Source organism: Callorhinus ursinus, unplaced genomic scaffold, assembly GCF_003265705.2.
Source record: "Callorhinus ursinus isolate GAN/ISIS: 27379988/994484 unplaced genomic scaffold, GSC_fseal_2.0 scaffold38, whole genome shotgun sequence".
NCBI lineage: Eukaryota > Metazoa > Chordata > Mammalia > Carnivora > Otariidae > Callorhinus > Callorhinus ursinus.
In genome coordinates this window covers 936,542-1,077,889 of record NW_027397100.1, presented here as the reverse complement: position 1 = coordinate 1,077,889, position 141,348 = coordinate 936,542, and the positions used below count along the sequence as shown (strand labels likewise).

The 141,348-nt window shown below is 49.6% G+C and overlaps 5 protein-coding genes across 8 annotated transcripts in view; 1 reads left to right on the top strand and 4 right to left on the bottom strand.

Annotated features, from left to right (window-relative positions):
• LOC112827153 (thyrotropin-releasing hormone receptor-like) overlaps window positions 1-1,201 on the bottom strand; it is a 10,090-nt gene extending 8,889 nt beyond the window's left edge. Inside the window, 1 exon segment of the mRNA XM_025875528.1 lies at window positions 1,198-1,201. Within this exon segment, the coding sequence (XP_025731313.1) occupies window positions 1,198-1,201 (4 nt within the window).
• Window positions 1,202-7,121: 5,920 nt separating this feature from the next.
• On the bottom strand, window positions 7,122-17,684 carry OCSTAMP (osteoclast stimulatory transmembrane protein). The gene is given in 7 exon segments (XM_025875322.2): window positions 7,122-7,538; window positions 7,540-7,670; window positions 7,673-8,027; window positions 9,319-10,321; window positions 16,395-16,404; window positions 17,443-17,507; window positions 17,626-17,684. Coding segments are annotated over 7 exon segments (1,773 nt in total). The 3' UTR covers window positions 7,122-7,388.
• Window positions 17,685-19,774: 2,090 nt separating this feature from the next.
• Window positions 19,775-88,565, bottom strand: SLC13A3 (solute carrier family 13 member 3). 3 transcript variants are annotated; one of them, XM_025875489.2, is made up of 13 exons: window positions 88,428-88,565; window positions 63,530-63,795; window positions 61,021-61,184; window positions 54,816-54,882; window positions 51,833-52,015; window positions 49,510-49,635; window positions 45,186-45,281; window positions 44,113-44,217; window positions 39,740-39,837; window positions 34,758-34,870; window positions 27,109-27,270; window positions 24,562-24,699; window positions 19,775-21,539 (listed from the first exon to the last, which is right to left on the bottom strand). In XM_025875489.2, exons 1-13 carry the CDS (start codon window positions 88,536-88,538, stop codon window positions 21,363-21,365), a joined length of 1,806 nt encoding a protein of 601 aa, XP_025731274.1. In that variant the 5' UTR covers window positions 88,539-88,565; the 3' UTR covers window positions 19,775-21,362. The 3 variants fall into 3 exon arrangements, with proteins under 3 accessions (XP_025731274.1, XP_073736423.1, XP_025731276.1); XM_073880322.1 differs by having other exon boundaries at window positions 63,530-63,622; window positions 88,428-88,560; XM_025875491.2 differs by lacking the exons at window positions 19,775-21,539; window positions 24,562-24,699 and adding an exon at window positions 24,795-26,498.
• Window positions 88,566-99,671: 11,106 nt separating this feature from the next.
• Window positions 99,672-102,364, bottom strand: TP53RK (TP53 regulating kinase). Its single transcript, XM_025875670.2, has 2 exons — window positions 101,993-102,364; window positions 99,672-100,261 (listed from the first exon to the last, which is right to left on the bottom strand). The coding sequence occupies exons 1-2, from the start codon at window positions 102,276-102,278 to the stop codon at window positions 99,783-99,785; spliced, it is 765 nt and encodes a 254-aa protein (XP_025731455.1). The 5' UTR covers window positions 102,279-102,364; the 3' UTR covers window positions 99,672-99,782.
• Window positions 102,365-108,559: 6,195 nt separating this feature from the next.
• Window positions 108,560-123,590, top strand: SLC2A10 (solute carrier family 2 member 10). Of its 2 annotated transcripts, none has more exons than XM_025875447.2 (5): window positions 108,560-108,678; window positions 116,216-117,493; window positions 118,124-118,246; window positions 119,844-119,979; window positions 122,043-123,590. In XM_025875447.2, the coding sequence occupies exons 1-5, from the start codon at window positions 108,675-108,677 to the stop codon at window positions 122,119-122,121; spliced, it is 1,620 nt and encodes a 539-aa protein (XP_025731232.2). In that variant the 5' UTR covers window positions 108,560-108,674; the 3' UTR covers window positions 122,122-123,590. The 2 variants fall into 2 exon arrangements, with proteins under 2 accessions (XP_025731232.2, XP_073736421.1); XM_073880320.1 differs by having other exon boundaries at window positions 120,150-123,590.
• The last annotated feature ends 17,758 nt before the right edge of the window (window positions 123,591-141,348 follow it).

The window sequence follows — 141,348 nt, the reverse complement described above, 5'->3', positions numbered from 1 at the left end:
CACACACACACACACACACACACACACACACACACACACACACACACCTGAAACAAGGTCTACAAACTCGTGTTTATGCTTACCATGAGCAATGTATGCTGTTCTTTCTCTATTCTATGACATTTTTTTGTTGTTTAGAAATACTGGTTAGACTCTGCTAATTTGGTTCCTGATCCACAGTGGTGATCTACGGTTTGGAAAACATCTCACCCAGCCTTCATAATCCCAACCGCTTTACCCGTGATTGGGCTGGAATAGCAAGTGACTAATTCCAGTTAATGAGGTCATGAATGGCTGTTGCTGGGGGGCTTCTGGGAAGGTTATATGCTTATATAACCAGTCCTAGAGGGAGAGAGGGAAAGAGACAGAGAGATCCTACACAAACACACACAGCCCCGAGGTAGTGCCTCCTGAAATTTTGGGCTCTAGCTGCTTTCTCCCCTGATCTGCCTCCTGACCTTGGGTGGAGGAGATAGGGAGCACCATCCACACCACTCTCAGGGAAGGGCTCCCAGGTGGAGTCTGCTCCCAACACCTCAGGGGCAGCTCCAGAGGAAGCAGGTTGGGTGACTTTGGCCGCAAGTGCCTGGGCCCTGGCACTGACCTCCCAGGAATCATCACAGATGTACACAAAACCCTCTGCAGCCAGATGGTGGCCGTGCTGTCACCAGGAGGAAACGCTTTCCCTGTCCTATGATGACCAGGAGAGGGAAAGGGTGAGGACCGGGCATGGGTCTGTGGGCGGGCAGCTCCACAGAGCACTTCCAGCCCCCGGTTTCCTTCAGATGGAGAGTGAAGAGGTGATGGGGTGCCGCCAAGTCACCCTGTCCTCAGTGAGAGAGCTGAGAGCTGCATGTAGCTCTGGCTGATTCAAAATAACATTGCCATGCTGTAGAGATTATTGCCATTTCTCCTTCCCCTTCTTCTTGGAGTAGCATCCAGAGAATGCAGCCTCCTCCTCCAGGTCCTTCCCAGATGAAATCAGAATCGCTCCTGCTCTTTGAAAGCCGAAGGCTTCACCTGGCTCCTTGTGTTCCACGGCAGCAGATTGTGTTTTCCGAGGGTGCTCCAGGGAGGTGGCCCACGTGCTCTTTTGCCATGTGACCTGGCCACTTCTGGTCAAGAGATGGGGTCCATTTCTCCACTCCCTGGAGTCTGGGTGGGCTCTGTGACTCTTTTGGCAGAAGTGACACTCACCCATTGCACGGGTAACCCCTAACTGGCCTAGCAGCTTCTGCTTCCCGCCTCTCTGAGTCCCAAGTTGCTGGTAAGATGTTCAGGCTGCTCTGTCCAGGCCACGTAAGGAGCACTGTGGCCCCAGACACTGAGTGGAGAGGCCACTGTGGATGGCCAGTCCAGTGGAGCCTTCAAAGGACCCCAGCCCCTGTCCCCCTCCACCTGTACTGATACAAGAGATTGCATGCAGGAACCACCCAGCTGAGCCCAGTCAACCCACGGAACGGTGTGAGATAGTAATAAATCTTTGTTTTAGGTCCCTACTTTGGGGGTGGTTTGCTCCACAGCAATAGATAACCAAGAGCACCCACCCTATAACAAGGTGAGTGTAATAGAAGAGATTAGAACTCAGGGACTCTCTTTCCCAATTTAGAGATATTTTGATTTTGTTTTCCTTCCCCTTCATAATGGAGCCAGCAAGCACTAGAGTGGGGATTGGAACTCAGCACTTGAACTCCTTTCCAGGGTCACGTTGGCATTTCCAGGTGGGCAGTGAGAGGGAGCAGCAGGGGACAGGGCCTCCTCCATGCCTGGAAACTTACTCTCTTGGCGCTCATCCCCAGGATGGGCCAGTGACAGCCAGCAGAGGGCGTCTGATACTGCCAAGTTTCTTAAGGTCTTTGACAACATGACCCCAGGGCCTGGGTCAAGGGAAATTAGCACTCCCCCTTCCCCATCTCTCTTCTTTTTTTTTTTTTTTTAAGATTTTTATTTATTTATTTGAGAGAGCGAGAATGAGAGAGAGAGAGAGAGAGAGAGCATACGAGAGAGGGGAGGGTCAGAGGGAGAAGCAGACTCCCTGCTGAGCAGGGAGCCCGATGCGGGACTCGATCCCGGGACTCCAGGATCATGACCTGAGCCGAAGGCAGTCGCTTAACCAACTGAGCCACCCAGGCGCCCTCCATCTCTCTTCTTTGAAGTCATAGAATCTTTCTTGGGTAGGAGAAAAGTCAACGTTAATATTTATGACTCTGGGAAAATCCCATAGTCCTCTCTGACCCTCAGGTTTCTCATCTGTAAAATGGGCATAATAATGATCCCTTTGCCTGCCTCACAGGGCTCTTGAGATAGAAGCGGGGAGCAGGTACCATCACGCAGAGGTTCCAGCTGCATGTTTTTCAGTCTCAAGACCAAAGAGTAAACGGATCCTGAGGCTAAGTGTGGGATTGTCAGCAGGGCTGGAATTAGCCTTTTTTCTGTCCTTTTAGACCTGGCACCCAACAGGTAATCTGGTGATGGGTTCCAGAAGAGTCTGGGCCTCAGAGAAACTAACAACCTCTCCATCCTCTTTTCTGTCCTTCGGAAATATCAGATTTGTCCCTACCTCAGTGCCTTTGTACTTACAATTTCTCTGGCCTGGAATGTTCCTTCCCTTTCTCTTTGCTCACCTGGCTCCTGCTCATCCTGTCATCTCCATTCAAATGACATCTCCTTAGAGAGGTCTCCCCTGGCCACCCCATCTCTACGTGAAATTATCTTGTTTATTTATTAACTTGTTTCTAGAATGTAAGCTCCATGAGGAGCTTGTGTGCCCCTTTCACCACTCTACCACCAGAGCCCAGCACAGGGCTTGTCATGTAGGACGTGCTCGGTAAATATTTGTTGAGTACATGAATGAAATGTCGGTGAGAACTAAGGACGTGTAAAAATGGAGCTGGACGCTTCTTCCATGCGTCTCTCACATGGAGTGAGGAAAGTTCTGTTACTCCCCTTGAAAGGAAAAGAAAAATGAAGTGCAGGGGGACTTAGCGATTTGTTTGATGTCACACGGCTACTAACTGGTGGAATCAGAACGGAAACATAGATCTGTCTGACGTCCAGGTGTCTGTTCTTTCCCGTATGTCCCACTTGCATCCCCTGGGCACTAGGGGTACCCATAAAGGTTGCTGGTGTCCCACCGTGAGCACCCGTACCTGAAGGCATGCCCCCCTCAGCCCAAGTAGGAGGCAGGCTGGAGGCTCCAAGGGAAGGAGCAGCCCTCAGCCAGTGACAGCTGACAGCAGAGGAGACATACCCAGACTTCCTCGGGGTGGGGGTAGGGGAGACCCTGAGGCGTGTTCTTCACCATCTTCCAGAAGTTCTGCAGCAGCCATATCTGCCTAGTGATGCACCTGAATCGGCTTCTTTCCCTTTCTTCTCTAGCTTCCCCACGCCCCTACTGGTGCTTCTTGGGATCACCTCCCAAATACATCACTACACTTAAATCCCTATCTCAGCCTTGGCTTCGTCCCAGCAGTATTGCTGCATAACAAATTACCACACATGAAGTGGATTAAAACAACACACATTTCTGATCTCATGGTTTTTGTGGGTCAGGAGGCTGTATATGGATCCTCTGACTTCTCTGCTTCAGAGTCTCTGACAGGTTACAATCGAGGTATGGGCGGTGGCTGGAGCCTCACCTGAAGACCCAAGGATCTTCTCACTGCTGTCAGAGTTGGGGCCTGTTGGACTGAAGGCCTCAGTTTCCAGCTGGCTATCGCCAGTGGTCACCCTCAGATCCTTCTATGTGGGCCTCTCCAACATGGCAGCTTGCTTCATCGAAACAGGCAAGCCGAGAAGGCAAGAGAGAGAGCCCGCTAGCAAGATGGGAAGTGCAGTCTCAGGGAACCTGATCACAGAAATGAGACCCCACCACTTTTACCATATTCTGTTAGCTGGAAGCAAGTTCCAGGGGAGAATCACACAAGGGTATGAATGCCATGATTCACTGGGAGTCATTGGGGGCCATCTTGGATGTCTGTCTGTCATACCAGCTAGCATGCACCTAAAAGCTACAACCTCATTAATAAGTTATTAAGTAAGTTCCCATGTAATTCGGCAAGTTCTACATCTAGTCAAGGAAACTTTCTGACCTTGAGGTCAGAAAGGAGGCACAGCCAAGGATGTCCATGGCAGCGTTGTTTACAGTAACAAAAATTGGAAACCACCTGATCATCTACCAGAGGGGGAAATGCTAAACAATTCATTGGCATATCAATGCCATCCAACGATGAGAAAGAATGAGGTAGGGCCGAGACATATTGCTGAATGAAAACACAGGCTGCAGAACTATACATACCACAATGTGCCACCCAGAACAACACACAACCTTATATATTTCCATGTTCTATTTACATATATTTACATGTGTAGACAAATATCCGAATGGTACCCTCCCAACTGATAATAGTGGTTGTGTCTATGGGGTAGGGAGGCAGATATACGTGTGGTGGTCGAAGGGGACATTACTCTTATTTGTTAAGATCATAGGCTCTGGAAGCCAGACCACCTGGATTTAAGTTCCGGCTCTGCAGCTTATTAACTGTGTGACTTTGGGCAAAACCCTTAACCTCTCTGAATCTCTATTTCGTCACCTCTAAAAGGAGAAGAATAATACCATCTATCTCGTCTACTTTTGTGAGGTTTATTTTTCTTTAAAGACTTGTTTAGGGGTGCCTGGGTGGCTCAGTCGTTAAGCGTCTGCCTTCGGCTCAGGTCATGATCCCAGAGTCCTGGGATCGAGCCCTGCATCGGGCTCCCTGCTCCGCAGGCAAGCCTGCTTCTCCCTCTCCCACTCCCTCTGCTTGTGTTCCCTCTCTCGCTGTGTCTTTCTCTGTCAAATAAATAAATAAAATCTTTAAAAAAAAAAAAAGACTTGTTTATTTACTTATTTAGAGAGAGAGAGAAAGTGTAAGCAGGGGGAGGGGCAGAGGGAGAGAGAGAAGCTCAAGCAGACATGGAGCATGGAGCACAGAGCCCAATGCAGGGCTCGATCCTAGAACCCTGAGATCACTACCTGAGCTGAAACCAAGAGTCAGGCGCTTAACTGACTGCCACACCCAGGTGCCCCCTTTTGTGAGGTTTAAATAAGATGATGTGCATAAAGCTTTCAGAGAGTTTGGGGCACATCTAACGGTGTTCTAGAGCCAGCCCACACCAGCTCCGGAGAGCAAATTGTGGGCCTCTCTGCCCCACTCCCAGGACACTCCCAGCACATCACAGGCACCCAACAAACACTAGCTGTTATTATCTTCTCTGCTCTAATTTTCGTAAGGACAAGGATTCACGTGTTACTTGTGCAATTTAAGAAAATGCGTGGGCGAGTCACTGCCTAAACAAGCCACAAGGCAGCTCTGTGGGAAAGGGAGCTGGGGGTGGGACTGGGTGTTGGGTGAGGCCGGTGATGGCCCTCGGGGACGAGCGCAAACACCTTTGGGGAGCGGGTGGAGAGGCAGCGGGAGTGTGGGTCCACTCCACGCAGCTGGTGACTCACACGCAGTGGCTGCTTAAGTTGAAACACTTGGCCTGGGAATATACCTCTTCCTGCTTTGTGGCTTTCCCTTTGGCTACCAGTCTGGCCCAAAGCAGGCAGCTCCCAGTACCTACCCATTCCCTTCTGCCAGCCCCAAATCTTCAGGAAGGAGCCGAGAACAGAGAGTGCACAGTCCTACCCTCCAGAGACCCGGTCATTGAACGGATTTTTACTGAGTGCTTACTCTGTACCTGGCACTGCTTCAGGTACTGGAGATACCTGTAGAGGACCAGACACTTAGTATGGAGTTTACATTCTTGCGGGGACCATATGAAACACACAGCAAGTAACAAAGAGACAGCTAAATCTATAAATGCATACGTAAGCTGATAAAGGATATTGATAAGTGTATTTACAGAGGCTAGGTAACAACTTGATATGATAGATCAGGGGTCAGCAAACATTTTAGTTAAAGAGCCAGATAGTAAATATTTCAGATTTTTGTGGGCCACGCAGTCCCTTGTCTCAACTACTCAAATCTGCCATCAGAGACAATACTTTAATGGGCGTGACAATGTTCCAGTAAAATTCTGCTCATAAAACCAGGCAGCAGGCCAGACTTGGCTCACAGATTGAAGCTTGTCCACTCCTGAGATGGAGTGAAACTGGCTGGGATGGGACAATATGAGGTAGGGTGGTCAGAGAAGGCTTCTCTGAGGAGGTGACATTTGAGCTAATCCCTAAGGGATGCAAAGAAGCTCTCCATGCCAAGACTTGAAGGAAGTGTGTTCCAGGATGTGGGAACAGCAAGAGCATTGCCCCAAGGGGCAAACCAGCCTGGTGCTTCTGAGCACGTTAAGCCCATGCAGCCTGGGCATAGTGAGTGAGGGAGAGGTTGGCTTGAGCAGGGCTTTGCGACCCAGGGCACATCATCAGTCAGGGTCCTGGCAGGAAAGAGATGGTAGTCTTAAAGGGGAAACGAGAGTTTAATGAAGGTACAGAGATGGGGACTTGGTAAAGGGAAGGATGGTGAGGCTCTCAGAAACTAGCACCCTTGGAAGCTGTACCGTTCTAGAACCCAGGGACATCTACAGCCACCATCAGGGGACCACCCCGCCAGACAGGTGCTGTGGCTGCTGGTAATGGAATGTGGCCTCTGCCAAGTAGCCCAGAGGGCTGCAGGAACAAATATCCTGACATCTCTCTCCTCTCCCACTTTGGCTCGCCTGCCAGTGCCTCCCACTGGCTGAGCCCGACTAGAAGTCAGAGGCCAGGGGAGCCAGGGTGATACAATTCACGGAGGTACGAATTCCTGGGAAAGAGAAGGGCAGAGAATGATCTGGAGGGGACAACAGGGAATACCAAGCCCACAGGGGAGAGAGCTGGGGTTTTACTAGAACTTCGATGGGGATGCAGTCGCCAGATAAGATATGGATTACTCAGTTCCATTTGACTTTCAGATAAGCAACAAATATAGGTTTAGGGTAAGTATGTTTAGTATAAGAATGTCCCAAGGACGTACTTAGACTAAACCCGTGCTTGTTATCTATCTGAAATTCAAATGGAACCGGGTGTCGTGTATTTTTATTTGCTAAACCCTGGTGACCCTGGATGGGAGATCCCCAGAGGACTTGGAAACAAAAGAGTAACATAATCTAATTTAGGATTTAATACATACTTCGCTTATAAAATCAAGAAAATTTTAGATGGCTAAATGTAAGAGGATTCAGGGGACATATTTTATAAGTTCCGGGAGCATTTAGACACATTCACCACGTGGAGTTTCCATCCACCAGGCAAAGCAGTGGATGCAGATGAGAGCCCGGGCTGACCCCCAGCTGGCCAGGAGGAACCTCCAGTTGTCTCTGCACTTGCTTGCCTTCACTGTGCCGAGGCCTTTCCTGCTTCTGGAAGCCTCTTATGCCCAATATCGGCATGCCTTCCTTTCCACACCCCCACGTGGAAAGGAGGTCACATGGGTTGTTATGACGCAGTCATTATGCAGGTGTAGAAACTGAGGCTCAGAGAGGTGAAGCAATCTACCCAAGGTCACACAGCAAGGCAGCAGGAGGACCACGGTGTGTGCGGCTCCCAAGCTCTTCCCCCTCCGCCCTACTGCTCTCTGTTCTTCCCAGTGACCAGCATGCCGGAGGCCTGTCTATCCGCGCTGGGTGGGTGCTGACAGACCCGGGTCTCGGGAGCAGGACGGGGCCTCCAGGGGCAGCCGCCGGCCTCCGTGCCTGCTGTATCTGCGCTGGAGCCGGGCGTGCAGGTGGCGGACCCTCCTAGCCTCCTGGGCGGAGAAGAAGGAGGCGGCGATGGTGTGCCGCAGGCGCCGGGCGTAGGTTTCCAGCAGGATGGTGGCGCCAGCCGCCAGCTGCAGGGCCCCAGCGGCCAGGGGCGCGGCCGTGTGGGGGCGCCGAGCGGGCAGCAGTGGGCAGCCCGGGGAGGTGAAGCGGAGCTCCCACTGGAAGGACTTGTGAGCAGAGAGGAAAGGGCTCTCCGGAGGCGGCTGGTTGAAGAGGAAGGGGATGAAGCCCAGGACCGTGTATGTGGCCTTCAAAGAGGGGAAAAAGGCCAAGTGAACAGATAGACGCTGCCTCCATTCCCCGCCCCCCAGCACTCGCGGCCGCTTGCCCCCTCTCTGTAAGATGGGCACAGAAGTAACCCAGCCTCCTGCCTCCTGGGCACCGAGGAGTAGCAAATGACATCAGGAGTCTGAAGCAGGCTTTGTGACAAACAAAAAGCACCGTACTATTACGTTCGGAACAGAACGCTTTAGAGAAAACAAACGGGTGCTACGGGCATTTACTCTTTGCTAAGCCCTTAGTGAATACTTTAGATGTCTTTTTCATCAAATGCACACGATCCTCTGAGGTTGAGCCCAGAATGAGCCTCACTGAAAAGATGGGAAGCCTAAGGTCACACAATGATGTGGCCAGCCCCGGGGGTCAGTCCCAGCCAAGGCGGGTCCCAACATCCTGCTCCTAAGAATTAGGCTCTACAATTCCCTTGGGGTATATAGGAGCAGGTGTAGGGAGGCAGGGAGGTCAGAGGTTAACAATGCAAACTTTGGAGCCAGACTTCTTGGGTTGGATCCTTGGTTCTGCCCAGGGCGCACTTCTCCGCCAGGCTCAGGGCAGGGGGCTCACAGAAGTATTTTATTCTCTTTTAAAATCAGAATAAAAACGAACTTTTAAGTTCACTTCATAGATCACACTGTCCCTCATGCAACTATCAAGAGCAGCCAGGGGCCAATACCTAAACAAATGACACGGCTATGTTCTAATAAAACTTAATTTACAAAACCAGGAAGCCCAAAGGGTTTGGCCCCGGGGAACATAGTTGGTAGACTCCTGATCTAGATCATTCGTAAGCCCTCCTCCAGTCTGATACATACAGCTGTGAGCTGTTCCTGATAGCCACCACTGATTGGACCTCGCCTGTGTGGCATGGAGATCCCTGCATACTTTTACAGAGGACCACATGTTAAGACTCACAATAACCCGGCAGGGTGAGGAGGATGGATCCAGTTTGTACAAGTGAAGAAAATGAAGCTAGGACACCTTGCCACTTAGGAAAAGAGTGACCTGGGGGGGGGGGTGTCAAATTATTTTCAAGTTGTTGGGTATCTGGATCCTCATCTGCCACAGGGGTGAGAATAGAACCCACTACATTGGGCTGTGCTGGGAATCAATCGAGCGAGTCTGTCTGCAAATGCCCCAGGGTCTCCTAGCTTCTCCAAGGGCAGGGTCTTGAAGCGAATAAAATTCAATTGCAAATCAAGTGGTTAACACACCCCACCCCTTCCTACAAGGAAATGACTCTAGTCCCGTCACCGCACTTACATCATACTTGACCGTGAGCGTGATAGGCACCGCCGGCAGCTTCTGAGCCCAGTCCACAGCCGCCTGAGCCAGCAGAAAGGCCACGTGGTCTGTGGCCACCATCACAGCTGTGGTCATCAGGAACAGGGTGAGCAGCCCCAGCCTCAGGAGGCAACTCAGCAGCTCCCCCTGGGACAGCCTCGGCCGGGCGGCCCAGAGCAGCCAGGCCGGTGGGAAGGCCACCAGATGTGTGGCCTGGGTCTCCGCCAGCTGCCAAGCCAGCTGCCGGGTCACGTAGATATTGTCAAACCGCAGGTCAGTCAGGTAGCGATGGAGGTACCAGCCCGAGTCCACCAGGAGGCCCAGCATAAAGAGCCCTGCGACCACCTGCTGGGTCCCCAGCACGGCCGCCCGGGCCAGGGACTCCAGGCCAGAGAAGTCCTCCAGCACCTGCTGGGTGACCCTGAGCATGTGAAGCTGGAACACAGAGCCATTGCCCTGGGCCTGCAGTGTCAAGCCCTGGCTGCCCGCTGGGCCAGCAGCGCCCAGAGCCTGGGACGCCGCGTGCAGCCAGTGAGTGGTGTTTAGCAGACTCTCCAGGGAGCCCTCTGTGACACATCTCAGCACTTGCCCCGCTGCGCCCATGTTGGCCAAGACGTTGGGCAGCACGGTGACGCCCAGGGTGGCAGTGCTCCAGGAGAGGAGCAGGCAGCGGCCCTGCTCCGTGCCCAGGGTAGGGACGCTGAGTGCAAACAGGCAGCGGGCAGGGGGCACCAAGCCCAGCACCAGGAAGACCAGGAGGCCCCAGACAGTGGCCACTGTGGCCGAGGGTCCCAGAGGATAAAGCAGCGAGGACACGAGCCAGTGGTGTGTCAGACCTGCAGCAGCGACAGCCAAGCAACCGCACAGGAAGAGCTGGGTCAGCAGCTGGCCACAGCTGGTTGGGACCGGCTGAGAGAAAGCGGCCCAGGCGGCCTGCAGGGGGCCGAGGGCCTTGCAGAGCCCCAAGTGCCAGAACCTCCACCTGCACACAAGGAAATGGGGGGGGGGCTCTTTCAGGAGGATGAAGTGTTGGATGTCGGCCCAATGCCCCTGATCCACAAACCCTTCAATCGCCAACAGGCTCCACCCCCTGAGCCACAGGAGTTGGCACTCTTCCCCTGCAGGCCCATCCCACTAACTCACCCCAAAGCCACAGGACCCAAGCAGAACTAGTCAGAGGCTGCCCTAGGATTATCCTCCCTGGACTTGTCAGGGAAGAGCCCAGTTCCTGGGGATGTGAGGATGGATGTCTGGGCTGCCTGCGTCCGTAATTCCAGGTTTGGGAGGGTGCCTTGCCCCAGGGAATGAAAGAGTCATGGAGAGAGAAGCACAGATGAGAGAGAGTAAGAAAGAGACAAACTCTGGAAGAGAGAGAGAGAGAGAGAGAGACACTGTTTCCCCTGAATTCAGTCTTGGTTGGCTTCCTGTGTCATTCTGGACATTCCTTCTCTGTGGACCTCAGGGTCTCCTCTATGATTTGGAGGCATGGGGAGTGGATAGGTTGACCACTCGGGAGCTTGTCTACTCTGTTGTCCTTATATTTATTAAGCAACTACTATATGCTCACTATTAGAGAAACAGGAATGAATGAAACGGACAAGAATCCCTGCCCTCCTAGAGCCTGCGTTAAAAAGTGATGGCAGAGGAATTCGTGAGAAGAGGCTGGGTTCTGGATACATTCTGTTGGAGGAGCCAACACAACAGGCAGTCTAAGAGGAAGAGGGAGGTCAAGGATGACCTTGAGGTTTGGTGCCTGAGCAACTGAAAGCACCCAGGTGTCGTCCGAGATGGGAAATAAATGACACGTAAAATCATTGATTTATAGATGACATTTAGAGCCATGGGGCAGGACAGAAGGAGACTCCCCGGGAGGGTGTGCTGGTGGGGAGGAGGCCACTCGAGGACAGAGCCCTCGCCCCAGGCTGGGAGGTGAGAGGAGGCTGGGGAAGCCGGCCAGTACAATCTTCCAAGAGGGGGGTCGCCACGTATGTCAAGTGCCGCTGATGGGTCAACGAGGCTGAGGACCAAGCAATGACCGTTGGCCTGGTAACTGCCTAAGGGGAGCCTCGTGGCATCTTGGGCCAAAACCTAACTAGAGGGGGCCTGGGAGAGACTGGAAGGAGTAGAACGTGAGACAGGAGCGTGCTGAATCATGTTTGCAGTAAAAGTGCACAGACAGGGTGCCGCGGCCGCTGGGCGGGGGGTGGGGGTGGGTGGGGACCAAGATGGGAGAGACTCTAACAGGTTTGCAGATGGGAGAACCAGTCAAGAGGGGGGCTTGGATGAAGGGGAGGCCCCCTGGGGCGATCTTTTCGGTGGTGGTGGCAGCGGGTAAGATGGACAGTACAAAAGGAGGGGCGGGTGATGGGCAAAGCGTGGGCGCCAAATCTCAGTTCCTCTGATGCACAACAGAGAGGTGGTTAAGGGCATGGCCTCCAGACTGCCTGGATTCAAATCCCCGCTTCACCACTCACCATCTGTGTGACCTTGGTCAAGTTTCTTAATCTCTCTGTGCCTCAGTTTTCTTATTTCTGTAAGACATGTAATTCATGTCTGTGACGTGGGGGAATAGAAGTAGCATCTCGTAGGGTCACTCTGTGTCTGGGACAGAGTAAGGAGCAGGTGACCTGTTATCTGTCACGAGAGCATCAATACCACCAGGGGAGGGGCTTGGTCTCTTGTGCTCACTGATGTAGCCCAAGTGCCTGGAATAGCGTCTGGCATGTAGCTCCCTAAATATTTGTAGGCTGTCCTAGGATTGCTTCTGTTTGCTCAGGGTGGCAGGAAAGTGAGGTCAGCATTGATGGAGAACATGCTGGAGGAGGCAGTGGGAGCTTGAAGGGGAAAGAGAGGGTAGAAAATAGTTGGGCAGGAGGTTGGGAGAGTTAATGAACCAGGGCAATGCTATCCAAGCTGGGCAGCACCAAAGACCCACTTGCGTCAGAGATGATGAATTAGGGCCTTTCTGGCCCCTGAGGGCATTTTCATTTAGGACTAAACCTCCTGCTATTGTAATAATGAGTATTCGGGACATGGTAGCCGTTAAAAGAATAGCGAATAATACAAATGATAGGGGAAGGGAAAACAGCTCTAAGTCATGCTGGAGGCCAAGGCGTGGGGGAGTGTCGGGAATGGCGTGGAAAGCGGCTGCCATCTGCTGAGGGCTCACTCCAAGCCGAGCACGATGGCAAGCCCTGCGTGTGCATTTTCTCATTCAATTCTTTTTTTATTTTTTATTTTTTTAAGATTTTATTTATTTGTTAGAGAGAGATAGAGAGCACAAGCAGGGGGAGTGGGAGACGGGGGAGCCCGATGCGGGGCTCGATCCCAGGACCCCGGGATCATGACCTGAGCCGAAGGCAGATGCCTAACGACTGAGCCACCCAGGCGCCCCTCAATTCTTACAGCTATCTTGTAGACATTATTACTACTCTCCTTCACAGATGGGGAAACTGAGGCTCAAAGAGGTGGAGTTTACCCAAGGTCACGCAGCTAGGGAATGGCAGAGCCTGAGGCTAAGCTCATACTCATCATGCCCGACCACCGAGCGTTTTCTTGCCTGTGGTCCCAGTGTCCAGGGTCTCCAGACCTACCGGGTCCTGGCGCGGTGCTCGGCGGTCCCGCATGGAGCCCTCATGCTTCCCGAATAGCCGTGGGTCTGGATCAGGGCAGGCAGGCTGAGGCAGTGCTGGCAGGTGGGCAGGAAATGGGGAGAACTGTATTCTCTAGAACTTGGGAAAAACCCTCTTGCTTCTGCTTTCTGGCTCTTAACTAAGCCCTCCTGCTGGCTTTGTCCCGCCCCCGCCTGGGCCCACCTCCCAGGGGGTTGGGCAAGCTGCCTCATCCTCCTCCCGCAAGCAGGGGTGGGTGCAAGTGGGTGCAAGGTGTCGGAGGAAAGAGCGTTTTCCAAGCAGTTATCGGTGATCCTGAGAGCAGGAAGGTAGAACTGCTCCCATTTCACAGAGGAAGAAACTGAGGTTCAGAAAAGCCATACCGCTCATTAGTGGGAGTGCCAGGACTAGAACTCTGCTTGGCTTCCCCTTGCCCTCCCCCTCCACAGTTGTGGGCCCCTAGAGGAGCCTGATCCCCAGCTCTGAGCGGTGGGAACCCACAGGAAACAGCTGGACCTCCGCTGAGACTCTCTTTCAAGTGTAGTGGCCCCAGTCCCCTCTCTAGCTGGCTTTCTGTCTTTAGCTCTGTTCCGCCCTACCTGTGTGACCTTGAGCAGGTGACCCCATCAGTTTCCTCCTTTTAAAAGAGAGAAATGATAGGAACAGTTAACATTTAACTGAGCACTTGCTAAGTATCAGACACACTTCTTGTTCTTTTTTTTAAGATTTTATTTACTTATTTATTTATTTATTTATTTGAGAGCGAGACAGCAGGAGTGGGGAGGAGTGGGAGAAGTAGGAGCCCGATGCAGGGCTCGATCCCAGGACCCTGGGATCATGACCTGGGCCAAAGGCAGTGGCTTAACGGACTGAGCCACCCAGGTGCCCCACGCTTCTCAATTCCCTGGATGCTTATTTCCAACAACCCCTTGTGGTAGGTACTATTATTTCCATTCTTCAGTTCAGAAAACTGAGACCCAGAGAATTAAGCCCCTTGACCAAGCCACTCAGCTAGTAAGAGGTAGAGCCATGACTTATAGCCAACGGTCCTGCTCCAGAGTCGACTGGTCAGCCACTGGGCTCTCCTGGTGTGGAGGGAAGGGTTCACAAGCCTTGTGTTACCTTCAGATGCATCTGGCACTGCAAACAGTAGGCACTTAATAAGTGTGAGGTCCCTGTGTGCACACCCTGCTGCAGTATTGCAGTATGTGCCTGGCAGGTACACTTCCAGGCTGACTGGAAAGCCATTCCCTATCTGGAAGCAGACACTCCCCCCGCCCCACCTCTCTGTGCTCTATCTCTGCCAGTAGGCTGCCTCCTCCAGGAGCCCTCTGCTGTGCCCGCAGGCCTCCACCCTGCGGGATGGAGGGGCCAGTGAGGAAGGGCACATCTAGGTGGTATTCCAGACTCTCCAACCTTTTCCATTATAAGGACATGTTGCCTGGGTCACTTGCTCAGGCCTGAAGGAGGGTGTTCTGTGGCTCAGATAGGGGAAGTGGCATTCTCATGGTCACACAATCCAATGAGACACTTGTGGCCCTCAGAGGACCTGACACCCTTCCCAGATCTCAGGCCCCTCCAGGAAGCCAGGCCAGGCACAGAGAGTCTGCGCAGAACTGAGCCCAGAGTAGATGCGGAGCAGGAAAGCCGGGCGCCTGCAGAGGCGGGCCAGCTAAGGCAAGGAGCAGAGCGGACCTGGATGGAAACAGCATGAGCTGCGGCATGTAGACCTTCTCGGAAAGGACAGCTTCGGCCCTGCTCCAGTTGAGGGTTGAAGTCCCTTGAAAAGAGGTCCAACGTTACCAGATTTTCCAATCTTTCCAAAGATGCCAGTCATTCCCTTTTTTATGTAAAAGTCTCCAAGTTTTTTAAAGCCAGCATTAAAAAAAAAAGACCTCTGGGCCGGCCAGTCTTACCAAGTCTGTGGGCCAAAGCCAGCATGAGGGCCGCCGACTTCCAGCCTTTGCAGGAAGCCTCAGTAGGGCTGGTGCGGGAGCTGCCTAGCTGTCCCTCTGCACCGCGGGGGCTCTGGGCCAGGGGTCGAAGATCCACACGTGAAAGCCAGCTTTGCCACTTACGGACAAGACACTGTCCTTCTCTGAACTTGTGTGGGCTTTGCTATCATGAGACTACTAGTATCTCCTTCTTAGGATTGCTTGAGCATTCAGTGGAATAATGTATGTAGAGCATCCAGTAAATAGATACATGCTCCTGCCCTCTCCCACCTGGACTGACAACTCTGCCTAAGTGAGCCCCAGGCTGTTTAGACCTGATTATACAGGCTTCTGTGACGCCCACTGGGCCAGATCCCTGGCGGGGCCCCCCATCACATAGGGAACTTTAGAGCATTGTGCCGGTCAGAGGGGAGCAGGGCCTGGCAGGCACCAACCAGGCTTTGCCTAATTTCTGCACTGGCCCCAAGACTGGTTAAAGGACCATGTTGGTCATTTCCTCAAGACCTCTGGTGAATGTGTAGGATTTGGGAGTTTGGTGGTATAGGGAAGGAAAGGGCAGAAGATATTTTTGGCTTTTCTCAGCACATGTAGGCAGTCACTTCTGCCTACATAAAGCTGGCCTGGCTCCAAATCCCACAGCATCCGGAAGGGTCTTCTGAATCATCCAAAATAGAATTAGCTTTTTGAGGGGAATTTCTGGGTGGAGGATTCAGAACCATAAGACAGTACAGGAAGAGGAAGTGGTAAGCCTTCAGATCTAGGATCAGCAACAGAGGTCCAAAGAATTTTGGAGTCATTGAATTTTATAGCCCGTGGGCATAGAATATTGCCACCATCCACTCAGCCTGAGAATATGGAGAGGTGGCTAAAATCTTACCAAATAGACGATGCTACCCAATAGAAACAGAATGCAAGCCATGTATATAATTAAAAATTTTCTAGTAGCCACATAAAAAAGTGAAATTTATTTTAATAAAATTTTTATTCAACTTTTAATAAAAGTTTTATTCAACCTAATATATCCCAAACCTTATCTTCTCAAAATGTAATCAATATAAAATTTACTAGGGGGATATTTTATCTTTATTTTTTGTACTCAGTTTTAAAAATCTGGTGTTTTTAAAATGAAGAGAGTCAGTTTAAGGCATTAAGGAAGGGTGGGGACTGTGGCAAACAAGAGAGTTCACCTATCAGTTTGAGTTTTCCTTTCACCACTACTCAACTCCAAACAATTGTTGCCAGGTAACGATAGGGCCCCATGTTGCCAGAACTTCTGGTCTTTTCTTTTCCAAGAGAAGCACAAATCAGGGTTTTAATGTGAAATTTTCTGAATTTAAGAATATTAGCAATCAATTAATAGTTTAAAACATGAAAGGTGTCCCAAAACACCTGATTGTGAGATGGATGCCGACCTGGGGACCACTAGATTACAAGCTCTGATTTGGTCTAAACCTTCCCTGCTATGTTTTCTCAGTTTGCTCCTCCAGACCCTGTCTCCACTCTTCTCCTCCCTGCCCTGAGCCCTGGGGTTAGACCTGGATGGGCAGCCTCAAAGAACTCTCCTACATTCTGGCTTCTGTGGGTGCGATGGTTAGCTTTCTGTGTCAACATGGCTGGGCCGCAGCCTCCAGCTATTTGGTCAAACATTATTCTGGAAGTTTCTGTGAGGGTGTTTTTGGATGAGATTTACATTTAGATTAATGGAGTTTAAATGAATCAGATTGCTGCCTCAGAATGTGGTGGGCCTCATCCAATCAGTTGAAGGTCCGAATAGAGCAAAAGACTGACTTTCCCTGAGCAAGAGGGATGCCGGCAGATTGCCTTTGGACTCTTGCCTGAATATATTCCATCCTGTTGGTTCTGTTTCTCTGGAGAACACTGGCCGATAAGGTTGGGTTTGGTCATGGAGAGTGCCGGCAGGAGAGCTGAGGGAGGATGTAGAGAAAGATCCAGGGCAGCTTTCCCCTTTCAGAGTCATCAGGGGCTGTCTTGTAAGGAATAAAAGTGCCAGCCCCCCTTGGGCCTCTGTCCCTCAGAGCCTCGGCTGGGAGGTGCTCCTCCCTCCCTCCACCGAGGACTCGCATTTTCCCTCGTGGTTTCCCTTACCATCTGCCCACACCTTGGAACTAGACCCACTACTAAGCTGTCCTCAAATAACTAGTCTGTGTGCTTACTATTGCCTTCTGAGACCGGGACCCTGACTCTATGCACCCTTATCTCTCCAAAGTCTAAGACATAAAGGACCTGCCTAAGGTGACACAGCATGTTACGGGCAGAGCCAGGGGTCCAGAGAGGCTCACTGAACCCCTCGTTCAGTGGCATTTATTCATCTTGTTTTCATCTGCCATCACTGCCTCCATCCCTCTGCCCCCTTGACTCTGTAAGTTCTTGATCTATGTGCCAGAATATGTATGTGTGTATCCAAATCTTCCGTGTACTTATTGTTCATCACTTCTGTGTGTTGCTGTGTTTTCCATAGTGAGCTTCCCCATGTTTCACTTAAATGCCATCACTCCCCCCACCCCCATGAAGGTCACCTAGCTGGTCTCCAGCTCCTGGGTACCTCCAACAGCAGTGGCCCGAATATCCTCCTACATCGTCTCTGGAGGGACCATGGGACAATTTTGCTGGGATATGAACCCAGAAGTAGGAAAAGTGGGCCACAGGGAAAGCAGGTAATGAATTCCCCTAATTACTGCCACATTGCTTGCCAGGCTGACCGTTGGAAGTAACAGTCACCCCAGCAGCACAAGAGGGTGTCTGTCTTCTCCTGCTCCATCATCACTTCTTGTCCGCTTGTCTAGTTTCCGTCGGTCGGGTTGGTGTGTTGTTGCATCTTGGTTGAACTTGCATTTATCTGATTACGAGTGGATTGGAGCATGTCTTTATGGAGCTCTGGCCATTTTGACAGCCTGCTTCAAAATGGCACAGCCGTATCTCGCCCTCATCCTGCTGGCAGGTGTTACGGTAGGAGCCTTCCAAAGAGAGTGACCAAGGCTCCTCCCGTCTCTGCATGAGGATGTCACTTTTCCCACGAAGGAGTGGAACCTAGTTCCCTCCCTTTGAACCAGGCCAACTTTTGACTTGCTTTAATCAATAGAATGTGGCAGAGTTGAATTCTCAAACTCTCAAGCCCAGACCTTAAGCTTCTGCTTTTGCCTTCTGCGAAGCCCACTGTTGGGTTCAGACGTTTGGGTTAGACTCCCTGGAGGCTCCACAGTCATCGTGGATGTTCAAGCTCCAGCTAAACTCCCCGCTGAGTGACCCCGGCCACACCATGTAGAGCAGAGACAAAACCATCCCTGCAGAGCTCTATCTAAATGCAGAAACATGGCGTGCCTGGGTGGCTCAGTGGGTAAAGCGTCTGACTCTCGATTTCAGCTCAGGTCATGATCTCAGGGTCGTGAGATTGAGCCTCGAGTCAGGCTCTGCGCTGGGCGTGGAGCCTGCTAAAGATTCTCTCTCCCCATCCTCCCTCTCCCTCTGCACCCCCTCCCCTGCTCAAAGTCTCTCTCTGTCTCTCTCTCTCCACAAAAAATTTAAAATGCAGAGACATAAGCCAGTAAGTTGCTGTGTTCTAGGGCCTGAGTTTTGGGTGGTTTGTTATATAACCACAGTAACTAAAACAGGTGTTTTGTTTTGTGTTTGTTCTTTCTGACTTCTGGATGTTCCTCTTGTATTCCAGACATGAGTCTCATATATATTTCCAATGATCCTGTACCACCCATACCACCCACCTTCCTCCCATGCCACCATGAGCACGTGACTGACTCCTTCTGGTCTCAGTCTAATGCCACCTCCTCAGAGAAGTCCTCCCTGACCATCCTGTTTGAAGTAGCTTCTGAGTCAGTTTGTCACATTGTCCAGTTTCATCTTCTTCTTAGCTCATACCATGACCCAGAGTCATCTCATTTACTTGTTTACCTGCCCACTGTGTATCTCCTCAGCTAGCATGTAAGTTCCATGTGGATGGGGACAGTGAATGAGCACATAGTCAGGTTTTAAATAAATATCGTTGAATGAATAAATGGAAGAAGGAGTGAGCAAAGAAATGAATAGGACAGACCATGGACCAGAGGGCGAGATTGCCTTCTCATAAATTCTGGTATAGATTCATTAATCAAATATTTACTGAGCACTTGTTATGTGTCAGAAACCATTCTAGGTACCAGAGTTATGGCACTCAACAAAATAAAGTTTATATTCTGATAAGTTGGTATTCCAGAGGGAGAGAAAGTTAATAAACAAGAAAATACATAATCCAGTGGCCTGGCTAAACACTAAGAAGGAAAATATAGCAGAGTAAGGAGACGGACAGTAATGAGAGCAAGATTTTACACCAGATGGTCAGGGAAGAGTCTCTGGGGAGGTGACGTTTGAGCAGAGAACTGAATAAAGTGAGGAAATAAGCTCATAATTGGAAGCTAAGTGTTCTTGGCAAAGGGAACAGCATGTGCAAAGGCCCTGAGGCAGGGCAGTATAAGCACGTGGTTGGAGTGGAGAGGGGAGAGCAGTAGGGAAGTGAAGTCAGGGAGGTCAATTCCGTGGAACCCCCAGCTCAGGAATTCGGCACCTTAAAGCTCTCTTATGCCAGGGCACCTGGGGCGCCTGCGTGGCTCAGTCGTTAAGCATCTAGCCGAAGCATCTGCCTTCGGCTCAGGTCATGATCCCCAGGTCCTGGGACTGAGCCCTGCATCGGGATCCCTGCTCCACGGGAAGCCTGCTTCTCCCTCTCCTACTTCCCGGGCTTGTGTTCCCTCTCTCGCTGTGTCTCTCTCTTGGCAAATAAATAAAATCTTAATATAAAAAAAAAAAAAAAAAAAAGGAAAGCTCTCTTATGCCCAGAAAGCAAATAATCTGTAGGCCCAGTATTGATGAACACTTTTTATTTTATAGCATTTTCAATCAGAACTATTTGAAATCACGAATCATCTGGTTACAAGTACCATGGGTTTCTCTGCGGATGGACTTCTCCCATCCCTGTTCTCCAGGAGTGCTGCTCCCAACCGCCATGGGCTGCAACTCTGATTGAATTCTAAAGTCTTCACGTGGGAAGAGGTGAAGCCCATTCTCCAACTTGGGGGTCCCTCCTCTCTCCTCCCCGCTGCCCCCAGGGAAACATCCATGACTCACTCGTGCCGTACTGAGGACGAGTCCAGTCTCTGGGTGCCGCCATCCCAGCCCATACTGCTCAGGGAACTTCATCCCTCAGACGTGTAAGAAGGGCAGACATGAGGCTTCCAGATCCCCCACGGGCACCTTGACTAATGCTGGATCACTCATTCCACATCCTGAGCTCCTGCTGGGCCTGATACTGTGCTATTTACTGGGGATGCCCAGATGCTTCTGCTGGAAACAAGGAGGGATCAGATCTTCTAGGACAGCCCCCACCAGCCACTGGCTCAGGGGAAGTCTCCGTTGGCCCCCTCTGCAGAAGAAGGTTACGATATTTTGTCTGCCTGAGAAATTTTACCCTGGCCTTTTATGAGGCCCCAATGTATCTTCTGACTTTTTTTTTCCCCCTCATTCCTGAAAAATGTGGCTTTGCTAATTAAACATGCTTACCCCTCGGGGTACAGGTAGGGAGGTAAAGACCAGCTGCTGGAATAAGGAGTAGCGGGTAACCACAAAGGCCCCTGCGGGCCACATGTAGGAGAGTCCTCGCTGAAAGGACGGTAGGGCCGGGGCTTGGCCTGACCCCAGAATTATGGTCAAACTGAATCAGATTAAACAGGAAAATCCTAAAAAGCTTAGGTAGAGATGTCAGCTGGGGGTTTCTAGAACTCCCCTGGTGTACTCAGGCCCCCAGAGGCGCAGCAAGGAGGATTTGCACAGCCTCCCTGTCCTCAGGAGGTTATCTGTCCCTCCCCTGTCTCCAGCGATTGAAAGTAACCCCGGCTGCGGTGTACCAGCAGGGGTCATATTCAAACAACGGGCACAGAATGGGCACCAACCGAGCAGGACACACCGTGGTTGCAAATAGCTGGTACACTGCAGCCCCAAAAGCCTCTCCGAGGAAGGTGACATCTAAAGGCAAGATGATCTCTCCAGAGTGTAACCTAAAGTAGGTCATGCGGGATGTTAGCGGTGCCCATAGGAATTGATGCCCCCACCCCCATTCCAACGGTTTAAGTCAAATGCCATATTCCAGTTTGCTTCCTGTTGCTGAAATAGGGCTCTCTTGCATCCTAGCCATAGAACAGCTCAGAGATAAAGGAGCTTGTTTCTCTGGCAGCAGATCTGGGAGATATCTGGGCCCTGACCTCCATGAAAGAGAAGGAGAAGGTGTCCTAGATAATGAGCCTGTGGGCCCAAGTGGACCACTGGAGGTCACTCTTGCTTGCTGCATACTGGATCACAGAAAAGAACTGCTCGATTGTCGTATAGAGTCCTAGCAGCAGGTGATGGCAGAAGCCTTCTGGGAGGGCCCAGCCCAGAGAGAGTCCCGGAGGGGGACTCAAAGGGTCCGAAATGTGTCATTGGCCAAGGTGGATGGCAGTGCTGTGATGTTGGCTGAGTGGATGTCGGCCCAGTCCGGGAAGGTGCCCAGCTGGAAGATGGTCTGTGCCCAAGTATTCATGGCCAAGCTGAGCAGCAGGACACCCATCAGGTTCATCAGGAGGCCTGTCCGCACCTGAAATGGAGCCCAGGTGAAGGGAGGAATCAGCTCAGGGCCCATCGTACAGATGGGAAAACCCACGCCCAGAGTCAGGAACTCACTCACTCAAGATCTCCCAGCTGGGAAGTGATGGTTCCAGGACACAAATCCAGGCTGGTGGATGCCCAAGACCCTTCCAACTTTATGCTACCCTAGGCTGCCCCTCGGAGAGCTGCAAATGTCCCCATCCGCCGAGTGGTTTCTAGGGGCCAGGCACTGTGCGGTGTGGGTGTCATAGAGACGTGCCATCCCTATGACACCCTCAAAGGGTGATTATTATTACTTCCCCTTTACGGAAGAGGAAAACGAGGCTCAGAGAAGTGCGCTTACCCAGGTCGCACAGCTTGAAAATAATCTGGTTTGATCGATAACACATGTACACACTCACACACACACACTCATACACACTCACACCTATCCACACTCACTACATGTCTACTTAAGGCCATACTTTTTTGTTGTGAGGAATTTGTCTTATGGGAATTTTGACCTTTTTAAGTAGCTAGAACAAGTCTGCCTGTTTGGTTTTTTCCCAGGCTGACCTCTTGCGCCATTAAGTCCAAACTTGGGCTGAACATCTCTGTTTCTCATCCGGGTTTTCTGGTTGTTTGACCTTAGCATTGCTCAGCTGCGAACTGCATGGTGAGAGTCACTCTCTTTTCAATGCCCTTAACACTTCTCTCTTCCTTGCCAATTGTCCTCCTGAGCAAGCAGGGCTTCAGAACCTTCTCCAGGTCATCGGTTTCAGGGCAAATGTAATTATTTTGCTTTTTTGGTCTGTGCCTTTTTTTTTAGACTTACCTTCGATGGCGTACAATACCAGTTTTCCATGCCCAGATGCGTCAGAAACTCTTCTCTTTAAATACTCTTATTTAAAGTGTTTTAAAAAATGTAAGTTCAGGGGCGCCTGGGTGGCTCAGTCGGTTAAGCATCTGCCTTCGGCTCAGGTCATGGTCCCAGGGTCCTGGGATCGAGCCCCGCATCCGGCTCCCTGCTCAGCAAGGAGCCTGCTTCTCCCTCCACCCCTCCCCCTGCTTGTGTTCTCTCTCTGTCATATAAATAAATAAAAATCTTTTTTAAAAAAATATCAGTTGATTTAGGAGAATTGTTACGTCAATATTACCACGGATGGCTCGTGGAAAGGGCGTCAGTCGTGAAGGGAGTACGCCCAGTGACAAGGTCCAACTGCCTTATGCTGACCTGCCTCTGCAGAAGAGCCCTGGCAACTTCGGAGGATCGGAAGGGGACTGGCCAAAGCTTTGGGGTGGCTGGGAGGAGGGCTGGGCTCCTGGGAGCCTGGCTCCAAATGCCTGCTTTGTCCCACATTCGTCATGTCAACGACCTCCACCATCACTCTCCGGAGCAGAGCCTGCAGGTGGGCACGCGGATCCAGACTGGCTCCGACACGTCTGCCCCTCTGTTGCCCCCTTGTTCCCCTCGGCCTCTTCCATCCCTCACAATGTCTCTCCATTTCTCTCGCTGTCCCCTTGTTCTCAGGACAGGCCTTAGGTCGCATCTCTGCCCTCCTGCTGCCCTCCCTCAGTGGCCTCCCCGTTCCACACTCAGCCCCAGCCCCCAAAGATCCACTCCACCCTGCAGCCAGAGTGATCTCGGAAAGGCAGGAGTCAAACCACGTCACTGCGAATTAGGGAAGCTGAAGGGACTCCATTTTAGAAAGGCTCCGCCTCGCCTGTTTTCCTGCCAGGCCCCGTTTACTCCTGCTCCATACTTTGCCTCTGAATAAGCCAAAGAAGCTGTGTTCCCATTTCGAGGGGGAAGCAAGAAAGTGAATTATTCTCTGAGTTCTGTCCTAGCCCCTAAACACCTGATAACATCTAAGAAGAGCCAGATCCCAAACACATTCCAGGACATCAGCTTCCAACCAACCCCGGCTGACGGTGGCATCCGTACCCCGACCTCCAGTGATTTCTGGAATAGCCTATGGTTCACCTGACTCTCCCTTTGATGGGACCCTACCGTGGATTCCTGAAGGCACACGGATGTTCCCTAGACCCCTTCCCAGTGTGAACCCCTAACCCCAAGCAAGGATGAGACTCATTCTCTCCTCTCCGAGTCTCCCAGACACTCCCTCTACTACTCTGTCTGTCACTCACGATATTCAATAAACTCTGTTTTCACTTTCTCTGGCTCACGTTTGATTTCTGTCCTGGGCGAAGCCAAGGACCCTCTTGGCGGGTCCTGTGGGACCTTCCCCTGGGTTCTTGGACCCAGCCTACCTGCATGGATGGCCCTGCTCAAATACCTTTTAAGCCCTCCCACTGCGAGCTGCCTAAGATCCCAAATCTGTGCCCTGCGTGCTCTGTACCCTTGCCCTCCCCCAGGCCTCTGGCCTCACCCTCCCAACTCTGCTCCAGGCACACCAGCCTCCTGCTTCTCTCTCTGTTTGCTCTGTGACCTCTTTCTGTCTCTCACTCTTGCCCACCGCCTCCCTCCCTTCCCCTCCCGGTTTATCCTGCCTGAGTCTCTGCGCCTGGAGAGACTGGACCGGGAAATGGTTTACACCAGCTTAGGATTTGCATTCCCTGAGTGCCCCCAGGCAGCCAGTGGAGGGGAAGTGGCAGGGAAGGCAGGAGGAGGGAGAGAGGAGCGGGTTCAGCAGGGGAGTGAGGGGAGAGGGAGCTCTCCAGGCCCCCCAGGGTGCGACCTGCTGCTCGTCTCTCCTACAGATTCCAGGCACGAAGCCGTTGGCTGAACGAGAAAAGAGAACAGTGCCCAGAGAGAGAAGGAAGTTCCTTGTCCCTGAAGCAGACTCTGGAAAATCATCGCTAAGGCAGTGTTTCCCGAAATTGTCTAAGCATAAGAATCATCCCAGAGTGTTTGCTAAAACAAACCTAGATATTCCTGGTCCCACTCCAAATGACTTATTCAGAGACTGCAGGGGTGGGGGGTGGAGGAGTGGGGGCCCCGCCCAGGTGTCTTGCCCAGCACCTGCTGGCCGCCCCCTCTCAGGCCTCTGCTGGGTCGAGCCCCGACTCACCATGTCTTTGACCAGCAAGTGTCCGGAGGCGAAGGCAATGGAGTTGGGTGGTGTTGAGACCGGGAGCATGAAGGCATAGGAGCAGCCGACTGTGCCGGGGATCATCAGGTACAGGGGGTGCACTCTCAGGCGGATGGCCTGGTCCGGGTGCGGGAGAGACCACGACAGGGAAACAGAGAGAAGCCACCGCAACAGATGGAGATGGTTGAAAGCCACAACCACAAGACAGAGACAGAAAGAGACACAATGATAGAGACGTACAGACAGAGATGGGCAGAGCGGCCGAGAAGAATCGCAGCGGCCGAGGAGACAGGTTTAGAGACACAGAGACATGCAGCCAGAAACGCAGATCCACAGGCAAAAGCAGAGACAGACGAGAAAAGAACCCAAACCAAGGGACACACGGAGAAGACATCCCCAAGGTTAGTGACATTCCGGGGCCGCAAGCTTGGGCTGGGGAGATTTTTCTAGAACACACCTTCTCCAGCCTGAGAGTGTATCCTCAGACCTGGACGACTCACTGAAACACAGCTTGCTGGCCCCACTTCCCCCAGAGTTTCTGACTCCGCAGGTCTGGGGTCACCCCAGGAGCCTGCATTCCTCACAAGTTCCCAGCTGAGGCTCTAACATACCGAGTCCCCTGCCTGGTCCTTCCCTCAGCCAAACAGTCCCCATAGCCAGTCCCCGGGCACCGTTAGTTGGGGTGTCACCAGATTTCGGAGACACAGAGAGTTTGAGATTGCATCTGCTGAGAAGCTTTTCCCAATTTCTAAGACTGTGTGAATCAAACGCATCTGTGTGTTGGCCTCATTCGGTGGGCTGGTTTGTCACCTCTCCCAAATGACGTATTCGTCTACAATTCATTTTGGTCTCCTCTCTACTACTGTATTTAAGATGGGACATTTTTTTGGCCCCTCGAGGGAATTTTGATAACCCAAAGCATACACATTTTCTCAAAAAGTGCTAAATTCACTCCCTGACATGTAAAGCATCTTGGTTTTGATAATAAGCACCATTTAGAACACTGTGTCATTCACTAGTGTCTTCTCCAGCAAAAGTTGCTCCAACAGACCTGGCTGGGTCCACGCTTCTCCTCCCCGACACCCCACAGCGCCCCCATCTCTCTCAATCATCTGCTCCCTCAGATCCCGGGGAAGGGTGTGATTCAATCAAATCACACTTGGCAAGGTTTGGAGACCCCCACCCCACACTACTGGTGGGGGTGTAAAATGGCGTGCCCACTTTACGACAATTTGCCCACATCTAGCAAAATTATAAATGCACATGCTCTTCAATCCAGGGATCTCATCCAGGCATGTAAGCAAAGGTGCACAGACAAGGAAGGGTCCAGGAGGCTTTGCTGGATCACAGCAAAGGTTGGAAGCGACCTACGTGTCCCTCAGTAGAGATCTTAAAAAGACCCACCGCTATCCACTCGTAACAGAATATCCCCTAGCCACTGAAAAAGGATAAAGTACATCTCTGTATGCTAACACAGTGTGATCTCCATTACAAATTCATGCAAAAATAAGCCAACAAAAACCAAAAAAAGTGGCTTGGGTAAGTGTGCCTGGTATATCACCTTTGACATACAAAGCGTGTAGTTGCCACACTGATTTAATGTGATGAGTTCTGGATTCTATTAAGATAATCATATGGCTTGGTCTTCTTTAATCTATTTAAATATAGAACTCTGCTGATTGCTTCTAGTGTTAATCGGTTTTGAAATTCTGAACACAAACTCATTTGATCACGATATATTGTTCTTTTTGCATGATTCTAGATTTATTTTGCATTTTATTTATTTGCATCTTTGTTCATGTGTGAGATGGAGTTGTGACTATTTTTTTCCCCTTTGCTGTCCTTCTTTGGTTTTGGTGTCTGGCTTTTGTTCACCTTATTCCTGGATTGGATGGCTTTCTCCATTATTCTGTGCTCTGAAACAGTGTAAGTAAGGTGGGAGCTGGCTGTTTTTGCGGGTTTGCTAGGTCTCACCTAGCCGACCCTCCGAGGACTGGCTAGTGATTTTTAGGGTGGTGGCTCTCAACGGGGGATGGTTTTGTCTCCCCAACCGGGGGACATTTGCCAATGTCTGGAGACATTTTTGATTGTCACGATTTAGGGCAGTGCTACTGGTACCTAGTGGATGGAGGTCAGGGATGCTGAGGAACATCCTACAACGTACAGGACCGCCCTCCAGATAATTCTTTGGCCCCAAATGCCAATAGTGCTGAGAAACCCTTCTTTAGAGGGAGCTTAGAACTTCGTCTACCATTAGAATTTCTCCTGTGGTTATTTGTCTACTTAGATTTCCTACTTTGTCTTAGTCCACATTTGAAAATTTATATTTTCCTAGAAAAGTCTCCAAAGGAAGAAAATTTGGTACACTTTGAAAGTATTCACCCTGCGTATTTCTTAAAGAAAGACAATCAGGGTCTGACACTTGCATGCATTTTGGAAGAGAGCAAAGGCACCTGTAGCCGGGATGGAGCTCCTCGTGGCAGGGGAGAGATTTCTGAAGCCTCCCACCGCCCCCCCGACTCTCACCAGCTCTGCCAGGACGGGCAGGAAGATGATGATGGTGGCCGTGTTGCTGGCAAACTCGGTGAAGAAGGCCACGACAACAGTGATGAGCAGCACAGCCAGAGCAGGGGGCACGTTCTCCAGCGGGTGCAGCTGCCCACCGATCCACACCGACAGCCCCGACTCCTGCGGGGGGTGGGGGGCATCTGTTCACACCCCCGCCCGGCCCCAGCCACCATCCCCAAGGGCTGGGTCTAGGAGGGAGGCTAGGATGGACCACCATGATGACAACAGTGACAATCATACTCCTTCACAGGTGGGGAGACTAAGGCTCAGAGAGGGTCAATGACAGGTCCAAGGCCACACCTTCAGCCAACGGGCATCAGCTTCTCTGCTTCTTGAACTGCTCTCTGCTCCAACTCTGTAGGCCCAGGACCCAAACCCCTTTGCTCCCCAAATAATCCAATTGGCTCTAGCACCCCTAAGCTCCAACTTGAGTGAGAGAGGAAAACTGGACCCTCCGTGGGTGGTGATGAATGACAAAAATATTGACACAATTATGTATACAAAATATTCATTAGTAATCTGATCATTATTATATGATATATACAAGATATACTATATATCATCTATAAAACCTGTATCAGATATAAGTTAAATACAGCACTATCAAAATGATTAACAATAAAGATATTTGTGAGTAATGATAAGGATGATTATTACAATGATAACACAACATTGTATTATTACTTATTTTATCATAAGAATCATCAACCCTGAGGCTTTACAGGTTGCTTGGCACTGCACGCATTACCTCCTAAACCCTTCCCAGCCTTTCTGGAAGGCAGACATTTGTCTCTGTGTTACAGAGAAGGAAACTGAGGCTGGCAAAGTTTTTGTGACTTGCCTATGGTCCCCAAAAGTAATAACCTGAGATATATTTCACACTCAGGGCCATGTACTTCTTTTTTTTAGATTGTATTTATTTATTTGAGAGAGAAAAAGCATGGGCGGGGAGAGGCAGAGGGAGAAGCAGATGCCCTGCTGAGTCCAACACGGGGCTCAATCCCAGGACCCCAGGATCATGACCTGAGCCGAAGGCAGACGCTTAACCAACTGAGCCACCCAGGGCGCCCCAGTGCCATGAACTTCTGTAAGCAAACATGGGCCTACAAAGCTCCCTATCACTTGGGCACCATCCTCTGGATGCACCAGTATGTCACTGGGCGATGCCCAGAGCCGACGACAGCCCTCCAGGACAGAGAAAGACAGGTTAGATTGTCCCCTCCCTGGCTCTGGACTCCACCCCACCATCAGTGTTGCAGAATTACCTCCATGCTCTCTCTGCTGACTTCTCCAGGAGTTACTCTATGTAGGAGTATTTAAATACTTAATCAAGTGTGTGCTTACCATGGCCCTTTTAGCAACCCAGTATCCTTTGATCCTGATACACTTGGGTTTTTCAAAGAAACTTTATACATTTCTTTTATGTTTGATAGAAAAGTTACTGCTTATCTAGAATTTAAAATTTCATAATGGATTCTAGAACACAGCATACTGTTTTTACATAAATAAAATACTATGCCTGTCCCCAGAATTTGACTTAAAAGTTACCTTCAAGGAATGAATAATAAATGCTTAAAGATATTTTTCCCTAGAAGAGTCTTTGTAAAATTTAGATGCTTCTTTGTTTGTCTGATAGCCTAGAAATGATGGCGCATGGCAGAGTCAAGGCCTCAGCCCTTCCCCGGCCAGGGAACCTTTCAAGGGGAAAATGGGGCCACTGTTTTTTCCCAGAGGCCACAGCTCTGGCTAAGAGACTGACGGCAGTTGTGTGCTGTTTAAGGGAGAGGGGCTGGAGAGAGGGAATATTAATGACTTGGATGAATGAGAAGCCAAGAGCTCTCCTGTGGCCAGGCCTCTGGGTGGCGGGCTTCCAACCAACGTCCCAGCACGCTCGGGTCCTTGGCTCAGCTTCCGCAACCGCAACCAGAGGGAAGTCTGGCAGCGTCAGGGGAGAGAACCCCCTGCTGCCTGGGGTTCTCTTGGGGACTCCCAAGGCCTTCACCTGCCCTTTCCCATTCCCTTAGGTATTGGAAGCTCCGTTTCCTTGGAAACACACCGCCCCACAGTGTTCAGGGACTCTAGAACCAGCGCCAGGCAAGGTTGGACGCTGTGTGGCCAGAGGATGAGGAGAAAGGGCCCCAGAGTCAGCATAAGCTTGTTTCCCACCTTAACCCTTCCTAGCTGTGTCATCCTGGGCAAGTAACTCAACCTCTCTGTGCCTCAGTCGTGCCATTTGTAAACCCGGATATAACAGTGCCCATCCCCGAAGGTTATCACTGGGAGCAAAGGAGCAAATCTACAAAGCAGGCGGAAAATGCCCCGGTACCTGGTGAGCACCCCAACATGCCAGCTGTCATTATTAGCTTCAAGTCACAAGAAGCCAGAGGTGGCAAAACACTCAGAAATTGCCCAGTGCAGTGGTTGTCAAACTGTGTTCCTTACAGCCCCCAAAGACGTCAAGAGGTGCCTGAGGCCACATTGCAGGATGGCAGGGGAGAGGCTTGACAATCTTTAAGAGCCTCATAAAACACAGTAGGCTCAGGTGCATGTATACAACTCTGTATAATAATTCCTAGGGAGAGAGAGCCAGTGAATTTGGTTCAAGGAAAGCAAAAAGAGAGGACTTCATGCACATGTGTGAGCATTCAGACCACCACACTGCTTATAAGCTGTGTGACTTCAGGCAAATTGATGAACATCTCCGTTCCTTGATTTCTTCAAGGAGTTGTGGTAAGGATTAAACAAACGCATGCAAAACACAGTCCCTCTACATAGCACAGAATAGGATTCATTACTATTTATCTGGCAAGCACTTCATGTAGAGTTTACTCTGTGCTGGGCACTCTTCTAAAGACTTGGCTAATATTAACATATTTAATCCCTGTAACAACTCCATGAGGTAAGTTGTATAATTACCTCCATTTTATGGCTGAAGACACTGAGGCACAAAGAGGTGGTGATTTGCCTGAATAAGTGAAATGACTTGCCCTAGGGTTGGAATTTTGAGCTTAGAATCTAGCTCTTCATTAGGCTATCTCTCCAATAAAATAATGCCAATCATCATCATCATCATCGCCATCATCATCATCACCATCATCACCACCACCACCATCACCATCATTACCATCATCACTACCACCACCATCATCATCATCACCATCGTCACCATCACCACCATCATCATCACCACCATCACCATCATCACCATCACCACCACCACCATCATCACCACCACCACCATCACCATCATCACCGTCATCACCATCATCACCATCGTCACCATCATCACCATCACCATCATCACCACCAGCACCATCACCATCATCACCATCACCACCATCACTACCACCACCACCATCGCCATCATCACTACCACCATCATCATCATCACCACCACCATCATCATCACCATCATCACCACTGCCATCATCGCCATCATCACTACCACCATCACCATCATCACCATCATCACCATCACTACCACCACCATCATCGCCATCATCACCACCACCATCACCACCATCACCATCATCACTACCACCACCATCATCATCACCATCATCACTACCACCAACGTCATCGAGGTGACTCTCCAGCAGGAAATGAGGAATGGGGAAAATACACAGGTTTCTACTTGCCTACAGGGTTTGCTCCCTTCTGACTTACTCTCAAGCTCCTATAACCCCGATATATTTGTAGATAAGTTTACTTTGGTGGAGATTAAATAAAATATACATGAAGGTGCCAGAAGAAGACCAATTTTTCAATCCATGAGATAGTAAAACTATAGTAACAAAAACAGTAGTGAGGTTGAAGGTGGCTCTGGTTTTAGCGCCTGGTATGATCAGCCCCATGCTGAGCACTTTCCATGCCTCACGACATCAACCCTCAAAACAGCCCGTCTCATGGGTCATGTCCAACAAATGTTTATTGAACATGTTATGTACCAGGACTCTTCTCGATGCCGGAACAGTAGTGAATAAGACAGATACTACCCCTGCCCTCATGGAGCTTACACTCCAGTAAGAGAGACACCAACAAGCAAACAAATGAGCAGGAAATTTGGGGGAAGGAAACAGGAAGGAAATAGTGGGGTGTTATAGGGAGAGTGGCTGGAGGGGAGGCTACTTTAGATATGGTACTAGGGAGGGCCCCTGAGTTGGTGACCTTGGAGCTGACCTGAAGGGCCAGGACTCAAGATCTCAGGGAAGAGCCTTAGGCAGAAAGAAAGCAGATAAAAGGTCCAGGGGTGCAAATGAGTCTAGTGTGGCTGACATTAAGGGGCCAGTGGGATTGGAGGGCAACCAATGAGGGGAGAGAGGTAGGAGCTGACACCAGGGAGGTAGGCAGGGGCCAGGTCACGCCGGGCCCTGTGTGTAGGCCAAGGAAGCCTTCAGACTAGAGTCTAAATATATGGGGAGTCATGGATAGTTTTACAGCAGGAGAAAAATGCACTGAGGACACTAAGCAGTAAAGTTTAAGTGAGTTGCCAAGCTCACAGCAAGGCCTGGGATCTGCTTCCAGCTCTCCCAAACCAGCACTAGGGAGTCCACACATCCAGGCTCACCCTGGACCCCATCCGAGGACCTGTAAGCCCCAGGAGGCCTGGTGGTGGCCTGATGAGGGCACTGGGCGGGGGCCATGAAGCAGGATGTGCCATGAGTGTTCTGGTCCCTCCTGGGGGCAGGCTGTGCTGGTCTGGGGAAGAGCAGGGGTGGGGGGAGGGGGGCAGCTGCCAGACAAAGCCCTTGTTAAACAGAAACTCCAGCGGCAGCCCAGGGCTGGGCCAGGAGCCAGACCAGCCTCCCAGTGTGCCCAGTGGTCCTGCAGCCCAGCCCCCACTGAGAGCTGAGACTTTTCCCAACACATCCTGAACTCCGAGAAGCCTCTGGGGTATGGGGCCATCTCCTCTACCCCCTGCCTCAGGGTCAGGCAAGGTTCGTACCATCTGGATAAGTGGCACCCTTTCCACTGAGTTGCTCAGGCAAGAACCTCCATGTCATCCCTGATTCTGATTTCCCTCTTTCCCCTGCATTCAATTATAATAACCAACCATGTCGGCTGTGTTCCAAGTTCCCCACATGCATCGGCTTCTTTCATAACTGTAATAAGTCTATGACCTGGCACCATTATTATTCCCATTTTACAGATGAGGAAACCGAACCACACAGTGAAGAGGTACAAGACCCACAACTCCAACCCAGACAGTCTGGGTTCGACAGCCCATGCTTTTTACCATTGCGTGGCATGGCCTTTTCAGGACCTGGATAACATGTCACTTCCTTTGGGAAGCCTTCCCAGATACATCCCCAATAGGACGCAGTAGTGAGAAAAGTCAGACAGAAGTTCAATTCCCAGCTCTGCTACCTATGAGCTCTGTTACCTAGGATCAGTCAATTAAGCTCTCTGGTCCTCGAGATTCCTAAAATGGAGACAAAAATAGTACTGTTGCTCATGAGCACTCTGGTCCCTCCTGGGGCAGGCTGCCTTTTGCTCATTTTGAAGTCTATACTATTGCATTTGTATGTGTTATTTGTTGGGGGAAAATGAGCAAAATAAAAATGTATGTCAGAAAAAGGAGTCGTTGGGTCGAGACCCTGAATGTGCCACCCAGATCACCTTCAGTGAAGGCCTTGTGAGTAACCTGGTGTAATGGCTTAGCACTCCGGACTCTGAAGGCCTGCATGTCCCAGTGCAGGGAACCAAGGCCTTCACTGTCAGCCCCTGAGGGGCTGTCTCAGACCTGAGAGTCTTCATGCCTGATGTCACACTCACTCTTGGGGTGGCTCACACGTGCAGACTGGTGTAGGGATGCCGAGGTATGGCCTGGCCGTCTCAGACCAGTCGGGACATTTCTGAAGGGCCAGCTCAGCCCCATGCTCCCTGTGGGGTTGGTGGAGGCGTCGTGGGGTCTGCTCACGATTGTGCTTCTCCCCCTGCCCTCTCCTGCTTCCTACCCGCCCCGTCCACAGGGAGGAACCTCAGGGGCACAACCTAACACACCTGCCCACTCGCCTGCATCTCAGAGTCTGCTCCCTGGAAGCAGAACCCACAAGACCACAGAATGAGGATTTAGAGAGTAAACAGGGAGTTCCTCATGCTCCCCATTTGCTATGTATTGCACCGGCTATTACGTTCTCTGATTACTTCCAACAACCCTGAAGAGTAGGAACTTTGATCCAATTCATAGATGAGAAAACTGGCACCCAGGGAGGTTTAGAGACTTGCCCAAAGTGCCCCAGCGAGGAGTGGTAGAGCTGGGATTTGAATCCAGATACTCTGATTCTCAAGCCTGGGCTTCTTACTCATATACACTTTAGGGATGTCTTATATCGTCTCATTGTTGGAACCTGAAAATTAGAACTGAATTAAAGAAAGAAAGCAATCTGAGAAGCAATTTCAGGTTTCCTTCACCTTAATTTCAGATTAACGCTTAACTGGTTGTGGTTTTAAATGCCTTGGCTTACACGGAGAGATTTAGAGGTGAGGTGGAGCCCAGCATCATGAACTGGGGGTTCAGATCCTGGCTCCAACAAGCTCCTGGATGCACAAACACAGGCAAGCTATTTAGCCTCGAGTTACCTCCGTTCCCTCATCTTTGAAGTGTGGACAGCAATCGCATCTACTTCAGTGGTGTTGATGAAGACGAACCGAGCCCCTGTTTGCAAAGTGCTCCACATGATGCCAGCACTTGGGAAGTTCTTGCAAGTGAGCCGTTAGGAGGCTGGACTCTGAAAACAGTCTGACCGGAGTTGGAACCCCAGCTCCTGAGCAGAGTGCAATTGTACAACCTTCAGAGAGTTGCTTAACTAACTTCTCTGCGCCTCAGTTTTCCTATCTATAAAATGGGGATGCAAATATTACCCAGCCCCTAGGGTCAGCATGAGTGTTTGAAGGGTAACACTGAGGCTGCACCTGTTCTGAGCAGGGCCTGCTGACACTGCACCTGCGGAGTGCTGAGAGCCAGAGCCCCCCGAAATTCTGTGCCCCACTCCCCTCCCTCTAGTCCCAGTCTTGCCTCTGAGCTCAAACAGCCCTCTAAAACAATATTCATAATAATACTAACTGATTAATATTAATTCTCTCTAATATTTATATCATGATGGCTGAGAGTATAGGCCGCGGCGTCAAACTACCTGGATTCTAATCCTGAGTACATAGCTGTGTGACCTTGGGCAAATCACTTTACTTCTCTGTGCCTCAGTTTCTTAATCCGGAGAATGGGGATAATAATGGCATCTACCTCATGGGCTTGTTGGGAAGTTTAAATGAGTTAATGTGTGTAAAGCACTCAGAACAGAGCCCGACCTGGGGGTGGGGGCGAGCGTAGGGTTATTCCTCTGTGCCCACGGGACCCCTCGAGCCATGATAGTAGTATTTAGTGGTAGTGTGCTCATCGTGAGCTCCTTGAGAGTCTGGATCAGACCTTACTCCTTTCCTTCACAGCACCGGGTGCTGAGGATGGAGCCCTGATGATCCCAATCTGGCAACTGGGGAATCTGGTGGTGGCTGGGGTGCCCATGCTGCCCGTGTGCTCTGACCCTGAGCAGCCAGGACTGGAACCTGCGCCCCCCTCCCCAGTCCTGCCGCCCGCTTGCGGCTCTTACCTCACAGCCTTTGGCCATGGCGAAGCCCCCGCCCAGGAGAAGGATGATGTTCCAAGGCACCGTGTCCTGGACCTTCTTCCACGTCAGCAAGGGCTCTGTCTCTGCATTGGAAGCTGGGTGGAGAGAAGACACTTAGCCTGACGAGGGGATACGGGTCCCCCGGGGCAGAGGGGGACCTGACACACACCCAGGACACTCAGCCTGAGGAAGGGTCATCAGCCCCTGCAGCTCCATCTTTGTGGGGACACTTGAGGGAGGGGGGGGTCTCCTGGAAGCCACAATCTGGCTCCAGCATCTGATTTTGGAGCTTCAGAGAAAAACCCTGCAAGCATCATGAGGGGCATCCGCTCTACTCAGAACGAAAATAATTGTCATGGCTCCCAGAGCGTGAGAACCTCCTGGAACTGGGCACCCCACCTCCATGCAGGACATCCTTTCAATTTCCCAAAACCCCTTCTGGGCAGTGCTGCTTTCACCCTCATTTACAAGAGAAAAGGCTCTCTTTGTAATTGAATGTGTACAGAGAGGGAAAAAGTGGAAGGAAATTCAGGAAAAGAGAAGCGAAGAGTATCTTTGGTTCACGGAATTATGGGAGGATTTTTATGTCCTAAAAGGCAGCAGTGTCTGCGCGCAGTGGTTAGAACGGGAACAAGCAAACTTCTGGAAAGGGTTAGGGAGTGGATACTCCAGGCTCTGCAAGCCTCTGGGGAACCAGGCCGCCACTGTAGCGTGTGAGCAGCCAGAGAAAGGACATACGTGAGTGGGCGTGGCTCCCAGGGAACCCTACTGACCAAGGAGGGGTGCATTTGGACCACGGGCTGAAGTTTGCCACCCCCGTGTTGGGAGCATAGGCCTGGAGACAGACCCTCCTGGGTGTTGGCTCACCGCACACCCTTGAACGTGACCTGGCCTGCCTGAGCCCCCATTTCCTCGGCTGGCCTGTGGCACAGAAACAGTCCCTGGAGGGTCCTCGTGAACACTGACGAGGCAATGAGGGAGCTGCTGGTGGAGAGAGACACGGTCCTGTTCAGCTCACAGCCGCATCCCTGCGTCACTGCCTAGCACCTGGTGTGTACTCCAAAACACTTGTCGGCTGGTGGGATGCGAGATGCATCGCCCGAGGCCTGGTGCAGAGCGAACGCTCTTGAAGTGGAACTGTCCCTGCAGGCGGCCACCAGGGAGGTGGGGAGGACAGGTCTGGCTCATGCATGGCGGTGCCCTACTTCCCAGGACAATTCCTGGTCACACAACCACTGACATTTTGTTTCTCCCTCTCAGCTTTTTCCATATTTCGTTATCTGAAATGAAAGCTGGAGACGTTGGGTGGCTCGGCCCTCTGCCTTTAGGCAACGAAGTATTATTTCACTAAAGAGGCAGGCAAGGTCTGAAAAAGGAAAGGGACTTGCCCCACATAGGAGAAGGCCCTGACCATGGGTTTAACATCCCGCAGATTAAATGAGTGACACGGTAAGTGCTAATGAGGCCCATCTGCGCCACGATAGGCACACAGCCTGCGCTCAGATTGTCTTCATTATGGTCCCATCCGACCATGCCCTTGCTGCTGTTTCTTCAAAGCACAGCCTCGGGGCCCCTGGGGGGCTCAGTCTTTGAGCGTCTGCCTTCGGCTCAGGTCATGATCCCAGGGTCTTGGGATCGAGCCCCGCATCGGGCTCCCTGCTTGGCGGGAAGCCTGCTTCTCCCTCTCCCACTCCCCCTGCTTGTGTTCCCTCTCTCGCTGTGTCTCTCTCTGTCAAATAAATAAAATCTTTAAAAAAAAAAAAAAAAGCTCAGCCTCTAACCATGGGCCTCTCACAGTCCAGCCCCACGTTATGCCAGCGAGCTGTCTGCAGCAGAGGCTAAGAGTACAGGCTCTGAAGTTGAACTAGATTTGAATCCTAGCTCTGCCCTTCGGCTGTGTGATTTGAGCTAGTGACTCTACTTCTCTGAGCCTCAGCGTGCTCATCTACAAAAGGGAGCAATTGTAGCTCCTCAAAGACCCACTGGGGAGATGACATGGGCCCATGGGGGCAAAGGGTTCAGCTCTGGGTGTGGCCCAGAGCAAGGCCTTGGTTATTCAATTTCACAAATATATACTGAGGACCTACCACTCCTCTCGGCACTGGGGATTCAGAAGAGGCCAAAACCAGAGAAAATCCCTCCCCTCGGAGAACTTACCTTTCCAGCAAGGGAGGCAGGTGAGAACCAATAAATATATAATGTCAGGAAATTTAATGTGTTAGGAAGGAAAGAAAATACGGTAGAGGGGTGGAGAGTGACAAGGGAGGGATGCTTTTCTGGATAGTGTGGTCAGGGAAGGCTTCTCTGGGGAGGTAACGTTTGGACAGAGTCTGAGTATAGTGATGGGAGTGAGCCACACGATATCTGGAGCGAGAGCTTGGTGGACAGAGAGGAAATGGAAGTCATCATTATCATCCCCATCATCATCCAGGGGCACAGTGCCCAACATATAGTGGGCACCGTGTCGATACTTGCTGAGTGACATAAAGGGACAGAAATGCAAGTGTGACTCCCACCCAAGGAAGAATGGAAGGCAGCAGGTACAATAAGAAAATCAAGGTTGGCTTGGACGCCTGGGTTCTACCCCCTGTCTCTGTTTAGCTAGCTGTGTGACCCTGATCAGGTCACTTTCTCTCCGTGGAAACTGGCCACTCTCTCAGGCTCCATGTAAGTCCTGGGTGCTGAGTGCGAGAACACATCCTTTCAGCCCAGTCTGCGCAGGCCCGCTGGTGGCCAAAGGACAGGTGGTGCTCACGGAGGCCCCTGTCTCCCCATCCACCAGGCAACCCCCGGAACCCCAGCCCAAAAAGCCCTCCGCGGAAGTAGCATGCTGTACCCCGTGGGCAGGCCAGACCCAGCCGCCGGACGTGTTCTCACGCGGCTGTTGCTGTGGCCCACACAGTGTTTCTCAATTCAGATTAGTGGCCAACATTTAAAATCTGGGAGATTGCATACAATTTTTTTGCTTCTCTTGAAAAACCAGCAAATCTGGCAAGACGAGTCCCGCTTTCCTGCACGGTGACACTTGGTGGAAACTGAGTCACGGCTGCCCTTTTATGTAAAGGCTATTGGCTTGCCAGTTTTCCACAGACCCCACGACGCGAGGGGGGGTGCCCTGACGCAAGGGGTCTTGCCACTCACGAGCATCCTCGCCAGCTGTTTTCCTCATACAGACATTGTTCTGTTTCAACAATGTAGAAGGAAAGCCGGGCGAGGAGGGCCGTGTGTCACGAAAGACATTTTCCTGCACCCAGTCTGCTGCACCCAACACTGTTCCCTCCCTGTGGGCATTTGAGTTTGCAACCTCTGTTCTATAAAACTACTAAGGCCAGGGGTGAAGAGTATCTAAGGGACATGTTCATTCTCGTTCAGTGGGAAAGCAAGGCCCAGACAACCTAGGAACTTACTCAGGGTCACCCAGCAAATCGGTAACACGGCTGTGATACCGGACTTGGACATCAGAGGCCCTCCCCACAGCCCGGGCTGAGAGGAAGCTCTGGGCTTTTGGAGCCCGCCCACAGGTAACGGAACCACAGATGGGATCCGATCAAGGGCAGCCGATCCCCAGGCTGGCTGGGAATCTACGAGGCTACAAGGTGGCCTGGTGGGAGAGCTGCCCAAATATCAAGCCAGACCAAGCAGATTCTTACTCTCGGCAGTACCCATGGGAGGTAGAGGGACAGCAGGTGCACAGATGTGTAGCTGAAGAGGAAAGGACAGAGAGCAAGGGAGGCCGTGTGCTACGGGGAGGGGGGGGGGGTTAACCCGCCAGCCTGGGAGAATGTGGGCGTTACAACGGAGAAGATACGCTTAGGGAACCTAAGTTCTAAAAAAAAAAGCAGGAACTATACAGCAGCAGAAGTGATAAAGAGGCCAGAGCTTAGAAGCAGTAGAAACTACAGAGAGGCCAGGACATGGTCCCCAGAGTGCGTGATGAAGAAAGCCAGCTGGAAGCCAGCCCGAGGAGCAGAGACAAATCCTGCCCAGATTGCAGAGTCTTTGCCCACAGCTCCTGGGACCCAGTCTTCGCTCAGCAGCAATAACTGTTTCTGGGGCCCTGTGATATCGTCTCCCTGCTGATCCCTCCGTTATGCCCCACGCTCAGACCCCCTCCTCCACAATGGCGCTAACCTGCCTGTGACTCTAGGTGACAACCCCACTTCTGACTCCCAGTGCAGAGCTCATCCCACTGCCCCAGCTTGATTAAGCTTGTCACTGGTGCTAGGCGGCGGCGCCTTGTTCTGACAGACACCAGCTGGGAACCCATCTAAAGGCCACCCTGCAGAGGTTTTGGTTTGGGTGGCTCAGTGATCCTTTAAGATGGACCTGGGATGCTGCTAGGCTGTTGTGCCTCGGTCCCCACCACTTCCTATCCGGTTCAACCTAGCTTGAGATTTGCACGTCTGGCCCCTTAGGCACCGGAGTGAGGGTCCCAACTCCAGCCTTAGACCCAGAGGCGGCAGAGTTTTTCTGTAAAAGGGTCAGCAAGTAAATATTTGGGTTTTGTGAGCCAGGAGGGAAAATTGAGGCTACTGTGCAGGTATTTGTGTAACTAACTAAATAAACGTCCGCAATTTCTTACTGAAGAAATAAACTTGATTTATGGACACTGAAATCTGAATTTCGTGTGATGTTCCTGTGTCATGAGATATTTTTCTTCTGATTCTTTTCAACAATTACAAAAGCGTAAAAGCTATTCTTCGCTCCTGGGCTGTACAAAGCAGACCGCCGGCTGGATCTGGCCAACTCTAGTTGCTGACTCCTGCCCTGGGCCGTCACCTCTGGCAGCCCCAAGTGCCCGGACCAGCTAAGACCTCAGATGGAGAAAAGGGAAGAAGCGGGACCACACGGTTGGTACAGTGGGGTTCAGGTCCCAGGCGTGGGCCCTGCCTCGAGGCCATGATTACCACGCTCCGAGTCACAGCCTCACTGAGCCCACTGAGACCCCAGCCCTGACACCTTACCTTTAAAGTCAAACCACCACTTGAAAGAGGGCCTTTGGGATGGGAAGAAGAACAAGATGGTGACAATGGCCACTCCGGTGACAGCATCAGAAAGAAACCTACAATGACAAGGCCCCAAAGCATGTGACCCTGGGCATCGCAGCAGGCCCGCCAGTTTGGCGGATTTGCAAATGAGGATTTGTGGGAGGGAATTAGGCGCTTGCTGTGAAGGGGGTTATTGTTGGAGGCCACTGGATACCGTCCTGCCTGCACTCAGCGTGGATGCAACTGCCCGGGATGCTGAAGCCCTCTCTCTGCTCATGGCTCCCTGGGGCCTTTGAGGCCACAGGAGACAAACGCTTATCCTCCTAGGAAGACAGACTTGACCAAAGAGGAGGGAAGAATCTGAGCACCATCAAATATGGGATCTGTGGAACTCCCGCGAATCACCAGAACCAGGGCTTCTCTAAGGGCTTGTATGCATTTGTTCAGCTTCTGCTTGCTTTCCTCCTGGGGCGGGCAGCTTACTACTCAGAGATGCAGCCCATTCGCACCAGCAGAAAGCAGATGGAAGCAGCCTCACAGCCCCTCACAATCTAATTACTGCCTTTCAAGGATCCACTGTGTGTCTTGTGGAGGCGTTAAGCTCACAGAAATCTGAGAAACAGCCCTCTGGGGCAGGCAGCTTCCATCTCAGATGAGGAATCTGAGGCTCAGCGAGCAGAAGCAACTTGCTCAAGGCCAGGCTATGGTCCATGCAGGAGATGGGCACTGAACCCAGATTTGCCTGGCTCCCAGCTCAATGAAGCATAGAGCCAAATGTCCACAAAAGCCCTTTGATCCCACTCATTTGGGAAGAAGAGTATTCAAATGGCCAAGAACCTGGAAAAGATGGTTAATATCACTGTATTAGAGAAATAGAAACCCCACGCTAATGGAGTGTCATTCATCAGCTAACAGGCAAAACTTGAAAGGGTGATGATAGTACCTAATGGGGACGTTGGAAAACACACAGGCAGTGTGAAAAGAAACTGGTTTAACCTTCTGGAGGGCAGCTGACAACATGTTTTAATCCTTCACATGTGCATGCCCCTTGATCCAGTTATCGTACTTCTAGGAAGTTATCAGGAAAACTGGGCTCTTGTACACAGATTATGTATAGGGATGTTCAATATGGATAAGAGGGAAAAAAAATGGAAGATTTTTAGTACAGACATGTGTAAATAACTTGTGTATATGATATATATGTATATATAAATATATGTATATTACATGTACATGTAATATGTATATTATATGTAATAAATATGTATATTATAAATGTATATATAATAGTATATCTATAATGAAATACCCTGCATCTGTTTTTTAAAGATAAAAGATAACATCAATGTTTATGCATTGACATAGAAGTGCGACCAAGATATTTTGTAAATCAAAAGAGAAGTTTTTATTCGCAGTATGAGACACAATCCAAAAGGAATTGATTAAATAGATTAAGGTGCTATCATTCTGTAGAATACTATGGAGGGTGTAAAAAGAATGAAGTAGGTCAGAAATAGTAAGTTGCCCGTGATTATATTATTGTACTTTCTAATTTTTTGTAACATGTATACACATATATATGTCCGTGTGTATGTATTATTAGGCATGCCTGTGTATATCAGATCTGTTAGACACCAGACTTTTAATTGGACAATCTCTTCATTTACCAAAGGTAAATTCAGCATTATTTGAAGTTTTTTATAATGAGTATATATAACTTTTATAATTAAACAAAAAAGGAAAAAGCAGATCACAAATAATATGTCCACTGTGATCACATTTCTGTTAAAAAATCTTCTGTTTAGATAGGTTTCTTTTTAGCTAGTTTACATGTATTTTTACAGTTAGATCTATCGAAATATAATTAACATGCAATAAAATGCACCCATTTAAAGGATATAGTTTACATTTTGGCTAATGTATATTCTTGTAACCCCCATGGGATTAAGATAGAACAGTTCCTGGATAGGCATTTTTAAGTCAGGAAAGATGTGTATCAGAATTGGAGACTGAGTTTCTAGGTGATTTTCACTGTCTTTGTATTGTTGGAATGTTTGCAACACCCACTTTTCATCTAAAAAAAATGACAAAGCATCTACATTTTGGAAAAATAAGACAATGGTAGTAAGAGCCACTCTTCTTGGCTCCATGAAATGACATTGCTTCTTCCTCATAATAACCCGCATGAGATCAGAACCTTATATCACCCATTTTACCACGGGGCATTTGAGGCTCGGAGAGTCACTACACTCCGAGAGTATAGAGCTGCTCTATCCAATATGGCAGCCACCAGCCACACATAGCTAGTGGACACTTGAATTCTGGCAATACCAAACCTAGGTGTGCTGCCTTATAAAATGCACACCAGACTTTGAAGATTGAGTATGAACAAAAGTAAAATATCTCAATAATTTTCATATCGATTACATGTTAAAATAATATACTGGGTTAAATGAAATATATTACTAAAATTAATTTCATTGTTTCTTTTGACTTTTTAAATGTGGCCACTACAACTTGGAAATTACGCGTGTATCTCACGTTGTATTTCTACCGGATGGTGCTGATGGAAATCATCAGATCTCACTGAAGCTAGAGGACATATTTCCTATCTAATCATGTTTTGACACACCAGAATTTGACATGGTTGCCTACTTGCTCTTTCTTAAAATGCTCCCCAACCTTGGCCTTTGCTTGTTTGTTGCTCCTGGTTTTCTGCCTACCTCACAGCCTGCTTCTTCCATTTCTCTCCTCTACCCTCTTCCATTTCAGCTCCCACATGTTTGGGGTCCTCAGAGTCTTCTACACTCTCCCTTGCAGGATTTGAAAGACATATTTGACTTGACAAGTCTAACCCAAGTCCAAATTCGAATTGTTGATAAGCCACCCACAACCCAGCCTCCTAAGGAATGTTCTTCTCCAACTAACCACCAGCCACGCTGGTGCTCCAACCCTCGTGGCCCCAAATCCTACCAGGTGGCAGGTACTATCATTTCTAACTTTCAAACAGATCTTGACGGCTGCCTATCCAATGTTACCACTTGGACACACGCCAGCGAGGCCTTTCCCCTAGACCAAAGCTCAGTGAGTGTCTTCTGTAAAGGGTCACATAGTAAACACTCTTGACTTTGCTGGCCATATGGTCTCTGTCCCGACTCATCTTTGATGTTGCAGTATGAAAGCAGCTGAGGACGATACATAAGTGAATAGGTGTGGCTGAGTTCCATGAAACTATTTGTAGACACGGACCTTTGAATTTCATATAATTTTCATGTGTCACAAATATTATTTGTCTTTTGATTTTTTAGCCATTTAAAAAGGTAAAAGCCATTCAAAAACAAGTGCTGGGGACAGATTTGGCCCAGGAGCCTTAGTTTGCCGGCCCTGTCCTAGAAGACAGGGGCTCATCTAGATGGTGTTAGAGCTCCTACCTGTTTCCGCCTATCCATCCCCTAATAAGTAGAGCTAATACTTTCCTGAGTTCTTTCCACATGCCCTTCTAATCACTTGACATGAACTAACTCACTGATCCTTGGAACAATCCAGTGAGAACGGTACTATGACAATACCATTTCATAGATGAGAAAACAGAGGCACAGAGCCTCCCACATGGAAAAGACACAAATGTTTTATGTGTCCAACAAGACTCTCCAGGATCTGGCTCTCGCCTACCCTTTCAGCCATGTCGTGCTGACTTTTCTCCCTTCCTGCCGGGCCTCCCTGGTCACACTGGGCTTCTTTCAATTTGCCAAATGTGCTAAAGTAAGGTCCTGCCTGTGGCTCTCAGTAGACCTTCCCAGCAGCTCTCCAGTGCTCATCGCTCCTCTTCCGATCTTTACTTCCTCCCAGAACCACCCAAAGTCAATGCCCCCGCCCGTTCTTTCATAATATAGCCCCCTCGCGCTTTCTTTCTTTGCACTCATTACAATCTGCAGGGTTTTGTTGTCGAGCTACTTGCTTTGGTCTGCGTCCCCAGCATCTAGCACAATGTGGAGCACATAAGAGGCGCTCGATAGATGTTGACCGATCGAACGAACAAACTAATGAGTGCATGAATGAATGAATGATGTGCTCAGGGTTGCACCACCATTTACAAGGGGCAGAGCTGACGTTTGAACCTAGTTTTGCCTGATTCCAAAGGCAAAGCTCCTAACACATGAGAACCCAAAATGTTCTATCATCTGAACCTAAGCTTTTTTGAGTGTAAAGGAAGGAGCTGTTTATAGTCACACGAGACCAAGGGTGTACACCTAGCCCGGCCCCTCCAGGTGCGCTGCCTCTCCAGCTCCAGGTGGCCCATCCCAGAATCTTCCCTGTGGGGCTCCACCCCCGCGTCCCCCGAGTCTCACCCAGGGGTGAAGAGGCTGGCCCAGCCAGGGATGAACTTCGGATCCCGGGAGAAGAGGAGGATGGCGAACATGCAGAAAAGGGTGAACACGGCCTGTTCGGCAAACCTGTGGCACAGATAGGCAGGCGCCATGCTGATGGTGGGCTTTGGGTGGACCGCAGCGTGAGAAGGCCTGGGGCGGGTGCCCGCTGGCTGTCACCCGGCCCGGGGCCCTGCCTATGAGAAGCTGCGAGAAGTAATCCACTCCTCGGAGTGAGGGGAAGGGTATCTTGGGGTGTAAGGGATTCCTGTCCAGGGGCCCCCACACTCCCCCAGGATCCTTCCGGAGCATTCAGGCACCACCTTCCCCCCAAGTTATTTATATCATGCCCACTGGGAATTCCCCAAGGTCCTAAGGAGAATCACCAGAGAGAAAGAAAAAGCAAAGCAGAGGCGGAGTCAGAAAAGCAGAAAAAAAAGGAAACAGCTAGAAACAGAGGTAGGTAAGAGAGAGAGGGACAGTCATACATGCAGAGGAAGACGGATGCACCAAGGGGGCAGACAGACAGGGAGAGGGGCAGACACACAGAGTCCCCAAATGTTGGAGTAAATATCTACCCAATGTGCCCATTCCACAGACTGGAGCAGAGCCCAGAGAGGGTAAGTGCTTTGCCCTTGGCTACGTAGGAGTTAGTGGCAGAGCCAGCTCCTGGGTGCAGACCTCCTGACTCCTAGGTATTTTCCCCGAATGGGAACTGTGCGTTGAAAAAGGTCCCGGAAGCTGCCCGAGGGAGTGTTGGGTATCCCATGCGCCAGGAGGGAAAGAGTGCATTAGCTGGAAGGGCAGGAGGTCCCCACTGCAACTGCACCCTGAGGGGCTTCCTGGTCCTCAGGGTATTTACCCCAGCACCAGGGCAAGAGGCTGACTGTATAAGCCACCCCCCTACCCTCCATCTCCGGGCTTCTAGGCCATCGTCCTGAAATTCCCCCGGAACTCAGCCTGCAGGGGTCCAGAGGTCAGGCTAGGAGGTAGGTTTCCTGAAAGTCTATGCTGGGCTCTCTCCCCACCCCAGGAACCCCCGTAGTACCACGCACTTGATGGGCCCCAGGTTCTGGAATTCCTCCCGAATCACGGCGCGAGCCCTGTCTTCTGCATCAGTTTTGATCTCAGATTTCTTCTTCTTCCAGCCCCTGAAACAGAGGAGGGAGGTGAGGAGTGGCCACCGCAAGTACGACTAACTCCTCAACTCTCCCCCCCCCCCCCCCCCCCCCCCCCCCCGCGGGCCAAGCCTCATTATCTCTATTCTGGAGACTGCAACAGTCTGCTGAGTAGCCTGCCTGCCTGTGTTCCCTTCTGAAAATCTGTTCTCCCCCACCTATAGCTTTGGTGGTCTTTTAAAAATGTGAGTCTGATCATAAGACTCCCAGGCTTACAATTCTTTAGGGGTCAAACAGGCACCTGAATAAATTAATGGAACAAAATAGGAAGTCCAGAAATAGACTGGGGATTTAGTCTATGATCAAGCTGGTGTAGAAAAAGAGCTATTCAGTCAGTCGTGTTGAACATGTAGATCAATGGGATGGAGTTGGGAGTTGGGAGTCCAGAAATAACCCATACTTCCATGCTCAACTGGGTTTTGGCAAGGATACCAAGACCATTCAGTGGGGAAAGAATAGCCTTTTAACATATGATGCTAGGACAACTGGATAGCTACATGCAAAAGAATGAACGTGGACCCCTACCTCAAACCATATAAAAAAATTTAACTCAAGAACGGGTCAGACCTAGGTCGCCGGGGTGGCTCAGTTGGTTAAGCAACTGCCTTCGGCTCAGGTCATGATCCTGGAGTCCCGGGATCGAGTCCCGCATTGGGCTCCCTGCTCAGCGGAGAGCCTGCTTCTCCCTCTGACCCTCCCCCTTCTCGTGCTGTCTCTATCTCATCCTCTCTCTCAAATAAATAAATAAAATCTTTAAAAAAAATGGGTCAGACCTAAATATAAGGGCTAGATGTATAAAATTCTTAGAAGAAAACATAGGGGTAAATTTTTCTGGCCTTGCGTTAGGCAACTATCTCTTAAGATATAACACCAAAAACTCAAGCAACCAAAGAGAGAGAAATCGGACTTTGTCAAATTTAAAAACTTTTGTGTGTCCATAAATATCACTGGACAGCTGGGTGGCCATCTGGAACAAAAAGTGAAGTTGGATCCAAACCTCACATTGCATCCTAAGGACAAACTCCAAACAGGTAAAAGATTTCAGTGTAAAAACAAACAAACAGATGAGAAAAAAGAAAACCTAGATAAAAACATGAGATTATCTTTTTTACAACTCCCTTAATAGGAAAATCTAACTATAATTGAAAATTCAGAAGCCACATGAGAAGGATTAAGAGTAAACACTAATCTTTCAATATATAAAGAGTACTAGAAATCAATAAGACCAAGATCAATAGTCCATTTGAAAAATGTACAAAGAATAGAAACACAGTTTAACAAGCCACAAGAAAGAAAATACCCGTGGTTTTTATGAAGATAGGAAAGTTCTTCATGTTGCCCTCAATATGAAAAGTTGCTCCAAAAGCTCTTAAAATGAATGCAAATTATTTTTCTCTTATCAGATTGGCAAAAATCCACTGCTGCAGGGAAGCAGACACTCTCATACATTATAAATGGGAGAACAAATTCGTACGAGTCCTATGGAGAATGACTTGATAATCTATTAAAAGGAAAAGGTGTTTAGCCTCTGACTCCAAAATCTCACCTATGGAAATTTACCTTACAAAAATACCCGTGAATATACAAAATCATATCTGTCAGGGAGACTAGTCACCAGAAAATATACTATATCTGCCTGTATTTGTTTAAGGAAACCCTGGAAGATTACTCAGGAAACCTGTTTTGGGGGGAATTATTGGGTGAATGGGTGAATGAAGGCATGGTTGGGAAGAACAATTCTCACTGCATACCTCTTTGCATTGTTTTGATTTTTGAACCATGTGTATGTGTTGTTTATCCAAATTAAAACAACAACAAATGACTATATATATATATATATTTTTTTTAAAGATTTTTTAATTTATTTGACAGAGAGAGACACAGCGAGAGAGGGAACACAAGCAGGGGGAGTGGGAGAGGGAGAAGCAGGCTCCCCGCTGAGTGGGGAGCCCGATGCCGGGCTCGATCCCAGGACCCTGGGATCATGACCTGAGCCGAAGGCAGACGCTTAACGACTGAGCCACCCAGGTGCCCACAAATGAATATATTTTTAAAAAAATCCTCACAATGGCTCTTTTGTATGAAGATCAAACTCCCCCAAGACCCTCAATGATCTAGCCCAGAGTTTCTCAACATTGGAACTATTAACATATTGGGGCAGGATCTTTTTCTGTTGTGGGGTGGGATCAATTCCCTGCTGCAGGAGGAGGCTGACTTGTGTATTGCAGAATGTTTAGAAGCATCCCTGGCCTCTACTCACTAGGTTCTGGTAGTAATTCCTCAGTTGTGACAAACAAAATGTCTAAAGATATTGCTAAACGTCCCCTGGGACAAAATCATTCCCAGGTGAAAACTCCTGCCTCATTCCCTGGCCTCATCTCCCACAAATTTCCCTTATCCCCTGAACTCAGTCACTTTAACCTTTCAGTTCCAGAACATCCCTTGCTACCTCCAGCCTCAGGACCTTTGCACTTACTGTTCTAGCTGCTTAGAATGCTCTTCATCGTGCCCATTCCTCCCCTCCCTTTACTGAGTGAGGTCTATGCATTCTTCAGATCCCAGTTCAAAAGTCCCTTCCCCAAGGAAGCTTTCCCGACCTCCCATTTAGGTGGGAGCCCTCCAGGGCACAGCATTGTATCTCACAGTCTTTTCCTTCACAGCACTTACGACTGGCATTCCTGCTGCACTTGGCTGCTCCCTGTCTGTCTTCCCCACCTTGAGTGTAAGCTCTGCAAGGGCAGGGAGGGTCTCCGCCTTGCCCTCTGCTATGTGCTCAGTACCTGTAACAGTGGCAGGCACACAGTGGGTGCTCAGAGGACATTTGCTGAGTGAAGATGGTGCCATGGCATTGGCCTGAAACTTCTCTGTTACCCAGAAACACGTCTGTCACTGAAATTCCCTCTACCTGCATTTCCTCCATCCTCTCGTGGCCGAGTTCTGCAGATACCTATTAGATTGAAACAGGTCGACTGGAAAAATAGGCTCTATCTCCAGCATGGTCCTGGGCAGTTTACACACCCTGCCTTGTTCAGCCTTTACTTTAGCTGCAGCTGATTTTTAGCCCCAATCTACACGTGACGACATTAAACCTCAGGGAGGTTACCAAATTGCTCAAGATCACATGGGAGTGTGATTAGAATTCGGGTCCGTCTGAGTCCAAGGTCAGGACTTGCCTCTTTGGGCTAACGCGGGCTTTGAACCCTGAGTTTCTCCTCTGAGGAGCTCTGGAAGGCACGTGAGTCAAGGAACATCATGATCGGAGCCTTTCTAGTCTCAAACATTTTCACATCTCTTTAATCCAGAGTAACTTTTACTGGTGTCATTTTACAGATGAGCAAATTAAGGCCCAGAGAGGTGAGGGGATGGAGTCGGAGAACAACTCTATGACATGCCTGCTACCCCCAGCCCTGAGCTGTCCCTCCTATGTTAGGATGTCCCCAACTCCAGGCGTTTGTAACCTACCTTCAAAATGTTCCCATATCCACATACCACCTGGCTCATATTTGCTTAATATTTTCCTCCAAATAGACTCATCAATTCAATTAAAGAAATGTATGTAAATAGAAAACTATATCGCTCCCGCAAATGGAAAACAAGAATCACTTGCCATAAAGAAAAAATCATAAAAATGAAAACACAAAAGCAAAGCAATTATCACACTCTGGCTAGACACCGTTGCTGGCTTAGGTCTCTGGAACTGACGCTTGCTCTTTGTTTAAAAAGCTGATTTGGGAATGTTGGAGAAGTATTACGGTTTCTCCTCCACCCAAGGGAGACTTGCTCCATTCTATGAGAGTTGATAAAAGGATTCTTTTTCTCACCCTATGAGTCGATGTTATTTAATACCTTGTCTTCATGCCACCCCAAGTTATCTCCTGTACCAGCGCCCCATGAAATGGGAGAGAGTGCACGTCCCTCTCCTCTGGTAGGAGTGTTTGTCTTACTTAGAAGGCAGTGCTATCCGTGATTACCGATGATGGGTGACATTAACTGAGGGCCTGGGCGTCACACCACATAACCCTCACATCCCTGGGAGGTGAGGTCTACTATAGTCACCGCATGAGACGGTAACATGAGATTATAGGGATGATCCTCGGTTTCCGTAGGAGGAAACTCAACTTGAGAAGACCACTCTCTACCCAACGAGAAGGAAGTCGGGACTCCAGTTGGGCTCAAAGCTCGAAGTAAGCATGAGGGGTACCTCAGGGTCATTCCACCGTACAGGAAGGAGATCCACAGCCAGCCCACCAACAGGAACAGCACCATGAGAGGGAAGGCGAAAATGAACCAGGAGCCGAAATTCACCACATCGCACTGTGGGAAGAAACTGGAAGAAGTCGGGGTAGGGGGATGAGATCCAGCCAAGCTCAGCCACGCCGATGTATGCTGCATACACAGAGGCAGCTCTTTCTTAGCTAGAACACCGAGGTTTATATATAGACACTAGAGTATGCTTAATATTAGCAGTGGGCTCGAAGGTATTTCAAGTTTTTTCCCTACATTTTCTGAATGTTCTATAATGTACCTACATAATCGGAGTAAAGTAATAAAATGTATTTGGGGAGCAAAGGCCAAGGGGGACACTCAGGGCAGGCATTTCCCCACCTCCCCACGCTCCTGGCTAGAGAATCAGAGCCCCATATTACTTGGCATTCATTTCAAATCCCCTCCTCCCAGACCAGGAGGTCCAAGCTCATGCAATCAAATGTTGTGTGTGATTTGCATGTAATTGACTCAAATTCCTTCACATTTGATATTTTTACTTATACCTCCAGTATTTTTTCCTTAATTTCTTTTCAAGTTGGAACAAAGTCCTGCTCGCATCAGGGTGGGCAGGCAGCCCGAAAACCCGCTGCCAGCACCTGCCCCCTTCTCTGCCCCCCTCCTCCCTAACCCCTAACCCGGTACCTGCCCCAGAAGGCCCCAGAGCCCACATCTTTCCTGTCCAACCCCAGGGATGTGCTCCAGCTTCGTCCTCCTGGCCGACTGGCTCTTTGCTGGCACTTCCTTCTAACTGAGGACGCTAAGGGGCCAAACCCAGATTGTCCTCACGTCTCAAGCAGGACCATCTTGGCTTCTGGTTTTTCAGTCCTTAAGCAAAAAACACAAGGCACAGCCAGGCCTTGCTCAAAGATGAAAAGACACCAAATGCGTGCAGTGGGCTTCAGTCAACTGGGGGGGAATACTGATGCCTGGCCCCCATCCACATCTCCTGAATCAGAATCTCTGCAACGGAGACCCAGGCATATTTTTCTCACCCTGCCGGCTGACTCTAATATGCACCCGTGGCTGAGGATCATTGGCTTCTATCATCAACTTGGAAAATCCAAAGATTTTAGAACCTGAGAATATAGTGGAGGATTAAGGTTTTAAAATCGGCTCAAGAGGTAAAACACGAGTGTACTTAGAATTTCTTATGAAGATCACTTTGATTAAAAGTGATAGCAAACCTGCTGTCAGGAAGACCAGCTTTCCCCCATCCTCCTACGAAGTCCTTGTTTCTTTGGTTGACTATCAGGTAGAGAAGTTGGCCAGCACCTGGGGCCATGTTGCACAGTAAATGCTTCTGTTGTGTTTGTTTGCCAAATGCTTAACACTAGCGTTCCTGTGGATTAAGTGAGCATGGGATGCATCTGCACTGCAGAGGAATCTTAGATTCCCCACCTCTCAGAAAATCTTAGGAACAGAATCTCGAAATACTGGAATCGTTTACATCTTCAAACTAAGAGGGCTTGGGATAAGGGAGTTGACAAGTCATGCCATCTGACTTTCTTCAAAAGAACCTTTCTCTTTTATTCTCCCACCCTGATGGACGCATTCCCAGACACTGTTTGAGCAGCTTCAACACTGGGGAGACTTCAGCTCCCGGCAGAGCCCATTCCACGGCTGGCCTGTGTGCCTGGTTGCAAAGCTTCTCCCGGGACCTCACAGCCACAGACCAAAGCTTCCAGCTGGGGTTCATTTTTAGAGCAGATGTCACATCATGTCATTCCTTTGCTCCCAGCTTTCCACTGATGCCCCATCTCACTGGCAGGAAAAGCTGGGGTCCTAACAACTTACCTTAGCTCCTCCCACACTTCCCTTTGCCCCCCACACCCCAGCCTCTCTGTCTTTGTGCTGCTCGCCTTTGGACAGACTATTCCCTATCTGGAATGTTCTTCCCTGCTGTGCTCACATAGCTTCTAGGTCTCAGATGTCACTCTGTTAGAGGTCCCATATCCCTGGCCAATCTATATAAAATGGCACCCACTCCTGTCCCTTCCATAGCCTTCCGCTGTTTTATTTTATTTCGTAACTTATCACACCGACATATTATATATCCATTTCCCTTTTCCTTTATTGCTTGTCTCCCCCACCAAAATGGAACTTCCCCAGGGCAGGGACTTTGCTGTTGTACCCTGCTGGGTCCCCAGAGGCTGGCCAAGAGAAGACATCCAGCACAGATTTCCCCAACGTGGAATGGAGAAGGAGAGGGGTGGGAGGAGAAGAAACTCCAGGGCTGGGTGGGGCGCACCTGCATTTACCTTTTGAGCTGGCCAAGCAGGATGAGGTTGGGGGCCGTGCCCGTGAGGGTGGCAGTGCCCCCAATGCTGGCCGAGTAGGGGATGGAGATGAGAAAGCCCTTCCAGATGTTTCTGCGATATTCCTCCTCCTTCTTGCAGTCTGCCAGAAGGTCCAATGGAGCGTTGGCCTCAGGGCAGTCTTTGCTTTAAACAAACGCAAAGAGAAGCCATTCAGAACACACTCAGAATTTCTGGCCTCGTGGGGGAAACACACCAGGTGGGTTGGGAAAACTAAGTGGTCTTCCTGGAAGGCAGCTCAGCACCAGCATCAAACACCTCTAAAGATGTGCAACCTTTCAGCTCAAGTGTTCTGGGCAGGTGCCCCAGGTGTGGGTATAAGAGTTTGCTGTGGCACTAACTATGGTTTGTATTGAAGACAACCTAAATCTCCATCAAAAAGGGGTTGGCTAGATAAAAATGATCCTCTTTCTGGATTGAACACCAACACGGCTATTAAAAATGATGATCCAGATGGATGTTTATTAAGATGAAAGATATCCATTATGTAAAGGGAAACAGGGTCGGTAACTGCACTACTCATTTTTTTTAATTTTTAAAATATTCACATAACTTATAAATATATGAGTAGTTAGAAAAACTTAGAATGGTATACACAAAGTTGTTTTGGTGCCTTTCTTGGGGGTGGAAATATGGATTTTTTTTTCCCTTCTTTTTTCTTTCTTTGTATTTTCTGGGTCTTTCTGGTGCAGTTAAAAGAATACTGGGAAAGAATGAAATTAAGAATTGTTAATTACATAATTAAAAGATAATTACATTGCTGTAAATTTATTAAGGTGAAAAGATGTTCCCTACATTCCATTAAGAGACAGCAGGTTACAGAAGAGCATATACAGCATTATCAATGTTTTTATTTTACAAATGCATTTATATACATAGAGAGGTATCCAGAAATAATCTAGAATAGTATTCACTTAACCGTTTTGGGAGTGAGATGCTGGGTACATTTTTCTTTTTGTTTAAGAGTATTCTTTTAAATTGTGCAATTATAAAATTTTTGTAAGTGAATGAAATTAAGAATTGTCCCTGTATAACAAATTAACTTTTTTAAGAGAATCAAAGATACTTCAAATATCTTCTGGCCTTAATTACTACATGAGAGGCCCCTTATCTGGAAGGCAATTGGGATATGACTTGGGTTCTAGAAGGAAGACAAGGACTGAAAGCATCTGGAGACCGATGTCACGGCCTGACTTCTCAGGGGGAAAGTTCTGGCAGGAACTGTGGGCACCACCCCCCCCAGACCTGGGAACCCAATCAGACTGAGCCTCACTATGAGAATGAGAGAACAGAAGGGGCCTGAGGGCTCATCTAGTGCAAGCCCCTTTGTTCAGTTGGGGAAACTGAGGCCCAGAGAGGGGACTTTCGTTCCAATGGACGTAGAGTCTCCATCCAATGAATGGGGTTTGCATTCAGTTGACATGGAGTTCTAGAGAATGAGGGCTGGGTCTTTTCCACTAGATTCAGCACAAGCTCTGCGTGGGCAGGTGGTCCAAATAGATTCCTAGGTTGTGCGATAATGAGTGGCTGGGCCCATCACAGACACCGTATCTCAAAGCTGGACTAAAAGCCCCCAGATACAGTGCCAGGAAAGAGCAGAGACAATGGAATAAGACAATCAGACATAAGATCATGTCCCTCCTCTGCTAAAAGCGTCCACTGGATCCCATGTCATTAATAGTCAAGGCTACATCATTGGCCTATTAGGTTCCTCATGCTCTGTCCCTCCACCACCACCCCTCACCACACAAGCAATTTCACTGACCCCAATTCCTACCATACACTCACCCAACTCCAGCCCTACTGGCTTCCTGGCTGCTCTGGACTCTCAGGACCTTTGCACGGGCTGGCTCCTCTGCTGGGAACACTCTTCCCAAAGATCCCCCCTGACCCTTACCTCCTATAGGTGCTTGCTTAAGCCTGACCTTCTTAGAGAGGCCTTTCCTGACCACTCATTTTAAAACTGCCTTTTCACACCCTACAGGCCCCTTCCTTAGCCTTCTTTCCTGCATTGTTCTCCCACATGGCTCTCACCAACCATCTGACATACTGTGAATTTTACTCGTGTGTTTGTTTCTTGTCACTGAGACGGAAACTCCACAAGGGCTGGACTTTTGTCCGTTGCTGCATCCCTGGCAGTACCTGGCTCATTGTAAGCGATCTATAAATATTTGTTGAATGAGTAAAACAGACCTGACTGATGCCCAGCAATGCCTTGAGCAGGTGACTTTACTTCTGCTGTTTTATCACCCAAGGTAACAAAGCCATGAATAACAAGCACCTCATCTGTGCATGTAGGGCCCAGCAATGATCCAAGCTTGCTCAACATTATCTCATTTAATCTCAAAATAACCCTCTACGGTGGGTTCCAATATCTGAGCAGAGGCTCAGAGAGATTAAGTGACTTGTCCAAATTACACAGCCGGTAAGTGGCAGAGCCAGGTTCAAAGTCAGGTCTGCAGGGCTCCAAACCCCAAGATCTTAACCACGCTGCCAAATACAAAGGACATCAGCCACTAAATGTGCCGTCAATGTGAAAGTTTCTTCCTAAGTCACACAAGTGTGAAGGATTGTGATTGTCTCTTAGGATGCTTTTGTCTTTAGAGGCTCTGGATGCCCGTCTGCATGTCTCTCCTCCTTGACTGTCACCTAGTTTGAGCATTCCTGCTCCTCTGGGGCCTCCTCTCAGGTCCTCCACCTCACCAGAGGGACTTAATGTGCTCCTTTGCCCTTGCTATCCACATGTGTGTTTTTTTAAGGAGGCTGGGTACGTCCATGCCCAAGCCAAAGGGATGGATGGTAGACACCTGGGCGTTAGGTCATTTGGAGAAAAATCTGGGGGTGGGGGGAGGATTGCTTGCAACACTGAATTCTTGCTTGTCATCTCCTTGGGTCAAGCACTGGCTCCTCGGTACCAGGAACTCACTCTTCCGGGCTGGCCAGAAATTGCATCTCCGTGGGCATGGGGCGCGGGCCGTTCCTCCACACAGCAGCTAGGAGGAAAGAGCATGGTGTCTTTAGTGTAATGTACCAAGTGGATAGGAGTGTTCCTATTCTCAGGTTTAGATAACTCCCTTAATCTCACTGTACCTCAGTTCTTTAATTCATAAAATGGAAGTAATAATTCTCCTAGGGTTGTCAAGAGGATTAAGGAGCTGACCCATTTGCTATTGGCGGAATGCTTGGGTCCCCCCAAAATTCATATGTGGAAACCTAATCCCCAGTGTGATGGTATTAGGAGGTGGGGACTTCAGGAGGTGTGCCTTTATAAAAGATGCCTCACAAAGCTCCTTTACCCCTCCTCCCACCACATGTGCACACAGCAAGAAGATGGCCATCTATGAACCGAGAAACAGTCCCTCACCACATGGCAAATTTGCCGGCACCTTGATCTTGGACTTCCCAGCCTCCAGAACTATGAAAAATAAATGCTCGATCTATGCTGTTTTTGTTATAGCAGGCTGAATGGATTAAGACACCATTTAAAGTAGGGACTGGCAAATTTCTTCTGTAAGAGACCAGATAGTAAATATCTTAGTCTTTGGGGCCCTATGGCCTCTGTCGTACTCAACTCTGCCATGAAACCAGCCATAGACAATACAGAAATGAATACGTGTGGCTAAACCTTTATTTTTGCACACCGAAATTTGAATATCATGTACTTTTCACATGTCACAGCATATCCTTCTTTTGATTTATTCAGCCATTTAAAAATATAAAAACTATGCTTAGCTCACAGGTTGCACAAAAAGCAGGCAGCAGGCTAGATTTGGTGGGCCAACATTTGCCAGATTCGCCATTGAAAGAATTTAACAGGAATATGAACATTGGCAAGGATTTAGTCAATGTGGGTTCCTCTTGAGAAAGAAGAAAGCGGCCCCCTACGTCTGGAACTGGCCGGACCCAGATATGCCGTGTTGTTCTCTTGCTGGACCTAAATGATCTTACACGTCACCGACATCAGACAGAGTTGCTCTACGAGCGACTGACAAAATGAGACACAGCAAGGGCACTTCATAATCTTGTCTTAGCCCAAAGCCACTTGCCACCCACAAAATGCCAAACGTCCTCCTCTCTTGCCAATTGAATGGCTGCTACTTCTTTACTCGTAGAATTGCCCCCGATTTCTGGCATCATTCAATCTAGAGCAAGGTTCCTTAGACCCCCACAAAGGCCTCAGCCACAGCCCAAAGCCCGTGAGAGGTCCTTTCTAACACCTGACTGAGGTCATCATGGCTACCGGGGGCGCGCGCGCTCTCTTTCTGCGCAGCAATAATACACCCCACCTCTGTAACCGCAGGTGTGTGTTTGGGAGGAAGGGTCGGGACTCCAGCCACAGCTCTTTCCCTGTCTCAGCAGGTGGCCTGGGGGGGAAGTCCTGTCCCCTCTCCACTCTGGGCTGCTCCTTCCCTCTTGGTACCTAGAGGGAGTGGGAGCCATGGTAGCCTACTGTCACTTTACCATGGCTGGTCCTGCTGACCACCTGCAGAGGTCTGAAGGCTAAATGCAGATCAGCTCACCCTGGTGATAAGACCCTACACATTGGTGTAGCTTAAGTTTCCTTCAAGCCCTAGTTGAGAGGGATTTATTTGTTGATTACCTGTCTCCCCCCTGGACTCCCAGCTCCACGCGGGTTTGTATCAGTCATTCCCGTTGCCTTGAACAACCTCCACTGGTGGGAGTCTTGTTCACCCAGAACACTGTTTGGCACATAGTAGGGGTTCAATAAATGTGTGGAATTAATGAATCAATGGATGAATGGATCAGTTATGCCACTGTTCTAAACCTCAGCTTCCTCACACATAAAATGGGGGGGGGCGCCTGCGCAGCTCAGTTTCCTCATCTGTAAAATGGGCACGATGACAAAGCCACCCCTGCAGAGTTGTAGTAGGAGGATCTAATGAGAACACGCGTGGGGCTCTGGAGAAGCCACCACCCATGTGGCCCCTCAGTCCCTCAGGCAGTGCAGGGAGGTGAGCTGGGTGAAGAAACTGAAGGGAAACATCACGGCTGCTTTCCAAGATTGAGGACCCTCCCCTCCAGGTCTTGTCCAGTGAGCCCTGCCCTGCCCCAGGCTCCGTCCTGCTCTGGCACGGTGCTTACAAGCACAGATTCTAGATTCAGACAGAGCTCAGCAACTAACTAACCACGTTGCTTTGGGCAAATCCTTTTGCCTCCCTGAGCTTCAGTGTCCTCATCTGTAAAATGGGGAGCACCTACTTCCTAGCTCCATTATGAAGATTCAATGAGCTGACACGTATGAAAAATAAGAGCACCGTGTCTGGCATACGGTGGGCTCTCAGGACTGAGAGCTCACATTGTCATCACTGTTGCTGCAATGGGTGTCCCTCACGGACCTAGAGCCCCCAGGAGCCTCCCCACCCCTGTCCTGGCCCACTAACAGTCCCCACTCCCCCCACGCCTGTCTTCACATCCTGCCACCAGGACGGAGCACAGAGACTGCGTGAAAGGGAACATCTCTCTTTGGCGCTGCAACTAGCCTTGTTTTAGGTCTTAGGGCGGATCATTAATCAATCCTTGCTCTCTGATCCCACCACTTGTGAAAGCAGGTGTCTGCCCCAGCTTCCTAGGCCCTCCTTCCTCCTGACATCCTGCAGCATTCAGGAGAAGACTCTGGATTTCACCTTGCACCCAACACTGAGTGTGACCGTAAGCAAGTCCCTTCCCCTTCCCGGGTCTCAGATTTTTCATTTTTATAATGAGGGAAATGGCTTCAAATTTTTTTTTTTTTGTGGCCACTAGACTCTTTGAAAAAAACTCTTGCATATGAGGCAGAATACCAGAGGTTAAGAGTTCAGGCTCTGAAGTCAGCCAGCCTAGATTCAAAATACCAGAGCCGCTGTTTTGAAACTGTGACCTTGGAAGCTACTTTATCTTCTTTTTTTTTTTTTAAACTTCTTCCTCAGTTTCCAATCTTCTAAATGAGGTCAATGCCCGCTCCACCTTCTGCGGATGTAAGGCCCTACCAAGAGCCCCAGCACGATGTACGTGCTCAGTAAACATCTGTGATTGCCACGTGGAAGCCCAGTGGATAAAATAGGTAAAGTGGGGAAGCTGAGGTAGACATGGGAGAAGGCGCAGAACCTTCACTGCTTCTTACCACTCCAGGGGGACGGTGACACGGTTCTCTGGAAGCCCCAAGAGTCCCGGGAAACTGTCTGAAAACGAACGAAGCCAACTCTGGCCTGTGGGCTGAATCTGGCCCACAGCCTACTGACTGAGAATGGTTTTTACATTTTTAAACGGCTGGAGAAAATCAGTAGAGGCACAATATTTCATGGTGTAAAAATTATGTGCAATTTTAATTTCAGCACCTGCAAATTACATTTCACTGGCACCCAGCCACGCCCACTTACTTACATCTCGCCTGTGGATGCTTTCTCTCCACAAGGGCACAGTTTGAGCAGTGGTGATGGTGTGGCCAGCAAAGCCTAAAATATTTCCTGTCTGGTCACTTACAGAAACAGTTTTCTGACCCCTGCTATAGAACATCTCTTCCTTCCCACGTGGATGACTTTGACCTTTCGTAGGTCCTGGCTCTGCTACTTTACCAACAATGCAATTGATTCTGGTCATATCAATTTATGTACTTATCATCATTTCTAGCTTTCAGGGCTGATGTGAAAATAAAGTAAGCAAAACAGCTGACTGCGTGGTAGGCAAATACCCATACCACAGTAAACGAGATTAACTTGGACGGTATGTGGATCAATATTTAGATTTTAACATATATATTAATTTTAACACATATTCAAAAAAGCATAACTAGCACTCAAAGCCTGTGGTTTCATGAATCATGTTTGTTCTGTTATTTGGGATAAATGATCCAGAGCTCCCGGAGCAGATCTGCCATCTATCCCTCAACATGTGGCTTCCCAGGTAGCATCTCTGGTCCCCCCATCATGTTCACGTTCCAGCCAGCAGGAGTAGAGGGTGGGTAGGGCAGGACCCGGAAGTTGCGCGCTCCATTCCCACTCATATACCGTTGGCCACACTTAGTCACAGGACCACATCTAATTGCAAGGGAAGCAGGGAAAGTCAGCTTTTTCTCTCCAAAGCCATGTGCCCACGTGGGGCTTCTGTTACTAGAAGAACAAAGAAAGACTCAATATTGGGGATAAACTAGAGATTTCTGCCCACATAGGAACCAACCGAAAGCTTCCTTTTATTTTTACTTTTTTAAAAGATTTTATTTGTTTATTTGACAGAGAGAAACACAGCAAGAGAGGGAACACAAGCAGGGGGAGTGGGAGAGGGAGAAACAGGCTTCCCACTTAGCATGGAGCCCTGCGTGGGGCTCGATCCTAGGACCCTGGGATCATGACCTGAGCCGAAGGCAGACGCTTACTGAGCCACCCAGGTGCCCCGAAAGCTTCCTTTTAAAATACATTTATGTAAGTAGGGGCACCTGGGTGGCTCAGTCGGTTAAGCGTCGGACTCTTGGTTTCAGCTCAGGTGGTGATCCTCAGGGTCATGAGACTGAGCCCCGCTTGGGCTCCGTGTTGAACATAGAGCCTGCTTGAGATTCTCTCTCCCTCTCTCTCTCTCTGCCCCTTTCCCTGTTCGCATTTGTGCACGTTCTTTCTCTCTCAAACATAAATACATACACACATACATACATACATAAAATACGTTTATGTAAATAAAAAGATGTTTTAAAGCAGACAGGATGTGGCAGACCTCTGCCACCACGAGGGAAAGACTTGGGGAATCACAGAGATGCCAGTGATAAGTCCTGATATCTTCGTGCTGCTGAATCAATCCTGGAACTGCCTTTCTCTGCCTTCTTGATGTTTGAGGAAAACAAACCCTTATTTTTCAAGCCACCTGCAGACAGACCTTCCTTCTTTGCCTACATTCCCACGGACGCAGCTGGTTCCATGGGTAAGAGAGCACGCTGCAAAGTTGGGCTCAGCCATTCGTCTGCTGTGTGACCTGGGGAAGTCCCTTCCCCTCTCTGAGCCCTTGCTTCTTCATGTAAGAACGCAGCAGCTACTTGTATTTTGTTTTGTTTAGAACATAGTTTCTGAGGTTCGAGAGAATCAACTCCTTCAGCTGGTGGCACATTCTCACTATCCTTGTACAACGAAGGCCCCTCTTTTGTTTTCTTTCTTTCTTTCTTTAGTCCCTTCGATTCCCATTTCCCACTCCCATCCTTTGCAGAGCAACCATGCTGATGCCTCTAATCTGTAGGTTTTTGTTTGCTTACGTTCTTGCAAAATGGTCACTTGCGTGAATTTTTAATTTACATCATGGTATTGTCTTCTAGATCTCATTCTGGTTTTTTTTTTTCCAGTCATGACTGTGTTTTGTGAGATCCATTTCTAGAACTGTGGTCCTCTAATTCTTTGCTTCTAAAAGCAGCAAGGTGCTCAACAGTACACACTTGACCTTCCCCTTTACTGGTGGTGCCGCTCACATGGCTACTTACTCACCACACCACAGAGAAGGCTGCAGTGAACAGTGTCACACCCGTCCCCTGGGGGACCTCTGTCAGAATTCTTTGGCGTTTGTATCTAGGAGTCAAACTGTCAGGTTACAGGGTATGTGCACATTTTTTTTTTTTTTTAGGGTATGTGCACATTTAATTTGATTAAATATTTGCAGAATTCCCTTAAGAAAGCCTGACCCAGTGCATACGCTCTCTGGCAGAACACAAGGGTTCCCATGGCCCCACGCCTGCCGACATAGGGCAGTGTCCAGCTTTCTTATCTTTGCCAATCTCACTGAAGTAAATCTCGTTGTTTCAGTTGGCATTTCTCTGGCATTAGTGATTTTGAGCATCTCTTCAAGTGCTCTAAAACCCAGGGGAAGTATAGTATCTACTTCATAAGGCTGTTTTTGAGAGGTGAAAGAGATGATACAGGCAAAGTGTTGAACTCTTCACTCTTCAGTATGCAGTCAGCACTCAATGAATGCAAATCTTTTAAAAAACCAAGGTATCAAGGTTTGACTTAGCTAATTCTCCGTTATTATTATTATTATTATTTAAACACTTGGCACATAGGAGATGCTCAACAAGTATATTCCCTTCACCCTCCTCTGCAGGACGTCCCGCTCCCCCTCCTCCACGTTGGTGGGGCTGCCCCAGTCCCTTTCCACAGCCTCACCTGTGTTCTCGTCACTCGGCCAGTTGAGGTCCTTCTGAGCCTCCTTCTGGCTGAAGAGACTTTTCAGGATGGCGCTGGCAATGGGCAGCATCATGGCGGTGGAGGCCGTATTGCTCAGCCACATGGACAGGAAGGAGGTGGTCACCATCATCCCCAGGATGAGCCTGGGAACAGAGGCAGTTAGAGGCACATCCAGAACGGGGGCCCAGGAGGTCCTCTGGTCCCACTTTGCCACCCCTGGGGAATCCAGCCCACTGGTTTTACAGACGGGAAGTTAAGGCCCAGAGAGAACAAGCCAGTGACCAAGTGGGGACCAGATTCACTCACCAGCCTTATTTCAGGTCTAAGGAAACTGACTCCACACGTTTAAGTGAACTGGCCACAGGTACCCAAGGTAAAATAGTCCAAAGATAGCCCAACCCTGACGTTTTCTCTCCCTTGCTCCCCAGTCCTTGATGGTTTCCATTACAGAATAAAGGTCACCTTGGTTTGGCACCAACGCTGTCCACCGTATGCCCCCAAACCATCTTCCCAGCCTCTTCTCCCACTTGCCCTCCCACTGCTACCAGCCACCTGCTCAGACTCCCCTGAACTCAACCACACACCCCAACAGGCCCCGATCTCCTGCCTGCCTGCCATGGCTTGGCCCCTCCCACCAGTAGGAATCCAAACTCCATGATCTTTTTTCTTTACATTAAATTCTTAGCCCACCTGGATTTATCTAGATGGATAGTATGAAGATCTAAGTGGATTTTTTTTTTTTAAAGAATAAGCCAATTATTCCAACCCTCGCCATTTACTGAATAATCCTTTCCTTTCCTACTGATTTAGATTTCTTCTAGAATATGTATCCAGCATTGAAAATTCTATTTCTGGACTAGTGTCATGCTGTTTTCATTGTTCCAACTTTATCGTATGTTTGAATAGCAGCCCACCCAGGCTTCAAGGTCAAATGTAACCTGCTCCATGAAGAAGTCTACCTCTTACCTCTCCTTTGGGCTCCCACACCACAGGTGCCCCTTGGGTTGGAATTCCACTTTGCACTGGAATCAGTGCTATAGATACAATCTCTCCCACAGGACTGGCAGTCCCTCCAGAGCCTAGCAGAGTGCTCGACACAGAGCCAATACTAGAACTCTAGGCGTTATCTAGAACCTTCTTCTCCCCAACCACTACTCCCACTGATTTTATCAACCAAAGAGCTCTCAGAGCTATCCATTCTGTTCCTCTCCACTGCCACTACCCCAGGCCAAGCTGTCACCACAGCTGCTTCTGCACACCCAGAACAGTCTCCTAACTGGGCTGCGTCCAGAGTCCCACTCCTCATCTGCTCTCCACCTGGCAGCCTAGAGGAATTTTTTTAAAAAATGCGAATTTGGTCATGTTGTTCCCCAGCTTAGAGCTCTTTAAAGCAGAGATTCATAAGCAGTGGGGCTGTGGATATAATTTAGGATGGAAACGAGAGGGTAAAAAAAATGCATCTTTATTTGACTAACCTCCAATGGAAATTAGGTATTTCCTTTGGTGATAAACAAAGGCAACAAAGTTCAGTAGTATTAGAAGTGCCCGGGACTCCGTCACCAATTAAGCTCACGGATATTTTCAGATCGTGTTATAATAGATGCAAACATCTTGGAATCCCACTGACACTCAAAATGTCCTCAAAATGTAGTTGTTATTAGGCCAGTCGAGAGGGATCTTACCATTTACCGTAAAGGAGTACATACGGTACTATGTCACAAGTTTGTTTTTAAAACATTTATTTGGATCCCTGCATTTTCTTGTGGTGGTTGTTGTTTTAAATCCTATGTGCTGTGTGATTTATACATTTAAAGATACTATTCTAGCAAGGGATCCTTAAGGTGCAACAAATTGCAAACAAACAAACAAAAAGATTAAAAGAACAGTGAAACCCTATTTTAAAGGCCATTTAATCCTCTTAGAATGAAAGTTCAAACCCTAGCTAGGGAGCCCAAGGCCCTGCAGGGATGGCCTCTGGCTCCCCATCTCTCCGGGGCCACCTTCCCACTCATTCCCCACCCGCCTGGGCTATGAAATAGCAAACTAGGATGATAATGACCAGGATTTATCACACTTTATAGGTCTAAGCTATTATAGTTTCATTCTACAGGCAAAGAGAGAGAAGTTAAGTCATTTCCCAGAGCAGGAAAGGTGGGGTTCAGCCCCAGCTGTCCGAGTCACCTTGCTAAGATGGCCCTCTCTAGAACTACGGGACATGAATCCCTGGGGGTGAGGCCTGGGATAAGCATTTCAACTGGCTCCCCAGGGGATTCTTCTGCACTTTTGAGAACTGCCCAAGAGCCTGGCACTGCATCTGGCACACAGATGGGGCTCACAACGTATCCAGGGAATGAATGAGTAAATGGAAGGTGGGACATGATGAGCTTGTGGGCCTGGATGACCAGACCAGGAAGAGTGAGTCTGGGCTCCAAGAGATGCGGTCCTCCTGCCTCCCCACCTTTGGGCTAGACCCATTATCTGGCCTTACCTGGCTGGCTGGACCCCGACGAGCATGAGGACCTTGAGGGCGATCCTTCGGTGCAGATTCCACTCCTCAATGGCGCTGGCCATGATCAGCCCACTGAGGAAGAGGAAGTTGGTGTCCAGGAAGTACTGGGGGCAGACCTTGCTGGAGGGCAGGATGCCCAAGAAGGGGAAGAGGATGATGGGCAGCAGGGCTGTCACCGAGAGGGGCAGGGCCTCTGTGCACCAGTACACCGCCATGAGCAGGATGACAAACAGGCAGCGGCCTTCCTGCAGGGGGTAGCAGGGGAGATGCAGCTCAGAAGGGTCAGTGGAGCCCTGGGCGGCAGGGGGAGAAGAGATCCTGGGGCAGCACCCATCAAGGCACATTCCGCAGGGAAGCTGTGGAGAGGGTGAGTGCCCAAAGCTTTGACCTTGAGCAGATGACATCACTTGTCTGAGCCTCATTTTGCTCAACTATACAGTGGGGAAGAAACATGTGTCCATTTTATAGGACTGTTTGAGGATTACATGAAATGCGCCATTGCCTTAGAAGTGGACCCTGAGATGAGCATGAGAGTGCAAATGGTTTGACAGAGGATCCCAGAAAGTTCTGGAAGGGCAATAGGGAAGCGAAACGGAAGCCACTACAGACAGTGTATTCATGAGAAGATTATCCCTGTGGGCAGCTGGGGCTCACCCCTAATGGGGGACCCTGGGAGAGGGTGTAGAGCATGCTTCAGGGTTGTCCTCCTGGGAGACAAGGAAGCTGGCTTTTTACCTGCCAACTCCTGGCCATCACTGGTTGAAGGCTGCTCCTTGGAGCATTAACTCCCCACTCTTCCGGCCTGCCCGGCATACAGTGAGAGAACACACTGGTGCAGAGCATCTCAGTTTCAGTAGGAAGCTACTGGCAGATGCAGGATGGTGAGTGCCAATGGAGATGTGGAGAGAGCACCAGCAGCGGCCGCCACCTCCATACACAGCCCTCAACACAATGTCCAACACAGAGCGCATGCTCTGTAAGTAGTAATAATAATAAGCAATATGTATGGGGCTATTAAGTACCAGGAACTGTGTAATCCTCACAAAATCCCAGAGGAGTGAGTATCCCCATTTTATGGAGTAGGAAGCTGAGATGTAAGGTCACTAGCAAGACAATGATTGTGCAGAAACAAGTCAATCTCCCTCCAGAGCCATCGCTCTTAATCAAATACCCCCCAGCTGTTACCAGCAGAATACTAGAACCTATGACCAGTTGACAATCCAATGTTAAAGATTCAGAACAAAACAGCTCAGTGGTTGCCCAGGCTTAGGCAGGAGGTGTGTATGCTGTGGAAGAGGAGCTGCAAAGGAGTTCAAAGGAACGTTTTGGGGTGATGGAATGTTCTAGAAACAAGAGTGCAGTAATGACAATGCCTTCACTTCTGATACATCAGTGTCTCATAGGATCCATCATCAATAGTGTCCTATTATTATTCACATGGTCACTGTTTGAATAAAATTACTCATAGTCCTGACTTTCTTTCTTATGCTCTCTCAAGGCAATGTCCTTGCATGTTCCAGGAAACACAGACTATTTCTTGAATTTGATGCTGTCTGGTGCCATTTTATGCTTCTTACTTCTTACTCACAGTAGGTTTGGTTGACTTCATTCAGTGTCCACAGGACATTGGACTGAATTCCATCCTAACAAGCACCATCCTAGTAGAACTTACCCTCAGCTACACAGTCAGGCATCAGCTACATGCAGACACTAGGACTAGTTAATCCATCTGACAGAGGGGCAAGGGCAGGATCCGAGGGACCAATGGCTTTGGCAATAATCCAAGCAAAGATTACCAGTGACTAGGGTCTGGGGGAGTGGTGGAGGTAGTGAGAAGTGGTCAAATTCGGGGTCTAGATCCAAGGGAGAGCCTGACAGCTTTGCCGAGGATCTGTTAGGATGTGTAAGGCAAAAAGAGCAACCAGGAGGAATTCCAGTTGTTGGCCTCAGCAGGGGGAAGAATGAGGTTGCCATTTACTGAGCCAGGGGGACTGGGACATACCCGCACCCATTTGCATACCTTGAAAACACATCCTGTTTTCTCAACAACCTGGCTGGGAGTTGAGACCAGGAATTTGAGTGAGACACAGTCACTGCCCTTTAGCCAGCAAATCTGACCATGCCGATAATAGAAGAGTCCTCTGTGACTAGCTCTTCTCAAACTCGAGTGACCCTCGCAGGCTCTGCCTACTAAGTCTCCCTCAAGCAGAGGTATATTGGTAAATGTTTAACAACTGGAAAGCTTGTGTGTGTGTGTGTGTGTGTGTGTGTGTGTGTGTGTGTGTGTGTGTAGCAATTCTTTTTTTTTTAAGATTTTATTTATTTGTCAGAGAGAGACAGAGAGCACAAGCAGGGGGAGGGGCAGAGGGAGAAACAGACTCCCCGCTGAGCAGGGAGCCCGATGTGGGGCTCGATCCCAGGACCCCAGGATCATGACCTGAGCCGAAGGCAGATGCTTAATCGACTGAGCCACCCAGGCGCCCCTGTGAGTAGAAATTCTTGATTACTATTTCGTTTAACCAAGTCACTCATGTCATTGACGAGTGAACTTAGTTTTACTATGAATGTCAGCTTATATTTTTATTTACATTAATGACTAAGACAAGACGGAAACAAAGAAGTATGTCAGAAACTCACTTGTTCACCAATGATGTGAGCCACTTCTTTACTGAATTAAATGATAGTTTTCAAATACTGGAAGAATAAGTCCTCATTTTGGGGGGCTATTCACAATGTAACTGCTGTAGACACAACGCATTTTACGTTTCATCTGTACTATTAACATTTTCCATTACTTTCTTAAATTTAGTCAAGCAGGGGCTCCGGGGTGGCTTAGTCGCTTAAGTGTCCGACTCTTGATTTTGGCTCAGGTCATGATCTCAGGGTCGATCCCAGGAGCCCCACGTTGGGATCGCATTGGGCATGGAGCCTGCTTAAAATTGTCCCCCTCCCTCTGCTCCCCCCTCACCCCTCTCTCTCTCTCAAAAAAAAAAAAACAAAAACAAAACTAGACAAGCAACACAACAATAAGTTAAGCCCTGATTTGCAGTGTTTGCCAATTTCTAGGTGTAAATGCCCGCACATGGTTGATTTCAAGCTATCAAGTGACATCACTGAACACAGGGTTGGCACGAGAGGGGCAGTTTCGCTCCCCTACACGGCATTTCCTCCATACATATTGGTGTCAATAGAGAGACACAGATAATCTTCAAGAGCTTAGATAATCGTAAACCAATCAACAAGCGGTGAACTTTGAGTAACTATTACTTTTGTTTTAATATATTGAATCACAAGTTTGTATAATTTCATTTTAAATATCTCTGTGTACAACTGGCTAGCAAAATTTCAAAAACTCGGCAATCGGGTCTCAAGAGCTGGGATAGACACTCCAGTACACTGTTGCAAGCTTCCAGACAGAACATCCATGTAAAACCACCTCCCCCAAAAAAGAATCTGGGTCACCTTCTGTTGCAAACTTGACATTTTCAACCCATGTTTGGTATCATGTTCCATAATGCAGCTATCTTTTAAAAATATACAATTATTTTCTACCGGATCTTGCTGCTGGCTCAGGAAGACATGCCACATCTATCTTGTTTTTTATATACCACCTGCCAGACCAACAGTTGTCCTGGTTTAGAAGATAGAGGTCTGTCTTAGCTCAGGTTGCTATCACCAAATACCAGGGGCTTAGAGGCTGGAAAGACAGACATTTACTTCCCACCAATCCCGGAAGCTGGAAAATCTAAGATCAAGGTACTAGCAGATTTGGGTTCGGGTGACAGCTCTCTTCCCGGCTTACAGATCTGTCTTCTCATCACGTCCTCCTCACCTGGTCCTTACCCGCTGTGTGCATGCGGAAAGCTCGCCTTCTCCAAAGGCTATAATCCCACGCTGGGCTCCCACCCTCATAAACTGACCTAATCTTACAGTGTCAAAAGGACAATAAAGGGGTTAGTATGAACAACTTGATACCAGTAAATTTGATGACCTAGAGGAAATAGAAATACTCCTCAAAAAACATAACTTACTCAACTATCAGAGAAAGGAAGAGAAAAGCTGAATATTTCAGTATCTGTTAAAAAAAAAAACAAAACAGAATCAATCATCAAAAACCTTCCTGCAACAAAACCTCCAAGGCCTGCTAACTTCAATGGCAATTCTACCAAACATTTAAGGAATAAATAATACACATGATACACAAGCTCTTCCAGAGAACGGGGAAAGAAGGAACACTTCCCAATTCATTCATGAGGCCAGGGTAACCCTGTGACTGGCTTATCCTGACCAGGGCATTAAAAGGACTAATAATGGTTGAGCATCGCTGGGACATGCAAAGTCATCTGGAAAACCAGTTTCCTTGTCTCTCCGGCCTCTCATCCTTATGCAAAAGAAATACAGGAACAATGAAAACCAAAATCACCAGCATTTTCATGTATTAACTCCTCCAATGACAGGTATTATCAGTACCCTCTACTTCATCCAAGTTATAGGGGAAGGACATCCCCCATTAAATACATTTTAGAACACAGCAGGAGAAAAAAATAAACATGACCTTTCAAAAATTAGCTTTATGAGCTATAATTTACATACAATCAACTGCATCCATGGTTAAGTACATAGTTTGAGGTTTAACAAATGTACACACCTACATCACATCCCGATCAAGAAAATGTTTCTGTCACCCCAGAAAGTTCCCTTTTGCCCCTTCCAGATCAATCCTCGGGCCCCTTCTAAAACACTGCTGTGATTTCCATCACTAGAGACTGGTTTTGCCTGCCCTCCGACTTAAATGGGTTCATACAGGATGTACTTTTGTACTTTTTGTTCAGTACAGGGCCTGAGAGATTCACGCACGTGGTTGTGTATATCAGCGTTTCGTTCTTTGTTAGTGCTGAATAGTATTCCATCCTGTGAATATACCACCGTTTGTGCCTGTCCTGCTGATGGACACTGGATTGTTTCCAGTTTGGAGCAATTATGAGTAAAGCTGCTGTGAACATTCAAATGCATCTGCTTTGGGGGTGACATCCTGTAAGTCCTTTTGTGCCTCGTATGGCACATTATATAATGGGGGCGGGGGAGGGGCATTACTGATAAATTCTGGCTGTAAGGGGCTACCTTTCAAAGGCTCCGAGTCCCAGGCCTGTTTTCTCCCTCTCCCTCTTCCTTTCCTTCCCTTCCCTGTTCTCTCTCTGTTTCACTCTCCCTCTACTCGCTCCCACTCTCTCTCTCCTCCCTCCCTTGGTGCTCTTGCCAAGATGTCAACATCAGTCCTTTGCGGAGGAACAACTCCAGATACAGCGCATGTCAGCTCGGGAGGTGACCCTCGGGTCACCCTCCCACATTCCTGCAAATGGCAGGAATTGGGAAGTTGATCCTTGGCCGGCATGGGTGCTTTACCAGTAAGTGGGTCAAGCGTGTGTTTCATTACCTTGCTGGTTAGTTAGGGATTGGAGCAGGGCCAAGGTGACCCCAAATAGCTTCCCTGCCCCAGCTGGGCTTCCTGTGGGCAAATGGATCCAGAATTGTCAGCTGGATGCCAGACATCTGGTGGGGAATTAATAAGTACTACTGCCCCTCCCTCCCCCACCCCTGTGAGGCCTTGAGGACAGAAGTGACCCCCAGAGAGCCAAAATCTCCCAGGAGGCTTGGAGGCAAGGCCTGGTGAGCTGGGGCCTATGTGCACTGAGTGGGGAGCTCTCAGAGATCGAGAAGGCTGAGCCAGTTCCTACCTCCAGGCCTTTGCACCTGCTGTCCTTTCAGCCTGGCCCCCTCGACCCTGATCTCGGTCTAGCTGGCTCCTGCTTGCTGTTTGGCCCTCATCTCAAAGGTCACCTTTTCAGGGAGTGACCTGACCATGTGATCTGACCATACGTTCGATTGTGGTCTGATTTCCATTGTCTGGCCTTGTTTTTGTCGAGCACTTCTCAACAGCCCAGGTATTTCTTGTTTGTTGCCTTATTATTTCCTTCCCCCCACCAGACCATAAGCTCCATACAAACATGACCCTTGTCTTTATTTGTTCACCTCTGTCTCCAGGGCCTCAGTGGATATTTACTGAATGAATAAATACATGGTCTAAATCAGGTGGCACAGACTCAAGTGCAGGGCACCCTTTCATGAGAGAATCAGGTTGGTGGAAGAAAAAAGTCATATCGCTTTCTCAAGTCTGATTTGCATTTCTGGCAGTTCCATTATTTCAGTAGCAGGGGAGGATGCCCACGCTTGACGATAAATCACAGCTGCCACTGGGCCTCAGAACAAGGAAAGCAATAAGGAGGAGTGGGGACTGTGGTGAATGGGGGGGTATTGGCCCCTCTAAGAACATCAACTGCTGCTCAGCTTCTGGTTGTTGTCATGAGAACATGAGCCCCACGATGCTGGATCTCCTGATTTTTCAAAAGAAGCTTGAAACTGTGCTTTTAGTGGGACATCTCACAATTTTAAAAGATTTGCTTATTAAGAAGAAAGTGTAGGCAAAAAAACCCCACATCTGCAAGCACCATCAAATCCATGGTCACCCAGTTATGATCTTTAGTCTAAATGGTTTTAATTGGCGTAAAATTCCAGAAAAGCGCTCACACATAGACAATTCTGAATCTAAGTCAAGTTGTTCACAGATTACTAGGGATCATGGGATGCTATATTTAAAATCTCTGCTCCATTTTTAAAATTCCTAATTTCCAGGTATAGAAACTGAGATCTGCTGAGGAGCAGTGATCTCTTGAGGACCATGCAGAACACAAAAGCAGATCTCACCACATGCAGGACTGGTTACCATTCAAACGTGGGCCAGGGAGTGGGATCCAGGTGGATCCACGATTTTACCCCAGCCCACAGCACATCCATCCCACCTCTGCCTCTGGGCCCCCCTGTTTCATGAACCCAGCCCCCTGGCCGTGTGGAAGTTTGGTCTGCATGTCTGCAAATGGAAACTTCCCTTGATCCCTCAAGGGCAGATTCAGGTAGAAGCATAGAGTCACATGATCCCAGGGTCCCTGTTCCTTTGAATTTTAACTTCTGGAGTTTAGAGGTTGGGGCAGGTGTCTGATCCTGCAGAGACTCATTTTCTAGGTCATATCAGAGTCAGCAATTTGCCTCTTTGTCACTTTGTTCTGTCTCGAGGCTCCGCTTCAGGAGACGGAATCTTGCTGAGGTGGCCCGGGGTAGATGGACTCATGGCTTCCGGTGACATATTTCTCAGCTACCCAGCCCCTCCCCTCTGCCAGTAGAGGCTGGGACCATTTGGCTGAAACCTCCAGGGGTGGATGAGCCTAAAGGAAGGGGCTGCCCGAGGAGACAGGTGTCAGAAGCTCTTGCTGGTCCTGATTATCAAGGTTGACGCAGAGGCCAGATTTTGGATGAACTTGATATGGAGGGAGTTGCTGAAATGGAAAGGAAAAAAGCTAAGGAAGTCTCTAGGGCTGGACTGTCCGCATACAGACCTCCCGGTCACACGCAGCTGTATACGTGTGAAGTTATTAAAATTGAATGAAATTTGGAATTCCAGGTTCTCGGTCACGGGGGCCACATTTCAAGTCCTCAGTAGCTACTTGAGTAGTGTCTACCCCTCTGGATAGAGCAGATAGAACATTTCCATCATCACAGAACGTTCTGGTGGACGGAGCTGCTCATTTGGCTTGAGGGCCAAGAAGTCTGGGTGTGGTGGCTCTGCTACAGAATCTGAAGGCAAACCACTGAACGCTCTGAGTGTGAGTTCTTTCACTTGCACACTGAGAAGAAGAATGACCCTAGCATGTTACCTCACCGAGGACCCCCATTAGAATGAATGTGTGCAAGAACACTTGGAATATGCACTTGACAGGCAGGCTGTTTCAGGAGTGAGATTATGAATACATTTCTATTTCTTCGGTATATGCCCTACTTTCCCAAATTTCAACCCCAAGTATTTTTTTTTTTCTTAAAGAAGACGTTCTCTTAATATATAAGCAATCTATCCGTAAAACTCCAGGGTTGCACTTTCTTTCTCTGAGGATTACTAGATATTTCATTGTCATAGTGCAGAAATTTGAGTCCAGCCTGCTTTCTTCCTCCTTATGGTTCACCTGAAGTTTTTGCCTCCATATCCATAAGATTTTTTGTTTAACCCTCCAGTCCATTAATGTCACCATGGAATATATTATCTCAGTGTTGACAAGTCTCTGTAAGTTTTTTTCTGGGAGACAAAATCTGCATATGTTTTACTTGAGTTTCAGAGAAGTTTTCTGCTATTAAAGATTTGAATAGAGATGGTCCCCAACTTTCGATGGTTTGACTTAATGATTTTTCTACGAGAGGATGGCACAAAAGCAACACACATTTGGTAGAAACCATGCTTTGAAGTTTGAATTTTGATCTTTTCCTGGGCTAGCGATATTCGGCGTGATGCCCTCTCACGCTCTCTCTGGATGCTGGGCAGTGGCTGCAGACACAACTCCCGGTCAGCCCCGCGATCCCGAGGGGCAACCGCCCATGCACCTGCAACCATCGTACACCCATGCAACCCCTCTGCTTTCCACCTCAGCACTTTGCATTAGATGGCTCTGCCCAACTGTAGGCTAATGGAAATGTTCTGAGCACCGTTTAAGGCAGGCAATGCTGAGCTGTGACGTCCAATAGGTTAGGTGTAGTAAATGCATTGGTGACTCAGGATGTTTCCAACTTACGATGGGTTTGTCGGGATGTAACCCTGTCGGAAGTGGAAGAAGAGCTGTACTGTTTTCTGTTCTATTTGTTTTGTTTCTTTAGTTCGTCTTGAGCAACACCAATTAGCAGAAGTTGGATTTCCTTTGTAGTCCATATCGATCATTTCCCCCCTCATCCTTTCTTTCTTGTCCATCTCATTTTGTTCTATCTCCTTCAGCCTGTAGAACATGTCTCTGATCATATGTTTTTATTTTATATTTTATGTATTTTTTTTCTGATGATGTTTTTGATCTTTCTCCATCTTGCTGTTTCTAATATGGCTTTTATAATAGAGCGGCTTTATTTGTCTCTTCCATCTGCTTCCAGAATGCTGTTTTTTTCCACATCCTTCTGCTTTTCACTGTCTCTTCTTTGACCCTTTTATTTCACATCTTGAGATTTATTTTAGGAAGGCCATGATTTCTTGAGATTTTTTTTCCCCATATTTCACAGAGAAATGTCTGTTCAGTAGTTTCTCCTACTTGATAACACAGATCTTCCAGTATTTATTCTTTACTTTGTATTTGATGTTCTCTGTCTTCTCATTTCTCATACTGCCTTTTCGCAGGTCCCATGCAGGCTCCTCATCACAGAACGGGGGCCATTCCTCTCAGGCGAGTCCTTTGTGAAAGGCCAGTGTCGGGAAAGGGATGGGCAGGGAAGCTGAGGCAGCAGGGGGCCTAGGCATCAGCACCGCTGATTTTCCCAGAACCCTGTCTCACCAGCACTGCCCTGAAACGTGGCTCCACTCTAAGCAGTGGGCTCAGTGTGGAGACTAAGTGTGAAGTGTGAAGTGTGAAGACCCAAGAATGTCATGGTGCTTTGGTGTCTCTTTGAGTTTTGTGTCTCTTTGACTGAGAAAACAAGAACCATTACAACCATACAGCGGGTCACTGTGCATCCTTTCCCTTCCGCCTGCCACCTAAACATCCCGCTTTGTGCCAAGGATCTTTGAGCTTCCTCATCCAGTTCATCCTAACTCTGTATTCTCCCATGTGTCTCGGGGACTCCTCCTTCCCCACTGTGCATGCTTCAGGCATGGCCAGCATTCGGAAGGGCTCAGAGAGTTGAAAAATCCTTTGGGAGAGTCTGTGCCCTGCCCAGGAACTGCAGAGGTTCGCGTCACTCCGGTCTCCTGCCATGTGGTCCCAACCCCACCACCAGCGTCAGCCCCCTCGGCGCACCCCAGGGGCAGCGTTGTGGTCTGGCATCTTTGCTCAGGATGGCACGTTCCTCTCCCTTTGTGGCTCTCTGTTGCCGTTTTCAGACTGCTTCAGAAAGGTGAACGGAATAGAAAAGTCTGGATCCCATCAACTTAAACCACCACCTAGGTGCCTTCCACCTAGGGATTTCGTCATCAGAAGGGACTATCTTGCCTTTTGTCTGTCTTTGCACGCACAGCAGAAGTAGCATGGGTGCTGGAATCAGGCAAGCCTGAATTAGAAATGCAGTCCTGCCACGAGGGGCTGTGTGATCCGGGTATTCAGCTGGCCTCAGCCTCAGTTTCCTTATCTGCTGGAGGCACCTACCTCGCAGAGTGCTGTATTTTGTATAGGATAACCACTGTCTCAGTGATAGTTACGTGAGAATACGCCATTAAATATGAGCTGTTGTTATGTTCTATACAAGTTCAATTTCTTGAAGTTAGGCTTCAAAAAGATTGTTCTTAATGCTTAAAAGAAAAATCCTAAAATACGAGAGCTAGAATGAACCTGAGATCATTTAATCCAGTGGTTCTCAACAGAGGGTGATTTTGTCCCCCGGAGGACATGTGTCTGGGGATATTTGGGGTTGTTGTGATGGGGAGGCTACTACTAGTATCTAGTGAGTAGATGCCAGGATGCTGCTAAACGGCTCACAATGCACAGGGCGGCCCTACAACAAAGGATTATTTGTTCCCAGTAGTGTCAACGTCAATAGAAACCCTGGTCTACACTAAGCCCTAGTACAATGGCTGTCCAGAGAAGGAAAGCAGCTTGCTGAGGTCACACAGCGAGTAAGAGGTAAGGACTTGTCTTGCCTTGTTTCACTGAATGACTGTTGTGCCTTGAACTTTACCGGTGGAGGAGTTGGGAGCAGGGCTAGACAGGGGTGAGGCAAGTGCCCCATGCTGACAGTGAGCCCAGCTTAAACTCTGCTCCCCGGGTGCCTCTCCAGGCTTCCACTAGTCCTGGCCCTGGATGGGAGCAAGAATGGGGGGGCGGGGGGGGGGAGAGCATTTCTTACAGGAATCCTTATAATCCCTCCCACCAAAGAAATTCCAGCTTCTTGGGTTAACCAGTCCATTACTACAGGGATTAAAGTTTGCGGAGAAAACATGCAGAGGTGAGGGGGGAGAAAGAAGAAAATGCCATGTCAGGTGGTTAATTTTTGAGCTGGGGGCTGATTTCCAGGCAGACACAAGGCCACTGTTTTCCATTGCCCCCACGCTTGCCCTCCTCACTCAGCAAATGTCCTCTGAGGCCAGGGGCAGGAGTTGTGCAGAAACCATACCCCCCCCCACCATCCTCCTGCGCCCCCTCTCCCCGCTGAACTGCAGCAGGCATTTTGGTCAGCACACTGAGGCACGGCCAGGCTCTCAGCGGGCCCCGTGGCGGCTCCATGCCAGGCAGAGGGCAGACTGGCCAGCCCTTCAGGGAGCAGGCCTGGGGCCAGGTGCCCACAGCGGTGCCCTCCAGCTGCCCACGAAAGGCCCATTCCCCAGGGGTGTGCAGGGCTGACCGTGGGAAGCCCCAGACTCTAGCAAGGCAGAAGCCAGGCCTTAAGCCTCTCAGTATTCTCTCACGACCCCCCAGCTCAGCGCCCGGGCAGCGAACGGAACCCTGGAGCCGCAGAGGGTCAGAAGCTTCATAGCTCAGGCGCTTGCTCCTGGTGTGAGTGACCGTAAGCAGGCCACCTCCCCTCTCAGAGCCTTGCTTTTGTCACAGATAACAGCCAGGGTGGGACAGCACGCGGAGGACGGCCAGCCCCCCGGGAGGCGGGAGCCGTGAGGATCAGCAGAACAAGCAGTGGGCAGGGAGCTGGGACTCCGGGGCTGAACTCTGGGCCTGACCCCAAAAAGCAGAGGACCCTATGAGTTATGCTGTTGGCATCCTGAGCCAGAGTGCCTGGGTTCAAATCCTGCATCCATTGCCTCCTGGAGGAAGTGACTTAACTCTCTGCCTCGGTCTCCTCATCTATAAAAATGGGGCTGGTGATGATGGTAAGAATGTCAAGCCCTGGAGTTTCTGTTACAAGGATTAAGTAGGTTAATGTAGATAAAGTGCTGGGAGCATGCACGGCGCAGTCAGCAATTCACAAAACGCTACCCACTGCTGACAGGCTCTGTTTCTTTGAGACATTTTTCTTCCCTCTTTGCCTTTCTTGCCCTTTGAAATTTCATCCCAAGGATCTGTGAGGTACTTCCGGTCTGCCGTGTATGAAGGCAGGGCTTCTAGGGGGCACACAGGTATGGACCCCAAAGGGAAGGGAGTGTGGCGCACACACAGAACAGGCCCCGCGAAAGGACCTGGCCTAACAAGATGAGAGAGAACCTGAGACGCCGAGAAGCATGAGGCCTCCCCTTGAAAAGGGGGGGGGGGGGTTCCATAAAGCCAGCCGAGGCTCAGGGGCCCAGGGCCGCCAGGAATCCCACAGTCGTGGGAGTACATTCCGGGCCACCACTCAACAAGCTGTGAGCTCTAGACTGACAGGTGTCCCTTCGGAGCCGCTGGGTCCTCAGTACATCAGGAGGCATATTACGCCATCCTCAGAGAACTGGGAGGCAGATCAAAGGGAACATGGCCATGGCCCTTCTGTGGAAGCCGGGAGGCTCGGGGCATGTCCCCCCTTCTCCCCTCCCGCCCCCAGTCTCCCCAGCAACTCTCCCCCATTGCCACAGAGCGACACCACAGCTACTCGACGTGGCTGCACGCATTGAGCCCTGTTACAGGCCAGGTCGCTTCCCGTGGGTTCCCTGGTTCAACCCTACCCACAGCTCCACGAGGCCACTACAGGGGCTGTGCCCCATCCACGTGGCTCAGACAGCTCGAGTGACTTGCCCCAGGTCACACCGCCTCAGTGTGAGCGGCAGATGGGAAAGCTAAAGCGACCATTTCCTGAGGGCTTCCCCTGGCCAGCCACCCGGGGATGGCTCGGACATGCAGTAACCCACCTGCTCCCCGTCTAGAACTGAGCAAACAGACGCAGAGAGGTACCGCGACTCTTTCGTCCATGTGTGCGCTTCTAGCCAGGGATGAAATTCCCACCAGGTGGTCTGAGCCCAGGGCCCTGGACGAGGCTCAGCGATGAGGATAACAGTGATGGTAACAGCCAGCCCGTACTGAGCACTCACTCTGTGTGGGTGCTGGGCTGAACTCCCTACACAGACTGTGGGTTTTGTTCCACACACACTCTGGTAGGTTCTATTAAAGAAAATGAAAGGACATTCAATAGAAAAGTACTTTACAAGCCCTCTCACATCCTCTCTGGGTTGGGTCAGTCTTGAGGATAAGCAGAGCTGAGTTTAGTGTGCCCATTTTCTGGAGGAAGAGACTGAGGCATAGAAAGTTAAGCTGGAAACTAGCCCAGGGTGGCCCAGAGGGAAACAATGGAGGCAGCCCAGAAGTCTGGTCTCTGATTTCCCACCGGGGCTACTAGAGGGTTGGCTCTCCTGTGCCTGAAAACACCTGAGGAAGCAGTTAAGAAATACCTGGGCCCACGACTCAAAGGGGGAAAGAGGAAAAAGTGGAGGGGGTGACTCGCCTCGGGAGACCTCTGAGGCCAGCCACCTCATCCTCCTACCCCTTCCTCTGGACTGGATCGGTTAGACCCCTGGACTCATTAGCATTGTTCTAACAAGTTCAAGTTCTTGGAGCCTTTCATTAAAAGTGTTCCTGGGGCAGCCTCGCACATCACGGCTGTCCAAGCTTCACTAATCATTCATGCGCCAGCCAGGCAGGTGGGGTGGGTGGGAGCCCCACTGGACCCGTGAGGCCCCAGCGGCCTGACTCAGCCCAAGGAGGATAGTACGCATTATTCTGAATAAAAGAGAGCCACCCACTGTGTGACCTTGGGCAGTTTCTTTCCCTCTCTGGGCCTCAGTCTCTCCATCTGTCCAAAGGGCCCTTCAGTTCCCAACATGGGATAGGTACACCTAAAGCCCCCCTCAGGGCTTCTCTACCTCCTCCTGCTGCTCAGAGCTCCTCCCAGGTCTTTGGGGGCCTGCATCAACAGGAGCCCTTTCTCTGGCTGAAAGTGAAACCAGGCCTGAGGGCATTGTGGGGGTGGTGACTCTAAATCCTAGGTAAGCCCTTGAACTTAGTTTCTCCACGATCAGGGGTCAGGGGTCTATCTCCCGGGAAGGGTTGTCTAAAGGCCCCGGGAAGATCATTTGATGAACACCTGCCATTCTTCTACCTCCGTGCCTTTGCACCTGCTATTCCCTTGCTCTTCCTTTAGATGTGCTCAACTTTGCTCAAATATCTTCTCCTTCAGGTATTCGTTCAAGTGTTCCCTCCTCAATGAACCCTTCCTGACTCTACAATTGCACTACCTCCTTTGTCAACTCCCCACTCCCCTTCCCTGCTTTTATTCTCATCATCATCTGCCATACCATAGACCTTACTTATTTATCTGTGTTGTTTTTTTTTTTCCCAATGTGTCCCTCTCTAGAATGTCAGTTCCGTAAGTGTAAAGACTTGTGACTATTTGGTTCACTGCCATGTACCTTTGGAATAGTAGTTGGCATTGAGTAGGTGCTCAATTAATAGTTTTTGACTGAATGTATTAATTACTTGTGGACAGTGCCTGGCACAAAGGAAATAGCCATTTTTATTCCACATTCATTCTGGACATGTTTATTAAGCACCTACTGTGTGCCAGGTGTTGGAAGGTACATTGGTGAATGAACAAGATAGACAGGATCCCTACTTGTACTTTGCTATTTGCAGGGCACTTGACTGTTTACAAAGCTCTCGGCTTCCCTGGCTCCTCACCATGGCCCCCTGAGGTAGGCAGGCCCAGGAACAGATGAGGAAACTGAGTCTGGCTTGTGCTTTGCTCCCACTCACGGAGCAAGTTCTTGGCCATGCCGGCATTCACCCTGGGTCAGCTGAGGCCGTATCCTGTGCGCCCACTACTCTGCTCAACCCCCCGCAGGCACTAGGGGGTCTGCCCTGCCCCCGGCATGTTCAGTTCTCTACCGTTTCCCGTCATCCCTCCTGCACTCCGGTCAGGCCGGCCCTGCCCCGGGCATCCTGGGAGGCCCCGTGGCGCACATCGGGGGAAGCTGGCCCCTGCTGCTGAAGCCTGACCTGGGCAGTTTCCAAGCCCCTTTCAACAATGACCCTCCACTGCCCATAATCCCTCCCTTTTCAGGACCTGGGGTTCCAGGCTTCAGGCCAAGAATTAGAAAAAGAGGTCTTTCTCTGATAAGCACTATCTCATTTAATCTTCTCAGCAGCCCCTAGGAAAAGAGCTTATTCTATTTTATAAGGGAGGAAACAGAGGCTTAGGAGACCCAAGAACCCACACAGTGAGTAGGGAGGAGGCCAAGAGCACTCAGGAGCAAGCCTCATCCTCCATAAAGCACTTCCAGACCCCTGGATCCACAGGCTCATTTGTAATGCAAATATTACTACTACTACTGATAAAATAATTTTAATAGCAACCATTTCCCTAGCAACTCTTATGTTCCAGGCGCAGCCCGAAATATTTAAGGTATATGAGCCAATCTTCACAACACCCTTACGAGGGAGGTCCTATCAGTGGCCTCATTTTGCAGAGGAGGACCTGAGGCACAGAGAGGCTAAGTCACTTGCCCAAGATCACACAGCCAGGAAGCGGGGGAGCAAGGTGAGTCCAGGAAGTCTAGTGTCCGCGTTCCTGCTCTCACGATGCTGCCCCCCCTCCCTTTCAGAAAGTGATTCTGGAAAGGGCACACCAGCCCGGGGATTCTGGGCAGACCCCTCTTCCAATGGTGGAAAGCTGAGGTCTGGAGGAGGTCCAGGTCCCCCAGAGAAGGGAGCAGGAAATGGAGCCAACAAGGCCTCACAGGTTGATGTCGGTTTAGCAGGGGTGAGACGGCACTCTCAGAACAGGTCTCAAGCCCCCAGCTCCCCAACAAGAGGTGGGAGATGGCCCACGAGCCGGGTGCCGCACCAGGCCTCTGCCAGGCTCCCCGGGCCTGGACACCCCATGTTCTTGTCCCAGAAGCCAGCACCCCTCGGACTTACTTCCCAGCAAACCCGCCTACACTTCTAGGTTTGGGCTCTGCTGTCAAATCGCTGCTCACGTACCACCACGTTTTGCTGAGTTCCAGCCCTTCACAGGGAAGGGGCCGCAGAAAGGAGCAGGAGGAATGTTCCTTCCCTCTCCCCTGCCTCCAGACCTCTGGAGCCAGCCGGGAGAGCAGCTCGTCAGGAGAGAAAGGTGCAAGCAGCTTGTGAACGCCTGGGAACACAGGGACAATCGGGGCTGTGGGTGGCAGTGAACAAGGGCTTCTCTTGTTTCTCCCAGTCAAGGGAAAGGTGTCGCCTGCTGTGAGCCCCAAGGCCGAGGGGACAAAGGGTGAGCTCCACCCAGCACAGCCAGGAGCTTCTGTGGGAGCCGGGCTGGGCGGCCAGGGTATTCTGCCTTGTCTGCCAGGCCCTCCATTTCCCAATCCTCTCCACCCTGGGAGGGCTCCTGCAGCCAGGCTGCGTGCTCACAGGAAAACACTTCCCCTGACGGCCTGTTTCCTTGACAGAAAATGGGATTTGACGGTGCCTGCCTCACAGGCTGGCCACACATCGATCACATTTAAGGCAGGTTTCTCAAGCTCCACACCACCGACGTTTACGGGGCCTGCGCTCTTTGTCGTGGGGCGGACCGTGCACGGTAGGGTGCTTAGCAGCATCCTTGGCCTCTACCCAACAGATGCCAGTTGCACCTCCATCACATTGTGACAACCTATAATGTCTCCAGACTTTGCCAATTGTCTCCTGGGGAGCAAAATGCTTGAGAATCACTGATCTAAAGCATTTCCCAGAGCCTAGAACATAGTAGGTGATTTGTCCACGAAGTGAGGCAACATTTGTCAAGACCTTTACAGACATCGTCGGTTACTATCATATCTGTCTATAGATGAGGAAAACGGAGGCACAGAGAGGTTAAGTAACTGGCCTAAGATGACACAGCATATTAAAAAGCCAGGATTTGAACCCAAACAGCCAAACCCCAGCTCCCATCCATCATGCTTGATCACGCATTTTAGTTCCTGTCTTCAGAGAGCTCCCCGAGATTTCCAAACTCCTACTCAGGTCAGGATGACATTATCTCTCTTCTGGAAAGCTTTTCCTGATGTCTCTGACAATACCCGACACAATCACTTCCTTCCCCCTTCACCTTCACTGAACCATGAAGGAATGTGGGCCTTCGACAAGGTAGACCAAGGGTCAAATGCCAGCTCCACTACTCATTCAATGACCGTGAGGTGCTGGGCATGTGGCTTCCCTTCTCAGCCTTGACCTTTCCATCTATAAAATGGGTCCATCACCCCTGCGTCACACATTGTGGCTAAGAGCACAGACTTCAGAGCTAGAATGCCAGGGTCTGAATCCCAGCTCTGCCACTTCCAAGCCTTGGGCATTTGGGCGAGTGACTAAACCATTCTGTGCCTCAATGTTCCCATCTGTGAACGCGGACAATCACAGCACCTGCGCCACAGAGCCGTGGCGAGCGTAATGAGCTAGCAAGCCTATCCTGAGTGCTTTGAACAGTGCCTCGCACTTAATAAGCACTGGGGAGGTGTTGCCTATGACTCTTAGGAGCCTCTTGGGGGGCAGAGAAGGGGGCATGAATAAGGCATGCAGCCCAGGACATCAACAATCTTGAATTCACTTCCTGCAGCCTCCCAGGGACTCCAGCACATTCCCGTAAGAGAGCTTAATATGCTTGAAATCAAATCCCCGTCTTGACCCCGACTGCTGGTAAGGACCCACGCAGGAGAGTGGAGCCAAAGGGACAGAGGGGCAAGAGAGCCGCTGGGCCTGGCCCCCTCAGCCCTTTTCCTACTTCTTTATCAGCTGGGGATCACTGTTCTGTGTGTCCGTGCTTCCCTCCACCCAACACCACAGGCTCATCCCCATTGGTTGCCCCTCGCCTGTAAATTTCAGGGACAAGTAGCAGAGCCAAGAGCCTGGTGCCCCCATTTTGCAGATAATAGCAATAGCCAGGTTCCTCTACTGAGCACCTCCTATGCGGCAGACCCTTTCAGGTCTTCACAGCAGGTAGGTTTCAGGATGCCCACTTTGCAGATGAGAAAATCCAGACTCAGCGGAGAGAAGTTACTTGCCAGGAGGTGCTTTGAACTGTGCCCTGTGTCTCTTCCCTGATGCGTCTCAGCTGAACAGAGTGGTTTGGGAGCACATGTGTGACTCATTCTAGGCCCCAGCCAGGTCCGGCTTTGGTAAGGTGCTGACTTTGTGTCTTCAAGGTCTGGGGGCGGAGAGAGGGGTGTCAGAAAACCCTGCTCATCAGTCCAGAGGGCCAGAGGGCACTGTCCTGTTGAGTCTGATCAGGAAACGATCTCGCTCCCTGCTGCATCACCAGGAATCACATCAGCCTGTTTACACACCTGGCAGGAGCTCCAGGAAAGTGGAAAGTTGGCTGGGCCTCAGAAGAGCGGTGCCGAGGCCAAGAGGTCTGTGTGGGCAATGGGTCAGACCTGGCCAGAGAGCGTGGAGGGGCACAGATGAAGGTTCTGGGACTGTCTGGCTGGGAGGGGCTGGGAAAGTCCCTCCAGGCTCTCTCTGGGCTTCAGTCTTCCCAACTGAAAATGGGAGAGCTGGAAGTATGATTTCAGCTCAAATCTTCCACAAAGGGGCAGCAGTCTGGGGTTTTTGAAAGTGCATGTCGGGCACCTAGGTGGCTCAGTCGGTTAAGCGACTGCCTTTAGCTCGGGTCATGATCCCAGGGTCCTGGGATCGAGTCCCGCATCAGGGTCCCCCTGCTCTGCGGGGAGCCTGCTTCTCCCTCTGCCTCTGCCTGCCACTCCCCCTGCTTGTGCTCTCTCTCTCTCAAATAAATAAATTCTTAGGGAAAAAAAAAAAAAGAAAGTGCATGTCTTCTGAAATCAGAGCTACCTGGGTTCAGATCCAAATTCATTCATTCACTTGTTTACTGAGTACCTACTATGTGTCAGATGCTGTCCTAGGCACAGCGGGGTGCTGTGGAGAACGAGCCATGCCCTTACACTGCCCACTGCCTACTTGGGAAGGCAGACAGTGAACAAATAATGACCATTTCAGATTGGGATGGATTCCATGAAGGAAATAACACAGGAGGCTGGTTTAGAGAGTGTTTGGTGGGGTAAGGAGGACAAGTATTCTTGAGAAGGGGTAATCAGAGAGGCCTCCTCAGAAGAGGTGCTATTAGGGCTAAGACTTGAATGACCAGAAGGATCCAGCTGTGAAAGATCAGCGGCAAGAGCACTCCAGGCAGTGAAAACAGCAAGTGCAAAGGCCCTGAGGCAGGAAGAAGCTTGGTAGCCTTGAAGAACCAAAAGAAGGCCTGTTAGGCTAGATCACAGTGAGAGAAGAGTATGGAAGACTGAATCAAACGTGTGTTCTAGGTTCTGAATTTGATGCTCTGACATCCTGGGACCTTGATAACTCTGGAAGGTCAGCCCCTACCAGGGCTAGCTAATTCCTAGAGATAGTAAACAACTCAGGTGTTTTTCCAATGTAAACCAACCAATCCAGAGCCCACACCCCCAACCACCTCTTTTGTTGGGCTCTCTCACTCCAGGCCACGATCCATTCACCTGCCTCAATCACTGAGAGCCAGGTACCAGACAACTAGGGACAGCCTATGTCCCAGAGCCCACAGAAATTAGTTGTACCAGCCAGTCCTATGCCTGCTTACCCTGACCTGCCCATTCCTTAAATACATAATATACTGCCAGATAGTGATAAACCCATGACAAAAGGCAGGGAAGAGAATGGAGTATAAAGAATTTTTTTATTTCTTTGTTAGATAGGGTGGTCAGGGAAGGCCTTTGAGGAGGGTCGTCTTTAAGCGGAGATGAATGAAGTGAGAAAGCAAGCCTTGCAGGTATCTGGGGAAACAGCAGTTCAGACAGAGGGGACAGCAAGTGCAAAGGCCCTGGCCTGAGAGCAATTTTGAGATATTTAAGAAAGAGGCAGGGTCAATGTGGGAGCAGAGGGAGCAAGGGGGCCAGAGCTCCTAGTAGTGATCAATAAATATTAGCTGTTTTTATTCTTTGTTGAGGGCCAACTGTGATCTGAACAGAAGCAAGGGAGCTTGACCTCTGATTTCCCTTACCCCTTATCTAGAAGTTAGGCTCAGAGATTAAATATCACTAGATAAAACATGGTGGCCGGAAGCCTGAGATGGGGGATCAGTGGACAAAGACGGGGGGTGAAGGTGCTCACCCCCCACCCTGCCACTCCTCACTGTGAGGCCTCAGGCAACTCACTTCCTCCTCTGGGCCTCAGTTCCCTCTCTGTGGAAGTTGAACTAGAATGAGCCCCAAGTTCTGAAACGCTGTGACAGGGGCTGTAATGGTAGCAGTTGACATTTATCGAATGCTTACTACGAGCCAGTACTTGGTGAAGTGCCTCAAGCATATGAATGCACTTCAGGAGGATTAGACCCAATCTCCAGAGGAGTAAACTGAGGCTTAGGACTGACCATTTCAATGTAGCTCATTCCACCAAACACCACAAGCATCTCCCTTTTCCCCCCCAGTTAGCTTCAAAGATCCCTCCAGGAAAAAAAAAATGCGTAAAGGATAGACTGCAAAAGAAACAAAATTTATGTGCATCTGAGATGTAGTTTTTGCAAAGAGACCTATCCTTGATCACAAAATCCTGCAAGGAAAGGTCTATGAATAAATCCATTTTATCAGATGGGGGGCCATTTCAGAGAGCTTCGTGAAGACACTGCAGATTCTTTCCTTCCTCTCGTTCCTTTCAAAGCAAAATCTCAGTTTGATACTAACTTGTCTTTAACACCTCTCTTGAGCTTTTGCCTCCCTATGCAACACAGAAAGGGCAGGTCTTGGGCCCTCGGCTTCAAGCGGGCAGCAGAGTGTAGCCAGAATCAACCAACATTGGAAATTTGTTTATTGCTACTTTTCTTCTCTTAGTCACTCATGATCCTGGTTTCCATACATGGTCTTGGTATTAAATTTTCTTTTTAAGTCATTCTATTTAAGTGTTTTGAAAAGGAGGGGAGGGTAGCAAGGCAGGAATGATGTAAAAAAGGGAGGGCATGATAGGAATATAATTAAGTAAGTAATACCGAGCAGAGTAAGGGAATCTGGTAAAAATGTTGTGGACAGTATTTGGATGATGGAAACTAAGTCAGACTCTAGTCCATTTTGGGGGTTCCCTGTCTGAGATCTTTGGGCTCAATGAGATGATACATGTTTAAAGCACTAGGAAGGTACTCAATCCACAGGGCTGGATCTGTGGGGTTTTCTGGGAAGCCCTGTTAAGGGAAGATTCAGGGTCTCCAAGAACCCTGGCCACCCTGTCTTCCAAAACCCAGGACCAAGAGAAGTGACTGACGTAATGTTTGGTAGCTGTGTGGCCCCACTTTACAGACAAGGAAAGTGAGATCCAAAGAAGAAAAGAGGTTGGCCCAGCAAATTAGGAAAGGGGGCCCTTCCCCAGGCAGGTCCAGCACTGCACAGTTGGGCAGGTGGAGTGCAGGTGGGTTCAATCTCCCTTTGCCAACTCAAGGCCCCTGTGCAGTGCACAGCCTGTGCAACACCCTGTAGCAGTCCTGCCTAGAATATCCCCCCAATTCCTCTTCTTCTAAGCATCCTTAGAAAGAGTCACCTGTGAGTACCCATTGCGAGAACTCATCTTGGCCACATGGTCAATCTGGTTACATTTGCCTTCAGTGGGTGTGGGTGCAAGGCAAGAAAGGGGGCAAGACTTGCCTGCAAACACATGGAGCTAGTGCTCACTTGCAAGTGCTTTAACAGTCTCATCTATCCCTGCCAGCTGTCCAAGGCCAGTCCCCCAACTTCCATCTCCCAGGACGGCCATTCTTGGAAAACTTTGAGGTGATCCCTCCAGCAGCATCCTGATTTCCTGTGTCTCCAGCACTCTTGTAGCAAGAGCTGACATCTCCAGTGGCACCAGAGAATTCTCTGGAGAACTCCAGAGAATTGCCATCACTGCATTCCAGAATTACGTCCCGCTCCTTTCCATCTCTGCTGATAGTATTCTGTTCCAAGCCAGGAGGACATAATGTAAGAATTGTTCCCCCCGCTTCTATCTGCTCTTTGGATTAACCCCGACCTCCCCCACAAACCAGCACACCAGTCGCCAGGGGACAGGTGCACGAGGGCCAACCCTGTCGACCACATAGACTCCTAGAACATCAGAGCAGGGGTGGCCTAGAGACGGCATCAAGCTGGAAAGCCAGGACCCAGTGAGGGGCAAATGGCAAATGCCTAGGCAGCTCCATTGTTTTTCCTGATCTGACACACCTCCAAAGTTTTGGGGAACCCATACGTACAATATGACTTCCATTGGTGGTTCCAGAATTTCTGTATGAGAGAGGCTTAGAGGTGGCAATCTGATATCGGGGGTGGGAGTGGACACGAAGGCTACTTGCCTTGAAGCTACGTTTGCACAGCAAACATGAAGTTTTTGTTAGCCCACCGGCCTTTGTTTGGGGAGGTTATCACAGGGTTGATACTGGTTAAGATTACCACAGAAATTGTCTGGAAGCTTTGTTAGCATAGCACACCCACTCTTTGCTTTAAATGTATGTCCCAGATCAATAAAAACAGCAATGTTCTCTGTTCAATGTTCTCTAAGGATGCTGTGATTCACATTGTACATGAGATTGAGAAACATGTCCATTATTAACATCCAAGAACAAAATAATAATAAGTATGTGTGTGTGTGTATATATATATATATATATATATATATATATATATATATATATAGAATATGGGGTGAGGCTTTGAGTATGCTGATAGAGATTTTTGAGGGAGGCTAAGATGCCCCAAGAAGCCAGACCTGCCTCCTGGGAGGAGGCCCACACTTATCAGCCCCTTAAAGGAGGCAGCAACATGCAGGGCCACACAAAGGGTCCCCACCATGATCTATAGGGAACCATGAGAAGTTCTTATCTAATTATAACTGAGGAAAGAGTATCAAGTGCGATGATTCGAAGTACAACCCCTGCATTCTGGCTCTGCACTGGCTATGTGACCCTGGGCAAGTCACCTAACCTCACTGATGTCCATTTCCCCACCTGGTTGGTAGGGAGGCTCATAGCAGCCGTCTCCCTGGTTCTGTGCACATTACACAGCATGATGCCTGAGAGGCTCTTCACATGGTGCTTGGCACATAGTAAGAGTTAAGCATTCAACAACACAACCCCTCACTCATCAGGCTTTACCACCATCGCAGAAAGCTAGAGGCACGTTACTGGGGCACCTTGGGGTTTGCATGCAAGTGGATTCACAGTAAAGCTAATGAAACTTAAGCTTCAGAGCCCCTCCCAAGCCCTGAACTGAATTTTCTACTTGTAAACCTGTGTACTTTTTCTTAAAAAGCACCCCTCAAATACTATATGCTTCAGGCCCCATAACACTTGGATCTGGCCCTGGGTTCACAGCTCTTGCTAGAGGGCTGAGCAGAGAGAAGCTTGCAGAAGACCCTGCTGAGGGGAGAGACACTGTGTGTTCTGTCTTTTCTTCCCTGGGGCTCCACCGGTGACCTCACAGACCCATCCATCCTTCCACCGGTGATGCTCCACAAAGTGAGGCAACTTCCTCGCTCAGCCCTTCGCCTCAATTCTCAGACGCCAGCACCATGATAGCCCCACTTTACAGGCAAGGAAAGTGAGACCCAAAGAAGAAAGGAGGTTGGTCCAAGGTCTTGAGGTCAGCACTCGGCCAGGAATGTGATAGTTTTGAAAAGTGACCTAATCCTTATTCTGGCATTTGTTGTTTCTCTCTTCAGTGTCAAAAAAGTCTAAAAGCTTGGATCATTCCACACCAGAAAACTTGTTTGTACATTAGTCCTGGGTCTCTTTGGCACTAGCTGGTATCACCTTCTTATTTTGCCCAAGGAGGGCCCCTTCCTTCAGGCAGCCCTCTCTGAATACCTCTCCCAGCTGCCCTGGTCTCTGCTGGTGGGTGCTGGGTAATGTACCACTAAATTACACCGTACTCTCTCTGCTTTTCTTTTTTTATGAACATTGAGTATCGCATTGAGAGGTAGGAAAGCAACTTCCTGGAGGTAGAAGCCTTGTCCTATGCCCTCCCATGATGCCCCAGATAGGCTGGGCACCCGTGAGGGACCCAACAGGGACCCGTGACACCATCTTTTCCCAGCCCCCATTGGTGTTGACTTTCATCATGACATTCCTGACCTCAATCTGCAGCCTTTGGTCCAGGGATTTACTTTCTTTGAGAGTGTAGAATCTCAGTTCTGGATTCTGACAAGCCAGGGGCTGGACCCCCACTCAGCTACTTGCTGTGTGAGTCTGGACAAGGCAATTCATCTCCCTGAGCCTCACTTTTCTTCTCTGGAAAATGAGATAAATACCACCCCTCCCCGCCCCAACCCCCGGGCACGGAAAGGATTCAATAAAATGATGCCAACAGGGCAGAGCTTCACTTCCTGGCTCCTGGTGAGGGTTCCTCAAACCTTGGCTGTTCCCATCAGGGAAGGGACCTGGAATAAAACCGGCCAGGGCGTCCGAGGCGCTTCTGTGTACCGGGCTCAGTTCTAAACCATTTACAGCTACTGCCTCATTTAACATTTACAACAGCCCTATGGGTTGACAGTCTCGGTTCCTCCCTCTACACATTTGAGTGAAATGAAGTTCAGAGAAGTTCTGTGACTTGCCCCCGGTCCTACAGCTTGGCATGCATTGCGTGTTCATTGCGACGGTCAAGTGAAAGGTTGCACGCAGAGCCCAGCGCATAGCTCGAGCTCCTGCAAGAGGATAAGATCACTCCTGGAGAAGTGAGAACATCCCCGGCTCCGAGGCGCCGCTGGGGAAGGGTTAGAGGGGGGCAGGGTACAGAGGAGAGGGTCGAGGGTCAAGGGGGGGGTCCGGGACCGCAGCGGCCTCCCGCCTCGGAGGCGGGGGAACCAGAGGGGCCTGCGGGCGGCGCGGCCCCCGGGTGGGCGGAGCGGGGGCGCCGGGGAGGAGGAGGCGTTACCTTGGGCGGGAGGGCGAAGACCACCGGCAGCAGCGCGAGCGGCGCCAACAGCAGCACCAGCAGCCGCCGCGCGCTCCACACCTTCTTGGCCACTGTCGCCAGCGCTGCCATCTGCACGATCGCGCGGCGGAGCGGGCCGGCCCGGGACTGCCGGTGCCTGGCCCCCCGCGCCGGCTTAAAGCCTGGGGGAGGGTCCGGGGAGGGGACTGCGCTCGGGGACCCGCCCTCGCCCCGCTCGTCCCGGAGGAGAAGGGTGGTGCCTGCGCCCCCGGGACTGGGGGGGCGGGAGAGGGCCGGGAACGTTAGGGAACATTAGGCGCAAGAACAAGGAACGGTCTCCAGCCCTCAAGGCAGCGTGGCCTCGGGTTTCACTGGCGGCCACCGGCTGCACCTTTCCTCGCCGCTCTGGACTGCCCGTGGAAGGGGCGGCAATGACAATGTGAGGATTAAAGCGCTTGTTAGTATCGCCTGGGTTCGAGTCCTGGCTTTTGCACGTTCCAGCTGCGCCGTCGTGAGCGAAGGCCTTGGAGCCTCAGTTTACTCATCCACAAAGTGGAGGTGACGCTAATGGTCTCTACCAGACAAGAGGTCGGTTGGGCAGTTTAAATGGGATGATGCACTTATGCTCAGCACAGCGCCTGGCACCGAGCAAACGCTTACTGGGAGTCGCCATTGCTGTTGATTTTGTTCTTACTTCCTTCCAGGGTGGGTGAGTCACCTGCAGGTAGGAGCCTGGAGGCATCTTTTCCTTACTCCTGGGTAAATGCACAGGAGTACAGTTGCTGAGTAATAGGGTCGTTGCGTCCTTAGTTTTTAAAGAAACTGCCAAACTGTTCTCCAGAGTGTTTGTACCGTTTTACATTTCCATTAGCAACGAATAAGTGATCCAGTTTTTCCACATCTTTGCCAGCATTTGGTGTTGTCCCTATTTTTGATTTTAGCCATTCTGATAGACGTGTGGCAATATCTCACTGTGGCTTTAATATTTTCCTAGTGACTGATGCTGTCCAACGTTTTTCATGTGCTCACTTGCCATCTGCATATCCTCTTTGGGGAATCATCTCTTCCTGCTGTTTGCTCGCTTTCTAATTGGACTGTTTGTTTTATGCTGTTGAGTTTTGAGAGGGACTTATATATTCTAGATACGATATATGGATTGCAAATATTTTCCCCCAGGCTATAGCTTGTCTTTTCATCCTTTCAACAAAGCCTTTCACAGAGCAAACATGGTAAGGGGTAGCGGGAGACAAGGATCCTTACTAGCTGGGGAGGACAGAAGTCCCAGCCCCCTCCTCTACTTCTGCTGATACCACCCTGGGAAGGAAGCTGGGACAAACTGTGATAGCCTGGTGAGGATGGAAGTCAAGCCTCCTCACTCAGCCTATGCTGGTGGGGGCGAGGTCATAGTTTTTTCGGTGGTGTTCAGCTGGAGTAGAGAAGGCCTGTCTGAAAATGGTCTCGCTAGGCTGATCTTTCCTCGTGCTTTGGCTATAGCATACAGGCTTTTGTTGGGGCTTTCTGGAAGCTCCTGTTGGCATTTCCGGGTTACCTGCTTCTTCCAAGTCTAAGATAAAGTAGGCAAAAAGAAAACCCAATAGACTTATCACCGGATTGTTCCTTGGGTCCCAAGTCACTGCCTTCATCTCTCCACTTTCTAGAGTCTTCTTGTTTGTTTTATGTGTATTGTACAGGATTTTCAGTTGTACTCAGCAAGAAGTATAGAGAAAATTATGTCTACTCCATCTTCCCAGAGGTGGAAGCCCCTCTGTTCTTATTTTATTATTTCCCATGTGGGTCAGGCCACCATAATTCCCGTAAACCCCTAGGGCAAGTTATTTCCCAATGGGCCCTTTGCAAGCTGTGATGAAACTTTCTCCAGCGTCCTTTCAAATTGGGCACCTGACCTTGAGCCAGCCCAATAACCGGCTTCATCAAAGGTTCCAGCCAGGTTAGTGGCAGACGACCTCAGATGAAGGGTGAGGCCCTGCAGGGAGCACTTTGGACATTCGAAGCCTGGGTGTGGGAGGATAGTTTTCCAAACCAGAGAATCTATTCCCAGGGATTTGGGCCAGCTGACATCATAGAAACTGTGGCCCATTCCCCAAAGCCTGAGCAGAGGCAGTTGGGACCAGGGCATATTGTACCCAGGGCCCCTGGGCTGGCTTCCTTGTTCTGGAAGTAGCTAAGAGATTAAGAGGACAGTATTTAGTATTAGAGCAGAAGTTTCAATCTGGTGGCTCGAATGGAATAATAATAATAACAAGTAGCAAGCACATATACCGCACTCACAATGTGGGAGGCACTGTTTTCAGCACTTTGCATGTTTTAACTCATTTAATCCTTATAATAATCTGTTTGCATTACCTTTCTGAGTCTGTCACCCTGCATTAGACAAAGTTACATTCCAATTCCAGCTTGAATTCTTGTGCAACCCTAGACAAGAGCTTGAACTCCAATGGGCCTGTTTCCTTATCTGAAATGGACACAAGAAGAGTATATAGCTCACAGGGATGTTGGGAGAATTAATGAGCAAGGCTGGAGCACAGTACTTGCCCATAGTAACTGCTCAACAATTGACAACAACTATGATCATTCCGCTTGTGGCCGATTTTATTTTCCCAGGATGGCACCAATGTCTATCTTCCATCCTATGTGGGCTTCCCATAAGCCCCTCTTAAACGTGATTGACACTGTTCCCACTGAGAGTTAGGGGTCGCTGTTCCTGCCTCTTGAAAGGGGGTGGGAGCTTGTGCCATGCCAACCAATAGAACATGGCAGGACTGATGCTCTGGGATCTCCAGGGCTCAGCCATAAAGAGGGTACAGCTTCTGCTTGGGTCCCTCACTCCTGGGACTCCCATCCTTGAAACCCAGCCACCATATTTGAATTTCAGACTAAACCAGGGACAAAAACCACGGAGAGAAAGCAAGGCTTCTAATGAGCTGCCAGCAACAACTAACCAGCCTATGAGCAAATGAGCCTTCAGATGATTCCAGCCCCTAGCCTTTGAGTCTTTCAGCTGATGTCCTAGACATGGTAGAACAGAAACCAGACACCCCCATGCTGCCCTGTCCAAATGTCTGACCCACATGATCATGAGCATAACAAATCGTTGTTTTATGTCATTAAGCTTTGGAGCAATTTGTTACATAACAATAGATAACTATTACTACCGCTATTACTTTTCTCACCCAGAAGTGAGCACAGGGGGGCAGAATAACAGAAGAAGGAGGCAAACTCACAGAGGAAGTTGGTGGCAGAGAACAGCCAGGATCTGCATGGGCTGAATCCTCTAAGAAGAGCTCCTTATAGGAAGGAGGGTCCACACAACATCCCTAGTTGGATGACTTGGACCTTTGCACCCTACAAGAGGAGTGATGGCTCCCAGGCTGGACCCACTAACTCCCTTTCTTTGTTTCTTCCCCCTTTACACTGAGAAAGAAGTAGGATGTGGGAGGGAATTCTTTTTTCTTTTTTTTTTAAGATTTTATTTGACAGAGAGAAAGACAGTGAGAGAGAGAACGCAAGCAGGGGGAGTGGGAGAGGGAGAAGCAGGCTTCCCGCGGAGCAGGGAGCCCGATGTGGGGCTCGATCCCAGGACCCTGGGATCACGACCTGAGCCGAAGGCAGACGCTCAACGACTGAGCCACCCAGGCGCCCCATGGGAGGGAATTCTTAAAGAACTTCCACAGTTGATGGATGGTTTGACTCCCATTTATTTTCATTCCCTACTAGGCTTGTCCATTAGACAGGTGATGAAGCTGCAGCTCAGAGAGGTTAAGACATTTGCCTAAGGTCACACAGCTAGTGCATGATAGAGCTGAAGTTCCAGTGATACACACCACCCTTCCCCCTCCCCAGTTTTAGAATTATTTTTTTAATATTTATTTATTTTAGAGAGAGAGAGAGAGCAAGAGCAGGGTGAGGGGCAGAGTGGGAGGGAGAGAGACCCTCAAGCAGGCTCCGTGCTGAGTGTGGAGCCCGACACAGGGCTCAATCTCATGACCCTGAGATCATGATCTGAGCCAAAACCAAGAGTTGGGCGCTTAACTGACTGCACCACCCAGGCACCCCTCCCCATTTTTAATAGCAAAATATTTGTAAAATTTATGTAAAGTGCATACATATTGATTATAGTCACCAGCCCAGGTTTTTTTTTCCCTAAAGATTTTATTTATTTATTTGAGACAGAATGAGAGAAAGAGAGCACAAGTGGGCAGAGGGACAGAGGGAGAGGGAGAAGCAGACTCCCCGCTGAGCAGGGAGCCCCATGTGGGGCTCGATCCTGGGACCCTGGGATCATGACCTGAGCCGAAGGCAGATGCTTAACTGACTGAGCCACCCAGGCGCCCCTACCAGCCCAGGTTTTAAGGGCTTTCTATGTGCCAAGCACTGTGCTGAGCGCTTACACGCATGACTAAGCCATGCCTAGTTCTTTGACCCTATGTCCTACCTGCCTTCCCCTCAATCGCTGCATGCCTCCCTCTTTGTGACCTTCCTTCTGCTCCTTGCATGCTGAGTTCTTGGCATGGACTGCTCCCTCTGCCTGGATGTCCCCACCCACCCTCCCATCTCAATGGCCGCTTTTTCTCTCACTCAAGTCTTGACTGAAACATCACCTCTTTTTTTTTTTTTAAGATTTTTTATTTATTTATTCATGAGAGACAGAGGGAGGGAGAGAGAGAGAGAGAGAGAGAGAGAAGCAGAGGGAGAAGCAGGCTCCCAAGGAGCAGGGAGCCCGATGCGGGACTCGATCCCAGGGCCCTGGGATCACGACCCGAGTCGAAGGCAGACGCTTAACCATCTGAGCCACCCAGGCGCCCAAACATCACCTCTTTTAAGGCGCCCTCCCAACTACCTAGTCTCCTGGAACATAACTTCCTCAACTCTGCATCACGCACTCTGTATAAAATCCCCCAAGTGCTTTCCCTCACAGCAAGAGTCATCATTTGAAGTGATTCCCCACTAGATTAACCATTAAACTCCATGAGAACAAGGAGTCCAAATTATTCCCTGCCAAACTCCCAGTGCCTGGAACAGTACTTGGAACATAGCAGAGGTCCAGTAAGTCCTGAAAAATTGAACATGCCTTAAATCATTGTACTTTATTATTATATTTTTATTATATTATATAATATATATTACTATATTATTATTTTTCTCATTATGAACATCAATCAAAATCATATCATTCATTCACAAGTATTAATTGAGCACCTACTATAGACCTGGTATCATTCTGGGTGTTGGGGCTTTGGCAGTGACCAAACAAGACAAAGGCCTCTGGTCTTATAGGGCTTTCATTTTGTTAGCTCTATAATAAGATAAATGAGTGGAATACATCATGTATCCCATAGTGCTTAGTGCTATGGAGAAAAATAAAGCCGGGGGAGGGGAGAGTGCACAGGGAGTACTGGCACCAGCTTTCCATCCCCCTGCACAGAAGGGGGGACTCAGTGCCTCCCCTCCCGCCCCCGCCGGCTGAGCCCTGTACCACTGTCAGCATCTTTCAGTGTGACATTTGGTCAGGCCTCTACAGCTCCAAGAGCAATATTGGCTTTGAAGCCAGTCCCGGCAGGTGGGCCTCAGGCTGGGGTTGGGATTAGTTACCCCTTTCGGTCTGGCTGGGTTTGAGCTGCTCAGCCTTGCAGGGCCTTTCCTCTCTATGGGGGAGGGGGAGGCCCAGAGTCCCGTGTCATCCCCCCCTCTTCCCCCCACTCCCCTGTACCTGGGGTTGCATCTAACTCTGGGTTCTGGGCCGTCCCCTAACCTTCTGTATCCCAGGCGAGAGAGTGAAGGTTTACAAACATGAGGAGGCCTTTGATCGGCACCAAACCCCCAGGGTTCTGAATGTTTTTTGTTCCAAGCTGCAGGCCAGGACCATACTCCACTTTGCCTCCAGCAGGGAAGACTGTGGCGTGCCTGTGTGCGTGCGTGCGTGCGTGTGCGTGTGTGTGTGTGTGTTTGGGGGTAGTGGGGGGAAGGCTCATGTGGCTCCATGATTTTCTTTCCCACAGCAGGCTGTTGCTTGCATGAGGGAATTCAATTCAGCAAATGTTTACAGAGCACCTGCTACCTTCCAGGCACCATTCTAGACAGGGACCAGTCCGACCTTCCCTGAGATGAAGCCATTCTCACCTAAGAAATACCTGGACAAATGGAGGCTCTGTCCAAAAGAAATAAAGAGGGTGGCTTTGGGTAGGCAACAAACAGTGCCTGGCACAATCTCTATCATTTATAAGCTGATGACTGGGGATCGCTTAGCATCTCTGAGACTCAGCCTCCTCATCCATAAAATGGGTACAGTAAGTAACTGCTGTTTCTGCCCTCTTAGCATCTATCCCCTGTCCTTCTCAGGAACACCTTGGTTTTCCTTAGGGCGGTGCTTCTCAGAACAGCATCACTGGGAACTTGTTAGAAATGCAAATGCTCAGCTCAGGCCCAGACCTTTGGATTCAGAAACATTGGGGTTGGGGCGGGCAATGTGGGGAAGAGCACCTGGGTATCTTTGGCTTCTAAGTCGAGCAAATGACGCTTTATTATAATTGCTTGTTTGTTGGTTCTAAAAATCGTATTAATAGGTTCTATAATAGTAATAACAATTGCTAGTTGTTACAATGCGCCAGGCACCGCGGTGGCACTCTACATGCATTGTTTCGCTGATGCTCCTGCTGGGCATTGATGCGCAGCCCGGGGCCCCTTCAAGGCAAGCCTGATGGCCCCAAATGCAGGAAGTGTGGTCAGCAGGCGGCCACCTGCTGTCAGCCCTTCAGGGATGGTGTCCCCGCAGAGAAGGGCCTCACCCACGCTCCCGTCCTTCCAGGGGTAGCCCGCCAATGACTGTGATGGGAGATTATGAGGGCCTGTTCATCTCAGCCCAACCTGGGACATCTCTGCAGGCCCACTGTAGGCAAAGGGCTCCCCATGGGGTTGGCTGAGGCTGTTGCTGGGTCTGCTTCCCGATCCCACTTCTCCCTCTACCCTCCCCTGCCTTCTGCCCTCCTGTGGAGGGTGGCCCCCAAGGGCAAGGCCTTAGTAAACATCCTACAGGCTCCACCGCGTCTCAGTCAGCTTCCTGGGGATTCCGACCCATGACAACACTCACAGCAGCTCCACGGGGTAGAATCATCGTAGGTCCTCCTTACAGATGAGGACACAGGCACAGAGAGGGGCGGCGCGGGGGTCCCTCATCACACAGCGGGTAAGCAAGGAGACATGGGGGGGGGAGCCACGATTGGGAGTTTCTGATTAGAGAAGTGGCATAACCCGGCTTCACAAGGGTGCCTCTGGCTGCTGAGTGAGGAAGAATATGAGGGGCAGGGCAGAAGCAGGGAGAGCAGTGGGGAGATCACTGATTCTAGCAGTGCCGGGGGAGGGGAAGGCGCTGGGGGGGAGGGGAGCCGGGCTTCCTCATCACTGCAGCTTCTTCAGGATCCAGCACAGAGCCCGACGCAGCCAAGGTGCTCAGTAAATAGTCAGTGAATGAATGAGTGAAGAAGTGAGAGAATGGATGACAAAATTAAGGCAGGAGGGAACCAGACACCCCCACGCAGCCTGAGTGATCAGCACGGGGCCTGCTGCATAGGGATGCCCAGCTAAGGCGCTGAGTGGATAAATGAGCCAAGTTCTGGGTAGGGAGAGAAGAGGAAAGGAGTGAAGGAGAGGAAGGAGGAGGGAGAAGGAGGGAAGGCAGAGAGGGGAGAGAAAGGAGGGACAGAGGAGGGGACAAGCAGGAGGGAGGGAGGAGGGTGGAAGGGGAGGGAAGCGTCTTCCCACCCACAGTGGTGGTAACTGGCGACCTCTGCTGGCAAAGAGAGCCACTCCTCTGGGCTCGAGAAATGGCAGTTCGGGCCTTTGCAGGGGCAGCACCCTGAATTCAGGACACAGGCGGAAATTCCCTGTGCCCTTGTCAGCTGGTCTCACAGCCAGGGGTTCTGGCGGCCAGAGGCAGCCGGGTTAGGACCAGGAGGAGGTGAGCGAGGCTCTCACTAGGGCACACATTTAAGAGGGCACCTAAAGACTCAGTCATCAAGGCAAATATTTTAATGTAATATTTAAAAAAAAAAAAAAAAACCTTGGCTAACTATGGCCCACAAGCTGGCTACCTGGTTTTGTAAATAAATTGTATTGGAGTCAGGATCAGGATCGGGGCTGACTTTCTCGGTCACAGCAGAGATGATACACACATCCCTTCACTGGTGGTGTTCCCAGGTCCTCGTGACCAGCGAGAACACGCCTGCCTGTGCAGGGCACTCGCTATGCCCAACTTGGGTAACTCCATTCCGTGGCTCATGGGCCAGCCACAGGAGCTCTTTTAAATGTTCTAGAAGATGTGGGCATTGTGTCCTTTGCAGTGTTGGACATATCTCAGTGTCACACCACATTTCCCTGGCTCTGCCACTCACTAGCTGTGTGACCTGGGGCAAGGCTCCTCTGTAAAATAGGTTAATGCATGCAAAGAACTCAGTAACTGCTCAATAGTGAACTGCTAGGGTTAAAAATGTGGGTTTGAACCCCAGCTCTGTCACTTATGTGACCCTAGGACATGATATTTTGCATTGCTGAGCACCTTTCCTCATCTGTAAAATGAGCTTTATAACCCATCTGGGAAGGTCCCAGTCAGAATTCACGCAGAGCTGCTAGTGCCATCGGCTCACGGCTGCAAAGTGCCGGTTGTCCCCACGAGGACTTCGAGGAATCTGGAATTGCAGAGGGTTGCTTAGCCCTTTGTGGGATGCTGAACCAGGGACGGAATCCACTGCTCACCTGCGAATATTTGATAATTCCCGCGGGCCCCAGGCTGAGTACACAGACAGACCGTTCTCCAGTAGCCCCCTCTCCTTCAACGCTTGCAAAGATCACTTTAACTCGTCTACTGCTCCTGCCTCCACGGCCATTGGCCACCATGTCACACGCTCCAGGGGGCCAAGCGGTTGGCAGCACACGCGCCAGGGCCTCCACCCCAGGCTACCGCCATCACCGACCTGGCCAGCGGCAAAGCCTCCTCCCTGGTTTCTCGCTTCCCCTCTGGCCCCCTTTAGCCCTTTTCCTACAGATATAATCCTTTCAAAACATAAGTGAGATGTCTCCCTGTTGAAAACCCTCTGGGTCGCGTTGACAACAAAACCCAGGCCGGTTACTAGGCTCTGCGTGATCTGGTCCTTACCCACCTCTCTGATCTCACTTCCTGCTCCTCCGCCACCCTGCTCGCTGCACACCGGCCACCTTGCGGCCCAAGGATGCCCCTCCTTCACCAACCTTGTCCCTGATGGCGGTTCTGCCTGGAACACACCCCCCACCCCCGGTTCCCCGTCACACAGCAGTCCCAACATCAGTTTGTTTCCTAGGAGAGTAAGGCCAGCCTCATGTCCCCTCTGTAGCTCCGGTGCCCAGCACACAGTGAGCACTAGGTAAGTGCTGACCCACTGGCCGCGCATGTGTGCCAACCAGTCACTCCCCGCTGCCCCCGACCCCCCGGCAGAGATGAGCCTTACAGTACTAGTGAGGAAATGGGAATGAGCCCTCTCACTGATTGAAATAATTGAAAAAATTATTGCCAGCCCCTAGGGCCCCTGAAGTTTGTTGAAAATGTTATATAATGCCAATACATATTATAATATAAAGATAAAAATATAAGGAATAAATATAATTATAACATAAATATATAAAATAATATAAAAATATCATATCCAGCATCTCATTTCTTAAAGTATCACTGAAGAGCACTTGGGCTTGGGAGACAAGTACAAGTACCCTGTGCTACCTGAGACATCTTGGACAAGTTCCCCCCTTTCTGAGCCCATTTCTCCATCCACAAACTGGGGATAATACCCAACTTAGAGTTGTTTTAGATCCAGTAGGAACACTTCCGGCACAGTATCTGACAAGTAGTAAACAGGCAATGGTATTAACTCTCCTCTCTACTAGTCACCACTACCCAGGAAGGGAAGTTTTCATTCAGCCCTGGGCATCTGCCACAGGTACAGGGCTGACTATGGGGAAGGAAACAGTCCTGGACCCACGGGAATGCTTACTCCCCACGCACCCCAGTATCCCATAAGATACCGGCCACACATAATGCACTCAAAATATTTATTTGCTAGCTGGAGCTGGCAAGGAGGAAAGGTACTTTATTATACTTCCTCACAGCCACACACCTCTGGGGAAGAAACTGAGGCTGGGCAGGGTTTTTAAGTGTAAGCTAGTTAGGGGCACCTGGGTGGCTCAGTTGGTTAAGTGACTGCCTTCGGCTCAGGTCATGATCCTGGAGTCCCAGGATCGAGTCCCACATCAGGCTCCCTGCTCAGCAGGGAGTCTGCTTCTCCCTCTGACCCTCCCCCCTCTCATGTGCTCTCTCTCTCTCATTCCCGCTCTCTCAAATAAATAAATAAAATCTTTTTTAAAAAAAAAGTGTAAGCTAGTTAGTGGCATTTTGCATCTTCGCTCAGTTTTCCTGCCGCTCCCCTTAAACCAGGCTTTATCAAACTTCAGTCCTTCCCAAGCCACGTCACCTCTTTTGTTCTATGCAGTTATTACCTGTGATATAAATCAAATCACTTTTTTACCTATATAAACTAAAAGGAATTTTATATCGATCACGTCTTAATTAGAAGGTAACCATAAAAATACAGAATGAAAATAAAAACAATGCTGTATAAAATTATATAAATTTCAGCTGCCTGAAAGCTATGAGCCTGCTTTTTTTAACAAGACTAATTGGAGTAAAGCAGTATTTTTCCTCTTTTTGTACTATGACCCTCAAAAAAGAAATATATTTTACATCAAAACTCAGTATATACCCTTGTCTATATATACCTTGGAAACAGATTTTTTAAAACAGTACTTACATGTCATGCACTCTGATATTCCCTAGTCTATGAATCTACCTCATTTTTAAAACGCTGGCTGCATCCCACCACACTGGTTTCCGGAGGACTATGCCATGTACACAACAACAAAAAAAAATGCGGGATTGGCTGGTTGATCGAGATATCTGTCACCAACTGCGACTCTGTCCTCTTCTCACCCGAAGGACTGAAAAGCAAACGTTGTCACTACGTGGTTCAATGTTCTGCAATGCCATGCCCACGTACCCAACATACACATGGCACAGCCAGAGAAAGCCCGTCCTAGATTTCTTTCAGATACCCAGTTCTGCCTAGAGCATGTCTTCTGTACACAGTAAGCTGTCGAGAACAGTCAACTGCAGATGATAATGAAACTTAACAAGCATGATCACAGTGCTTAAAAACATCTCAACACCTTTATTTAGGTCTAATCTCATACTTGGAGCACTCCTTCAAATTCACTTTCACATAAATGGCCTAAATGTCTGTACTTGTCCAACAGACTCTTCTACCCTACCATGGACCTCTTTCTTCCTCTCAGGCGCACTTCATCTAATTTTTTGAGCACTGGCCCGGACTTTTTGGAGAAGGTGGAGTAGCTCTTCAGTATGGCTTCAAACACAGTCTCAGTATTGGGATGGGTACTGAGGAAGGCTTTCTCTAGCACATAGAGATCGACTCCCTTATCTTCCGGAAGTGCTGAAATGAAACTGAGTCCAAAGTCGATGAGCACGATGTTCAGCTGTTCCACGGGGGGTTTCAGGAGCATGTTTGAAGTGGTGAGATCACCATGAATGAGGTCTTCATCGTGCATTTGAGCCAAAACCTGCCCAACTGTCCTGGCTAAGCCAAGGAGACTTTGGGGAGTTTCTTCAGTCTCCATGGTGGACTGGATATAATCTCGGACAGTCACTGAGCCTTCAATTTCTTCCATGTATAAACAGTTGGAAACATAGTCTACGAAAAAGACAACGGGGGCAGATATCCCTGCAATCAAGACAGAAATGGTTATTGGATTAGATTCTTTCTTAATGTTAAGTTTAATTTTCAAAGATTGAGCCAGACTTTTACAGTGCATATCTGCTCATTTCAGGAAAAAAGATTTAGGAATGTTGCAGAATAGTACAACTTAACTCATCTGGAAGTGTCCCCTGCTCATGCCCTGCAGGACTGTGCCTTAAGCCACCCCACAGCTAAGTTTAGTAGTGCCAAAGCATGCTCCTCCTTTCCACTCTTTATGACTGGATTTCATTTGTCATACTTATTCCATAAAACAAAACAAAACAAAGAGCCAGAAGGGTAAGCATAGTCAAAGTATGTTCTACCTCAAAAGGACACAAACAGGGCACCTGGGTAGCGCAGTCGTTAAGTCTGCCTTCGGCTCAGGTCATGATCCCAGGGTCCTGGGACCGAGCCCCGCATCAGGCTCCCTGCTCAGCGGGAAGCCTGCTTCTCCCTCTCCCACGCCCCCTGCTTGTGTTCCCTCTCTCGCTGTGTCTCTCTCTGTCAAATAAATAAATAAAATCTTTAAAAAAAAAAAGGACACAAACAGGCCAAACAGAGTGTTGGCTGAGAGCTTCACCTTTGCCATCAGAAAGGATGGGTTCAAATCCTGGCTTCCTTCCTTATTAGTTGTATAACCCAAAAAATCACATCAATTCTCTAAGCCTGTTTCTGATTCTAGAACGTGAGAATGATCCCTCCAAGAATTCAGAGAATTCACTGCATTCAAAGATTCACTGAATGACAATCAGGCCCAGCACACTTTTCTAGCAGTGACTTATCAGTGAGGATACAGCAGGAAACAAAGCAACTATGATCCCTCCTTAATGGAACTTATATCCTAGAGAGGGTGAAAATAGAAAACAAGAACACACAAATAACCATTAAATCCACGTAAGGGCAGAGATATGTCTGTTCCCTACTGAAATTTCTTTCAGCCCTCCCACTACCTAACAATGTTCTGGCGTAAAGCAGGTGCCTAAAGAGTATTAATAAAAGAAAGGACGTGTAAAAGTCCAAAGCCAGCGTTTCTGAGTCAGAGGTTATGGGCTGAGAACCTGGCTGGGTCACTCACGAAGCTGTGTAACCTTGGGCAGTTGCTTCCCCTCTCTGAGCCTCAGTTTCTCATCTGAGGCCAAGGCATACCGTGGTAGCGTACAATGGTGTTTTAATGAAAAAGTAATAAACGATTTAATGAAATCTAAAATGTACTGAGTGCTATGCACCAGCCATACATCCAAACATACTGTGACTTCCCTTTACCGGTGAGGAAACTGAGGGCGAGGTTAAATAATTTCTTGAAAGCCAGCATATGAAGCAGTGGTGTCGGTAATTGAACGCAGAGAGCCTGGCTCCACGCCAAGTATCTGTAATTACATCTGCTTCTTAAAAGTAATGAAGAGATAATGATCGAACACTGAGACGGTACAAATGGGAAAACCGAGGCTCGGGGCAGTTAAATAGCATGCCCCCCCCGTCGAGCAATAGTGGAAGAGCCAGGAACTGAATGAACCAGCAATGGCTCCAGGACAATGCTCGTCGCTGCTAGGAAACGCAGCTCCTTAAGAAGGAAAGATGAAAGGATGACATCTCTCAGCAGAAGTTCGCGCAGAGGGTACAAAGGGAGAGACTGAGGCAAAACGGGGCGCGGCGCTCAGGGGAGACCCTCGCTCGCCTCGCCCGGGCCCCCTAGGCCCCCGGGCCGGGCCGCCTCACCTGCGCGGCGGCAGCGGAGCAGCGCCCGGGCCTCCTGCACCGTCCGCCGCCGGCCGAGCCGCGCCTCCAGCGCCGGGTGCCGGTAGCCCTTGGGGAAGCGGTGCTTCACCACGGCCGCGCGGCCCTGGAAGCGGCCGCGGAACACGCGCGCCTCGGCGCCCTGCTTCACCAGCTCCAGGCCGCTCAAGAAGCGGCTGCTCCGCTCCCGGGCCGCGACCAGCGCCTCGGCCTCCGGCGCCAGCTCCTCGTTCTTGTCGGCCGCAGGAGCAGCACTAGCGGCCGCCATGGCAGAGCCTCGGCGCGGTCGCTGGGAGCCCGTCGGCTCTCTCCGGAACCTGCCGGCGATGCTCGGCTCGCTCCGTAAGTCTTCGGACCTCTTCCACCACTCCAAGGCCGACACTTCCGCCTGGGGAAGTGGCCCCGCCTCCCACATCTTCGGCTATTTCCGTAAGCCCTCGGCAACTCTCGGTCAGAAACGCATCGCCCTCCTGGGCTCTCTCCTGAAGCTCTCGGAGTCTCTTGGTCCGCCTTGGGGGCCCCGCCTCCCTTCTTTGGCTCCTTCCGGAAATAGTTTAACTAATGGTATCCCCTTTTTACTCTTAAAAGCGTTCTAGTTTGGATGGTAAATTATATGGTCACCCTGTGGGTGATAAGAGTGGCGGCGGGGTATAGGTAGTGGTCCAATGTTAAATAAGGTGGTTAAAAAGGCTTCTCTGAAAAGAAAAGTCTTCTATGAACAGGTGACGTTTGAGCCTTGTGAATGGATGCCTGGAAGATGAGCATTCCAGGCAGAAGGAATAGCAAGTGCAAAGGCCCTGGGGAGGAGGGGGGAGTGTGCTTGGCATGTTTGGGGAAGAGCGAGGGAAAGCTTTCCTTTCTCATCTACAAAATAAGATTGTAAATAATATCCATCCCGGAGGTTTTGTGAGGATTAAAGGAGTAACTAGGGGTAAAACACATAGAACTATGCCAGGCACATGACAAGCATTCCGTAGATGAAAGCTATTATTATTTATGGAGGGCTTAATACAATATCTACTATAAGTAGACTCCCAGCATCCAACCACTCCCCATAGTGCGGTGCCCCAGGGCTACACCAGAGCCACATTGCACTGTAGAAGACCCTCCGTTACCCCATGTCTTGGCTACCAGTGCTCAGACACAGGCGCAAGGTGGTTTGTGTGGCTTACAGCAAGAACCCTGACTTGTACCACCACTGAATGGCTGGGTGTTTGGTGATTGTGTTAGTTAGGGTACAGGATAAGCTGCTATAACAAAGTGACCTAAAAATAGTCCTAAAAATAGACCTAAAAATAGCTTAATTATGAGAGATCTTTCTTTCTTATGTAAAAGTATAGATCTGGCATCCTCAACTGGTTGCTACCTTCTCTGAGTCTATTCCTGTTGCTCCCCTGCTCCAACTGGCTAGAAGAGGGATCAGGGTGGGGACAGGCAGCTAAGAACTTGATCCAAAGTACCACACATCACTTCCACTCACAACCTATTGGTCAGAACTCAGTAACATGGCACATGAAGCTAAAAAGGAAGCTGGAAAACCTATTCTCTAGCAGGGCAGCCGTGAACTCAGCTACAAATTTGGGAAAATATTACTAAAAGGAAGTAGGGAAGGAATTATAATAGGACAATTGTAGACTGCCAAAAGTTTTGATATTTTAAGCTGCAAGTAGCAGATTTGTCAACTAAATGGCTTATTTAGGATAAACAATAAGTTCATTTATTATCCAACAGAACAAAATTTTAAGAGGTAAGGGGTCCCAGGTGTCCTTCAGTCACTTTATGATTTTAAGGACCCAGGGTCTTTCCATCTTTCTACCTTCATGTCTGTATTCATGCCCTTCACCAGCCTCAGCTTTGGTCCCTACGCTTGTCATCTTATGGTCACAAGACGGCCACCAAAGTTCCACACATGATATGGGGACACAAAAACATCTGGCCAAAGAAGAGAGGGGCTACATCCTATACACCTCTCTTTATTTGGGAAAAAACCCCTTGCTGGAAGTCCCCCCTCTCCCACCAGGCCTCCTCCTGGCCCACGTGTCTTTGCGTTAGCTGCCGAGGAAGCTGGAAAAGTGAGGATCTGGCATTTTTGACCTGTACAGACAGAGACCTGCTCTAGAAGCAAGGAGGAAGGGAGCTAGGCATAGCCACTGGGGAGGCATCCACAAGTACCTGATGCACTGTGTGATGCAGCAACAAGCATCATTTCTTTAAGGTTCAGATTCATCATCCTCAAAATGAGGATGATTAGTTTTACTGTGATAATTGCTTATTAAGACTAAATATTAAGATGTTGCTCATGAGGGTGTCTGGGGGATGGCAGACACTCTTCGTATGCTTGTTTTCCTTCCCTCATCGGGGACCCTGTTTGAAACACTGAAGAAAGGCCCTTTCGTCCAAGGGTTGCTATGACACCAACCCTCAGCTCTGCAGCCCCTGCATTCCATTCACACACAGGGCAAGCCACCTTTTCAGGAATCAGACCCTTTGTGTGGACACAATGTGGTTTCCAGCACCTTTCATCAGCCCAGACCACTCAGAGCTCACCCAGAACCAATTCTATTTACAATGCCCAGCTTCCCAGGTTTGTGGCTTCATTATCATAATTGTTAGTGGCCACATAGCCATCTCCATGGTTACCAAATCTGTCTGAACCCCTCCTTTGGAAAATCCACTGTGCAAACATATTTACAAGTCCCAGGCTCGCTGTGGTCAGACTGGTTCTGGCTTCTGCTGTAGGAAAACCTAGTTTAAAACTTTTCAATGGCTCCCCATTGTGCTTAGGATTAAAGACCCACGAGGTCCTGCGTGGGACCCTTCTGTCCCTCTTCTAGGCTCATCTCCTGTCAAGCTCGCATTTGCTCTCTGATCTTCAAACACATTTGCCTTCTCACAGTCTCTCATTCTTACCAGGCTCCCTCTTGTGATAGGGCCTTTGCACCTGCTGTTTCCCATAACAGAAGTGCTCTGCCCTCCCTTTGTTGCCTAAACCCATCCAGGCATCTTTGTGTGCTCAGCTCAAATGTCACTTCCTCAGGGAGGCCCTCCCTGACTTCTCAGAGGAGAGAAAACCCAACTTTGATGAGTTCTGATGTCCCTTTTTGGCATTATCACAGACTTCCCTTTTTTGTTGGTTTGTATGACCATTTAAGTAGTGGCAGGATTTAGTTCCTCACTGGCTGTTCCTGGAGGCCACCCTCAGTTCTTGCCATTTGGACCTCTCCATTGGGGAGCTCACAATGTGGCAGGTGGCTTCATCAGAGAGGGTGAGTGACAGATCAGAAGAGGGTGAGCAAGATGGAAATCACCATCTTTTACAACCTAAACTCTGAGATGACATCCATCACTTTTGCTGTATTAGAAATGGAGCTAGTCGGCCCTGCCCACCTTCACGGGAAGCCATTTTTGAAGATGCTTACTGAAAGGACCCATTAGATCATTTCCTTTCTCACTTGCGCCAACAAATGAAGAGGGATTCTCCATTCTCTAGGAGAGACAGAGCCCGGCAGCAAGCCTACACACATCCTCATGACTTTAATGTGAGCCACAGAGATCAAAGAACATCTAGGGACTTTGTGCCCTTTCTATCATATAAATTCTATAGGTTATCTCACTGGAATGGAACAGTCCAGGCCTTGCTGTACTAGGCCCCTATGTCACCAATCTATCATAGCCACTAACTCAGGAGACCAAGGGGTGAGCATTGCCCCGGTCCGCTGTTCCAACCCGAGGATCCTGTAGGGGCTGGACAGATGGGAAGCATAGCTCCTGCCTGCGTCTGCCAACACTATTGTCAAACAAATGCAGATTAACTCATCGCAAGAGAAGCCAATAACTCAAGAGGTGAGGGTTTGGGAAAGAGAAAGGGAGAAATTTATTTGGGGTGCAGGCAGCGGGGGAGGTGGTAGGCTCAAACCTTAACAACTGACCTTTCCTCCCACAAGGTAGACACCTAGGGTTTTATAAGGAGAGGTTCAGGGGGCTACCGCAAGACACCTGGCAGGGAGCATGTGATCCTGAGTGGGGGTCGGTATGTGTTCAGCACATGGTCCCAGGCAGAGAAGGGGATGTGGTCTTCTAGGCATTCCTTGGCTATCCGGGCTTTTCTGACCTGGCGAATGGAATGTTCCGATCATTGCAAAACATCTTCATCAACGCAGGAAAGTGCCATAAGAAATAAGGACAATGGGTTTCAGTTACAGCATGAGTGAAGGGGTCTTGTCTATTTCTGGCTTTAAGTGTTGGGGTCTATAGTTGAGCAAGAGGGCTCACTGACAGCCAGGTGACAATTCTAGGTACTCACAGATGAAGGAGGAATTGTCATGTGACAACGGCCACGAGGCCTCCTTGGGCTCTTCTCCATCCTGGAAAGGCAATAGAGTGTGATGGAGAAGAGCCTGATTTCCTCCTAAGTGGGCTTGACTCCCTGCTCAGCTACGTACTGGTGTGTGCCTTTGAGCGCTACAGATCTTACTTACTGTGCAAGCAACTTTCCCTTTGTCTCAGTTTCCTCATCCATGAAATGGGAGCAAATGGCCATAGTTACTATTTCATTAAGCAGTTGTGAGGGTTAACAGTGAGATAATACATGCAAAGTACTTAAAGTGTATAATTATCACTTAATAGTTTAGTCTATCGTTCCTATTATTATTGGTGCCTAACAATTCACTCCAGAACTTTGCACCTGAAAAGCATCCGTTTACTATACTCCTGGAATTTGTGGGTCAGGAATCCAGACTGGAAACAGAAGGGAAGCCTTGTCTCTGCTCCCGTGTCCGGAGCCTCAGCTGGAAAGATTTGACGGCTAGGAGCTGCAGTCATCTGAAGGCGTGTTCTGGAAACAGTGCTGGACGACTTCAAGGCGAGGACCACCCACTGGCGTGTCCACACGTGGCCTCTCTGTACCTTGGGCCTCTTCACAGCATGGCAGCATCCGGGTAGTTGGACTTCTTAGTGGCTCAGTGCTTCCGGTGCCAGTGTCCCAGTGCCCCAGCTTCCGAAGTCACGCAGTGCCAACTCTGTGCCCCCTACGGGTCGAAGCCGTCACAAGCCCACTTAGATTTCAAAGTAGGGAACAAAGAATTTTGGAGCCCCGTTTTCAAACTGCCCAACTGGGGATCTGGGTGTGTTGTTGTCAGAACTGTACAAGGGTCGCCTGGCTCAGAAGTTCTTGTCAGTGCTTCTTCTTTGCCGAGAGGGCTGTGTGTGCCTGTGGCACACGATCCCCGCTGGGTGAGAGCACGGCTGACAATGCCCCTGAACCAGTGCGTCCGTGCGAACATGCCGTGAGAGGCTGGACAAGCCTGTGGCCATGTGAGTGCTGAGCTTATACGTGCATTTGTGCCCAAGAAGGAGAATTAGTGGGGTGTCCCCAGCCCGGTTCCTTTCTAGAACTCATATATGGAATTGCCCACCTATGTCCACACAGATGCCTAATGAGAACTTAACTGTCACACAGCCAGAACGGAGCTGTGCCCCAAGCCGCTCCTCTCCCAGTGGGTAAGTCTTTCTTGAGTCTATCTGCCATCGGACCTACTTTCCTCCACCCCCACTGTTATCCCCTTCGTCAACCTCTCTCTCACCTCCACACAGCCTCCTCCCCTTGGGTCCCCCTATTTCTGCCCTTGCTCCCTATAACCTACTAGAACTCTCCAATTATTTCTTGTGTCCGTGGGAATAAGATCCACATTCCCTACCCTGGCCTCCCAAAGCCTTGCCAACCCCTTCCTCCAGTCTCCCTGCCAAACCCTGTGCTCCAGACACTGTGGCTTTGCTTCCATTGTTCCTTACACTCCGTAAGCTCCTTTCACCACTGTGCCACATGGCCTTTGCCTTTGCTCTTCCCTTTGCCTGGAACCTCAGGCCTGAGCTCAGTTATCCCTCCGGAGAGCAAGCAGCCTTTCCAGACACACAGCTGCAGCAACCACCTGTGCCTGCACACCCCAGCACCCTGGTTTTCTTCTCTGCCCAGCCTTCACCCCTGCCGGTGTGTCTCTGGCTCCTTCAGTCATATGTTTCTCTGCTTCCCCCACTAGGATGCAAACTCCACAAGAACAACAAAGAATCTGTCTTGTTCTTCCAGCCCATCACCTAAGCCTAGCCCAGTGCCCGTGGGTACTTGGGAGGTGTCCCAACCCAGGTTGTCCAATGAATGGACAGTAATCCAGGGGCGAGGGTCTGGGTGGCTGAACCGGGTATATGAGCGTCCCGGTAGGTCAGTGTAGATGCATGAGTGTGTGTGTGTGTGTGTGTGTGTGTGTGTGTGTGTGTGTGTGTACACACAGGCTGGAGAGGCCAGTCTAGTAGTGTGGACTGCAGTGATTGAGGGTGCTCCTTCCCGTGGGGAGCACAGGAGAGGGCAGCGTGTGGGGGTCCCCCACAACAGGGATGACAGTGGGCGGGGGGTGGGGGCCAACAGGAGGAGAGTGGGTGGGGACCGGCATCCAGGCCCCGGGCGGTCCCTGGAGCCCCTCGGTCCCGCCTCCAGGCACAGGGGGGCCGGGGCTGGACGACGTGGCTGCCGGCGCTGCGGGCAGGCGGGCTGGGAGGAGGGACGGAGGCGGGAGGCGGGCCGGAAAGTTTGTCGGGCGGCCGAGGCTGGGGCTCCGGCGGGGGATGCGCGCCGGCCCGAGCGCCCCCAGCCTCCACGGGAGTCGTGCTCGCCATGGGTGAGTGGAGATCGGGCGCTGCCCGCGGGGGCGCCCCTGAGACCCCAGCCGCGCGCGCCCCGCGCCCCCATACGACCCAGTCGGGTGGGGACAGCAGGCTCTGCTGGGAGCTGGGAGGGGACGCGAGCGCACTTCCTTCCCTGCTTCTTTCTGCCCAGAAAAAAGTGAGCCGCTAGTGCTTTTTACTTGATAGCGCGAACTCCGGGCAGGCCCTGTCCTGACCGCTTCAAGCCTTACACCTCCCCGCGCAGGGGAAACTCCTCCTAGTCGGCAGATAAAGAAATGGAGGCTCCGAAAGGAGCAACTTGGTGAATCCCTTTGCTGAACACTTCTGTTCAGGAGGCCTCAGGAGGCTGCCATGAACAACAGAGACAAAACCTTCGCTTTGGAGGTATTCCATGAGAGGAGGCCGGAGATTAGAATCCAGAACTGGGAGAGGTGGGGGTGGGAGGAGAATAGGGAATTGCTTTGTTGCTACAGGGAACTGGGATTTCCATTTCTCTCTCTGGATCCAGAGCCTCACTCAGTCATTCAGTCATTCATCCCTCTACTGTGTGGCAGGGGCTGGGGACTCAGCCGTGAGCAAAGCAGACAACAATCCTCTCTTCCATGGAGCTGACATTCCAGTAGAGAAGCTGGAACGGAGTAAATGAATAAAATAATCTCCGAGGACGATAAGATGCTATGGAACACACAAAAAAATGAGGTGGTGTGAACTGCTGAGGGAAGTGGCTTCTTTAGATAGGTAGGTACTGAAGGCCTCCCAGGGTAGGAGGCACTGCAGCCGAGATATCACTCAGAAGGAGTGGGTGTGCTAAGACCTGGAAAAAGAGCTACAAGCAGGCGGGCAGGGATACCATGTGCAAAGGCCATGAGGCACCAGTGGGTTGGTGTCAGGCCAGTGTGGCTAGAGCACAGTGGGCAAGGGGAAAAGATGGGGAGGGAGGTCAGAGAGTTAGGCAGGGGCTAGACTGTGTAGAACTTTGTAGGCCATGGCGAGAAGTTTAGGTTTTATTCCAAATAAAGCTGGAGAAGAGGTTTAAGCTGGGGTGGGACGTGACCTGAATTGTGTTTTAAAACTCCCTCTGGATTATGCTGTGGAGAATCATAATAGCTAACAGTGGCTATAAGGTAGGGATATTACTATTATCCGCATTTGTAGATGGGGAAGCTCAGAGAGGTTAATGAGCTGCCTAAGGACACACAGCTATGGAGTAGAAGAGCTGGGCTAGAACCCCAGCACTCTGGCTTCAGCCTGCATTCCCAACGACTGTACCACCCTGCCTCTCATGCACAGTTATGGCACGACTGGTCGCCAACTCCAGGTCTGACTCCAGAGTCCATGCTCTCAACCCCCAAGGCACACTGCCCCGGAGCCTGAGGGAAACACAGACCCAGAGAGGTCCTCCCAAGGACACTCACCTTGACCCTGGTCCCTTGCACCTGCCTTTCCGATCCCTTTGCTGCCTCCTAAGTTAATTCAACAGCTCTTGACCGAGCATCTCAGGAGGACAGATGTGGGGCTGGGTGGAAGCAGGGGAAGGGGGGCTCTGTCCTCCCCACCATCCCAGGCTGCTTTCCCGGGCTTGGGCCCTGGGTATAGACCTGGATTCCAGCCACCATCCTCCCACTTCCAGGTGCATCGTCTAGTCTACTTCTCCGACCCTCCGCTTCCTCATCTATGAAATGACCCCCATCAAAGGCGCTTATCACAAGGCGGCCGTGAGAAAATGAACGAAAAGGGCTCAGCTCACCACCTGCACGTGGTAAATGGTCCCTTCATGTGAGCTTTTCTTTTTTACCACACCCAGTGTTGGGACTCTGGAGTCAGTCCAGTCTCTGCTCTGTCACGTGCCAACTCTCACCTTGGGCAAGGTCTTCACCTGTCTGTGCCTCAGTTACGTCATCTGTAAAATGGGAATGACAGCCATGCCTGGGTCATAGGTTTGCTGTAGGGATTGAGTCAGCTGGAGCAGCTAGGGCTTCCAGGAGAGGAGGTACGCCTGGCTGTGGTGAGTGCTCCATATTAGCCGTGTTGGGGCGTTGGGAAACCAGCCCTCTGGGTGAGGATAGTTGCATAGTTCAGTGTCGCTCAGGCTTCTCCCTGGAACTTGAGGGAGAGCTGCGGCAGCTCCCTGGCAGGGGAGGGTCCCAACGCATTGTGACCTCTGGTGGAGATGCTGTTCTGGTGTCACTAACAAGAGGCTCCCTGGGACTTGCAGCTGGTGATACATCCACCCGAAACCTGACTTTTTCCCCCTTCCCCTGCTCCCCAATTCTCTCCCTGGGAAGCTCTGTTCTCCACAGTGAGGGGCTTAGAGGACTAAGGGATTTTCTCCAGTGTGAGACAGCTTCACATATAACCTATCATTTTGTTTTGTTTCATTTAGAGAGGGAGGGAAGAAGGGGGAGAGAGAGTGTGTGTGCCTGGTGTGCGGGGAAGGCCGAGGGATGGAGGGAGAGGGAGAGAGAATCTTAAGCAGGCTTCGCACTCAGCACAGAGCCTGTTGTGGGGCTCGATCTCACAACCCTGAGATCATGACTTGAGCCGAAACCCGGGAGTCGGACGTTTAACTGACTGAGCCCCCCAGGCGCCCCTAGACAGATACTTAATAGAAAGGGGGAGCAGTTCCCAAACCTAGGCTGGGCCCTACTCTGGGGGCCAGGATTTACTCTACTTCCTGTGGAGTTTGGCCCCTTCCAGGCCCTAGACCTCTCCAAGGAGACCTCTGCCTCAAGAGCCAAGACCCTTCCTGTCTGGATTCCCTCAGCCCCCAAAGTCCCTTCATTCAATCTTCTGTTTATTCAACAAGTATTTACTGAGCGCCAGGAATTGTCCTCAGCATCAGGGAGACAGCTAAGGACAAACAAACAATTCCTGTCCTTTTGGGGTCAACATTCTGGTTGGAGAGAACAATAAATATGTAAAACATACAGTTCTTTCCGATGGTGAGAGGTACCTTGGAGGAAAACAAGGGCATTAGAAGTGCTGGGTGTGATGGGGGAGGTTGCACTTTTAAGAAGAGGGCCAGGGAAGGCCTCAGGAGAAGGTGATGTTTGAGCCAAGACCAGAGGGGAAGAGGGAAGGACTGGAGGGGGAGGGCTCTTCTGGCAGAGGTGACAGCTGGTAAAAGGCCTTGAGTTGAGTCACACAGGAATGAGGAAGAACAGCAAGGAAGCTGGCATGGCAGAGCAGAGAGAGAGAGAGAGAGAGAGAGAGCGCAGGCAGATCCTGCAGAGCCTTGAAGGCCACTGTAAGGACTTCGGCTCTTTTCAGACTGAAGTGGGAACCCCGAGGGCTCTGAGCAGAATGACTCAGGCTTTCACAGGACCCCTGGGGCTGTCATGCAGCATTCTGCTAGGTTCAAATGTATCTGACGCGGCCCCTGCAATGCCACTTGCTGACACCTCCCTAGTCCGTCCCCAACGCAGTCCTGGGTTCATTCGGCAGAAACCTCACTGAGCCCCTCTGGGGTGTCAGGACAGGGCTGGGGCTCAGGAGGTGCAGACAGGGAGTCCCCAGTGCTGCCCTGCCCCGTTTAATAAGGAAGACACAGCGACAAACTTGGGATGGTGTCAGCAAGTGAAGGGGGAATGCAGAGTTGGTGGGAAGTGAAAAGTGTGGCTTGGAAAGTGGAGGAAGATGTACAGGAATTAGCCAGGGCCTCCCATGAATTACCTTAAGCAAAAAAAAAGAGAAGAGGAGGGGAGAGGAGGGAAGGGGTGGGTAGGGGAGGAGAGGGGAGGGAAGAGAAAAGAAAAACAAGTAGAAAGAAAAGAAAAAAAGATATTCGTTAGTCACTGGGAAGTCCATGGATTCAGGAGCTGGGGCTCAGACAGTGTTGTCAGGGACCCCCCCCCAAGGGGGATGATGGCCCCCAGCGGCTCCAGGCAGGTAAACTACCAGCTTAGCGCCTTCAGTGAGCCAACACGCTGGCCCAGGGTCAGCCACGTGGCTTTCATTGCTGCCCAGGGCCTGGGAACCTGCTGATTGGTCAGATCTGGGTCATGGACACGGCCCTGGAGCTAGGCAGTGGGGGTGGAGGTGGCGGCGGTCATTTTTATCCAAACCAGGAGACCGAGAGGCAACACAGGGAAGGGCAGCGCCCCAACAGAGGGCGGGGGATGCCAAAGAACAGAGACCTACAACACAAGGCCCTTCGGGGAGGTGCCCATGAGCTGGGACTGAGGAGGATGAGCGGGCCTGTGGGGACACAGGCGGCGCAGGAGGAGGGGGGGAGGGCAGAGGGGCATGGAAATGGAGGGTGTGTGCGGAGAACAAGTGTTTGCAGGGCTTGGGGGAGGCAGGAGGGGAGGTGAGGACAGAGTCGGGGAGGGGAAGTGACTGAGGAGTTGGGCCAGGGTCGCCGGCTCAGGTAGGGCCTGGGATGGCATGTGAAGGGGCTAGGACTTACAGAGCAGAGGCCACAGGAGCCAGGAAAGCTTAAGGAAGGGAATGTGCTTCCCTCGTGTTTCTAATGACCCTGACTCCTTGGGGGCTGCCCTTCATCCTTCCCTGGGGCACTGTTGGTTCACTCCGCTTTGTGACTGGGTTTTCCTGAGAGCTAAGGTGTCTGTATCTCCCCTCCAGCCCTGGCCCCGCACCCCTCTCTCTCTCACACCCCACCTATCTTTGATTGTCCTTCTTGCTTGAAGTCCGTTCCACAAAGCTCCTAAGTATATGGGTTTGGGAGTCAGATGGATCAGTGAGTCCTGATCTGGTTGCTTCCCAGCTGTGAGAACACTCTGAAACTTAATCTCTAAAATGGGGATAATTGCAGCTATACCGACTAGGGGTTATTATGAAGATGAGTTGAGAGACTAAAGTCTTTACATAGGGGAGCTGCTCCATAAATGACACCTGTTATTATTACTATTTTATTTCACCATTATTTTTGCTCTTCTGCTCTTAACCACTATGACCCGAATCTGCCCCGATGCATTTTCCAGCGGGACCTGTGGACAGTCAACTTGGCCTCTGAGCCCCTTGGCTGGGTTCCCTTTCAGCTCCAGAGGAACTGAGGAAATGGCAAACAAATTCTGTTTTCACTTGATTGCCTCACATGGCCTGGAGGAAACTTCCTTTCTGGCAGCAAGCTCCAGGAACTGAGGGAGATGGGGCAAAGGGAGGTGAAGACAGGATAGGACCCGGGTACCATCATCTTCCTAGGGTGCTCGTGGATGGTCATGAACAAGAAGCACAGGGCCAGCCAGGGAACCGGAGGGGGTGATTTCCCAGGGGGCAGGGTGGGAGGGATAAGGGTGAGCAGAAATGGGTGCCGAGCCTTCCACCAATGAAACTCTTCCCTCTGCACAAAAATCGCCTAACAGAGATGGGGAGAGGTAGAGGTAGGAGAGAACAGTGCAAAATCATAATATGCCAAGGTTTGGTAATGGGGTGGTTAAGGGTGCGGATTGTGGCGCCAGACGGCCCAGCTTTGAATCTAGGCTCAGCTACTTACTACTTTTGACCTTAGACAAGTCACTTCACCTCTGATGGTCAGTTTGTTCATTCATAAATAATTCAAAAGCCCACCACATGAGCTTATATTAAATTAAATGTGTTATTGCACTTAAAGTGCTCAAAGCAGTGCCTGGTTGAGATACACTCAGTGAGTCTGACTGTAGTATTATGAATGTTCTTGTCAGGTCCAGGGTGGGTGTGGGTGAGATAGGTACTATTAGATTAATCTAGATGCTTCTAGAAATATCTAAGTGTAAGTATGTGAATTAAGAATTAAGAGTAACCTGTAACTGTGCTGCCAGTATGGGGGCTGTTAGCCCCATGTGGCTAGTTTTACATTTTAATTAATTAAAATTAAAATACAATTTTAACATTCAGTCCCTTAATCACATTAGCCCCATTTTAAGTGCTCAGGAGCCACATGTGCTGGTGACTACTCTCTGCCCAGCTCAAGCCTTCCAAGTCTTGCCTCCATCCCCTGAGAATGAAATTCATTAGTCTCTTCATGACCTAAAGAGTTCCATGTGACCTGGCCCCTGCCTACTTCGGCCTCATCATCTCCTCAGGTGGAGGTGGCTCCAGCCATCCTGGCCTCCTTGCTGAAAACACAATGATTAACAGCCTGAACGCTCTTGCTGCATCCGTCACCCACTTGCTGTGTGACCATGAGCAAGTTTCTTAACTTCTCTGAGTCTTGGAGGATGATGCTAAAAATACTATGTTATAGGGTTGTTGTAAGAATGAAATGAGTAGGGACTCCTGGGTGGCTTAGTCGTTAAGCGTCTGCCTTTGGCTCAGGTCATGATCCCAGGGTCCTGGGATCAAGTCCCGCATCAGGCTCCCCGCTCCTGCTTCTCCCTCTGCCTGCCACTCCCCCTACTTGCGCGCTCTCTCTCTCTGACAGATAAATAAAATCTTAAAAAAAAAAGAATTAAATGAGTAAGTGTGTGTAAAGTTCTTAAAACCGGGCCTGGCACTTAATAAGTGTCATATAAGCACTAGCTATTAATATTAATGGTTGTTGTTCAAACATACCAAAAACTGTCTTGCCTCAGGGCCTCTGTTTTTGCTCTTCCCTCCATCTAGAATGTTCTTCTCCCAGATTTTACATGGCTTTCACCCTCGCTTAATTCAGATCTCTGCTCAAATCTTCCCTCTTTGAGAGGCCTTAACCGACTACCCTATTTAACACAGAACTCCTCCATTATTTTCAATCCACTTTCCTGGCTTTTTTAAATGACATCTTTCACCACCTGAAGTTATATATATATATTTATTTATTGTCTGCCTTTTTCTACTAGAATATCAGGTCCTTGACAACACCACTGTATTGCCAGCTCCAAGAACGCTGTTTGGCATGTTGTAGATGCCGAATAAATAAGTTTTTGAATGATTGGAGGGGTGGATGCATGGATGGTTGGGTAAGTGTGTGAATGGGTACGTAAGGGATGGAATCAGAGACTGGTGGATGAATGGATGTATTTGTGGGTAGATGCACCAATAAACGGATGGTGAATTAAAGAGTATATAATGGACAAATGGATGGATGAATATGTGGTAGATGGAGCAAATGGTTGGACGGAGGAGGGGATGATGGAGGGATGGATGGATAGATTGATTAATAAATAGATGGGTGAATAGATGGAGTAAATGGATGGGTAGATGGATGACAAATGATGGTTGGATGCATGAATGCATGCATGGGTTAGATGGATGGCTGCACCAGTGGATGGAGTGGATGGATGGATGGAGGGAGGGATGAAGGAGAGATGGAAGAAGAATGAAGTGGATGGCTGGATGGTGGATGAATGGATCGATGCATGAAAGCATGCATGAGTAGATGGGTGAGTGAATGAATGGATGGAGTGGGTGGGTGAATGAATGAAGTGGATGGATGGAGGGATGAAAGATGGATAGATCAATAAGTGAGAGGATGGTGGATGAATGGACAGGTGAATAGGTGGAGTAGCTGGATGGATAGATGAGGGGTTGACAGACGGAGGGGAAGTTCATGGATGGATGCTCTGGCGAGGAACCATCCTGAACTCTGCTCTTGTCACTTTTGTTTTCCAGGCCGTCCCCAACTGCTCCTGCCCCTGTGTGCCTCTGTGTCTTTGCTGGGTGGCCTGACCTTCGGTTATGAACTGGCAGTCGTATCAGGTGCCCTGCTGCCCCTGCAGCTTGACTTCGGGCTTTCCTGCTTGGAGCAGGAGCTCCTGGTGGGCAGCCTGCTCCTGGGGGCTCTCCTTGCCTCCCTGGTGGGGGGCGTCCTCATCGACCAGTATGGCAGAAAACAAGCCATCCTCGGCAGCAATGTGGTGCTTCTGGCAGGCAGCCTGAGCCTTAGCCTGGCTGGCTCCCTGGCCTGGCTTGTCCTGGGCCGCTTGGTGGCTGGCTTTGCCATCTCCCTCTCCTCCATGGCCTGCTGTATTTATGTGTCAGAGCTGGTGGAGCCCCGGCAGCGGGGAGTGCTGGTGTCCCTCTATGAGGCCGGCATCACCCTGGGCATCCTGCTCTCCTATGCACTCAACTACGCATTAGCTGGTGCCCCCGGGGGATGGCGGCATATGTTCGGCTGGGCCGCGGTACCTGCTCTTCTGCAGTCCCTCAGCCTCTTCTGTCTCCCTGCTGGGACCACTGAGGCGGCAGCCCGCAGGGACCTCATTCCTCTCCAGGGAGGTGAGGCCACCAAGCTGGGGAGGCCAAGATACTCCCTGCTGGACCTCTTTAGGGCCCGGGATAACATGCGAGGCCGGACCATGGTGGGGCTAGGGCTGGTGATTTTCCAGCAACTAACGGGGCAGCCCAACGTGCTGTGCTATGCTTCTACCATATTCCACTCAGTCGGCTTCCGTGGGGGCTCCTCAGCTGTGCTGGCCTCAGTGGGACTCGGCGCCGTGAAGGTGGTGTCCACCCTGACGGCCCTGGGGCTGGTGGACCGAGCAGGCCGCAGGGCCCTGTTACTGGCTGGCTGTGCCCTCATGGCCCTGTCGGTCAGCGGCATCGGGCTCGTCAGCTTCGCCGCGCCCATGGACTCCAGCCCAAGTTGCCTGGCCGTGCCCAACGCCAGCAGGCCGGCAGGCCTCCCTGGAGACTCGAGCCTGCCAGGGGCCGTCGTAAGTCCACCTCCACTGCCAGTGACCAGTGAGAACCAAGGGAAGCCAGTCCCCCCAACCTCTATGAAAATCAAGCCCCATCCCAAAGCTGGGAACCGCACAGCTCCTCCCCTGCCGGCCTTAGGCACCGCCGCCCCTGCGCCCCCTTCTGCCCCCGAGCACGCCCTGCAGCACTGGACCGCGCTGGTCTGCATGATGGTCTTTGTGAGCGCCTTCTCCTTTGGATTTGGACCAGGTAGGTGGGAGGTCTCTGGCAGGAAACTCAGCAGCCTCTACCCCACCCAGCGGAAGGGGTGGGGACCCTGCCAGTCAGGGTCTCAGAGGGACACTAGAGGGGGCCTGACCGCAAAGCCAATGAAGCTTACGCTTTTAGGGCTCCTTGCCTACTTGCGGGCACTCCTTCCGAGGGCCTAATTTTCTGTTTGTAGTTTTTTTCTTACAGAGGGCCCCAAATTATTTAAGCTTCTGGCCTCATAAAACCTGAATTTGCCCCTGGATAGATCACTCAAAGGGTTTACTCGAAAAGGGTTCTTGGGGCACCTGGGTGGCTCAGTCGGTTAGGCGCCTGCCTTCGACTCAGGTTCGAGCCCCACATTGGGCTCCCTGCTCGGCGGGGAGCCTGCTTCTCCCTCTGCCTCTGCCTGCCGCTCCCCCTGCTTGTGCTCTCTCTCTCTGTCAAATAAATAAATAAAACCTTAAAGAGAAAGGGTTCTTGCAGCAGTGTGGGGGAGGCAGTGGGAGAACTGGGTGTCAGGGGCCTGAGATTCTGCTTGAGTCACGTCGTTGGGGGGCTGTCCGCTGGACCATGGGTGCCAGGCCCCAGTCCCCGCCCCAGCCCGGGACGTCTCCCTGCTTTCTGTCCTAGTGACCTGGCTTGTCCTCAGCGAGATCTATCCCGTGGCGATCCGAGGCAGAGCCTTCGCCTTCTGCAACAGCTTCAACTGGGCTAGCAACCTCCTTGTCAGCCTCTCCTTCCTCCACCTCATCGGTGAGTTCTCTGACCTAATGCCATAGTCCAGTTCCTTCTAGATCCAGGAACAGCTGCCTGGGGTGAGCTCTTGGCTCAGCAAGATTGCCTGCCCATCCCCGGCTGGAAGGCTGTAAGATTCTGATGCCCAGGCCTGGGACATATACCAGCCCCTGAAGTCAGGGCGGGTGGGGGACAGCTTCACCCAACCATGTGTACAGAGGTGGGGGGGATGGTTCCTTGAAGGAAAAGTGGGGTGCTAGTATCAGCAAAGGGGAGCGGAGAGGCCAGCAGACAAAGACAAGAGAAGACATGACCTTCGAGGCTTTTACCCTTGGTAATTCCAGGCTCCATCAATGAGTGGGCCCAGGAGGTGAGGCTGAAGGAGGGGAAGAGCCTCCATCTGGAAGCTGGCTCTGATTGGTGTGGTAGGGGAGCGGACAAACTACCGGTGGGGGGATGGGGGAGTCTGGAGGCCTGAGTGTGGAGCCATTTTCTTCATTGCAGCCCGAAGGCCCTCGCATTAAAGCAGGGGAGTTTTTGAAAATTTCCTTCTTGTAGCCGAAGAACTCTTCTGTAAATAAAACTCTGTGCAGAATGTTAAATTCTCCAGGCCTGATAGCAGGTCTACACCCACACTAGTGAGAATGTATCTGAGACCAGTCGGTACCTGAGTGGCCACCTTTTTTATTCTAAACCGGCTCCAATAGGCTCGTGCCCACCTGCCGGCAGGAAGGTTTTCTCATGTCTAGTTTGGTGACACTCTCTCTTCCTACCTGGCATTCGAACCCCATTTGAGCCATGGTGGGGTGCAGTGGGAATTATCTGGGCCCAGAACACCGGAAAGGGTCTCTGAGTTGCTGAGATGCTCCTGGTCCAAGGAGCCAAGGTGGGAGGGGCTCCTTCCCTGTGAGCCCCAAGGCACAGTTCTTAGGGCTCAGTTATTTTCCTATTTTCTGCAGCCAAGTGTTTCCTCCTCAAAGGCACAGCCCCTGGGAAAGGCTGGTAGAAGAACATGTGCACTGTGCCTGTCTCCAGCCCCACCCCCACCCCACCCCTCCCACCCCCCCCCCCCCCCCTTGTGTGAGGATTAAGTGGAGGCCCAGCTGGTCAGGGGAGGATGCTCAGAGGTCATGATCTCTAGAGGTGAGAATGGCTGGGGAGTGGTCTGGAAGTCAGACACAGGCTGCATGGGCTGAAACTCCATTCCCTGGATGCTCAGTTCATTCACCCAATAACCAGTTTGTAGAATTTCAGAGGATGTTTTTTGTTTGGGGGCTGGGCTTGGCCAAGGCTGTGTCCTGCAACTACTTTGCTGCGGAAGTGAATGCCATTTCCTCTCCATTCATGTTTTCAGATTATGACCTCACTCCTCTGGGGAGTGTTTTAGATGTGGGTGAGCGGGGTTTCCCATACCGACCTGATGCCCGTGTCTGTGTTTGCGGGTCCGGGCCCCGGCCCTTTGCCTGCCTCTGGGATAACCAGTCCAGCTCCCACTTTAAGGCACTTATCTGACAGCTTGTTGTTTTAATTTTGCACATCAAACATCTGGAGAATGTGCTTTTGAGTGAACTGATTTGCAGCGCCCCTGCCCACGCTCCCGCCTTCCTGTTCCCAGGCACCATCGGCTTGTCCTGGACCTTCCTGCTCTACGGGCTGACGGCTGTCCTCGGCCTGGGCTTCATCTATGCATTTGTCCCTGAAACAAAAGGCCAGTCTTTGGCAGAGATAGACCAGCAGTTCCAGAAGAGACGGTAAGAGGACACAGGGCTAGGCTGGGCCTCAGGAAGGACTCACGTCAAATCCTGAGCAAATGAGTTCAGGATTTACCTGCGTACTTTCTCTTTGCAAGAGAGTGTTTTTCTCCTTGTCCTGATTCCCTTAGTGCCTGGACACCATCGGTTTTGTTCTTGTCTTTGTACAGGAGCTGTTTTCCTGGAGTTGTTTGTGTCTTCCTACAGCAGAGTTTCATTTAACTTTAAGGCCCAGCTCATGGGAATTTTAAAACCATGCAGTTATGGAATCACATGAGGTCAGAGCAGCAGAATCTTAGAGTCATGGAAGCTTAGAGAAAATGGTATAACTCTGGCCTTTTAAAGTCACACACAGAACTGTGGGCTTAATCTACTCATTCAGCAGGTGTTTATTAAGTCCCTACTACATGCCAGGCCATGTCTGGACCTTAGGAAACGTGGCCGAGTGAGACGGGCAAGGTCCTTGTCCTCACGGAGCTTCCATTCTGGAGGAGAAGGGGGACAGAAAATAAACAAGCCAACAAATGCAGCAACAAGAGCATTTTGGCTAGTGATACGTATCGGAGGAAAAGGAAACAGAAGGAAGTGTGTTGAGAAGGCCTGACTGGCAGAGCGGGGGACCGAGGGGCAGGGAGTTGTGGGTGGTTAGAGAGAGGAGGCCTCTCTAAGGAGGTGCAATTTAAGTTCGTGAGAAGGAGACAGCCATGTAAAGACGAGGGAGAGGAGCATTCCAGGTAAAGAGAACAACCGGTGCAAAAGCCCTGAGGTTGGGAGTGTATCCGGCATATGCAAGGAAGCACAAGGAAGCCAGTGTGGCTGGAATAGAGGGAGGGAGGGTGGCAGGAGGGGTAGACGATCAGCTCAGCCAAGCTGGTAGGAGCTCGATCAGGTGAGGTCTTTAGATCATAGAGAGGAGTGGAGAATCTTAGCATCATGGGGACTTGCGCCTTTCAAATAAGAGAAGAGAGGAATAGGAGCAGCAGAAAGGCCCTAAAAACACTACCATCCTACATATCCTTGGCAAATGCCCCTGGTTACTTCTTGTAGTAAAGGGAATCATCAGCACCTGACCGTCCGTTCTATTCCTGGGAGGCCCTAAAGGACTAAAAAAAAAAAATAAATCATCTACGAGGGAGTCGGAACTCGCCTCCTGCAGCTGCCTGCCAAGCCCCAGCCCAACACAGCCCCTGAAGGGACGCAGAACTGGTCCAGTGTAAAAGCCTTCAACCTGCTCCACTCGACCCCAGAGGGTGGCTCTGCCAGTGGAGCACCCCCAGTGTGTTGGCTGTCCCCTCTGCAGGCCCCTCAGTGGCCCAACCCTGTTGGTTAGGAAATAGATCTGGCTGCTCAGAATAGTCCGGATGTAGGGCACCAGGGCTGGGGTGGCAGCTGTGCTTCGAGAGGTCATCCAGGGTCCCACGCTCCTTCTCTCCAGTTGCTCTGCCGTCTCTTCGATAATTATTTTTCCCGCATGGCCTATGCGGGTGAGCCACCAGGGGCCTGCGAGAGGGGAGGGAGAGAGGGTAGACACAGCCTGAAAGATGCACAAGTCATTCCCACCCGCATCCTTTGGACAGAACCTGGCTATACCTACATGGGGGGCGGGGGAGGCTAAGAAACGGGCTTTCACCTGGGGAGCCATGTGCCCAGCTAAAAATCAAGGGTACTGTAACTAGGCTTAAGGGGGGGATACAGATACTAGGAGCCACCTGGAATCTCTGCCATCCTGGCTTTCTTGGGAGAATATTCCAGAACCCCTCCTCTGGGAGAGGCGCTAAGGAGGCAGAAAGGCAGTTAGAAGCCAGCTTTGGGGTAAAGCAGGATGTAATTGCAGCCAAGGGGAGTGTCAAGCTGGACCTGGGGACTTGGGGTCGCATGGTGGGGCCTGGGCCAGGCTGTGGGGCAAGGAAGCTGAGTCTGCCATGACTTGAGGAGGAGACAGAAAGTTAGGGGGCTTTGCCAGGGTCTGGCAGTCATCACTTCAGTCCCTATAGTTCAGATATGAGTCCCTGACATCAGAGGCCACAGAGACCCGCCTCCCCCGCTCACTCTCTGCTTGACAGGTTCGCCCTGAGTTTTGGCCACAGGCAGAGCTCCACCAGCGTCCCGTACACCCGCATCGAGGTCTCTGCCACCTCCTGAGGAGTCCATCTGCCTGGAAGATGCTGGAACCATGGCTTTAGCAGACAGTCTCCAGCTTCCTGCTTGCCTGGCCCCTGCAGCACGAGGTCTCGGAGGTCCTGTAAGTCATCCCTGCTCCAGGAGAGGTCTTTCGGGCCCGGGTGAAAGAGCAGAAAGTTTGAGAACCCAGAAGTCTTCATTTTGAATCTCAGGCTCTGAGGTGCCCTGAGGACCTGCCTTCTCGCCTCAGTTTCCCCGTTGTCTCTGCACGTCCCTGCAGCACTTACAATGGCAACATCTCATGGAGCCTGTTGCTTTCTCAGAGAACATCTCGGGTACCAGCCCTGGAAGGAAGTCTTCTCTGGCATCACTCCCAAACCCAGATGAGGATACTATATTCTCTGCTCTCTTTTCCCATCTGGCTGGGACTTTCTGGTGAGGGGAAGCCTGCTTTTGTCATTCACCAGCAACTCAGACTGGTGGAGAAGATGCTTGAGTTCCAGGCCTGCTCCTCTGGTGTCGTGGCGGTATGGCCATAGGCCTCAGTTTTCCCCATATGTACAATGGGCGACCTGGACCAAGGAGTTCTTAAGATCACTTCCGATATCAATGAGCTAGAATTCTAAGTGCTGCTAATACAGTGCGTATTCAGCATGGGCCCTGCTCTCAGGTAGCTGGCCATCTCTTTAGGGAATGCCAGTTTTAATTAGGGGAACAGTAAACAGAATTCCAGAATCGTGGGGAATAAAATCCAAGAGCTGCCACGGTGCATGAAGCCAGCTCCAGGCGCTGTTTCCAGGGTGGTGCAGGAGAGCTTTGCAGAACGGAGGTGGGTTTGGAGGCCGACAAGCCCAGCTGTTGGTGTTGCCTGTCTCCTGGCCGCTGTTGACCTTGTCAACAACCTGTGACTAACAGCTGTCCCTAGCCTCAGTTCCCACACCTGCAGAATGGGAATGATTAGGCACCTGGGGGTGTGCTTAACCCCTGTCTTCCTGCAGGAGGGTCTTCAGCTGGTCCCATTCAGCTAGTCAGGGCCTGAGGGGGCGGTTTCTGCTCACCCTCAGTTACCCAGGTCCCCATCTTTGGGACATTGTTAAGGGTCAGCCCCCGACGGGTGAGTCAGATGGAGACTGAGCAAGGAGCTCAGGCCAGAAGTCACCAGAGGAAGGGCCTGGCAAGAGTGAGTTGCTGGATGCTGAGGAAAATGAAGGGCTAAAGCAGACCCAGGGAGCTGGTGTGGGACAACACTTCGTCATCTGTGCCTGCTGCATGCCCACAGGACTCTGGCCTCTCATCTTCTCTCCCCCCGTTCTAGATGCTTCCCTTGTACCCAGTGGTGTGCGGGAGGTCCCTCCTACTACCTTGTGAGAGCCCATTGTTAAGTTTTCGGGACTTTTGCCAACTGGTTGTTAAACACAGCCTTTTAAAGATATTAAATTATTGAATATTTCAATAAATTATATTAAAAGCAAACGGTAATAAATACTAAAACCTCATCACTTCCTTATTTTGCTACATTTCACTATCATGGGTGCTCTTGAGGCTACTTGCCTATAGTGTGTCTTATGAGAGACACGGGAGATCCTGATTCTGCGTACAAGGCATCATGCCCATGGGGGGTGACTTGGCAGCACAGGGATGGGGGAGCGCCTCAAGGCAGGGCTGGACTTATTGTTTCCTTGATGTTCCAGCCTTAAGAATGTGGTGGATCAAATGTTAATAATGCAAATTAACCTTGTGAGTGTGTCTGTGGTGTCTGTAGCTGAGACATGGCGAGTGGCACTAAAACTTGAGGGAATAATCTTTCACTTTTGAACGCTATTACCCAATGCAGCAAACAAGTTGCCCCCATCATCGATGAAGGCATTCTGACCTACATCTTCCTTGTTTTACTTTCGTCTGACTCATTAATGTCAACAAAAAATTTCCACCCACGTTCATGTCGAAACTTCACTCGCTCTGCAGAGACTGGATGGGATCTTTTGCCGAGTCGTATTGCTGTCCAGCATTTATTCCTAGTCTGATTTTGTCAAGTCGTGGCGAAATTGCAGTGATAGTTGGTTTTGGATACAAGAATTTGGCAAAAAACAACAACAACAACAACAAAAAACCAACAAAATCCATCTGTGAGAATGAATTGGCTTATATAGAATTTATAAAGAATATTTACAACAGTGTGTTATCATTTATAAATTTGTACATTTTGTGTAATAAACACATAAAATCTATACACACGCGCGCGCGCGCGTGCACACACACACACACACACACACACACACACTTGTTCTCCTGGAGAACAGTGGTTCAACACTTCCCAGCACACCACTCCTTTTATTTGTCCTTATGGTGCCTTCAGATCCAAATCTGTCTGCAAAGAGCCCCAGGCCTCTCTCAGTTCCCCTCCTATCAGCCTAGAGAATGCTTAGACTAGTCTTAGATGGGTCAGGATCATAAACTCAGCGGTCAGACAGGGAATGGAAGTGATGGGAACCCTGTGCTAAGACGGCAAGGAGGAGTGAGGTCTGTGGACACAGGCAAACAGGCCCTCTCTAAAAGGGGAAGCTCACCAATTCCAGCTGGTGCCTGCCATGTAGGAGTATGGGCTCATCCGTGGCCTGACCATCTGTGTTTTCAAGAAAATCCAGAAATTCAGACCTTGGTGCAAAATTTCCCGATTTTTTAATAGTGGCAATTGGTTCTTAAGTGAAAAATAGCTTTTAAGCTCAACAGAACACGCCTGTGGCTAAATCATGGCCTTCTGTTTGTGGCTCAGCTCTTGAAAGCTTTCCCTCTGAGACACTCCTCTTCTCTGGATTCTTGAGGCTCTCAGCTTAATCACTGTAAAGAGTCATGGCTTTGGAAATCAATGCCAAGAATATTGAGTAGCCAAGCATCGTGAATGGAATAAGTCGGAGGGGGGTGTTATTGAACATGGAGGAAGGCATCATGGAGGGAAGAAATGGTTCATGTGGCAAACATATAGAACTGGCACAATTAGGTGTGGGGCTTGGGTAATGGCTCATCTGTGTATCAGGGATGATACTATTAACTATTTAGAGATGACATATATCAATCACTAGTTCCAAGCTGGGCCCGTTGGTGCTCACCAGTGGTTCAGTCCCAGCAGCCTCCAGGAGCACCTGGCTCTGGGTGAAGAGGATGGGGAAGGCAAGAACCAGGTAGCCATTCATAATGGGTGGGGGGGGCATCAGAGAAATCTAAAAATGTGCAGTACCTACTAGGTGCTCAGCAGTCTTTAGCACTAACCAGAAAAGACACATGATCTGTTCCATGATCTGCAGGGCGGGTGGTGGGAAGCTCCTCTCTTCCAGATAATCTCAGAATCACTTCCGGAAAGCACTTCCGAAACCCCAGCATTATGTGTAGCCTTCTCATATGTGTGTCCATCACAGAGTACCTTCCTGTCATTTGCCAAATGGCACTACACAGACTACTTACTGAATACTTTTCTTTAAAGTGATTTGCTTTTCAGGACACCTGGGTGGCTCAGTTAAGCGTCTGCCTTCGGCTCGGGTCATAATCCCAGCGTCCTGGGATCAAGTCCCGTGTTGGGCTCCCTGCTCCGCGGGGAGCCTGCTTCTCTCTCTGCCTGCTATTCCCCCTGCGTGTGCGCGCGTGCTCTCTGGCATATAAGTGAATAAAATCTTTTAAAAAAAATAAAGTGATTTGCCTTTCAACTTAAATGCGTTTTAAGAGGAAATTTTATTAATTTATTTTTCCAGTCAAATGTAAACTTAGTGAATTCTACTGTGTGTGAGGCACTGTTCCAGACCCTGGGGCCACAGCGGTGAACAAGACAAGGAGCTGTCCTCACAGAGCCCACATTCCGGTGGGGGGAGTTACATGAGAGATAAGAAATGAGAGAGAGAAGGAAGAAGGAAGGGAGGAGGGAGGAAGGAAAAGTAGATGGATGGATGGATGGTTGCATGTCAGGTAGTGAGGAGCACTAAGAAGAAGTAAGGGGTGGATGGTGATGCTTGCATACTGTTTTAGCTAGGAGAGTCAGAGACAGCCTCTTTGAAGTGGTGGCATCTGAACAGAGACCTGCATGAAGGACTAGAGTGAGCCATGGAAAGATCTGGGGCGGGGGGGCGGGGGCGCTGGATGGCTCAGTCTGTTAAGCAACCGACTCTTGGAGGGTTTCAGCTCAGGTCATGATCTCTCTAAAATAAATAAATCTTGAAAAAGAAAGAAAGAAAGATCTGGGGGATGAGCATCCCAGGCAGCTGGCCCAGCATGTGCAAAGGCCCTGAGGTAAGACTGAGCTTTCCATATTGGAGGGACCTCAAGGAGTAAGTGAAGGGTAGAGCAATGGTAGGGGAGGAGGAAGAGGTCAGCAGGGGTTGGATCATGAAGACCTTCCCGACCATAGAAAGCATTTCGGACCCTTCCTTCCTTCCTCTTTCTTTCTCTTTCTTTCTTCCTTCCTTCCTTCCTTCTTTCCTTCCTTCCTTCCTTCCTTCCTTCCTTCCTGCCTGCCTTTCTTTCTTTCTTTCTTTCTTTCTTTCTTTCTTTCTTTCTTTCTTCTTTCTTTCTTTCTTTCTTTCTTTCTTTCTTTCTTTCTTTTCTTCTTTCTCTTTCCTTTTTTTCTTTTCTTTCTTTCTTCTTTTGATTTTATTTTTAAGTAATCTCTCCGCCTAAGGTGGGGCTCAAATTCACAACGCCAAGATCAAGAGTCTCATGCTCTGCTGACTGAGCCAGCCAGGCGCCCCCATTTTTTCTAAATGCACTGGGAAGCCACGGGAGGATTTTGAACAGTGGATTGACATGATCTGACTTAATGCTATAAAATACTTCTTGTTGGTGAAGTTGGTGACTACAGAAAATGAGTATCAATTACAGAAATAAGAAGAAATCATAAAAATACTATGAAGGCAACATGATTTCACTCAACTCTGACTAAATACTCTTATCTACTGAGGGCACTGACCTTAAGGCCTCCTCTGTGATGTAAAACGGAGCTTAGCAAGTGTGAGAGAGGCATTCACGACAAAATAGCACCAACCTAAGACCTTTTCTTTGTCTGGCTTGGAAGAACAATGATGTGATGCAACATACTTGATGTGGGAAACAAAGGTAAAAGAAAAATTATTAAATTTCCTTACTACTTACAGCCCACTGACAAGTCCTTGAAACAGAGTGACATTCCTCTAGAAACTCAGCTGCCTCAATGTTAATACTTTGCTAAGGGCAAGAGGCAATCTTAGCTCAACCCCCCAGGATCCTGTAAATCTACTTTAACATATAAAAATTCCTTTGGCAACTTCCTTTATCTCTACCCCCCAAGATGCATGTTGGCAATCATCCCCCAAGCACGTGATCCGTCGATACACATCTGAAGGGTCTCATGACTCAGGTTTTATTAGACGGTAATAAATGACTTTTTCTCAACAATAGCTAGCGCCCTCAAGGTCCTGGAAACCTTGCTTCCAAAATACCTCAGAGACTTACACCATCCCTAACCCCCTCCCAACTTGAAAGTATATAACGGGCCCCTCCTCATGACCCCGGTGCAGCTCCTTCTGCCCACAGGTCCGGTCCCCGGGCTTTAATAAAACCAGCTTTTTGCACCAAAGATGTCTCAAGAATTCTTTCTTGGCCGTGGGCTTCGAACCCTAATAACGTCTTTCCTACATCATATTTATATGATGTTTGTGAACCTGAAATCGTTACAAATGCCATGGGTCATAAGCTTCCCATTCTTTGGTAGATACCAAAGGTTAGGAAGCCGGAAGCACCAAGAGACGAGTGGCTTTTGTTGCTCCCATATCAGCCCCTCCTGGAGAGCCACGTTCACGGTGTCACTGTGGACCCAGTTTAGAGCGAGGTCCTTGCAGCAGGTGTCCTCCGAGGCAGCTGTACCTCCCCGAGGGAGAAGGCTGTGTAGGTGCCTTCGTTATTGGCCTGCAGCTTCGGAAGGGCTGGCCATCCAGAGGGAGAGGCAGAAGGGGACGGGTAGAGACAAGATGGGAAACCAAACCCTTCCCACACCCAAGATCATCACACCGGGGAGGGCAGTTTCCATGTCTGTCTTGTAGATCAGGGAACGGAGGCTTATGAGGCAGACGGCTGACCCTCTCCAGGCTCCTGCCAGCCTCCTCGGTGACCCGACATCTGTGTGGATGAGCCCTCACCAGCCTGGCCTCTCCTGGTGAGCAATCTCTGTGGCCCATGTTCCACTTGACCTCTTCCACCTTAAACACATGCAACGGGCAACATACTTTAAATGTTTCATTTCAAATATCCCACTTCCTGATCACCATATCCTAACATTTCTGCTAATATTCTAATGCCCCCCCCGCAAAGTAACAGTTCTCTGACCTCACTGAGAACTTTGACCTTGACCTGCCAGTGCCTGACCCTACTGCTTTTCCAGCATCCAGGGAGAGGTTCACAGGCTTCACTCTCTGGCTTGTCCAACCTAGATCCCAATTCCCAACCTTATAATCATCCCTGCAGACGCCCTTCTGCAGACTTAAGTCACGCTAACCCTATCTTCCCTCTGTGGGCAGAGAAAGCTGCAGGAAAAAAGGCATTTAACCTGACAAACAGGTTTCACTTGAAACCTGCGAACAAACAGACTCACCCTCCAGATGCTCCCTCTGCACAGCAAACAGTCAATACATCTAAAAGGCAATTTACAGAATGGGAGGAAATATTTACAAACCATAAATCTGAAAAAGGGTTAATCTCCAACATACATAAAGAACTCATATGAAATCAATAAGCAAATAATCCAATTTAAAAATAGGCAAAGGACTTGAACACGCATTTTTCCAAAGACATACAAATACCAATAAGTGTATGAAAAGGTGCACAGCATCATCAGGGAAATGCTAATCAAAACCACAATGAGATAACACCTCACACCTGTTAGGATGGCTGTGCTAAAAAAGACATGACAAGTGTGAGTGAGGATGTGGAGAAAGGGGGACCTCTGTGCACTGCTGGTGGGAAGGTAAATTGGTGCAGCCACTGTGGAAAACAATTTGGCAGTTCCTCAAGATATTAAAAATAGGGCTACCATGGGATCCCACAATCCTACTCTTGGGTACATACACAAAGGAAATGAAATCACTGTCTTAAAGAGTCAAGGTAGTATTATTCACAATAGCTGAGATATGGAAGCAACCTAAACATCCTTCAGCGGCTGAGTGGATAAAGAAAATGTGGTATATGTATATATACATAATGGAATAGTATTCAGCCATGAAAAAAGAAGGAAATCCTGCCATTTGCTCCAACGTGGATGAAACTGGAGGGCGTTATGCTAAGTGAAATAAACCAGACAGAAAACGACAAATACTGTATGGTTTCACTTATATGTGGAATCTTAAAAAAAAAAAAAAAAGCCTATTGCATGGAAACAGAAAGCAGAATGGTGGTTGCCAGGGGCTGGAGGTCAAAGGTTACAAACTTGCAGGTATAAGAAGAGTAAGTTCTGAGGCTTTATTTACATCCTGGTGACTAGAACTAATAATGCGGTGTCATACACTTGAAAGTTGCTGGGGGCAGACCTTATGCATTCTTGCCACACACACGCAAAAGAGTTAACTCTGAGCGATCACCTTGATCCTGGCAATCATTCCACAATGTGTATATATATCAAGCTGTCACACTGTATGCTTCAAATATATACAATGATTTGTCAGTTATTCTTCAACAAAGTAAAAAAAAAAAAAAGGCCCCCCAAAACCAAAAACACAACACAAAACACAAAAAACTCAAATGCTCTCAGGCACACTCCCCTGCTCCCTGACTCAACGGCTTCTAACAGTCCCCCTGGTGGAAACCTCTCCTATCCCTTCCATCTCCTCCACTCTCAGCTGCTGACTTGGCCTCATACTTCACTGGATGAGCAGTTCTCAGAAGTGGGACAGGTGCTGTCCCCCAATATCTGTTATCTCTTTTACACATTGCACTAGAATCCCAAGGTCTAGCTGGAAACACGTCTGCCAGGACCCAACACTGCAGCCCTCAGATCCCTTGGCAGGTGGATGTGGCCAAGTGACCAAGCGCAGGTCAATGTGAGTGAGCAGAAGGGGTGAGTACAATATCCAGGCAAGCCCTGTGCCAGAGAGGACTAATTATCTCCCCAAATCCACCCTCTCCTTTTTCCTTTTAGCAACAGAAATCCCTTTGTTGTAGCTGGATGCATGGCCATTTAGCTAACGATGCAATTACCTAGCTTCCCTTACAAGAGAAGGGGTCATGTGACTAGGTTCTGGCCAATGGCCCCCTCTGTCAAGGTCTTCGCGGCCACTCCACCCGTGCCCTGTCCCCCAGACCAGGCCAGGAGGGAACCAGGGCTGGAGGGAACCGGGTGGCCCTGGAGGAGAGAGAGACGGCATCACCCATGGAGGTCAACAGCCTGCAGCTCCCCAGCACCTGCCCCAGGCTGGGAGCCACCCCCACCCCCAGCCCAGGGGAGGAGGCCATGGATGTGAGTTGTGAATCTGAAAGAAATTTTTCTATAACATCAATAATAAAAAACAGGTTTCAAGCCACCATGCTCAAGAAAAAGATTTTATCTTTTTATTGTCTCTAGAGAAAAGGAACTTACGAAATTGTCCTAAGAAAAGAGTACAAAATGTAGTAAAAGAAGAAGAATAGAGAAGGATCGGAGAGATAATAGGAACAGTATTGATAATGCATTGTTTTTCCTAATTTTGGGGTGTTTGTGGTATTTGCTAGCTTTTTTAACATGCCAGATTTATGGTGATTTCTTTTCTTTAAATAAATATTCACTTCCAAACTTGGTTTTGTGACCATAGTTTACAAAACTACTATATATTTGTTTGTTTATTTGTTTGCTTAAATGAGAGTCCCTGAAATTGGATCAGCCTGGGTCTGGGGAGGAGCTGTGAGCTCAGCATCCTTGGGTCCTTGGAGCCACAGCCTGAGAGCTGCCCCTTACCCTTCCTCCTGCCCCTGGCTGCCCCCAGGACCCCCTAGAAATGGCCAAACCCTGGAGCTCAGCAGTGGCAGTCATGGAGAAGCTCTGGTGACAATCTTTTTGGCTTACAAGGCTGGGTGGGAGATTTCCTCCAAAATATCATCACAGGGATATGTCAGGGTATCTGAATCTTCGTTTCTCCGCAGAGGAGAGCCCCTTAACATTTCCCTCCAGCAAATCCATCCTCCATTTCCATCGCCCAGCCCTTGCTCCTGGGGCCAGGGTGAGCTAGGATTAACTGGTAAGTCTTGAATATATGGTTGTGACATTGCCTTCTCAATTACTTGCCCTCTTTAGGAGTAGGGTTGGGGAATGTCCAGAAGAATCCAGAATTTATTTCCAGGCTCATTAAAAGAGATTGTCAAAAAAAGAAAAAAACAACCTAGATCGTTGGGGCTGTTTGGGCCACATTCCTGTAGTAGTTGGGAAGCTGTTACACAGAAACTGAAACTGGAGGGGCATCTGGGTGGCTCAGCCGGTTAAGCGTCTGCCTTCAGCTCAGGTCATGATCCTGGGGTCCTGGGATCCAGTCCCGCATCGGGCTCCCTGCTCAGTGGGAGTCGGCTTCTCCCTCTCCCTCTGCCCCTCCCTTGCTCGTGCTCTCTCACTTTCTCATAAATAACTAAATAACTAAATGAAACAGACTGAACAGGCTTAAGTTACAAGGGAATTTCTGCTGGGAAATTTACAGTTAAGTCTAGCGTGACCCCTTCTAGCATTTTATCAGTTCTGATTGGGTTAAACATCCATTTCAGAACCAGTCCTGGTTGGCAAGGAGATAGGGACACAAATTAACTTAAATCAGGCAGGAGCCGTCCTTGGGGTCATGGTACTATATCCTAGGGCAGCCCTTACAAAGTACCACAAGCCAGGTGGCTTAAAACAACAGAAATTTCTGGAGGCTGGAAGTCTGGAATCAAGTGTCAGGAGGGCCACATTCTCCCCGAAGCTTCTCAGGAAAAGTCCCTCCCTGCCTCTCCCAGCTTCTGGGGGTGGCCCACAGTCCTCAGCGTTCCTGGGCTCACAGCTGCTTCCCTCCCGAGCCTGCCTCCCTCTTCACGGGGCTTCCTTCTTGCTGTGTCTCTATTAAATTTCCCTCTTCTTAGAAGGACCTCGTCACTGGACTGAGAGCCCACCCAGATGCGGTATGATCTCGTCTTAACTTGATTACATCAGCAAAGACCTTATTTCCAAATAAAGTCACATTCACAGGTTCTGGGTGGATGTGAATTTTGAGGGGATACTGTTCAACCGAGTTGAGGAGCTCATCACCCCAAACCCTATGGCTGAAAGGGGAGGAGGTGAACACCTCAAAGGAAAATCAGGGTACCCCTGGCCCGAGAAGAGGACTCAATGCTGGTTATCACTCAGCACACTTGTCCCTACAACATGTCAGCCATGTGTGTGCCCCGCTCTGCTTGCATACCCCCGCAGTTGGGGGGATCACTACTGAATCAGGCAGTGTGTTGCACAGGTGGGTGATCTTCAGGGGGTGACCCTGCGCTGATGTGCACACTAGGTTTTATTTACTGTCTTGGTTGTTATTTGATCAAGGATCATGGGCTTCCCTGGCACAAAGCAGTTGCAGGGGGGAGGGGGGAGGTGCAAATGAGGTACATAAAGAGGTGACCTGGTCAAGAGGGAGGGCCCAGAAAGTGCACAACGTATGAGGCAGGAGACCCAGGTTTGAGGTCTGCCTCCGTTACTTGCTAGTTTTGTGACCTTGGGCAAGTGATTTTGCCCTGTGAGCCTGCTTCCCCATCTGTAAGATCGAGGTGGCAGAAGGCCCTACCTCAAAGGTTTGCTGGACAAATAGAAATACCAGATGGGAAATTACTTTCTCACCTGTGAAGGTCTGTGCGCCCAGTGGGGATCCTCCAAAACGTTCCCCTCAGAAGTGGGCAGGGCTTCCTGCCCCACCCCAGGGCTGCCCCCAGGTCCTGCTCTGACCCAGGGCCAGACTCGGTTTCCATATTTGTTCATTTTGCTCTCCAGCACAAGTACTTTCTCATCAGTGGCATAGGAGGAGGATTGAATTTCAACAGGAGACACACAATTTTCACAGAGCCACGCTTCAAAAGTGTTTCCAGACCCTCACATGCTGGGTCCCGTCCAGGATACAGAAGAACTGTCATGGATGGTTTGGTACATGGTTTTGGAGTTTTTCCACCTCGTGAAATTCTGAAGTGGAAAAGCTGACATTTTGCTTTTTAATTGATCCTCCCAAGATGTGAAGAGTTCCCAAGTAGGTTATTATGTTGAAAGCTTCATATTCCAAATAAAATTAAATAATTTTAATCAAATTTAGTTCTTTTTTATTTTTTAAGATTTTATTTATTTATTTGAGAGAGAGAGAGACACAGCGAGAGAGGGAACACAAGCAGGGGGGGTGAGAGAGGGAGAAGCAGGCTTCCTGCTGAGCAGGGAGCCCGATGTGGGGCTCAATCCCAGGACCCTGGGACCGTGACCTGAGCCGAAGGCAGATGCTTAACGACTGAGCCCCCCAGGCACCCCTCAAATTTAGTTCTTAAGAATTATTTTATTTAATGTTATGAAGGGTGGCATACCAAAATATTACGCAAAAAGTCATATTCATATGAATCTTTTTTATTATGATATCAAGATTTTATTATGATATCAAGAATCTTTAACAATTTTGCACATAACAATATTGCATATAAAGTCAATACCTTCCACAATCTGTTTGTGTGTGTTTCCCACTGGATTTGGCACTACAAAGTGGCTAAGTCCTTCCAGATTTGGGGCGTGATGCTGTCCCAACTCTCTTGACTTGACAGACTGGATTGGTGGTTACCGAGATAGGATCTCAAAAGCTCTCTCTGCCACATTGCTATTCTTGCAATAATAGCTATTGCATTTACATTTAAGCTAATCAATACAATTTCAACATCTAAAGTGATAAAGAGATTTTTTTTAAGCCTCCAATTTACGTAGAAGGTAAATAACATGCACTGTGTGCTTCATTGATTAGATGGATAGATCCCCACCCAATTACAGAACCACCAGTGTCATAGAGTGTTAGGGATGCCAGAAATAACTGGAAAGTGGGCATTTGCACCTTCAACTTTCCAAAAGCCAAAGCTACACCTAACGCCAAATGCCCATTATTGTCTGAATGCCTCAGCCACTGCTGTGCACACAAATTTTCTACTCTGCATGGTGATTCATCACAATATGAACAGCGTTTATCTCTCTAGGTAGTAGAATAAGAGGGAATTTTAATTTGGTTAATTATGCTTTTCTGTATTGTCAAAAATTTCAAAAATAACCATATCAAAATTTGTAGTAAAAGTTAAAAAAAACTCAATAAAATGTACTACAAACAATGAGATCAAAGTGAAGCTGTGGTAGATTCAATTATTGTTCAGCAAATATTCATTGCCTGCCCACTCTCACTGTGATACCCTTTTCAGCCTCACTGAGGGTGAGCCTGGTCATGTGACTTGCTCTGGCCAATAGGATGTAGGTTGAAGTCACAAGGAGCCAGTTCCCAGCCTAGACATTAAGAGCCTTTGGGTGTGTCCTCTCTCTCCTCTGGGAACTCCCACAACCCACTTGCTTGAGCCCATCTAGCCTGGATTGCAGAATGAGAAACCTGTTACACACTTGAACCTGACCTGCAGCATGAAGCAAGGCCACACCAGCCAAGTCAAGCATCTGAAAGCAAAAAAGAAACATTAATTTAAGATTCTGGAATTGTTTGTTATGCAGCAAGTGTTGACTAATACAGAGTCCAATCAGGTAGGAAGTGTTTTTACCTCACTTACTGAGTTTACCCTTGCCATGCCCAAAAGCCCTAAAATAAAATAACAATAGAGTCGTGGCTTTCAAAAATCGAAAATCCTGAAAAAATAGAGAAAAATACAAACCACCCACATCCTACCACTCAAAGACAGCCACTCACAGCATCTTGCTGTCCATCCATCTAGCCTCCTATCTCTGATGACAGATGAAGCCAGTTAGATTAGGAAGATGGATAAAATGCAACGTCATCCTTCAAATTGCTCCGATCCAAACCTTGGAGGCATCCCTGAGTGCTCTTTTTCTCTCCCACATCCAGTCTGTCAGCAAACCCTGCAGGCTCCGCAAACTCAGCCTTTCTCATTATCCCTCCATCACCAGTGGTGGTGATAGAGGATACTCACCACCACCACCACCACCATCTCTCACCTACAGGATCGTACTAGCCTTATAACTGGCTCCCTACTTCCATCCTTGCCTTTTCATTCTAGGCTGAGATCCTCAGCCTGAGGATCCTTCCAGAGCCTAAAATACAGTTCATGTCATTCTCTGACCTGATGTCCCCAGGGCTCTCCCTCTTACTCAGTGGAGCACATACCATGACCTCGTCAGCCCTCCATAGATTGCCCACCCTTTCCTCTCTGGCCTTAGTTTCTCTCAATCTCCCCTTTGCTCAGTCAGCTCCAGCCTTCACTGTTCCCCCAACACATCTGATGCACAGGGCCGCCCGTCCTTGACTCTTCTTGTACTTTTTGGCGGGAATGTACACAGAGCAGGTCCTTGTATGGCCCACCCCCTTGCTTCCCCATGTCTGGGAGTCAGAAGCCATCTTCTCAGGACTGCCTTCCCTGGCTATGCTAGGTAACACGTCACACTCACATGTACACACACACATCGCACATGCACACACACTGAGACTTCACATTCTTGTGTCCCTGCTTTATTGCCCCTCCTTGGCCCTGGCCCCTCTCCGAGATACTGTGTATCTGAATTCCCACTTACTTGTTAATTTATTAACCATATCCCCTGCTAGAATACAAGTTCCACGAGGACAGGCCACTTTGTTTTGTTGACCACTATTTGCTCTGTGTCTAGAACAGTGCCTGGCACATAGGTAGACACTCAGTGTATATTTTTGTTGAATGAATGAATAAATGAGTGAATGTAAAAGTGTGCAGAATATTTCAGATACATAATAAAGGGGAATAGCACCACAGATGTTTAAAAAAAAAGATATTTTCTTCCTCTTACGTTGTAGATGCTGTAAAAAGTTGATACAATTTAAAAAATGGAATGCAAATGTATAAAGTCATAAAGGACACTGGTAGAATAAGCAATAATATAACAATAAAAACAAAGAGGTTAAAGGAAGAAGGAGCAGGGGAGGGAATGTATGTGAACAAAATTCCTCATCTCTTATCACTGGACATTGTTTAGGGTGGATAATTTAAGAAACATACTTTAGATTTATTTCTTTTTTTAAAAAAGATTTTATTTATTTATTTGAGAGAGAGAACAAGCAGGGAGAGGGACAGAGGGAGAAGGTGAAGCAGGCTCCCTGTGGGGCTCGATCCTAGGACCCCAGGATCATGGCCTGAGCTGAAGGCTGACACTTAACCGAGCCACAGAGGTACCCCGACATTTACTTCTTGAAGCAGAGGCCTCAATGCTGTAAAAACTGGCCCTCAATTATATTCCGTATGGCCCAGACATTGCTTTTAAAATTTTCGAGTTAGGGGCGCCTGGGTGGCTCAGTCGTTAAGCGTCTGTCTTCGGCTCAGGTCATGATCCCAGGGTTTTGGGATCGAGCCCCGCATCGGGCTCCCTGCTCGGCGGGAAGCCTGCTTCTCCCTCTCCCACTCCCTCTGCTTGTGTTCCCTCTCTCGCTGTGTCTCTCTCTGTCAAATAAATAAAATCTTTTAAAAAAATAATAAAATTTTCGAGTTAGTTGTCAAGTTTTGAAATTTGGGACATTTTATATATAACGGTTTCTCTTGAAAAAGATCTGGCCACACTGGGCCTGCATTCTGAAATCGAACCACCAGGTGGCGCAGAGTAGCGGCCCCTCCTGTTAGATGTGGCTTGAATATTTGGTTTGCTCTATAGACTCTCCCTGCTTTTCATTCCTGGTATAAATATTTAATGGTAAGAATCCAAAAAAAATAGAAACAAAAAATTCTAACAGTAGTTATCTCAAATCAGTGAGGCCTAGGAGTGTTGCAAAGATAGGAAAGGAGAGTAGCTCATTTAGAACCTTCTACCCTCTGAGAGCATTTATATGAGTTCAGGTACACATGCCTTGTTTATATAATGAAGGCACCAATTAGGTTAAAAAATTCACTTAAAATACATTTTTCACCTTAGAAAAATTGCAAAACACTGAAAAATATAAAGATCAAGGATAAAAACCATCCATGCCCTACCAGGTACTAACAACACTTTGGTGTATATTCATCTAATCTTCTGTTTTTTATAAATCAAGCTAGTTAGAAATGAAGGCAGACATCTGGATAGGTGGATATTTTCACATCACTGAGATCATACTGTGTGTGAAACATTGTGACATTTACCATTCTAGATTGTTGAGTATTTCACATGAGGCTGAATTCATATCCATATTGCCTTTGCCAATGTTAAAAACTGTATCAGCAATTTCTCCCAGCATCTGGCTTTTTCTTTCTTCTGGATGTGTAGAAAATTGAATTATGTGCGTACCAAGTCAACATTCCAGTTTTCCTGGCAAAGACTGATTCTGCCAGTGGAAACAGAGTGTTTTCATTTTCCTTCTCTCTCCCTGTTGTTCCATGCTTTTCTGGTTTCTCTGTGTGCATATTTTCCCTCTGGATTTGGCATTGTGAGGCTGCTAAGTTCTTCCAGATTTGGGGTCCAATGCCATCCTAAATCTCTGGGTTTGACAGGCTGAGTTGGTGGTTTCTGAGATATGAAGCAAAAAGCTTTCTCTGCGGCCGTCTCTCAATCAGATGACAACTCATGAGGTGGGAGAAATTGGCAGATACATTGCATTTGGATGCTGGAGTCCGTTGCCTTCTCCCGGAAGTGTATCTGCACAGTGCTGGGCACAAATTAAGTCCCCACTAGATCCCTGATGGTTGAGACCAGATCAGGTAGCTTCTGGCAGGAGATACAACAGTCTTACTCCAAATACACTGCTCTCTTTACCAACATCCTCCGATCTGAACAGCATTTAAGGCTTTCTGACAGCCTAGCACCAGTGGCCATACTGACTTCTCTGACTCCATCGTGGGTTAATTTTTGAAGATAATCACAATGTGACCCCCATGTCAGCACCTGAGATTTCCAGCCTTCCGGGGCCACCCCTTCTGTAGCCTGACCTGAAGCCTCATTCTAGACAATATGGGAAGGCAGGAGCTCCCACCACCTGCCGTCACTGCATCTTTGAGCTTGCGTGTGGGCCTTGCACATCGGAGGCCCTGAAAGAGTGGAGGTCAGAAGGTGCCTCCGGCAGCCCTCCTTTCCCTCCCCCTGCCCACCCACCCACACTCCTGGTCCTGGTCCGTATGATCTATTGGGCAGTTCCCGTAGCTTTTCTGCTCACTTCTAGATAATGATAGATAGCAATATGATGGCGAGAACAGCCACGTCTCCCAGTCACTTCCGAGCATAACAATGACCTAAACTCAGCTACTAACATGTCACCTCACGTCAAAGTTCCTAGTTTTATTCACGTTACACCTCTCCCCTACCTACTCTCCCTTCTTATCCTCCCTACCCCCCATCGGACTCAGGAGGTGAGAGGGACATGAAGGCCTCACTTGGCCGGCTCTGTTAGGATGTGGCATCGTGCTTTCTGGGCTCCCGGGGTGTTTGTAGCTGATTCCTTCTGTTATTAGGGTGTGTGTGAGAGAGAGAGTGTGGTTCTTGGCAACTCCACCCACTGGGAACCTCTGAATGAGCTTCCTCAGATCCGGGGATGTGTCTTCTCTGGCTGCCACTTTCCCTTTGGCCCATAGAACCTTGGCCTCCTGGGGTCCAGAACCTTCACTTGGATCCTTCCCATTTCCAGGTAGGCCTCTCACTGGGGATCCCAAGTGACCCCAGTCCAGCTGCTTCCATGGGATTCAGAACCAGTTCCTGGAAGACCCTCACACCTTCGACCCACTCGAGAGCTACTTCCTACTGCGGCTGCACCACTCTGCAGAGGCTGAGCAGCCACAATCTCGGACGGCGAGACTTTTCTAGGCCCGGACCTGGCACCAGTTTGTTCAGGAGACTGGGGGCGCACAGCGGGGTCCAAAGCAGCATCTCCCCAAATCAGCCCTCTCTTTCAGCTTCTCCGATCTCCTCACAGTAGGCACTGAGCTAAGGGTCTCAAAGCCAATTCTGACCATCCCCTTCGCAAGTCCTGCAGATGGAGGGACGGGCAACTTGCTACCCCTCGGGTTACTCCTGGCCTCTGGGGTTTCCGCCCAACTGAAGGCAGAAGGGGTCCCATTCTCACATCCCACTGCCTTCATCTCTCCTTTCAACACTTGTCTGGACATTCGGGCTCCACCTTCCCCTCTCCGCTCTGCCTCGCAGCTTCGACAGCTGTCATCTGCAGCCAGCTTCAACTCCAGTATGGAAAACGGCTCCATTTCCTTTTCATTCTCTTGCCCTTTGGGGACAGTAGCACAGACCCCCTTGACAGGCGGAGTCCACAGACTATCTTCGAAGGATGCAGTAGCAGAACTGAGGACCTGTTGTGGGGACGCCGCTCACTTCTATTCACCCTCTCTTCTCCTAAGGGACCCACCCCCATCTCCGGCCTAGCCAATGAGGGCATTTCATCCCCCCCCCGCCTTCCTGGCTACCGTGATTGGTTCAAGCCTGGGGGCGTGGCCAAAGCCAAGCCAATCGGAGCCAAGAATACTGCAGCCCGGGGAATGATTGTTAAGTCTGCGCAGACTCTCCTTTTTTCATTGGATTGCTGGGGGACTGGGATGTAGCCTAGAGCGGTGTCTGCCTTCGTGCTTCCGGCAAGGGGAGCCTGGTTGAGAATGAGGCCGAGACCGCAGGCCGAGTGAAGATAAAGAGCGTTTTATTTTTATTTTTTTTTAAGACTTTATTTATTTATTTGAGAGAGAGAGAATGAGAGATTGAAAGCATGAGAGAGAAGAGGGTCAGAGGGAGAAGCAGACTCCTTGCTGAGCAGGGAGCCCGATGTGGGACTCGATCCCGGGATTCCAGGATCATGACTTGAGCTGAAGTCAGTCGCTTAACCAACTGAGCCACCCAGGCGTCCCGATAAAGAGCGTTTTAGATACAAGTCAATAAATTTCTTTTTGTTCGTTTAAGCCAGTTCGTGTTATTTTTCCTTTCACTTGCAATCAAGAGAACTGGCTGGAAAAAAAAAAAAAACTGGCTGAAACAGAGAGAGAAAGAATCGTATCCCAGGAGGAAAAAATAATGGAACATTTCATCTGAAACATTCCTAGTCTTTTTTTTTTTTATAAATGATTTTCAAAGAGTTTTACTTATTTGAGAGAGAGAGCGAGCGGAGGGAGAGGGACAAGCAGCTCCACGTTGAGCATGGAGACCCCACAGGGCTCGATCCCACAACCCTGAGATCATGACCCCAACAGGAACCCAGAGTTGGCCGCTTAACCCACTGAGCCACCTAGGCACCCCTGAAACGTGCCTCCTCTTAAAAATCTCCTTAGCTTAACTCCCATCAAGAATTTTATGAATTCATCCAGTCAGCAAATACTTCTGAAGCACCCCAGTTTCCCTGACACCACCAAGTAACTGTTATTATTCAGATTTTATAGGTAAAGAAATTCAGGTTTCGGCAAGGACACGAAACCCATGCAATGTCATCCACTGGAGTGTAGGCCTTGCCACCAGCCGTGTCTGACTCCAAAGTCCTTGTTTTCCCACCAGGCTGCACCAACTGCTCTGAGAGGTGCTGCCATTAGCAACCCATGCCTGGTTGCTTATTGGATCGCATCCCAGGAATGAGCTCCTGGATCAGCAGGGCACAGGTTGCGCCACCCCCAGGGGGTTGGCAAGGCCCGTGAAGGCAGGGGTGGGCAGCAGCCTCTCTGCCTCCTAGAGAGCCTTGAAGTCATGCCTTTGTGGACCAGTGAGTCTGGTTTTTCCTGGAGTCTTTCATGCGTCTTATGCCTTGCAGCCAGGAGATGCGCAATCATAGCTTAGAGTGAAGGAAATAGTGGGGAAAATGTGTACTTGCGACTAGCGCCAGTGTTAGGACTTACGTGGTGCAGATTGTCCCCTGGAAAGGACTGCATGCACATGCTATTCTGTGTCTAAGAATTTATCCCACAGATACATTTGCACATAGACCTCTATCAGGGCCACATCACAAGGTTGGGCAGGTTACGCACTGCCCAACATTAAGAGGCACCTTTCACATCATGGTAGACAGAGAAAGAGGGAGATAACTTTTCACTGTCTACTTTTGTGTGCTGTGTGATTTTTTTTTCCTTTTTAGCATAGTCATATATAACTTAGTCCAAAGAAAAACTTCA

Excerpts from the sequence above, each read along its gene's own strand:
- SLC13A3 (XM_025875489.2), bottom strand. The coding sequence starts at position 88,538 with ATGGCAGCGCTGGCGACAGTGGCCAAGAAGGTGTGGAGCGCGCGGCGG. Across the intron at positions 24,700-27,108 it reads TGCCCGTCCTGGCAGAGCTG|GCCATCCGCCTGAGAGTGCA; the intron begins GTGAGAGTCGGG and ends CACCCGGACCAG. Across the intron at positions 21,540-24,561 it reads ACTTGCTGGTCAAAGACATG|GTGCGGACAGGCCTCCTGAT; the intron begins GTGAGTCGGGGC and ends GCTCCATTTCAG.
- TP53RK (XM_025875670.2), bottom strand. The coding sequence starts at position 102,278 with ATGGCGGCCGCTAGTGCTGCTCCTGCGGCCGACAAGAACGAGGAGCTG. Across the intron at positions 100,262-101,992 it reads GCTCCGCTGCCGCCGCGCAG|GGATATCTGCCCCCGTTGTC; the intron begins GTGAGGCGGCCC and ends TCTTGATTGCAG.
- SLC2A10 (XM_025875447.2), top strand. Across the intron at positions 118,247-119,843 it reads CTCCTTCCTCCACCTCATCG|GCACCATCGGCTTGTCCTGG; the intron begins GTGAGTTCTCTG and ends TCCTGTTCCCAG. Across the intron at positions 119,980-122,042 it reads CAGCAGTTCCAGAAGAGACG|GTTCGCCCTGAGTTTTGGCC; the intron begins GTAAGAGGACAC and ends TCTGCTTGACAG.